General features: G+C 37.5%; 1 long non-coding RNA gene across 1 annotated transcript; it reads right to left on the reverse strand.

Annotated features, from left to right (window-relative positions):
* Positions 1-580: 580 nt before the first annotated feature.
* On the reverse strand, positions 581-93764 carry LOC133235664 (uncharacterized). Its single transcript, XR_009732614.1, has 5 exons — positions 93649-93764; positions 46040-46144; positions 8810-8882; positions 6461-6521; positions 581-855 (listed from the first exon to the last, which is right to left on the reverse strand). It is a non-coding gene; the product is annotated as an uncharacterized LOC133235664 (long non-coding RNA).
* Positions 93765-144179: the final 50415 nt, after the last annotated feature.

Raw genomic sequence — 144179 nt, forward strand, 5'->3', positions numbered from 1 at the left:
TGTGACACTATGGACTGTAGCCAACCAGGCTCCTCTGTCCATGGGATTGCCCAGGCAAGAATACTGGAGTGGTTTGTCATGCCCTTCTCCAGGGAATCTTCTTGATCCAAGGATTGAACCCACCTCTCTTAAGTCTCCTGCATTGGCAGGCAGGTTCTTTAGCAGTAGTGCACCTGGGAAGCAGTCTCTATATGATATAACCCTAAATCCCTTTGATTAAGCCTAGATAGAGGACAACAATTCTGTTAAGGGGCCACTTTGTCCATAAAAATTGCCTAATTATAAATGATTCTCTGTGGTCAACTTGTGGGACTTATATTTGTTGATTTTATAAACCCAGGACCCTAAGGACACATGCATAAGACCAGTTGCACAGCAGGCCATCAAGGACCAGAAAGCTCCTATCATGACATAGGAGCATTAGCAAAGGCTAACCAAGTGAATGATTTAATCAACCAGTTGAAGGATTTAAATCAATAGTCAACAAAAAGTCTATGACTACTCCCTGCTCTTTGTATAGAAATTCAAGTCACAGAGATTTAACAGAATTTTATAATCATTCTTCAAACAAAACAAGCAGTAGTTTGTGTGCTTTTTATTTTTTCAATACACAAGGTCAATAGGAATGAAGTCAAGGGCTCCATTTTGTTGATGTTTCTGAGAAGTCTTCAGACTTCCCTCTCATCCTCCAATATGTCTTAAAGTATTAAGTGTTTCCACATTCATTTTGGCACTTCATAGAGTCCTATATCCTTCACTTTCTTACAAAGTGAAGATAATTGCTGCTTTTCTGAGAAAAACTCTTGTGTCTTGGAGAAAACTTATGCTTTCATCCATGAAAGAAATATTTTCCTCCTGTTCCATGAAGGAAAAAAAATAGATAAAACAAATTAGTTGAATCTCATGCCTGGAAGTTTGGTGGATAATAATCTGAAGAGATTATGGAGGAGAATAAAGATAGAGAGAGGTTGACTAGAGATGAGAAATTCACCATTGCCTAGCTAAAGTGTGGAATGATAAACATCTATATGAGAGGTGTAGTACTGTCTTTGTATATTTGTATGAGAGAGACGTATCCAGATAATAGCTTTGTAAACATAAGTTCCTATATGTTCACATATTTCCAAATATGATGTGTGTAGTTAAGGGATTAAATAATTGAAAAACAAAACAAGTATGTATTGATGTGTTGAATTTTAATAAAATGGATCACTTTTAGTCCCCTAAAAATGCCCCCAAAGATGTTCTTTTGTTTCTTCATTGTAAATTAGTGATGAACAAAAGTAAACATTAATTAGGCAAAGCCAAACTTCGTAAACTTCAAAACTTACATTCTACTGGGATGCATGTGGAATAAATATTAATATTTTTAAGAGCCCTATTTGAGTGTACTCTTTGCTTATCCATCTGCTAAAGCTAGAATGAAATGATGAGCACCATGTCCTCTAAGTAAAGGTAGAGGAGAGGGTGTCCATTATCTTCTGGGATACAGCAAAAAATGTCAGGAAAAAGCTGAATTATTTGACTATGTTGAGTGACATTTAGCTAATTTTGAAAAATCCCTTTACTCAGTTTTCTTTTGCTACTTTATTCCAAGAGATCATAAAGAATATGCCTTTCCTTGCTTTATTGAATTTGAATAAAATACCTTACATTTAACAAAAAAAAAGTGAAAAACCAAATTAGTGATTATTTTGGCCAAAACTAACTAAAGCATCTTGATGAAAGTGAAAGAGGAGAGTGAAAAAATTTGATTAAAGCTCAGTATTCAGAAAACTAAGATCATGGCATCTGGTCCCATCACTTCATGGGAAATAGATGGGGAAACAGTGGAAACACTGTTTACTTTTTTGGGCTCCAAAATCACTGCAGATGGTGACTGCAGCCATGAAATTAAAAGACACTTACTCCTTGGAAGACAAATTATGACCAACCTAGATAGCATATTGAAAAGCAGAGACCTTTGCCAACAAAGGTCCGTCTAGTCAAGGCTATGGTTTCTCCAGTGGTCATGTATGAATGTGAGAGTTGGACTGTGAAGAAAGCTGAGCACTGAAGAATTGATGCTTTTGAACTGTGGTGTTGGAGAAGACTCTTGAGAGTCCCTTGGACTGCAAGGAGATCCACCCAGTCCATTCTGAAGGAGATCAGCCCTGTGTGTTCTTTGGAAGGAATGATGCTGAAGCTGAAACTCCAGTACTTTGGCCACCTCATGTGAAGAGTTGACTCATTGGAAAAGACTCTGATGCTGGAAGGGATTGGCGGCAGGAGGAGAAGGGGACAACAGAGGATGAGATGGCTGGATGGCATCACTGACTCGATGGACATGAGTTTGAGTGAACTCTGGGAGTTGGTGATGGACAGGGAGGCCTGGAGTGCTTCAATTCATGGGGTCGCAAAGAGTTGGACATGACTGAGCGACTGAACTGAACTGAACTTCTTCAATGAAAAGTTATGAAATAACTTAGTCTAGGAACTTCCAATTCAAGACAGACTCAATTGATAGTTATGTGAACAAGAATTCTCCCCTTTTTAGGTTATCAAGCATTATAGGATTGAGTATCTAATTTTGAAAGTGGGAATAAAAGGGCTATGCTGAAATGTTGCCTGATGTAAAAGGAAAGGAATCTGGAGCCACTGTTTCAATCTTTGGAGAGGGAGAAAGAAATATGATTAAAAGGGAAAATCTAACAGAATGGAGGGAGAGTAAGTACAAATGGTATCAGGATATATAACAGTGCTGGAATGGCTGACATACAATTCAAGAATTAAGAAGAGAAGTTAGTTAAATGCTTTCCCCATCTCACAAGGCTTTTTGCAGATTTAAAATGAAAGCCATGTATTTTACTTTGCTCTCAAGACTCTGAATCCCTGTAGACCTGACCATACTATCTTTATCTATTTGCCTTTCTTTTTTCAATTGTCAGTTTAGCTTCACTGAAACCTAATAAGATCTCCAATTTAAATAATTCTTTGTAGTATCTATCAAATCACCCTTTTAAAATGCTTTATGGTTTTATTTGCTTCCTAAAATTTATCCTGTATATATATATATATATATATATATATATATATTTATTTATTTATCCTGTATATATGATTTATATATAAAAATATATATCCTAAATAAATATAATATATATATATATATAATCTTGTGTGTATATATATATATATCCTGCTCCCCTCACTGAAATGCAAGCTCTGTGAGAGCAAAAGAATGTGTCTGCCTCAGTTTCAAAGCCTAGAACTCTAACTACTACTTACAGATAAATATTTGTGAAAGGAATGATTTTTCACTTAGCTCACAATGAACACAAGGCTCCAACTGATATATGTAGTTCATTCTGGGTTGGGAAATGACCCCTGGAGAAGGGAATGGCTACCCACTTCAATACTCTTGCCTGGAGAATTCCAAGGACAGAATTCCTGTTCATGCAGGCTACAGTCCATGGGGTTACAGAGAGTCATATATGACTGAGTGACTAACAATACACTTATCACATAGAAAGTAACATGTGTTGACCAATGTGTCTGAAATGTTACCCAGGTAGACATAAACTTGCTTTGGATTTCAGTGATTAAGACTCTATCAGATTTTATGTGCCAGCTGTCTTGTTTTTGATTGATCTCAAATATTTCCTAAAGATTTTATCTTCCATAGATAAACTAAAATGTCTTCAAAATAAAATAGCTTGATATATGCTTTAGTGTCTTCCACATAAAGGAACTCCATGATGATATTAAACTACTGCCTCTACAATGTATTTAAAACAAACTATTAGCCTCTTGAAGTTCACATTTCTAGGTACCTATGTCTCTCATGCAATTTACATCACAGTCAAACTGTATTTGTTTATATTTTATAATGTTATTTGAGTGATTATTTTCTTGTTTGTGTTATTTCTGTATGAAGTTTATAAAATTATAGCAACTCTGAGTTTCTTGAATGTGTACATCTTAAAACATTCTACCCTTTGTAAAAGATAAAAATTTCAAAAATTTTATTAAAAAAGAACCTGATTAAATCTTGTAAGACAAGGCAGAAGATTAGTTAATATGCAATGAGATGCCAAACTTTTAAGGAGGGAAAATGAATCAAATTTTTCAGGACTGGACTTTATTTAAAGCAATACAATAAAAGCTTCTGACCAGGATGCTAAGCCTTTATGATAAGTCACACTAATTTGACAGCTATAACAATAAGCTACAACTAATAACATTTTATCACATTTCCTCTCAATTTTACTTAATATTAATAAAAAATAAAAAGTTAAGATTTCATAAACATTAGGAAATTCATATATCATAGAACTCAATAGTTCATTTCATGGATTAGGAAAATAAAGTCTAGACCACTAGTGATGAGCCATAGAAGTTAATGGCAAAGTTTTAACTCGATGTTACATCTCCTAGAAGATAGCCTAATAGTTTTCTAAATAAATAAATCAAGCCTCAGAAATATCCCCACACCAAAGTTTTTTAGCTCTTTGGGCTCCTGCTATTCTATATTAAATAAATAAATATTCAATACACTTTCTGTTTTGTGTGCCTATTTGAATTTTTAGAATCTGAGCCCTCAAATTGGAGAGTTAGCTTTATGATTAGGGATAAAAATAAACAGGAAAGGGGGGAGTCTAGGAGAAAAATATGCACATGTATGTTTATACATATATACATATTTGCTCATTATTTATTGATTGATGGCTGGGATGTTGAACCATTTCTGTGGAATCAGGGACAATGCTAACTTCTTGCTGACAAGAGTGAGATAGAAGTTTATATTTCAGCCTTTATTATTGTATATTATGAGTTCCAAATGCCTGCATTTAATTTCCAGATCCCCCACTTAATGCTTTATTTGAAATGAATTTCAGGGCTTCCCAAGAAGTGCTAGTGGTAAAGAACCCACCTGCCAATCAGGAAACATAAGAGACATGGCTCTGATCCCTAAGTTGAAAAGATTCCCTGGAGGAGAGCAGGGTATTCTTGCCTGAAAAAATCCCATGGACAGAGGAGCTTGATGGGCTACAACCTATAGGATCGCAGAGTTGGACAAGACTGAAGCAACTTAGAACATATGCACACATGGAAATGAATTTAGGTCTTTTGGTCTCAGTTTTTATCCCCCCCACCCCTTAATGTAGTATGAGTAATGATAATGTCTTCTCTCACAGTGTTTTGGGAGGAGTAAATTTGTTAACACATGAGAGGATAGAAGACACATGGAGATAGAATTTGTGGATTTAGTCTAAGTGTTAGGGTGTGTGAAGGCTGTGCAATGCCTTCTCTCTAGCTCAAAAGACCTCTGTCCTCCCTGCTGCTGCTGCTGCTAAGTCACTTCAGTCATGTCTGACTCTGTGCGACCCCATAGACGGCGGCCCACCAGGCTCCACTGTCCCCGGGATTCTCCAGGCAAGAACACTGGAGTGGGTTGCCATTTCCTTCTCCAATGCATGAAAGTGAAAATTGAAAGTGAAGTCATTCAGTCGTGTCTGACTCTTCGTGACCCCGTGGACTGCAGCCTACCAGGCTCCTCTGTCCATGGGATTTTCTAGGCAAGAGTACTGGAGTGGGGTGCCATCACCTTCTCCGTCTGTCCTCCCTCAGTTCAGTTCAGTTCAGTCACTCAGTCGTGTCCGACTCTTTGCGACCCCATGAATTGCAGCACGCCAGGCCTCCCTGACCATCACCAACTCCTGGAGTTCACTCAGACTCACGTCCATCAAGTCAGCGATGCCATCCAGCCATCTCATCCTCTGTCATCCCCTTCTCCTCCTGCCCCCAATCCCTCCCAGCATCAGAGTCTTTTCCAATGAGTCAACTCTTTGCATGAGGTGGCCCAAGTACTGGAGTTTCAGCTTTAGCATCATTTCTTCCAAAGAAATCCCAGGGCTGATCTCCTTTAGAATGTATTGGTTGGATCTCCTTGCAGTCCAAGGGACTCTCAGGAGTCTTTCCCAACACTACAGTTCAAAAGCATCAATTTTTCGGTGCTCAGCTTTCTTCACAGTCCAACTCTCACATCCACACATGACCACTGGAAAAACCATAGCCTTGACTAAACAGACCTTTGTTGGCAAAGTAATGTCTGCTTTTCAATATGCTATCTAGGTTGGTCATAACTTGTCTTCCAAGGAGTAAGCATCTTTTAATTTCATGACTGCAGTCACCATCTGGAGTGATTTTGGAACCCAAAAAGAATAAAGTCTGACACTGTTTCCACTGTTTCCCCATCTATTTCTGCCAACTTCTTATGTTCCATCCCATCTTTGAAAAGAATCTACCAAGTAATTTATGTTATAAAATAAAGACTCTAGAAGAAAGTAACTGGATCCTTAGTGGTAAAATCCTAGTGTTATTAACAAGTTGATGAGATATAAAGAGGTGTTTGTGTGTGTGTGTGTGTGTGTGTGCGTGTGTGTATGTGTGTGTCTACCATTAGGATGGTGAGATTCACCTTCAGTTAACTGCTCAGACCAAGTTCTGCCAACTTCATTTGCTTGCAAATTTCTTCTCCACTTAAAAACATCAATGATTTTTATGCTTACAAGCATTTTCTTAGTCTCAGTTCTTCAGAATGTACAGAAAGAAAAAAGAAACTGAACTAAATTATTCTATCAGGATAAAGAAGAGGACAGTGATGCATTTTAACTTTCAGAACATCTACCTGTGTCCACCAGTTCAGAGGTCTATGCATTCATTCATTAATTCATTCCATATATATGTAGATAGATAATAAATAGATAATATTATGTGTCTCATTCTGTTCCATTCCATTTTATTCTAAACCATGAGGATGAAGACCAAAATAAGACAGAGTCTGTCTCTCTCTGATTCTGGCTGTGTTATTACTGTTGCCTCTCCCTTGGTCTGGAAGGATCGAGTACCAAACCAACTCCTTTCCTCTTACATTATCTTTTAAAAAATTCAACTGCCAAAATGCTGATTTCTATACAGGTTTGACTTGGACCAATAATGGCATTTTCCAGCCAAGAAAGAAATTATACTGATTACTTGGAAGTTGTATTATGTGGGTCTTGGGTAGGGAAAGCTTTAACTCCTGAGGAAGTTAAAGCTTACTTTCTATTACACTGCTTTCTCCCGTCTTAAAGGCCTCATCATTGCTCACTTGCACACCTTCTTTAATTAATTGATTCATTCAATAAATGTTGAGGAGTGAGTCACATACACAAATTAGTGCAATGCAGTAAGCAGAATAAAAACATTGTAAACAAAAAGTGATTGAGAGCTAAAAAGTATAGTAGCCTGGGGGACCAGTTAGAGCTGCACACAGAAAGAGTCCTAAAGAAAATGAGAAACACTAAAGTGATATTGATTCTAATCTGGACATCTAGCAACATCAAGCATCTACAAGCGAGACAGGAAAGTCTCTAACAGACCCTGTGTTTTCACAGCAACAAAAGATGTGAGTTTTGTAAAGCAGAGAAGAAAATGGTACTTGCTTCTCATAGGTAAGAGCATCAACAAATGTGTGACAGTCCTGAGGCCTCTGGGAATCAACTGGAAGGAATGTGAGAGGCCCTAGAGTAGGATGAAGTGAAAAAGAGCCTCTCTGAGGACAGTTTCTGTGACTTTTATTCAGCTGCAATATGAATTGCTTTCTGGTAAGATGCCCATCCCTTAGAGATGAGGAAGCAGAGGCCAGGGCACCTTAAATAATTTGTCAGTAGTCTAAGACTAAGCAGCAGAACTGTGGATAAAACCCAAAATATTGAGCCTCCAAGCCCACTTTGGTTTGTGTGTAGAGAACTCTAAAATCTTTTGGCCTCAGCACTGCTGATAGAATTGCAATTTCTTGCCCTGTCCTTTGCTGGATACTTTTAGACCAAATCTGTTACAGTATTTTCCTTATTTTGTAAATGTGCTTCCCTTGGGGCTCAGCTGGTAAAGAATCTGCCTACAATACGGGAGAATTGGGTTCGATCCCTGGGTTGGGAAGATCCCCTGTAGAAGGGAAAGGTTACCCACTCCAGTACTCCAGCCTGGAGAATTCCATGGAATGTATAGTCCATGGGGTCTCAATGTGTCAGACACGACTGAGAGACTTTCCCTTTACTTTGTAAATAATATAGGTTTTCTGACTAAAGTCAAAGCAAATCCTTTTAAAGAACATTTTCCACTGAGAATAAAGGAGATGGTTCCTTCTTGGGTGATGATATTTTGACATTGTTCTTATCCTTTATACTTTTTATTGATGAAGCTATCTCAGTGAAAAAGCAGTAACGAAAATTCCTCTAGGCAATAAATTATTCTCAAGATGAGGGGCTGTGGCTTTATCTCACCTAGCTGAGAACACAGAGTATTTAAACAAGATCCCATTTGCCCCCTCATTTTTCATATTTAATTCTATTTGAATGAACTTTTAATTCTCTTCTCTATCATATATTTACTAAGAGCTAAACAACTCCATAGATTTCTTTATTTCACAGGGCAACATCCTATTACCCAACTATTTTCCTCTGCTCACAAATTCCATCGTCCTGCTTATCACTTTAGTGATGGATTCCTTCAATTTTTCAGGAGCAAGAATATATTGTGGGACTTTCTAAGATCTTTTGCTCAAGAGTAAACCTTATTTCCAAGTAAGAACAGGTTGAAAAGCATATCAAGTGTTGTCATTAGGCATGTAGGAGAGGAAATAATGCAAAATGAGAGTTGTGTTCTTTTGGTCTCCTATTTGCCCCTGGGATACACTGTGTGAACTTGCTTACTTGCTCTGGACAAAAACTCAAACTGGTTTGTATTTATCAATAGAGACAGGTAGAATAAGGGGACAGAAACTCACCTGCTGAACAGTGTCTAGTTATCGTGCCTTTCCTGTAGTGGGAAACCTTCAGTTCAGGAGTTAGAGACAACAGCTACAGAGATGGAAAGTTTTAGATTAATGGACAGGGGAGATTTTATGGTTTTTTATTTGTACAACTTCTCTCAATATGTTTCTTTCTTATTTTCAGACTGGAAGGAGCCTTTAATCTGCATTAGGCCTTATGGGAAATATCTAATTGACAAAGAGGTTAAAGATTCTGGAAAATGAAGACATTGCTAATATTTAAATAGGTAACACTTATTTGGACAATGTATATTCTATGCATAGATTTGTTTTAAAGGCATTGCTTATAGAATTTTACTTAATTTTTACTAGAATTCTACAAAATGAATAATGTCATTGTAAACATTAGTACAATGCTATCTGTTGTTGTTGTTCAGTTGCTAAGTGGTGTCCAGCTTGTTGTGACCCCATTGACAGCAGCTTACCAGGCTCCCCTGTCCTTCACTATCTTCTGGAGTTTGCTCAAATTCATCTCCATTGAGTTAGTGATGATATCTAACCATCTTATCCACTTCTACCCCCTTCTCCTTTTGCCTTCAATCTTTCCCAGTATCAGGGTCTTTTCCAATAAGTGACTCTTTTATCAGGTGGCCAAAGTGTTGGAACTTCCGAATTAAGCATCAGTCCTTCTGATGAACATTCAGGGTTGATTTTCTTTAGGATTGACTGGTTTGAGCTCCTTGTAGTTGAAAGGAACTCTCAAAAGTCTTCTCCAGGACCAGAATTTGAAAATATCAATTCTTTGGTGTTCAACCTATTTTATATGTCACATTATAAATGAATACTGGAAAAACCATAGCCTTGAGTATATGGACCTTTGTTGGAAAAATGATTTCTCCACTTTTTAATACACTGTCTAGATTTGTCATAGCTTTCCTTCCAAGGAGCAAGCATCTTTTAATTTCATGGCTGCAGTTACCATCTACAATGATTTTGGAGCCCAAGAAAATAGTCTGTCACTGCTTCCACTTCCCCCCTTCTATTTTCCATGAAGTGATGGGAACAGATGTTGTGATATTAGATTTTTGAACGTTGAGCTTGAAGCCGGCTTTTTCATTCTCCCTCTTTATCCTTATCAAGAGACTCTTTTTTTCCTCCTTGCTTTCTACCATGGGTATCATCTGCAATATCTGAGGCTGTTGATATTTCTCCTGGCAATCTGGATTTCAGCTTTTGATTCATCCAGTCTGACATTTCATATGTTCTCTTCATATAAGTTAAATAAGCAGAGTGACAGTATACAGTCTTGTTGTATTCCTTTCCAAATTTTGAACATTGTAAATGTTTCAAATGAAAATACACACACACACACACAAACATGGGTTAGATGCTTCTTGCAATGCATACCTAGAAGATGGCAGAGCTGGATTTGAGCTGAGACTTTCTGGCTCTGTGGTTGATACTTGACCATGGTTCCTGAACTAAGTGCTCAAATGTCTGGAGCACCATGGTGACCTGGATCCATGGTGCATGCATATGTGCTAAGTTGCTTCAGTCATGCCATTCTCTGGGTGGGGTCATTTAAAATTTTGAGAGAAACACAGTAATATTTGAAAACAGCAATGTGCCATGTCAACTACTTAGGTAAGGTATTAGGCATTTTAGACGTTAGGCTATGTGTGTATGTGTGTGCTAAGTTATGTCCTACTCTTTGTGAGCCTATGGACTGTAGCCTGCCAGGCTCCTCTGTCCATGGGACTCTCCAGGCAAGAGTACTGGAAGGGGTTGCTATGCCCTCCTTTAGACTGTACCATACCCTTATTGATGTGAAGCTGTCTTAGTATTTGCTGCCATAAAATGCAGGTATAATGAGAAAATCACTATGAAACAAGGTATGAGGGTGTTGGCATCCAGTATGGTTCTATGTTTTGGGATGTTGTGCAGTGCCCAATAGGCACATCTATCCCAGTAGGAAGTGTTAATGAAAAATATGAATCCACCATGTTACAGCTGCCCCAATGGTGAGCCTTGAGGGAACCCAGAATGGAATGGAATGATGCAGCTATTGTGCACCCTAAAGAGACTCAGGATGAGAAAATGGCCCCAGATAGCTGAGGTGCACATCAAAAATAAAATGATTTAGATGAGCCCAGACTCCTGCATCTTTCCATTTACAGAAAAGTGTTAATTTCATTAACTTGAGATGTCTGTTTTTCTATAATTATCAATAATCTTTTGATGTTTTGACTACTTGACCTTTGTTGCAAAAACTCCTATATATCCTGGCTCTCCACTTCAACTCTTCAGAACAGTTTCTCAGCATTGTCTGAGATACTGTGTCCTGGGATTGGAATCTTCAGAATGTCTGCCAAGTAAAACAGAGCTCTCAATTTCTAGGTTCTGCTTTTTTTTTTTTTTTCCCCTTCCTTTCAGTTGACATAAGTAACTGTGGCTTCAGCCATAAAATAAAAATGTCTATATCCTAGTCACTTTGTATCTGTTTTTACCAGATACAAAGTGACCAGGATATAGTTATTTATTACTACTTTTTATACTTAGTTACTTAACTGGAACTTTTAGGTTTTTCTTTTGGCATCAGAATGCACTGAAAATTTACTGAGATTCTACCAGCATTGTGAATATAGAAAGTTTAGAAATATTTTCTCTTTATTAAAAATGGATGGGGGAACAAATGCTTAGATGGAGAAGTTAGCATAGGAAGAGAGGGGGGTATACATTATTGTCAGACAGAAGCATAGGGGATTTAAACATTGACATTTTCAAATGAAGAAAAGAGAAAGTGAAAGAAATTTGTTCATTTAGCCAGGACTACTCAATGAGAAGGGAGTGAGATTGCTGAAAATCAGGATGTAGGACTGAATTAAGGGGTTGATAAGATTTAAAGCATAAAGAATCTACTTTACTATACAGCTAAGCATAGCATAATTGTTCAATACACTCTTGGTTATTTATTTAGTCAAATGCCATAAGTTTTAATTATTTAGATAAAGATCATTTCATTGGAACTTTTGGAAAAACATATAAAAGAAAGGGAAAGCAAATCTATGATTTTATAGCTTATCGTGGTATATCTGATACACAGTGCTTCCAGGTATGTATGAGATATGTATTGTTTGTATAAATACACACATCTGTTTGAATCAATAAGCAGAAGAAAGCTGGTTTCTGTACAACTGATGCATTTTCTGGCTCTTTCTAAAGGTACTTACAGCTGCTGGACTAAGATGTGCTGTATAAATACATATTCTAAAAATTGTTTTAATTTGGCACTTCTGTCAAAATACTTCTAAATACTATCCTTTTTCACTTTATGCCTGAGACTCTGTAACCTAACATAGTGCAGCCTTCTTCTCCCAGTTGGTCTATGGGAGGCATGAGAAATATCAGTGAGAATAACAAGCAAAAATCCCCCAATAGGTATTCAACTCAAAAGATAGACAGAGTTGAGAAGAGATTATGCAGAGAAGAAAAAAAAATTGTTTTAGAAGGAGAAAGCAGTCATTTTAAATAAAAACTTCATCCAGATGACTTGATCACATGCTCTTCCAAGCCTTTCTAAAATCTTGTCTATGTTTCTGGGTTACTTTTAGAATAAGGTTTACATTCTCCAAATTACCACTCAGTTATGTGGTTTCTCATTTATAATTCTAGATACAGGAGTAGGGAAAAATACAGGGGTAATCAAGATATTCAGTCACTGGTACTGGATGAAATGATGTGCAGGCTTCAGAAAGTTGTTTGGCAATTCTTAATCTCAACTTTGATTAGTTAAAAAAAAAAAAAGCAACTACATTCCAATAAATTTCTTTAAAAATTAAAAAAAATATTAAAGAATTTTTAAAAAGAAAAGCATGGTTTCTACTTACAGGAATATGAAGTATATACATTTTAATCTATTTATCCTGCTAAGAACAAAACTATCTTGGACAGTTAATGAGCAAACATACAAAGAAACAAGCATAAAATAACAAAAACAAACCAAAAACACAGAACATGAGAACAATGAAAATCACAGAGAAGACAGATCTGCCAGGGACCTCACAGCACAAGGACCAGTACAGCTTTGAGTTCCCTGGGCCTTCATTTTGCTTCTTATATCCAAGAAATGAAGTAGAAGCAGTAGGGAACAAAGACACTCCAAAGGGCACAGACAAAACTTCCAGATATAATGCTGCCTTTTAGCCAAAGAACCAAGAATATCGGCAGTAACAACTTAACCAGCCAAACACCATCAAAAGACTGTGACCCCTCCACCACTTGCACCACACAAGCTAAATGGGTAGCAGAGAAGACTGCATAAGAAGCAAGATTTGTCATTCCTTCTGGGTTGAAAATATGTAATTTTTCAACTAATATGAAAATAGCATATTAACAATATGCAAACTAACTCCGGACTTTTGGTATCAGTGGAAACTGTATGAGCAACCTGGACTTCATCTACATTGAGAAGTCACAACGCAATTATCTCTCTCCATGTTAGAATCACTTTTTAAAAGACCAGGTAAAAAGGCAGGTGTTTTACCACAACACAATAGTGAAGGTGCCACCAAAGGCAACACGAATAGCAATAATGAGGTGTCCTTGCTCCTTCCAGGCAAGGTGATGTTAATAGCAGTGTTGGAGATCTGGTAATCCCATCTCCATCCAGAACTAAGAGGACATCCTCCATCCCCAAGCAATAGAGGCTGAGAGGTCAACTGACCTTCTACCCTGACTTGGTAATTCAAGGACACATCTATCCTTCCCCTGCCACAGTGATATCACGAATGGTCAGTGAAAGCAAATGAATTAAGACCCAGAATGTAAAAACATAATATTCTTGTTGTCCACATTTCAAGTGAAAATCACTGATATGTCAAGAACTAGAGAAATATCAACTTGAAGGAAAAGAGCAATAGATGCTGTATTGCAAATTGCTACTGTAATAAGTTGCCACACACTTGTGGGTTAAAACAACAACATTATTATTTTACAGTTACGAAGGTCAGACGTGAAAATGGTATTCACTGGACTAACAAAGGAGTTGACAGACATGTATTCTGCTGGAGAATTTAAGAAAGACCTTATTTCTTTTGTTTTCTGTCTCCTAGAGGCTGCCTGTATTCTTTGGTTTTCATCTCCTTCCATCTTCAAAACTAACAATGAATGATTAAGTTGTTCTCATGCTGCGTCACTCTGACACTCAATTTCCTTCTATATCCTAATAAGGATCCTGGTGATTGCACTGGGTCTCCCACACAAGTCAGAATAATTCCCCCATCTCAAGATCAGTCAATTAAGAAACTTACTTTCATTTGCACATTTAATTTCCCCTTGCCACATAGCCTAACATATTCACAGCTTTCAGGGATTAAGACATGGGCACCCTTTGTAGCACATTATCAGTCTACCACCAAAGAGAACATTATGAAACCTAAGGATTGTTTTTTAAGCTTTCAAAGTCTTCTTTTTTTTTTTTTTTAGTTCTCCACTCACTTGCTGAGAAGATAATTAATTGCAAGTTTATATGATGCTTCTACTTACTTTCATTATTCAAATCAAGAAGCTCACAACATGTCTCTGTTTCTGAAGAATTTTTATAGACTTGTCTCTTCCATAATAAATAATAATCCTTAAAGAAGTAATAAATGCAGAATAGTGAAGTCGCTCAGCCATATCTGACTTTTAGCGACCCCATGGACTGCAGCCTACCAGGCTCCTCCATCCATGGGATTTTCCAAGGAAGAGTGTTCATATCTACTCCCTGTAGTCTAGCACAGATGTGCAAATTCTTAACTATTGGGGACATTGGATGAAGGATACTGTGATCTTTCTGTGTTATATCTTACAAATTCATGCCAATCTAAAGTTAAATCAAAGTTTGAAACTTAAAAAAAATATATAGTAATGCTTACTCTCTAGATTTGTTGTCAGAATGAAATACTGATATATTTGAAAGTACCTGTTTAACACTTAGTATTTAAAAACACTCAGTTTATCTGATTTTGCTTTCCTTTTCTCTTGCTCCTTTGTAAGTGCACATGACTTCTTGTAAACTAAAATTGTTTCCCTTCCAATGGAATACACCATCCCTTGACCTTGACAAACTGTCTGACCTGAACAGATACTCTGTTACATTTGGATTTGAATTCAATATAATATCCAGGAGCAGAGGTGATACTGCACATAAACACAACAAGTAATTCTTTAAGGCTGTCAAAACTAGAGATAAAATTTTAATAGTGCTTGATATCAAAGGGAGGGAAGTAAGTAAGATGATACATTACTAATCACCTGACTATCTTAGGATGCTCATGAGGACAAAATAGCAGACTAAGAAGCTAAGTATCAGCTTGCTGATGGTTTTAGGACTCCAAGGAACATGTGAACGGGGACTCAAGTTCAAGGTCATAGGTAGGACTTGTCTCCAAAACTTTCCTCTACCACAACCAAACCTTAGCACCAGCTGCTGATAGTTGGTAATTGAAGGGATAACTATCTAGTTCCTATGGATCCTAGATGCATTTACCTACTGTTCTATGTGACTTTGTAGCTAGGGTTCAAGTAAACCTAAACTTCTTTTTTCCACATTAAGTGAGCATTTCCAGAGAAGCAAAGTGTCTCTGTTCTCCCTACACTCAGAGAAGAAGCAAAGTCAGTGAGGTCAAATAAAGAATTAAAGGGCTCAAGTACCTAGACAACAGACCCCTATGCAGACTGAGGGTTTAGAGAAGAAGGAGAAGGGGGTGAGTTTCTTCCTGCAGCCACTGGGCTGCAGCTAGTCAGAAAGCAAAAGCAAGCCGCCACTGTCCTGACAGGGAAGGAGTGACAACCACCAGAAACTTTCAAGTTTGGAGTCCATATGGGTAGAATCCAGATGTTTCTGCACTTCTGGAAGGAAGACAGTCTGTTTTCTGGTTGCCTCAGTAGTGGTAACCCATCCATCTTCTAAGAAATCCATCATGCTTTTTCACCTAAATTAGAACCATTGCATTAAAATCAGATTATGGCCTATTGGCTAAATCTAGGAAATGATACACGTACCTAACCTGGTACCTCAAATGGTAAAGAATCTGCCCACAATGGAGGAGAATGAAGTTTGATTCCTGGGTCAAGGAGATCCCCTGGGAAAGGAAATAGCCACCCACTCCAGTATTTTTGCCTGGGAAATCCCATGGACAGAGGAGTCTAGCAGAATAGAGTCCATGGGGTCGCAGAGTCAGACACAACTGAGAAACTGACACTTTCACTTTCGTGGGTACCTAGTGGATAGCTTCTAGTTTCAGGGGAAGAGAAAGGCCATTAGAAAAGAAAGTGAGAAGGAATTACAGAGACTGGCTGTCATGTGACCTTATTTAACCCCCGGTAAGCCATGGTCCCTAAAGAGATGGTACTGTGGTATAAAGGCCAGATGCAGCTCAAGGTACTTTTGGATATTACAATGATTCAAAGGCTTTTCCTGATTGCAAGATGTTTGCAGTAGGGTTTTTGAGATCTTGCTGTGCATCACAGTTTTCTGCTAAATGCTGAATGAACCTTGGAATAGAGTGTGGATAGAAGCCCAATCCCTAATCCTAAAACCTCCATTACAGATGCAGATTCCAATGGATGCATAAGGATTTGTATGCACACGTTTGCATTCAGATAAATATCTGAACAAACTTGCTTGGCCAATGTTTCTTTTGGTTATTGAGGCACACAATCCCTAGTGTGTTTCCTTTCTGATCAGTTTTTTTTTTTCTAATTTTATTGGAGTATCATCAATTTACAATGTTCGGTTAGTTTCAGGTGTACAGCAAAATTATTCACTTAAACATGTACATATAATCATTTTTTTTCAGTTTTTTTCTGCATATAGGTCATCATTACAGAACATAGAGTTCCCTGTGCTATATGGTAGATCCATGTTAGTTCTCTTTATATGTGTGAGTATGTTAATCCCAAACTCCTAATTTCTCCCTCCTTGACATGTTTCCCTTTTGGTAACCATAAGTTTGTGTTTTAAATTTGTGAGTATGTTCCTGATTTGGAAATAAGTTCATTTATGTCATTTTAATTAGATTCCACATATCAGTGATCTCATTTTACCAGTTATTTTTGTCTCTGTGAGAATCCTGAAGATCCTTTTTATTATTCTCAATAATAATAATAATAAATTTGAGAAACAGTGAATATTTATTTAGAACTTGTGTATGTCAGATTATTTTGTGTTCACAAACCTCTGTGGATGAAATACTATATATGTGGGATTTTTTAAGTGTTTTATACACAAAGTAATTGAGTCAAAAAGATTATTAGAGGTTAGAAAAGAAAGATGGAAAGTGTTAGTCACTCAGTTGTGTCCAGATCTTTGTCACCCCATGGAATATAGCTCACCAGGCTCTTCTGTCCATGGAATCTTCAGGCAAGAATACTGAAGTGGGTTGCCATTCTCTTGTACAGGGGATCTTCCCGACCCAGGGATTAAACTTGGGTCTCCTGCATTGCAGGCAGATTCTTTACCATCTGAGCCACCAGGTTGCCCAAGGTCAATTAAGCCCGACTCAAGAAAATGAGCTTTAATTTTTTGCTACCTAAGATAAACCTTTGCTCCTTTTTTCAATGGTTGATTCCCTCATCTGGTCTTCTATCTCAAGGGCAGAATGAAGCAGGGTCTACAGGGAGCCTAAAGCCCTTCTCTGAGCATTTCCCTCTCTCAGATTATCTCCCCTGCAAACTCAAGGCCTTCTTCTTTCTGAATCTATTCCAGGGTCCAGAATCAGGACATCCCATGTCTTTCTCACCAACCAATCACATGAGAGAGAAGAAAAGGAAAAAATAAAGTGAAAGGTCTAAGCACTCCCTCTTCCCACCTGAATGAATTTAGCCCCTTTCCCCCACTCCATCCGCCCTAAGCTACCTGTATCTGTACCAACTCATATTTACCATGTTGAACAAACAAATGGATGATAAAGGGGTCTCCTAAAATAGGTGGTGGAGATATGCTGGAAAACATTAAGTTCTGCTTGGAATCCCATGATTTCTGTTTTGATAAAATCTTTTCAACTGTCCAAGGACAGATGCTGAATTCTGACTTGGTCACCATCTGCCCTGGACATAGGTGTAGCCAAACAGTGACCCAAAGCAAAAGGACAGACAACACAAACAACCCTGTGATCCCACTCCAAACACGAGCATCTAAATAGCTTTTCCCAGAAAATGATGCTATTGTTCCTTTATGTATCATATGAGGTAGGGTCATCAAACTCTCACTTATTAGTAGTAGATGGCTTCCTGTCTTGCCCGGGGCTTTAGTGTCAATGTTTGCTTACATTTCAAAATAATAGAGTCATTTATTTCCTTTATAGCTGCCTAGCAATTTTTAGGTAGCACTTTTATGTTTTCTCTTTTGTGAAGACATCAGTGCTTTTATTCAGCATACACCAAGACTTGGAAAGATAGGCAGCCTTTTTAAAGCACCTATCAGGAAAATCACTGTTTTGATAGATTCAGGTTCTTTCCTCCCTCCTCACTTCATACTTTCACTTTACAAAGAAAGCCTCAATGGACTTAAAAACTTTCTCTTGGAATGAGAAACCTTAAAGAAAAGTGCTAAAAGGGCAGGAGGAGTAGTCCTCCTCATGTAATTAACAGAGACACTTGAGAAAATACAAAATCAGAAATGGAAGAAATGTTTACCATCCAATGTACTATTTCTACCTCCTGGTTTTTCCCCTCTAGTCCATTCTGTATAAGAATTTCTCATTGAGATTTCTAAAGACATTTTTCAAAAGTCAATGCTTTAAAAAAATTTATTGGAAAATAGTTACCTTACAATGTTGTTAGTTTCTGCTGTACAGCAAAGTGAATCAGCTATATGTGTAAATACTTACCCTCGTTTTTTGGATTTCCTTCTCATTTAGATCACCACAGAGCACTGAGTAAACTTTCTTGTGATATATAGTATGTTCTCATTAGTTATCTTTTTTATACAAGTCAATTTTTAAATGAAAATCCATGGAGGATTAATGTTGATGTCAAGTAAAAAAAGTTGCATGTCTCTTTGCATACCTTCAAAATTTTTAATTTCCTGTACCTGGTCATCTTATTTAGACTTTTTGTTTGTTTGTGCATTTACCCCAACAGCTCAATTATAAATAAGCACTAACCAAGCAGACTGCTTAGAATTTATACCTGTGTACCTTTATTTCCTTCAATACCTCAAATTTATCACTGGTCTCTTAGACATGGAGGTTAAATCTGACCATTTTTGTGTCTTCCCTTCCATGCTGACACTTAGGATTAGGGTTCTCTATTTGTGGAGTGTTTGTAGGAACTAATAGGGTATAAACTGAATGTCTGGTGCCTAGCCATCTGTTTATGAGTCTCAGGCTAATAACATTTATTTAGATTCCCCTATGACAATGTAGTGTACATCCAGGCTTGGTAAGAATGTGTGACCATTGACCAGAATGCTTGGGGGTTGTGATTCTATTAGAAATTTCAAATTCAGTGTCTGACTCCAAAACATTTATAAAACTAAAAGCAGCATAAACACACACACACACATATACACAATCATACAGAATACATAAAACTTAGTAGTCTCATTCATTTACTTGTTTTTTAACCAATATTTACTAAGCACCTGGGCTCACGGGATTGCTCAGTGGTAAAGAATATGCTTGTCAATGAAGGAGACACAGGTTTAATCTCTGGGTCTTCCCTGGGAAGATCCCCTGGAGGAGGTCATGGCAACCCACTCCAGTATTCTTACTGGGAAAATCCCATGGATTAAAGAACCTGGCAGTTAGAGTCCATGGGGTCACAAAAGAGTGGGACACTACTGAAGGACTAAACAACAATATTAAGTACCTACTTTGTACTCAGTCTTGTTTGGGTATTGTGGCTGTAACAATCACTACACTTCAACAGACTTATGTCTACTCTCGGGAAGAATACCTTGACCAGTGAGAAGGAAATAAGCAAAAAAAGAAAAAAGTACATTTTTATAACATGATTTAATATAGTATCAATACATATAAAGTATAATATCCAGAAATGATATGACATAAATGTGAGAAGCTGTTGTAGGTTGCCCTGATTCCTCAGTATCTTCACCAAATGAGAAGACAGTTTGTTTTCTAGGATCTAGGGTAGCCTTTAAAGGGTCTTGCTAACTTCCTAAGTACCTGCTGCAATATTTCTTGTCTTTAGCCTATATTCTTTCCACACCAATTTAAATAATTCCCTTGGGTTCTTCCTTTTAGAACTTGAGTTCTGACACATTCAAAGGGCCAAAGAACTCCTAGAAAGTTCAGGAAGAAGTTGAAGAATAGAGCTTTTCCAATTAAACTACAGTGGGATGTGGCAGTAAGCAGGTAGCAAGATGGCTAGGTACCAGGGAAGGAGCTAGGTTGCAGTGGGGCAGGCCAAGACCCCCACATCACCCCTCCAGCAATTGCTCCAAGCTTTTAATAATGACTAATCATAATACTGCCATTTGCCGATCTAATTCTTACCCATATGGTGTTCTATTTAATAAAAAATTACATTAAGAACACCTGCTAATCAGCTGCTTCAGCTAATTTAAAAGGGAAAAAAAATCTAATAGTACTTTTACATTTTCTAATTAGGTATTATGAGTTTTAATTAATGTCTTAATTAGATGCCATTATCTACTCCTGACACTGGTGCATTATTTGAAACCAGGCTTTGATTACTATACTGATATGTGTTCTGTTCTTTTTTTTCCCACAAACAAGTAGCTGGCTTTATTTTTTCTATTTAGGAAAAGCTTCCCTGCATTCAAGCAGTACTGTTTCCCAGTCACATTGCCTGTGGTGTGGTTTCTTCATCTGGCTCCTTCCAGGGCTGTCTTTTCTGTAGTCTTTTCACTCCCAGAGGCTCTGATCCCTTAAGTCCATAGATGGGCTGCCTGGAGCCCCTTCTCTCTTAAAGCGACCTCACTGCACTAAGTATGCATTTTTTAATTAGCTATTTCCTCCTTAAAGCTCACCAGATGTTGTATTGGCAGTGAGGATACAGAAAGGGGCTAAATACAGAATTTGAATTGAAAAAGTACGAAAGACTAAATAAATAAATGAACTACAAAATGTCACAATATCAAAATGACAGGTAAGAAAATTCGTCTTCAAGCTTGATACTCTGCAACATCACTTCCAAAGCAACCTTCAGGGTAAAAGAGTGTGCCTGAGAAGTGAGTGCATGTGGACGCTGGGCTAGTTTTGATCCATGTAGACATGAGGATACATGCCTTAAGTGATACCTGGTAAACAATGTCTTGTTGATTTTGGTGTTTATATTGTAACTACTCAACTAAATGGATGGTGCAAATGAATAGGGTAAGATTAAAAAGTATATTTTATACAATTGCAAGTGCCATATGGTCACAAAGGATTAAGTTTTACAATTGACGGAGGTAAGGGGGACAAGGAGAAGGCTGCAAAGTGTCCTAATTTATGAAATATGAACAGAAAATGCGGCAGTTTTCTGATGTTGTTGACTGGTGGTTTTCTTCCATTCTATTTTCTGCCTAGTGTGATTAAAATGACCGAGAAACTAAACCTATATTTTGAAGACTTTTTTTAAATTGACATATAGTTTATTTATAATGTGCTAGTTACTGCTTTACAGCAAAGTGATTCATTTATATATTTATTGTTGTTCACTTGCTAAGTCATGTCTGGACTCTTTGTGACCCCATGGACTGCAGCACACAAGACCTCTCTGTCCTTTGCTATCTCCCGGAGTTTGCTCAAATTCCTGTCCATTGAGTCAGTGATGCTATCTAACCACATTATCTTCTGCCACCTTCTTCTCCTTTTGACTTCAATCTTTCCCAGCATCAGAGTCTTTTCCAGTGAGTCCACTCTTCCCAATCAGGTGACCAAAGTATTGGAGCTTCAGCTTCAGCATCAGTACTTCCAATAAATATTCAGGGTTGATTTCCTTTAGGATTGACTGATTTGATTTCCTGGCAGCCCAAAGAGACTCTTAAAAATCTTCTCCAGTACGACTTGAAAGAATCAATTCTTCAGAGCTGAGCCTTCTCTATGGTCCAACTCTCACATCTGTACATGACTCCTGGGAGAACCATAGCTTTGCCTATATGGATCTTTGTTGGCAAAGTAATGTCTCTGCTTTTTAATACACTGTCTAGGTGTGTTATGGCTTTCTTTTCAAGAAGCAAGTTTTTTTTCTTTTTTTCTTTTTTTAATTTCAAGGCTGCAGTCACTATCTGCAGTGATTTTGAAGCCCAAGAAAATAAAATATGTCACTGTTTCCACATTTTCCTCTTCTATTTGTCATGAAGTAATGGGACTGCATGCCATGATTTCAGTTTTTTGACTGTTAAGTTTAAAGCTAGAGCTAGATTTTTTGCTCTCCTGTTTCACCTTCAAGAGGCTATGTAGTTCGTCTTCACTTTCTACCATTAGAGTGGCATAATCTGCCTATCTGAGGTTGCTGATATTTTTCCCAGCAATCTTGATTCTAGCTTGTGATTCATCCACCCCAGCATCTCACATGATGTACTCTGCCTATAAGTTAAATAGGAAGGTGGCAATACACAGACTTGTCTTATTCTTTTCCCAATTTTGAACCAGTCAGTTGTTCAATGTAAGGTTTTAACTGTTGCTTCTTGACCCATATACTGCTTTCTCAGGAAACAGGTAAAATGGTCTGTTGTTATTCTCATCTCTTTAATAATTTTCCACAGTTTATTGTGATCCATACAGTCAAAGGCTTTAGTGTAGTCAATGAAGCAGAAGTCAATATTTTTATGGAATTCCCTTTCTTTCTGTATGATCCAATGAGTATTGTCAATTTGATTTCTGATTCCTATGCCTTTTCTAAACGTTTAAATCTGTAAGTTCTCTGTTCACTTACTGATGAAGCCTTGCTTGAATGATTTTGAGGATAACCTTACTATTCTGTGAAATGAGAGCAATTGTAAGGTAGTTTGAACAATTTTTACTATTGCCTTCTGTTTGGATTGGATTGAAAACCGACCTTTTCCAGTCCTGTGGCCATGGCTGAGTTTTCCTTATTTGCTGGCATATTGAGTGCAGCACTTTGAACAGCATGATCTTTTTAGAATTTGAAATAGCTCAACTGGAATTCCGTCACCTCCACTAGCTTTGTTCGTAGTAATGCTTCCTAAGGCCCACTTGACTTCACATTCCAGAATATCTGGCTCTAGATGAGTGACCACATCATCGTGGTTATCCCAGTCATTAAGACCTTTTTGCATAGTTTTTCTGTGTACTCTTGCCACCTCTTCTTAATCTCTTCTGCTCTGTTAGGTCCTCATCATCTCTATCCTTTACTGTGTCCATCCTTGCAGAAAACGTTCCCTTAATCTTTCCAGTTTTCCTGAAGAAATCTCTAGTCTTTGCCATTCTACTGTTTTCCTCTATCTCTTTGCATTGTTGACTTAAGAAGGCCTTCTTATCTCTCCTTGCTTTTCTCTGGAACTCTGTGTTCATTTGTATTAATCTTTTCCTTTCTCCTTTGCTTTTGCTTCTTTTCTTTCCTCAGCTATTTGTAAAGCCTCTTCAGACAACTATTTTTCCTTTTAATATTTCTTTTTCTTTGGGATGGTCTTGGTCACTGCTTCTTGTACAATATTATGAAGCTCTGTCCTTAGTTCTTCAGGCACTTCGTCTACCAGATCTAGTCCATTGAATCTAATTATCATCTCCACTGTATAATTATAATGGATTTGATTAAGGTCATAAATATATTTTAAAAAATTTTGTCCACATTACATGTCTTTGAGGTATCTTAATTCCTTGTCCAGGGATTGAACCTGTGTCCTTGGCAGTGAAAGAACAGAATCCTAATCACTGGGCCACAAGGGAATTCCATATATATATTTTTAAAATATTCTTTTCCATCGTGGTTTATCATAGCATACTGAATACAGTTCCCTGTGATATACAATTGGACCTTGTTTTTATCCATTCTTTATGCAATAGTTTGTGTCTGCTAATCCCAAACTCCCAATCCATCCCTCCCTTAAGCCCCGTCCCTTGGAAACCACAACCCTGTTTTCTATGTCTGTGAGTCTGCTTCTGTTTCATAGATAGGTTCATTCATGTCATATTTTGGATTTCATATGTAAATGTATTACATGGTATTTGTCTTTCTCTTTCTGATTTGTTTCACTTGGTATGGTAACCTCTGGTTGCATCCATGTTTCTGCAAGTAGAAGATATTTGTTACATAGAGTTCCAGATTTAATTTAGATTAGGCCAATCAGCCCTACTTGCATCCTTTTTTTTTTTTTTTTTTTCTTTCTGATGCACATTGTAGCAAAAGTGGCTCATGGTCCTGAAGCTGGTTTCCTGATTGGAGCAATATCTCAAATTGATTATATAATGATAGCATGAATTTTCTTATCATAGATTATACAGCAGCAATTTTGGAAGCTCAAGTCTGATGAAAGGTTTTGGTAGTAATGTTTAGAAGCTCAACCTAGAATGTATTGTTAGCTCTCTAACCCTCTGTGACAATGTTACATCCTATAATAAACCCCTTCCAACTTAAGCTAGCTGGAATAAAATCAGTTCTCTGTAACTGAGCTGCTACACAGTGCTTTTAAATCCATTCTTATATCAAAATGTTCTACTCTTATATATTTATTTACTTGTTAGCTATTAGAACTGCCAAACTCTGATGGTAGAATTTCTTACAATGTTGGAGCAATTATTCTTTTGTTTTTATTGTGGGAGAATTTTTACTTTAACAACAGACTCCTAGAGACAAAATCCATGACCATAGAATAAAAATAATGTAGATAGCATATGGCCAGCTGGCAGGGATTTTTCTTTTTATTCTAGGAATCATTATATGAGTTTTCTTTATAACACCTTACAGCTTATTTCATCCATATTGAGGTATCTCAAACTGCTAAACAATTGCACAATGATTATGTTTTTCTGCTTTATGTTATGGGATATTTAAACATAAAAAAATAGTGTGAAAAATGTAATAAACTCCTAGATACTTATCAAAAATTATCAAGTCATGATCAGTTTTTTTTTTTTTTTTTGCACCTATACCATCAAGAAGTTATCCCAACTTTGGTTATTTTGAAGAAATTGGATGTAACACCATGCCATCTGTAAACATATCAGCATGTATTTCTAAAAGATAAGGCCTTTTTCCTTCTAAAATAACCATATTACTATGCTCAAAACTATAAGTAAAATAGAAATGATTTTTAATATAATCAATTATTTAGTAGGTAGCCTTTAAATTTTCCTGTCATTAAAAAATTTTTTAAAAAGTTTGCTTGCTTAAATTTGGATTCAAATATGTGGCAGTTGTCTGATATGTCTCCTAGGTTCTGTTTGAATTATTGATTCTAACTCTTTAATTTCACTTGCAATTGTTTGCTGAAGAAATCAGATATTTCTCATGTAAAGTTTTCATAGTCAGTCTTTCTGCTCTCATGCGCTGTGTTTCAGTTTCCAACATTTCCTGTTAATTCATTTTTGGGTCTTATAAGAATCATATAACTTTCAGTAAGCATTCTCCACAGATTGGTAGTTTATTGCCACTAAGGAATACACAACATTTACTGGATTGTCCAAAAATAATGATGTTGGCAGCTGTTGATGGTCACTATCTATATACAATACTTCATTAAGAGTTGCAAATCAAGTACTCTAATTTTGTTAATTTTTTGGTGTTTATTAGTTCAGACATAGCTCAAGTCCATACTGGTACTTCCAGTTCAGTCAAAACTGCATAATTTTTACTGAGCTTCAGTGACCTTACCTTGTATCTCCTTTGCCCTAATTCTACCCTGAGAAAACTATAATTGAAAAAGACACATGTACCCAGATGTTCATTGCAGCAGTATTTACAATGGAATACTAGGACATGGAATCAACCTAGATGTCCATCAACAGGTGAATAGATAAAGAAGCTCTGGTAATATATACAAAGGAATATTACTCAGCCATAAAAAAGGAACACATTTGAGTCAGTTGTAATGAGATGGAGGAACCTAGAACCTATTATACAGAGTGAAGTAAGTCAGACAATGAAAAACAAATGTCATGTATTAACACATATACATGAAATCCAGAAAGATGGTACTGATGAAACTATTTGCAGGTCAGCAATGGAGATACAGATATAGAAAACAGACTTATGGACATGGTGTGATAGGGAGAGGAGTGGGTAGAATGAGCAGAAAGAGTATCATGGAAACATATGCATTACCATATGTAAAATAGATGGCCAATGGGAATTTGCTGTATGACTCAGGGACCACAAACTTTGGCTCTTTTACAACCTAGAGGGGTGAGATGGGGTGGGAGGTGGGAGAGAGGCTCAAGAAGGAGGAGATGTATGGCTGATTCATGTTGATGTATGGCAGAAACCAACACAATATTATAAAGCAACTATTCTTCAATTAAAAAGAAATTATAAAAAAAGAATATTGCTCAGTGCTTTATTTCATAATACATAGTCAACAGTTTCAGGATAATTATACCACCATTACCTTTGACAATATGACTACTAAACTAGTTAATGTTTTGTTTGGCGAAAGTTTACTTTTTCCTTATGGTATAATCCACCCACTGGAATAACAGTAAAATTATTGTGTTTTATATATTTTGAAATAATTTTTCTTGATTCAATTATGTCACCAACTTGAGACAAGTTTGGGTGTGTTTGTTTCATTTTACCTGGTTTTGGATATTACTTTACATGTATATAAAATATTCATATTCTTAAAAAGTCATACCTGGAAAATACCACATATTCAGAGAATTCTAACTTCTATTCCTGTCACTTCCACCTTTTTTTCCTTCTTCCTTACAAAATTAACCTTCTGTTTAATTTTATGATTTATACTTTCATTATTTTTCTTATAAGTGCAGATGTGTTTTGTACGTGTGTTTGTATCTACATACATGAACTATATATTTTTTAACATGAAATCTTCAGGTTTTAATTTTTATTAATTTTTATCAGAGTATAGTTGCTTTATTGTGTTGTGTTTCTTAATAATCAATTAGTAAATGATTGTATTTATTTACAGTAAAATATTTTCTCCACATTGTTTCCCTCCTTCTCCCTCTTATATTTAGGATATGTCTCATAGGATCATATAGAGATATTTCTCATTCCTTTATATAACTGCCTGTTCTCATTTTCATAAATCTATTAGTTTATTCAATCTTCCCCTTATAATGGACATTTGGGCTATCTCTATCTTTTGCTATAAAAAATAAGTTTTCTGTGTATAAGATATGTATACTTCTTTTTTTTTTAAACCAGATTCACTTGACAGACCCTCTATCTCCCCTATTATATGGGGACTGCCATCGTGCAGGTGGGATCTGTGGTGGGGTGGAGCTGGGAACTCTGATGCGGGTGTCCTGACAGGGACAGCCCATCCAGGTGATGATATGCTATATGGCTGTCTTGCAACATATATATTTTTTCTAAATTTTAAAAATTTATTTATATTTTAGAAATTATTTATTTTTAATTGGAGGATAATTATTTTACAATATTGTGTTGGTTTCTGCCAAACATCAACATGAACCAGCCATAGATACACATATGTCTCTTCCCTCTTGAATCTTCCTTCCAACTCCCACCCAAACCAAGCCCTCTTTGTTATCACAGAGCTTGGGTTTGAGCTCTCTGCATCATACAGCAAATTCCCATTGGCTATCTATTTTGCATATGATGATGCATATGTTTCCATGTTACTCTCTCAATTCATCCCACCCTCTCCTCCCACTGTGTCCACAAGTCTGTTCTCTATGTCTGCATTTCCATTGCTGCCCTGAAATAGATTCATCAGGACCATCTTTGGCAATATGTTCTTAAAGGAGGAATTACTTGGATGTAATGCATAGGTAAGTCTGATAGCAATGCCACATTCCCTACAGTAGGCAAAGGGTCATTTTGTGTTTCTAGGGTCACTATTCCTCTATTGTCTCAACAACAATGCACATGGTCAAATTTTACACTTTGCCAATGTGTTGGATAAGAAATCATATATCACTGAATTAAAAAAAATATTTGAATGCTGAGCCAAGATGGCGGAGGAGTAGGACGGGGAGAACACTTTCTCCCCCACAAATTCATCAAAAGAGCATTTAAACGTCGAGTAAATTTCACAAAACAACTTCTGAATGCCAGCAGAGGACATCAGGCACCCAGAAAAGCTATCCAACTCTTCGAAAGGAGCGCGACTGAACAAAGAGAAGAAATACAGCTCCACCCATCAGAACACCGACACAAGCTTCCCTAACCAGGAAACCTTGACAAGCCACCTGTACAAACCCACACACAGCGAGGAAAAGCCACAATAAAGAGAACTCCACAAACTGCCAGAATACAGAAAGGACACCCCAAACTCAGCAATTTAAACAAGATGAAGAGACAGAGGAATAGCCAGCAGATAAAGGAACAGGATAAATGCCCACCAAATCAAACAAAAGAGGAAGAGATAGGGAATCTACCTGATAAAGAATTCCGAATAATGATAGTGAAATTGATCCAAAATCTTGAAATTAAAATGGAATCACAGATAAATAGCTTGGAGACAAGGATTGAGAAGATGCAAGAAAGGTTTAACAAGGACCTAGAAGAAATAAAAAAGAGTCAATATATAATGAATAATGCAATAAATGAAATTAAAAACACTCTGGAGGCAACAAATAGTAGAATAACAGAGGCAGAAGATAGGATTAGTGAATTAGAAGATAGAATGGTAGAAATAAATGAATCAGAGAAAATAAAAGAAAAACGAATTAAAAGAAATGAGGACAATCTCAGAGACCTCCAGGACAATATTAAACGCTACAACATTCGAATCATAGGGGTTCCAGAAGAAGAAGACAAAAAGAAAGACCATGAGAAAATACTTGAGGAGATAATAGTTGAAAACTTCCCTAAACTGGGGAAGGAAATAATCACCCAAGTCCAAGAAACCCAGAGAATCCCAAACAGGATAAACCCAAGGCGAAACACCCCAAGACACATATTAATCAAATTAACAAAGATCAAACACAAAGAACAAATATTAAAAGCAGCAAGGGAAAAACAACAAATAACACACAAGGGAATTCCCATAAGGATAACAGCTGATCTTTCAATAGAAACTCTTCAAGCCAGGAGGGAATGGCAAGACATACTTAAAATGATGAAAGAAAATAACCTACAGCCCAGATTATTGTACCCAGCAAGGATTTCATTCAAGTATGAAGGAGAAATCAAAAGCTTCTCAGACAAGCAAAAGCTGAGAGAATTCTGCACCACCAAACCAGCTCTCCAACAAATACTAAAGGATATTCTCTAGACAGGAAACACAAAAATGGTGTATAAATTCGAACCCCAAACAATAAAGTAAATGGCAACGGGATCATACTTATCAGTAATTACCTTAAACGTAAATGGGTTGAATGCCCCAACCAAAAGACAAAGACTGGCTGAATGGATAAAAAAACAAGACCCCTACATATGTTGTCTACAAGAGACCCACCTCAAAACAGGGGACACATACAGACTGAAAGTGAAGGGCTGGAAAAAGATTTTCCATGCAAATAGGGACCAAAAGAAAGCAGGAGTAGCAATACTCACATCAGATAAAATAGACTTTAAAACAAAGGCTGTGAAAAGAGACAAAGAAGGTCACTACATAATGATCAAAGGATCAATTCAAGAAGAAGATATAACAATTATAAATATATATGCACCCAACATGGGAGCACGGCAGTATGTAAGACAAATGCTAACAAGTATGAAAGGAGAAATTAACAATAACACAATAATAGTGGGAGACTTGAATACCCCACTCACACCTATGGACAGAGCAACTAAACAGAAAATTAACAAGGAAACACAAACTTTAAACGATACAATAGACCACTTAGACCTAATTGATATCTATAGGACATTTCATCCCAAAACAATGAATTTCACCTTTTTCTCAAGCGCACATGGAACCTTCTCCAGGATAGATCACATCCTGGGCCATAAAGCTAGCCTTGGTAAATTCAAAAAAATAGAAATCATTCCAAGCATCTTTTCTGACCACAATGCAGTAAGATTAGATCTCAATTACAGGAGAAAAACTATTAAAAATTCCAACATATGGAGGCTGAACAACATGCTGCTGAATAACCAACAAATCACAGAAGAAACCAAAAAAGAAATCAAAATTTGCATAGAAACGAATGAAAATGAAAACACAACAACCCAAAACCTGTGGGACACGGTAAAAGCAGTCCTAAGGGGAAAGTTCATAGCAATACAGGCACACCTCAAGAAACAAGAAAAAAGTCAAATAAATAACCTAACTCTACACCTAAAGCAACTAGAAAAGGAAGAAATGAAGAACCCCAGGGTTAGTAGAAGGAAAGAAATCTTAAAAATTAGAGCAGAAATAAATGCAAAAGAAACAAAAGAGACCATAGCAAAAATCAACAAAGCCAAAAGCTGGTTCTTTGAAAGGATAAATAAAATTGACAAACCATTAGCCAGACTCATCAAGAAACAAAGGGAGAAAAATCAAATCAATAAAATTAGAAACGAAAATGGAGAGATCACAACAGACAACACAGAAATACAAAGGATCATAAGAGACTATTATCAACAATTATATGCCAATAAAATGGACAATGAGGAAGAAATGGACAAATTCTTAGAAAAGTACAACTTTCCAAAACTCGACCAGGAAGAAATAGAAAACCTTAAGAGACCCATCACAAGCATGGAAATTGAAACTGTAATCAAAAATCTTCCAGCAAACAAAAGCCCAGGTCCAGATGGCTTCACAGCTGAATTCTACCAAAAATTTAGAGAAGAGCTAACACCTATCCTGCTCAAACTCTTCCAGAAAATTGCAGAGGAAGGTGAACTTCCAAACTCATTCTATGAGGCCACCATCACCCTAATACCAAAACCTGACAAAGATCCCACAAAAAAAGAAAACTACAGGCCAATATCACTGATGAACATAGATGCAAAAATCCTTAACAAAATTCTAGCAATCAGAATCCAACAACACATTAAAAAGATCATACACCATGACCAAGTGGGCTTTATCCCAGGGATGCAAGGATTCTTCAATATCCGCAAATCAATCAATGTAATACACCACATTAACAAATTGAAAAACAAAAACCATATGATTATCTCAATAGATGCAGAGAAAGCCTTTGACAAAATTCAACACCCATTTATGATAAAAACTCTCCAGAAAGCAGGAATAGAAGTAACATACCTCAACATAATAAAAGCTATATATGACAAACCCACAGCAAACATTATCCTCAATGGTGAAAAATTGAAAGCATTTCCTCTAAAGTCAGGAACAAGACAAGGGTGCCCACTTTCACCATTACTATTCAACATAGTTTTGGAAGTTTTGGCCACAGCAATCAGAGCAGAAAAAGAAATAAAAGGAATCCAAATTGGAAAAGAAGAAGTAAAACTCTCACTATTTGCAGATGACATGATCCTCTACATAGAAAACCCTAAAGACTCCACCAGAAAATTACTAGAACTAATCAATGATTATAGTAAAGTTGCAGGATATAAAATCAACACACAGAAATCCCTTGCATTCCTATACACTAATAATGAGAAAACAAAAAGGGAAATTAAGGAAACAATTCCATTCACCATTGCAATGAAAAGAATAAAATACTTAGGAATATATCTACCTAAAGAAACTAAAGACCTATATATAGAAAACTATAAAACACTGGTGAAAGAAATCAAAGAGGACACTAATAGATGGAGAAATATACCATGTTCATGGATTGGAAGAATCAATATAGTGAAAATGAGTATACTACCCAAAGCAATTTATAGATTCAATGCAATCCCTATCAAGCTACCAACAGTATTCTTCACAGAACTAGAACAAATAATTTCACAATTTGTATGGAAATACAAAAAACCTCAAATAGCCAAAGCGATCTTGAGAAAGAAAAATGGAACTGGAGGAATCAACCTACCTGACTTCAGGCTCTACTACAAAGCCACAGTTATCAAGACAGTATGGTACTGGCACAAAGACAGAAATATAGATCAATGGAACAAAATAGAAAGCCCAGAGATAAATCCACGCACATATGGACACCTTATCTTTGACAAAGGAGGCAAGAATATACAATGGATTAAAGACAATCTCTTTAACAAGTGGTGCTGGGAAATCTGGTCAACCACTTGTAAAAGAATGAAACTAGAACACTTTCTAACACCATATACAAAAATAAACTCAAAATGGATTAAAGATCTCAACGTAAGACCAGAAACTATAAAACTCCTAGAGGAGAACATAGGCAAAACACTCTCTGACATACATCACAGCAGGATCCTCTATGATCCACCTCCCAGAATATTGGAAATAAAAGTAAAAATAAGCAAATGGGACCTAATTAAACTTAAAAGCTTCTGCACATCAAAGGAAACTATTAGCAAGGTGAAAAGACAGCCTTCAGAATGGGAGAAAATAATAGCAAATGAAGCAACCGACAAACAACTAATCTCAAAAATATACAAGCAACTCCTACAGCTCAACTCCAGAAAAATAAATGACCCAATCAAAAAATGGGCCAAAGATCTAAATAGACATTTCTCCAAAAAAGACATACAGATGGCTAACAAACACATGAAAAGATGCTCAACATCACTCATTATCAGAGAAATGCAAATCAAAACCACTATGAGGTACCATTTCACACCAGTCAGAATGGCTGCGATCCAAAAGTCTACAAATAATAAATGCTGGAGAGGGTGTGGAGAAAAGGGAACCCTCTTACACTGTTGGTGGGAATGCAAACTAGTACAGCCACTATGGAGAACAGTGTGGAGATTCCTTAAAAAACTGGAACTAGAACTGCCTTATGATCCAGCAACCCCACTGCTGGGCATACACACTGAGGAAACCAGAAGGGAAAGAGACACGTGTACCCCAATGTTCATCGCAGCACTGTTTATAATAGCCAGGACATGGAAGCAACCTAGATGTCCATCAGCAGATGAATGGATAAGAAAGCAGTGGTACATATACACAATGGAGTATTACTCAGCCATTAAAAAGAATACATTTGAATCAGTTCTAATGAGGTGGATGAAACTGGAGCCTATTATACAGAGTGAAGTAAGCCAGAAGGAAAAGCACCAATACAGTATACTAACACATATATATGGAATTTAGAAAGATAGTAACGATAACCCTGTATATGAGACAGCAAAAGAGACACTGATGTATAGAACAGTCTTATGGACTCTGTGGGAGAGGGAGAGGGTGGGAAGATTTGGGAGAATGGCATTGAAACATGTGAAACGTCATGTATGAAACGAGATGCCAGTCCAGGTTCAATGCACGATGCTGGATGCTTGGGGCTGGTGCACTGGGACGACCCAGAGGGATGGTGTGGGGAGGGAGGAGGGAGGAGGGTTCAGGATGGGGAACACATGTATACTAATTAAATAATTTTCTATTAAAGAAAAAATAAAATAAAATATACCCCTATCAAAAATAAAAAAATAAAAAAAAATTTATCTCATTACCCAGTTTGAAAGGATATTTTAAAAACTGTTTTATATGATTAAGCACACTGAATTTTCTTTTTCTATAAAATATATGCTTGTATCTCTAACCAATTTTCTATCTAACATTTTTTACCATATTCTTCTCTCTTTTAAAATATTAGTTTTGTATCTTAGGCAAGGTAAATTTTTGTCAGTGATATAAGTAATAAACATGGAAGTTTCATTGCCATATTTAAGTCTCTATTATTAATGCTACTGAGAAGCAAAGAAAGATAAACAGTAAAGAAAATCTTAAAGAAATCTCATTTTCCGGAATACCAGCTAATTGAGAGTTCCAAACTGAAGAAGTACAAACATAAATGCTTACACTGTATCATTACTTCAGTTTATAAAACAAGGGATGCAGTCTGCCAGATAAAGAACAGAAATTCTAAAGGCAGAGAAGTTTATATTTTTGTGGGATTCTTGAATAAATGAAAAAAATTTGGGGAGACAGTGAATCAGAAGAGGCAGTAAAGTGCTTGTAAGACTATAGAATACTTGAAATACACAAATGTGTTATAGGTCTGTCAAATGACCTGTATAACAGCAACACAGAAAAACAGAACACCCAGGTAAAGCATTATTTATTCTCCAGAAAATAGATATTAGAGCATCGCAGTTTCTAACCTCATTAATACAGACAGGGTTTTTAAAAGTTAGATAGAAATTTTGAGTGAAAACTGGGAAGACAAATCTCCATTATATTTTTAATCTTGCTTCTGAAAGGAGATTGCTCTTATTTCATGGGCCTTAATATTTAATAAAATTTTTATTTTTGCTTTATCAAAATCAGAGAGAAAAGCAATCTGAGTTATCTGAAGAAGTATTATTAACCTTTATTTTTTAAGCCTGGATCTGGATAATATTATGGATTGCATCAAGTGCTATTTGGGATTGTGAATGATGCTCTTTCTCAGATAGAACATGTTTTTTAATGAAATTTGATTCCACTGTGTGTTGGATTGGAATGTCAGAATTTCTCAAGAGCTTCAGACAGCACTTTCTATAAATGTTGTAGACTGCAATACACAAACACAGCAGATATAAATTAGAGAATCATGGTATTTTTTTGTTTGCTTGTTTTTTATCTGAAAGGGAATTTGGAATCTTTCACTTTAACCTCCTAATAACCAGTGACAAAATAAATTAGTCCAGTAGGTTACACTATGTTGCTCTAAGCACAGTGCTATTTCTTGGAATAGTAAAGACAATTTAGCTCTCTCAGCTCAAGTATCTTAAATGCGATTTCAATATGATTTTCTTCCACATCAAGTTGTTCATCCTGAATATTATTCAGTAAATATTATCAGTAAATATATTATTATCAGTAATAATTATTATCAAGAAATATATATATTAGAGTCAACCTTTACCATAAATCTAAGACATGTCCATAGAATTTATGTGTATAATAGGAACTATCAATGTGGTCCTTCAAGTAACTTTCAAATTTAAATGCTACAAATGTCCGCATTTTAACAGGCAAAGCCCAGAGGGATAAAACTTTGATAACTAGTCCATGCTGGAGCTAGAATCAAAATTCCAAGCCTGACCAGTTTCAATTCACCATCCCACTCACAACCTCATCGTTATAATTAAGTTGGATATTTCCTTTTAATCTTGGGACCTAAAGATAGCAGAGGAAAGGACATGCCCCAGTTGGTATTAAGATATTTGGAATGAAAGAACTCTACAGCTAGGCAGTCTGATGTAAGATCTCACAGTTGGTGCCTACAGCAGGCTTTGTATTCATCTGTATTCATTAGTGGCATTTAAGACATCAAAAGAATTTTAAGAAATACCACAGTTAACTTAAAAGACAGAGAACTAAACACAGAGTTTTCACTGGTCAGCGCTTCAAACATATCATTTTGATGGTCTAATAATGCCTCTGTGTATGAAGGTGACATATGAACTGAAGTTCTTCACATAACATTGTAGACATCTGTAGATCCAACACTAGACTCTGTTGCTCCATTCCTGATCAATGGTAAAAGACTGACCATAGCTCTGAAATAATACAGAATTCACTGGCTTTCTAGAGTTCAATATCCATTTTGCTTTGTCATTATTAGTGTCCTAACTGCCCTGCTAACAAAGGCCTACCTTATAGCTTTTGGAGCTGAAATGGTCCAGAATCAAAAGCAGAATTCTATCCTTAATTATGTGTGCACCTGCTCCTTCTATTGTGAAATGTGGAGAGGATGGTGAGCAGGAATACACTGATCATGACCAAACGGCTCAAGTTGATATAACTTGTGGTAAACTTGCTATAATGGTTTTATGTCCCAAAAGTGAGAATGTGAAATTGTAATGAGTTAAATAGAGCACAGGCCTGAGGTCATATAAACCTGGCTACACACCAAGACTTGTGACTGAAACTGAGCAGGACATCACTTTGCCAACAAAGGTCCGTATCATCAAAGCTTTGGTTTTTCCAGTAGTCATGTATAGATGTGAGAGTTGGAATGCTGAGCAACAAAAAATTGATGCTTTCAAATTGTGATGCTGGAGAAGACTCTTGAGAGTCCCTTGGATTGCAAGGAGATCAAACCAGCTCATCTTAAAGGAAATCAACACTGAATATTTATGGGAAGGACTGATGCTGAAGCTGAAGCTCCAATATTTTGGCCACTTGAGGCAAAGAGCCGAGTCATTGCAAAAGACCCTGATGCCAGGAAAAGCTGAAGGCAAAAGGAGAAAGGGGTGGCATAGAATGAGATTGTCAGACAACATTGCTGACTCAATGGACATAAATTTGAGCAAGTTCTGGGAGATAGTGGATGACAGGAGAGCCTGGCATGCTGCAGTCCATGGGGTCACAAATAATCATACACGACTTAGAGACTGAGCAACAGTCCCAACCTCCCACTCCATCCCTCCCTCACACCTTTTGAGGCAATTGTCTTTTGATATGAGACTAGAGAGACAGGTAGGCCAGCAGAAATTCACAATGCCTGGTACATTTTGGCTGCCCAATTAATAAGAGCATTAAAATAAACAATACAAATATTCAAGATACCAAGGGTTCACAAAATCAAAACAAAGTAATGATGACTAGTTTTCTGGGTGGTTGATCAGGAAAACAACAGCTCATCCAAATACTTCAAACAGAAGAAATTTAATGCAGAAAATCAGTTATATGATGATGGAGACCAGAGATCTACCTAACTATTAACAACACAGGAAACAAATACTACTAAAAATGGAGGTACTAGGAGAGGAGACAGCTTCCTGAAACCTGGCATACTGGACTACAACTTTGTCGTCTAGCAAGTCTGGGAACCATAGTGGAGGACTTATAGTCTCTTCTGCAGAACAGACTCACACTCAGCTGGAGGCACCCTTCCAGTCACCCTTCTGCATCTCGCATTGGCTGAACTCCCTGGAGAGTAAGTTGGCAAAGCCTCCAGGCAAATGTGGTTTCTGTGATAGAGAATAGCATAGCCAAAATAAGGAAACAGACCTGAGAGCAGTCTGACAGATAGTCCCTACAAAATCCTTTCCTAATGCAAGAAGGATGCTAATTCTAGCTCCTTCTCATTACATGCTGCCAGTACATTTGACCACTAGCGCCCAATCTTTGTAACAGTTATGAAAAGACATGCTCTATTACACAGGTAAAATATCTGTTTCTAATGCTATGACATATGTGTTTTACACTATGCTATATATATTTATTGGAGAAGGCAATGGCACCCCACTCCAGTACTCTTGCCTGGAGAATCCCATGGACAGAGGAGCCTGCTGTATATATATGTATGTGTGTGTGTGTGTGTGTGTGTGTGTGTGTGTGTGTGCATGTCTGTGTTAACAAATTATACTGAAAAACCTCTTCTTGTTATTATTCAGTCCTAAGTCTTATTTAACTCTGCGAACCCAAGTACTGCAGCTTGCCAGGCTTCCCTGTCCTTCACCATCTCTCAGAGTTTGCTCCAATTCATGTGCTATCTAACCATCTCATCCTCTGCTGCCCCTTTCTAAAGGCCTTGAGAGGAAGGGATAAATTATAAGTTTGTTAGATATGCACAGCAAAATATATACAGTAGATAACCAAAAATGACCTACTGTATAGCATGAGGAACTATATTCAACATTTTATAATAACCTACGTGGAAAAATACAGTTAGAACTGTACATGGAAAAATAGACTGGTTCCAAATAGGGAAAAGAGTACATCAAGGCTGTATATTGTCACCCTGCTTATTTAACTTATATACAGAATACATCATAAGAAATGTGAATCTGGATAAAGTACAAGCTGGAATCAAGATTGCTGGGAGAAATATCAATAACCTCAGATATGCAGATGACATCACCCATATGAAAGGAAGTGAAGAGAAACTAAAGAGCCTTTTGATGAAAGTGAGAGAGGAGAGTGAAAAAGTCGGCTTAAAGCTCAACATTCAGAAAACTAAGATCATGGCATCTGGTCCCATCCCTTCATGGGAAATAGATGGAGAAACAGTGGAAAGAGTGACAACCTTTATTTTGGGGGGCTCCAAAATCACTGCAGATGGTGACTGCAGCCATGAAATTAAAAGATTCTTGTTCCTTGGAAGAAAAGTTATGACCAACCTAGACAACATATTAAAAAGCAGAGACATTACTTTGCCAACAAAGGTCCATCTAGTAAAGGCTATGGTTTTTCCAGTAGTCATGTATAGATGTGAAAGTTGAACTATAAAAAATGCTGAGTGCCAAAGAATTGATGCTTTTGAACTGTGGTGTTGGAGAAGACTCTTAAGGATCCCTTGGACTGCAAGGAGATCTAACCAGTCCATCCTAAAGGAGATCAGTCCTGAATGTTCATTGGAAGGACTGGTGTTGAAGCTGAAACTCCAATACTCTGACCACTCAATGAGAAGAACTGACTCATTGGAAAAGACCCTGACGCTGGGAAAGATTGAAGGCGGGAGGAAAAGGGAACAACAGAGGATGAGATGGCTGGATAGCATCACTGATTCAATGGACATGAGTTTGAGTAAACTCTGGGAGTTCGTAATGGCCAGGGAGGTCTGGTGTGCTGCAGTCCACAGGGTCGCAAAGAGTCGAACACGACTGAGGGACTGAACTGAACTGAACTGATGTGGGAAAATAATCTGAAAAAGAATCAGTTCAGTTCAGTCGCTCAGTTGTGTCCGAATCTTTGTGACCTCATGGACTGCAGCACGCCAGACCTCCCTGTCCATCACCAACTCCTGGAGCTTGCTCAAATTCATGTCCATGGAGTTTGTGATGCCATCCAACCATCTCATCCTCTGTCATCCCCTTCTCATCTGGCCTTCAATTTTTCCTACTATCAAGGTCTTTTCCAATGAGTCAGTTAATTGCATTAGGTGGCCAAAGCATTGGAGCTTCAGCATCAGTCCTTCCAATGAATATTCAGGACTGATTTCCTTTAGAATTGACTTTTTTAATCTCATTGATGTCCAAGGGACTCTCAAAAATCTTCTCCAACACCACAGCTCAAAGTATTATGAAAAAGAATGATATATACATATGTATAACTGGATCACTTTACTGTACACCTGAATTAACACAACATTGTAAATTAAGTATACTTCAATATTTAAAAAAAATAAAGCCTTAGTTTCATTTTCAAATATTTTAAAAATGGCTCTAATTATCATCTCATTTATAATAATTAGGGAAAATTTGGAAACCCCAGAAAAGTAGCAGAAAGAAAACTCTGTATGCATCATTTATTATTGATAGTTACAAACTGATATAGACAAGACCCTTGAAATTTGCCAAGTTACATAGTTTTAGCTATTTGGATGTAATAATAAAAGTATCCTGATTTAATAATTGTGATTTTCTTGGGACATGAGTTTGAGTTACACCCTCATATACGAAAATACTTTGTTTGTCAAAAACATTGGACAAGTCTCCAACATACTTATCTAAATACGGTAACTTATTTTTTTTTTTTTTGCCTGTTTAATGTCAGAAACAGAGTAATTATTGCTACATAAATCTGAAAAAAATTAAGCTTTATCTCACTGTAGAAAATGTAACATTTTAGTAAGTGATACAACATGAATAAAAGTTAAAGAATGTTTTCAAATTGCATGAGGAGAAACAGTGAAATGAAAGTTCTCAATGCAAACACATCTTTGGGACTAAAACATGATCTTGGTTAAATGTTTATTTATAAATTGGAAACTAATTAGAGAATATTCCTGATTAATATTAATTTTATGTATATATTCTAATCTTTTTACATCATTTTTATTTTCAAGTTTTATATAGTTGGAATAATACTAACTACATTTTATGTGTATAAATGTGGTAGGAAAATGTTATTTTCTAAATTAGCATTATTATCTTTAAAAAAAATGTTTTTTTCACTCAGGTCTCTGGATTTTGCACCCATTAAGCAAATAGTTTCAGATCTACTTTAAGAACAGGCACTATGATCAACAAATTTTTCCACTTGAACAGGGGAAAAAAAAAAATCTTGCTGAAAGCTGAGCTTTATTTTTAGCTAAATGAGAAAACATTTCACAGAGTATTTACTGAAAACAATCAATAAGTCCCTACTAGGTATGAGTCGATATATATCAAGTCAAAAGTACACTATTACTTTGAAGCCAATATGTTTTACCAAACACATGGAGAATTTACATTAAAACAAGCCACTGACATTTCCAATCTATTTTTTGGCAGTATAACGTACAATTCAAGCAAAATCCTGTGTCTTACTAAATCGCCCAGTAAAAACTGCATTTAGCCAACTTTTAAGAAAATAATATCTTATTTCATTTGTTTCCAAAAGTCTCCTCAGATTAAATTAGGCCACCAGCTTACCCCAAAGCATCCCTTTTTTCTCCCTTTAACTTTCAATAAACATGGAGGCATAGGAAGAGAAAAGGGATATTCTAGACACAGACATTAAGGATATGTGCCCTGTGGTGACTTTGAGAGAAAGGATCCCCTGGAGAAGAAAATGGCAACCTACTCCAGTATTCTTGCCTGGGACATCCATGGGATTCCCTGGGAAATGAATCCATAGTATTCATGCCTGGGAAATCCTATGGATAGAGGAGCCTGGCAAACTACAGTCTATGGTTCACAAAAAGTCATTCACGGCTGAGCACACCACCCCCCCCACACACACACACACGGTACCATTTTACTCAGCTTGAGAGACTAAAAGCAAACAAACAAACAAAAAACAGAAGGACATAAAGCTGTGGAAGCAACTTTGACAGAAAATAGAACTAAATGAAAAGGCTCTGATAATGTGTTAGAATTCATTGTAAAATTATAGGCTGGGTTGTTTGTTTGAAAATGCTTTATTTGATATTCCAACAAAAAAATAGAGCCTGCATCATCTGATAATTCTCTGAGGAAGATAATCTTGACAATTGTGTAAAAGAATGATCAGATAAGGTAGAAGAGAGAGAGAAATACCGGTTATGAGCCTAGTAAAATATTTTAGGTAACTATTTCCTTAAAAATGTGTTTGAAGGAAATCTAATTTCATAGAATTTTACTACATTTTGCAAGAGGAAAAATTAACATTTCTGTAGCTACAATTCTCTTGTGCAAAACCAGACCTAAATAAAGTAAAACATATTTCCTCACTACAGGATATCTAATAAGCTAATAGACACAACAAATATCAAGGAAGAGCTAATGGCATGAAGCATGCCCCAAAATGGTATGACTGCGGCAATCCCCTGCAAAGAAATATCTGCAGAATTATTGTTAATAAATTCCTATTTTGCAATAGGTTGGTCTCTGCGATAAGGACCTCACTGGTTGCTATAGAGAGTACATTCTGGGGACTTTTCTGGTGCTCCAGTGGTTGAGATTCTGAGCTTCCACTGCAGGGGGCCTGGTCAGGGATCTGGTCAAGGATTTAAAGTCTCACATGCTACAGGGCATGGCCAAAATATACTTAAAAATTGATTTAAAAAATATGGACTCTGTGGGAGAGGGAGAGGGTGGGAAGATTTGGGAGAATGGCATTGAAACATGTAAAATAGCATGTATGAAACGAGATGCCAATCCAGGTTCGATGCACGATACTGGATGCTTGGGGCTAGTGCACTGGGACGACCCAGAGGGATGATATGGGGAGGGAGGAGGGAGAAGGGTTCAGGATGGGGAACACATGTATACCTGTGGTGGATTCATTTTGATATTTGGCAAAACTAATACAATTATGTAAAGTTTAAAAATAAAATAAAATTTAAAAAAATAATACAACATTGTAAATCAACTATACTAAACAATAAAATAAACTTTTTAAAAAAGAAAAAAATCCATGATAAACAAACAAGACCAAATTTTTTTAAAAAATAAAGAAAAAAAAAGTACATTGTGTGTTGCTGACTTTTGTGACTTCAGTTTCTAAAAATCTGGCATAAATTGTATCCTCCAGAGATATTTATTGAATGAAATTGACAGAAGGATCTAAACCAGAAAGATATATAAATGAGAACAGGATTGGAAAAAATCCAGCTTGCATTTGCCTTGTTCTCTGCATGACATTCGGAGAAGGCAATGGCACCCCACTCCAGTACTCCAGCCTGGAAAATCCCATGGACAGAGGAGCCTGGAAGGCTGCAGTCATGGGGTCGCTGAGGGTCGGACATGACTGAGAGACTTCACTTTCACTTTTCACTTTCATGCCTTGGAGAAGGAAATGGCAACCCACTCCAGTGTTCTTGCCTGGAGAATCCCAGGGATGGGGGAGCCTGGTGGGCTGCAGTCTCTGGGTTGCACAGAGTCAGACATGACTGAAGTGACTTAGCAGCAGCAGCAGCAGAGAGTATGATACTTGAGCATGTTAAACAAGGTAATACTCTTGAAGTTCTTTGCTGTGTCTTCAATGAATGGATTATAGGCAATTATGTTTCAATAAATAGAACTAGAGACATTCCAGAATCAGTTTTGGCCTGGAAAAAATAAAAAAGTATAAATGTCTTCTCAACAGGGTGATTAGATGCTAAAAATCATCAATGTGGTGAAAAACAAAACCAAACATTTTAGGTTCAGGAAGAAGAGGTTTAGTCTGAAATCTCTGGTTAGTTTCAATATACAGTCAGTGTTGACAAAATCATTTAACTGCTATGAAAAACCTATCAGTCTTTGTTGGCTAGGTAATTTATTAAATACACCTTCTCATAAAATCCTTAGAAGAATCCTATGAATTATTGTGTTCACAATTGTTTCAGCCAGCTATGATGTTTTAGAGAAACAAAAATGCATGTTTATTTTCTGTGACCAGAACAATTCCAATTTTGATAGTGAATGAGAAGCCCACATACAAAGTACATTTGGGAGAGTAGTAATTCACTGTGGTTGCAGTAGAGATTTTGAGGGAGAGTGTGGGAAGAGATATGGATGTAAGAAGAACACAGAGTATTGAATCTGGATAGATTGTAACCATATTGTGAAGGCAGTAGAAGCCAGGTTCAGGAATGTGCACTTACTCTTTCAAAGAAGTCATAGCTATTGAGTGATTCTGAACTAGATGAAAACAATATGGGAGTGATTTTCTTTTGAAGACTGAATCCGATCATGGTTGTTTGTAGGTGACCTTTGATCAGATCAACTAGATATGCTTCCCAGCTCCATGTCGAAATTGTAACACTAAGTTCAAGAGTTTTTCTTCCCCTTAGCATTTGGCACATTCTGCAATTTTCTTTTAGAAACAAACTAACCCAAGTTAGTGTTCAAAGCACTGTGCCCTGGAGCTAGGTTACCAGCCTGCCACTCACTAGCTATGTGGCCTTATTTAAGTTAGTTAACCCTCAACACAAATTTTTTTCATCAGTAAAATAGGATGTTGCTTCTTCCCTTTTAAGGGAAGGTAAAATTAGCTAACAGAGGCAGAGTGCCTGGCAAAAAGGTAAACGCTCAAAATAGCTAGCTGGAATGTGTATAACTATTATTGCAATCCTGAAATATTTCTAGTCAACCTGTCATATTTTCACAAGACTTCCTCTTGCAAAGATTTATCTTCCAAATATAATTGTCCCTTAATATTCACTGGAGATTGGTTCCAGGACCCCACCCCCTGCACATTCCAAAGACTGCAGATGCTCAAATTTGTTTTATGAAACAAAGAAGTACAGGATTATCTATATCCACAGATTCCACATCTGCAGACTTAATCAATTGGAGAGCTATTCCCATGGATACAGAGAGTTGATTATAGTCTCTTGGATTTGAACTTTATCTCTATGACCTTGTTCTCATAGATACTATTTTAAAAGGACATACATTTCCATATGCAGAATCTAGAAAAATGGTGCAGATGAACCTATTTACAGGGCAGGAATAGAGATGCTGATGTAGAGAATTAATGTGTTGACACAGGGAGGGAAGGGAAGGGAAGGTTGGATAAATTGGGAGAATGGGATTGTCATACATACACTGTGCATGTGTGCATGCTAAGTCACTTTAGTTCTGTCTGACTCTTTGTGACCCTATGGACTGTAGCCAGCCAGGCTCCACTGTCCTCCTCTGTCTCTGCCAGGATTCTCCAGGCAGAATACTGGAGAAGGTTTCCAGGAGCTCCTCCAGGGATCTTCCCAACCCAGGAATTGAACCTGCATCTCTTATGTCTCCTGCACTGGCAGGTGGGTTCTTTACCACGGGCCCCACATGGGAAGCCCCATATATACACTACCATGTGTAAAATAGGTAACTAGTGAGAAGCTGCTGTATAACATAGGGAGCTTAGCTTAGTGTTCTGTGATGACTTAGAAAGGTAGTATGAGAGGATGGAAGGAAGGTCCAAGAGGGAAGGGATATATGTATGCATATGTTTGATTTATTTCATCATGCAGCAGAAACTAACAACACTGTAAGATAACTACACCCCAATTAAAAAAAAGAGATATAAATTCCCAGAAAGATCACAATTACTAAGCTTTACAAATTTTTAAATTGTAACTTAAATATTTTTGTGGTGTTTTGCTTTCCTTTTTCTCAGTATCTGTCCCTTCTGTTATGGGCACACATTTTATCAAATTACTATCATTTCTGTCTAACACGCTAGTAAAGTAATGCTCAAAATTCTGCAAGCCAGGCTTCAGCAATACATGAACTGTGAACTTCCAGATGTTCAAGCTGGTTTTAGAAAAGGCAGAGGAACCAGAGATCAAATTGCCAACATCCTCTGGAACATCAAAAAAGCAAGAAATTTCCAGAAAAACATCTATTTCCACTTTATTGACTATGCCAAAGCCTTTGACTGTGTGGATCACAATAAACTGTGGAAAATTCTGAAAGGGATGGGAAGACCAGACCACCTGACCTGCCTCTTGAGAAACATATGCAGGTCAGGAAGCAACAGTTAAAGTGGACATGGAACAACAGACTGGTTCCAAATAGGAAAAGGAGTACATCAAAGCTGTATATTGTCACCCTGCTTATTTTACTTCTATGCAGAGTACATCATGAGAAATGCTGGGCTGGAAGAAACACAAGCTGGAATCAAGATTGCCGGGAGAAATATCAATAATCTCAGATAGGCAGATGACACCACCCTTACGGCAGAAAGTGAAGAGGAACTCAAAAGCCTCTTGATGAAAGTGAAAGTGGACAGTGAAAAAGTTGGCTTAAAGCTCAACATTCAGAAAACTAAGATCATGGCATCTCGTCCCATCACTTCATGGGAAATAGATGGGGAAACAGTGGAAACAGTGTCAGACTTTATTTTTGGGGGCTCCAAAATCACTGCAGATGGTGACTGCAGCCATGAAATTAAAAGACTCTCCTTGGAAGCAAAGTTATGACCAACCTAGATAGCATATTGAAAAGCAGAGACATTACTTTGCCAACAAACGTGTCTAGTCAAGGCTATGGTTTTTCCAGTGGTCATGTATGGATGTAAGAGTTGGACTGTGAAGAAGGCTGAGCGCCAAAGAATTGATGCTTTTGAACTGTGGTGTTGGAGAAGACTCTTGAGAGTCCCTTGGACTGCAAGGAGATCCAACCAGTCCATTCTGAAGGAGATCAGCCCTGGGATTTCTTTGGAAGGAATGATGCTAAAGCTGAAATTCCAGTACTTTGGCCACCTCATGCGAAGAGTTGACTCATTGGAAAAGCCTCTTATGCTGGGAGGGATTGGGGCCAGGAGCAGAAGGGGCCGACAGAGGATGAGATGGCTGGATGGCATCACCATCTCGATGGACATGAGTTTGAATGAACGCTGGGTGTTGGTGATGGATAGGGAGGCCTGGTGTGCTGCAGTTCATGGGGTTGCAAAGACTTGGACACAACTGAGCGACTGAACTGAACTGACTGTCTCAGAGCTTCAGAAATGTGCTAGTTTAGGAAACTAACTTAGCGGTAATACCCCTAGGGCTTGTGACAAAGCACAATAACTATAACACAATCTTTAATTTCTAACCCTAAAGCCGAAAACTGCAATTTGACTATTTCTCTGTATCAGAGGCACAGTATTTGCAACAGCCCTCTTTGCTATTTTCACCCTGCCATTCCATATTACCATAACCAGAAATCACATCAGGTCTGCAGGAATATTGTTTCTGTTGTAACATCTCAACTTCCTTGCTCTGCTTTAACCTGAAAGTAGGACAGGGAGCAGAATTCTCTGGGTAATTGCCTTTCAAATTGTGTGTTCTCTTCCAGAATTAGGGTTGCCAACTAAAGAATACTGCTTACCCCCCAGCTCTACAAGGATGAAGTCACTGGCCTCTGCAGTTGCTGGCCTTCAATACCTCTTGAAAGAAGTTCAGGGCAGAGATCAGGAATGAGGCATTCTGTGCTCTGGGAAAAAGTAGCAGAGAAGACCTTCAGAAAGTTAAATATTTTTTGAAAAAGAAAATTGTATGAACCCAGTTTCTTGCTCTTATTTTCAGAAAAACACTGCAATCATTAATGATGTCTGCTCCTCGTGACTTTCTACCAAGATGTCTACTTGAGTGCATGTATCCCCCCCTTATCAAAATAATATATTCATTGACCTCTCCCACTGCTTCTTTGGAGAAGATCCTCAGAGGTTTCTGAGAGGCTGGCTCCCAGACTATTGTTCTCAGTAAGTCTCAAATAAAATCAAATTCACAACTCCCATATTGTGCTTTTTTTTTTTTTTTCAGATGACAAGGTCAATGAAAAAGTGAGCTGGGCCAGGGATTAATAGTCAACAGAACTGCATGGCTTTCCATATGTACCTGGAAGTGCCAAAATAAGCTTTCATTTGAATGATTTTGAATAGAAATATAAATTAAAAAGTGCTTAAAGTAAATAAGTACCCTCACCTTAATGAACATATTTCACTCTTTTCCTAAAGAGACTTGTTGTCCCTAGAAATATCTCTTACTCTTGTCTGTCTGAGTCTGTTGATGGACTCAGCTATCCAGGCTTGTTTGCCTCAGACTAAATGCTATACTATTGATTTAAAGTCCCTGGGTCTGCTTTTTATTTGTTTATTTGATCTCTCTGCTTATTAGATTTTTCTTTTAGCTTCGCCCTTTTTCTCTTATATCTGGGCTGCTAAGCAGTCCTGTTTACCCCACATACATCCCCACTGCATATTTTAACTTGTGCTTCTAATAAATTATTCTATAAGGTGGGAAATTCAGCAACCACCTCCTGTGAGCTATAACAGACAGGGGAAAAAAGTCTCTGTGTAAAGGCTTGAGAATTATTTTATTTTATTTTTATTTATTTATTTTGAGTAATAGCTGTTTCCTTCTTATACTCATCTTTGTGATTCAATTCCCACTGTCTCCCACCTGGACAGTTGAGACCGCCTCCCAGCTGATCTCTCCATCTCACTTTCTTCTCTGCAATTCTTTCCTAACAAGACTGATAATTGCAATATGATCATGGTGCTTTTCTACATAAAATCTTTTGGAGGCTTTCCACTGATAAACAATAAAATCCAAGCTCTCTGCATGACATTTAAGCTCCTACAAGCTCCGTCTCCTTTCTACCTTGCAGATTTATATCTGCCTCACTAGAAACTCATATGCACTAGAAACACTGAAAAGTGTTAGCTTTTCCTTAAAATATATGAAGGCTTGCCTCATCTCTAAGCCCTCAAGTGCAATATAATCTCTGTCTAGAATATTTCTCCTTTTCCTCCACTGGCTTGACATCTAGGTGTTATTGAGAACACAGCTTGGGGTTTCCTGTCTGTGCATTTGTGATTTTGTGATTTAATTGCCATTTTACTCATTCTCCTCTCCTGGGCCTTAGGCTTCCTGAAGGCAGACGCTGTACCTGGCAGAGGGAAGCTCTGACCTGCATAGTAGGACCCCAGGGGTCCTTCAGGCTCACATGTGCCTCCCACTAGATTTGGGTTGAAAATTCTCAGTCCTGTGAGGCTTCTCTGGACCTCCACACCTCTGCATGATATACAAACACTTCCTTATGGGTAAAGGTGTGTCACCAGGTTCATGCACCTAAGGGGCTCCAGGTATTTTTTTTTTTTCCTTTGTTTCTGTCAAGCTTTCATATCTATGGAAGATGTTGTCAACTGTTGGTGAGCCTCTCTCTCATAAACTTAGATCTTTTTTTTTTTTTATTTTTATTTTTAAACTTTACAAATTGTATTAGTTTTGCCAAATATCAAAATGAATCCACCACAGGTATACATGTGTTCCCCATCCTGAACCCTCCTCCCTCCTCCCTCCCCATACCATCCCTCTGGGTCGTCCCAGTGCACTAACCCCAAGCATCCAGTATCGTGCATCGAACCTGGACTGGCAACTCTTTTCATACATGATATTATACATGTTTCAATGCCATTCTCCAAAATCTTCCCACCCTCTCCCTCTGCAACAGAGTCCATAAGACTGTTCTATACATCAGTGTCTCTTTTGCTGTCTCATACACAGGGTTATTGTTAGCATCTTTCTAAATTCCATATATATGCGTTAGTATACTGTATTGGTGTTTTTCTTTCTGGCTTACTTCACTCTGTATAATAGGCTCCAGTTTCATCCACCTCATTAGAACTGATTCAAATGTATTCTTTTTAATGGCTGAGTAATACTCCATTGTGTATATGTACCAACTTAGATCTTCTTAAGAGGAGGAAATTTGTTTGATTTTACTTTTTTATTATCTGGGTTACAGTGTTACCTATCAGTTCAGTTCATTTCAGTCACTCAGTCATGTCCAACTCTTTGCTACCCCATGAACTGCAGCACACCAGGCCTCCTTGTCCATCACCAACACCTGGAGTTCACTCAGACTCAGTCTATCGAGTCGGTGATGCCATCCAGCCATCTCACACTCTGTCGTACCCTTCTCCCCCTGCCCCCAGTCCCTCCCAGCATCAGAGTTTTTCCAATGAGTCAACTCTTCGCATGGGGTGGCCAAAGTATTGGAGTTTCAGCTTTAGCATCATTCCTTCCAAAGAACACCCAGGACCTATCCCTTTTAGAATGGACTGGGTGGATCTCCTTGCAGTCCAAGGGACTCTCAAGAGTCTTGTCCAACACCACAGTTCAAAAGCATCAATTCTTCAGCACTCACCTTTCTTCACAGTCCAACTCTCACATGCATACATGACTACTGGAAAAACCATAGCCTTGACTAGACGGACCTTTGTTGGCAAAGTAATGTCTCTGCTTTTGAATATGCTATCTAGGTTGGTCATAACTCCTGCATAGTGAGCCTTGAACTCCTGAATCATAATCTCTCAGAATCTACCCCAGGAATTGGACACTTCTAGAAATTTTCCGAGTGACTCTGATAATCAACAATTGGCATATATATTAAAAAGTGACCGTGTGTTTTCCTCTTGTATCCATCATTTATTTGTGCTGCAACATTATTGAACAACTGGCCATTTATTATGTCAGAGGCTGTGGCTGTATGAGTGAATGAAGCAGGAATGTTCTTGAACTCTTAAAGCTCACAGTCCAAAAATTTAAAAACATGTTACACTTATTCTTACACAGTGAGATAAATGCCAAGAAAAGCATAATCAAGGCATCAATTTGACAATCAAAGGGGAAGATCTGATGGGGGGAAAGACTGAGGGTAGGAGGAGAAGGGGATGACAGAGGACAAGACAGTAGAAGGGCATCACTGACTCAATGGACATCAGTTTGAGCAACTCCAACAGATGGGGAAGGACAGGAGAACTGGTATTGCTGCAGTCCGTGGGGTGAAAAGAGTTGGACATGACTGAGCGATGGAACAAAAACAACCAGGGAAGATCTACCTGTAAGGTCAGACTTGACTGACACAATTGCATCAACTATGGGATTAACAGGAGTTTTTTCATTTTTTTTTTTCTTTTAGCAAAGTTAAGAGCATACATAAAGAAGACTGAGCAGCAGTGAGAAATGATGCTTTCAAACTGTGGTGCTGAAGACTCTTGAGAGTTCCTTGGACAGCAAGGATTTCAATCAAATAAATCCTAAAGGATATCAAACCCTGAAAATTCATTGGAAGGACTGATGCTGAAGTTGAAACTACAATATTTTGGCCACTTGATGTGAAGGGCCGACTCATTAGAAAAGACTCTGATGTGAAAGTTTGAGGGCATGAGAAGAAGGGGATGACAGAAGATGAAATAGTTGGATGGCATTATGACTCAACGGAGATGACTTCGAGCAAGCTCCAGGATGTAGTGAAGGACAGAGAAGTCTGGCATGAAGGAGAGTGAACCCTGAAGTCCATATAGTCTCAAAGAGTCAGACAAGATTTAGGAATTGAACAACAGCAATAAATAGCATCAGTTCAGTTCAGTCTCTTGGTTGTGTCTGACTCTTGGTGACCCCATGGACTACAGAAGGCCAGGCTTCCCTGTCCATTGCCATCTCTCACATCTATACATGACTACTGGAAAAACCATAGCCTTGAATAGACAGACATTTTTTGGCAAAGCAATGTCTCTGCTTTTTGATATGCAGTCTAGGTTGGTCATAAGCTTTTCTTCCAAGGAGCAAGCATCTTTTAAATTCATGGCTTCAGTCACCATCTGCAGTGATTTTGGAGCCCAAAAATAAAGTCTGTTACTGTTTTCATTGTTTCCCCATCTATTTGACATGAAGTTATGCGACTGAATGCCATGATCTTAGTTTTCTGAATGTTGAGTTTTAAGCTGACTTTTTCACTCTCCTTTTTCACTTTCATCAAGAGGCTCTTTAGTTTTCCCTTGCTTTCTGCCATAAGGTTGGTGTCATGTGCATATATGAGATTACTGATATTTTTCCTGGAAATCTTGATTCCAGCTTGTGCTTCATATAGCCCAGCATTGTGCAAGATGTATTCTGCATATAAGTTAAATAAGCTGGGTAACAATATACAACCTTGATGTAGTCCTTTCCCGATTTGGAACCAGTCTGTTGTTCCATGTCCATTCTAACTGTTGCTTTTTGACCTGCATACAGATTTCTCAGGAGGAATTTAAAGTGGTCTGGTATTCCCATCTCTTTAAGAAATGTCCACAGTTTGTTGTGATCCACACAGTCAAAGGACTTGGTGTAGTTAAAAAGTAGAAGTAGATGTTTTTTTCTGAAACTCTCTTGCTTTTTCAATGATTCAAGGGATGTTGACAATTTGATCTTTGGTTCCTCTGCCTTTTCTAAGTCCAGCTTGAACATCTCTGGAAGTTCACAGTTCACATACTGTTGAAGCCTGGCTTGGAGAATTTTGAGCATTACTTTGCTAACATGTGAGATGAGTGCAATTGTGTGGCAGTTTGAACATTCTTTGGTGTTATCTTTCTTTGGGATTGGAATGAAAACTGACCTTTTCCAGTCCTGTGGCCAGTGCTGAGTTTTCCAAATTTGCTGGCATATTGAGTAGCACTTTCAAGGCATCATCTTTTACAACTTGAAATAGCTAAACTGGAATCCCATCACCTCCAGTCTAGCTTGCTCATAGTGATGCTTCCTAAGGCTCACTTGTCTTTGCATTACATAATGTCTGGCTCTAGGTGAGTGATCACACCATCGTGGTTATCTGCATCATGAATGTCTTTCCTGTATAGTTGCTCTGTGTATTCTTGCCACCTCTTTTTAATATCTTCTGGTTCTGTTAGGTCCATAGCATTTCTGTCCTTTATTGTGCCCATCTTTCCATGAAATATTTCCTTGGTTACTGTAATTTTCTTGAAGCAATGTCTAGTCTTTCCCATTCTATTGTTTTCCTCTATTTCTTTGCATTGATGTGAGGAAGGCTTTCTTATCTCTCCTTGCTATTCTTTGGAACTCTACATTCAAATGGGTGTATCTATCCTTTTCTCCTTTGCCTTTAGCTTCTCTTCTTTTCTCCACTATTTGTAAGGCCTCCTCAGACAACCATTTTGCCTTTTTGCATTTCTTTTTCTTGGGGATGGTGTTGATCACTGCCTCATGTACAATGTCATGATCCTCCCTCGCTAGTTCTTCAGGCACTCTATCAGATCTAGTCCCTTGAATCTGTTTGTCACTTCCACTGTATATTTGAATGGGATTGAATAGTCTAGTGGTTTTCCTTGTTTTCTTCAATTTAAGTCTGAATTTTGCAATAAGGGATTCACGATCTGAGTCACAGTCAGTTCCCGGCCTTGTTTTTGCTGACTGTATAGAGCTTCTCCATCTTTGGCTGCAAAGAATATAATCAGTCTGATTTCAATATTGACCATCTGGTGATATCCATGTATACTGTCTTCTCTTGTGTTGTTGGAAGATGCTGTTATGACTGATGCATTCTCTTGGGAAAACTCTGTTAGCCTTTGTCCTGCTTCATTCTGTAGTCCAAGGCCAAATTTGTGTGTTACTTCCTACTTTTGCATTCCATTCCCCTATAATGAAAAGGACATCTTTTTTTGGTGTTAATTCTAGAAAGTCTTGTAGACATTCTGTCATTTTTGAGACTGCACCCAAGAACTGTATTTCAGACTCTTTTGTTGACTGTAAGGGCTAGTCCATTTCTTCTAATGGCTTCTTGCCCATAGTAGTATATATAATGGTCATCTGAAATCAGTTCACCCATTCCAGTCCATTTTAGTTCACTGATTCCTAAGCTGTCGATGTTCACTCTTGCCATCTCCTATTTGACCCGTTCCAATTTGCCTTGATTCATGGACCTAACATTCCAGGTTCCTATGCAATATTGTTCTTTATAGCATCAGACTTTACTTCCATCACCATTCACATCCACAACTAGGTATTCTTTTTTTATTTGGCTCTGTCTCTTCATTCTTTCTGGAGTTATTTCCCCACTCTTCTCCTGTACTATATTGGGCACCTACTGACCTGGGAAGTTCATCTTTCAGTGTCCTATCTTTTTGCCTTTTCATACTGTTCATGGGGTTCTCAAGGCAAGAATACTGAAATGGTTTTCCATTCCCTTCTCCAGTTGACCATATTTTGTCAGAACTCTCCACCACGATGTATCTGTCTTGGGTGGCCCTACATGGCATGGCTTGTAGTTTCATTGACTTAGACAAGGCTATGGTCCATGGGATCAGTATGGTTAGTTTTCTGTGATTGTGCTTATCATTCTGTCTGTCCTCTGATGGATAAGGATAAAAGGCTTATGGAAGCTTCCTGATGGGAGAGACTGACTGAGGAGGAAACTGGGTCTTGTTCTGATAAGTGGGGCCATTCTCAGTAAAACTTTAGCCTAATTTTTTGTTGATGGGCAGGGCTGTGTTCCCTCCCTGTTGTTTGACCTGAGTCCAAACTATAGTGGAGTTACTGAAGATAATGGTGACCTCCTTCAAAAGATCACATGCAGGCACTGCTGCACTCAGTGCCCCCGACCCTGCAGCAGGCCTTTGCTGACCCACACCTCTGCCAGAGACTCCTGGACGCTCATGGCCAATTTTGGGACAGTCTCTTGTGGGGTCACTGCTCCTTTCTCCTGGGTCCTGGTGTGCATAAGGTTTCGTTTGTGCCCTCCAAGAGTCTATTTCCCCAGTCTTGTGTAAGTTCTGAAAACTCTATTTTGGGGTTAATGGTGCAACCTCCTCCAATAGGGCTAATGACACAACCTGTTCTACTGCACCCAGATCCCCCGCCCCTGGGACAGGCCACTGCCAACCCTTACCTCTGCAGGAAACACTCAAGCATTCAAGGTTAGGTCTGGCACAGTCTCTGTGGGGTCTCCTGGTGCACACAAGATTTTGTTTGAGCATCTCTGGAGGGCATGAGGTTTGATTCTTTCACCCCTCCTCCAGTCTTGCTGTGACTTCTCCTTTGTCCTTGAACATTGGATATCTCTTTTTGGTGGGACACAACATTCTTCTCTGGATGGTTATTCAGCAGAGAGTTGTAATTTTGGAGTTCTTTCAGGAGAAGATGAGTGCACATCTTTCTATTCCACCATCTCCAAATGGAGCAGATGGTTTGGAAACATAATGCTAAGTTGCCATTGCCTGATTTCTTTGCCCCTGCTGTGTTCTTTTCCTAAAATCGACCATAATTGCTTCTTTTCAATCCAGCGATGATTACAAATCCAGATTCTCTGGACAGGAACGAGCAGAAAAAGCCACTCAAAGCAAGATGACCAGGAGCTGACTGTCTCTTTCTCAATTTCTTTTTTCTTCCTGGCACTTGGCAAAGTGATCTGCTACTGATAATCAGTGAAATTATGCGGGACTGGCAGTGTGAAATTTCACCAAGAGCTGCAGTTTCTAGGGCCAGGCTTTGCACCTCCACAGCTCAGTGTGCATCAGTCTGGAGCTTTAGACTTAGCAGAAAAGAATAAATAGGATACGCAAATGCTATCCCCAAATTTCTAAATTATGCCTCCTCCCTGAATCTATCCCCTTTGGTAACCATACTTTTGTTTTCTATGTCTGTGCATTTGTTTCTGTTTTGTATAGGTCAATTTTTAAGATTCCACATATAAGGGATATCATACGATGTTTTTCTTTCTCTGTCTTACTCCACTTAGCCTGATTCTCTCTAGGTCCATCCGTGTTGCTAAAAATATCACTATACACACTACCATATAATACAATAGATACACACAAGGACCTACTGCTATAGGACAGAAGTGAAGTCGCTCAGTCATGTCCAACTCTTTGTGACCCCATGGACTGTAGCCTAGCAGGCTCCTCCATCCATGGGATTTTTCAGGCAAGAGTACTGGACTGGATTGCCATTTCCTTCTCCAGGGATTTTCTTGACCCAGGGATCGAACCCAAGTCTCCCACATTGTAGGCAGACACTTTACTGTCTGAGCCAGCAGGGAAGTCCTGTGTATAGGACAGAAACCTATGATCAATATTTTGTAATAATTTATATGGGATCAGATCAGATCAGATCAGTCGCTCAGTCATGTCCGACTCCTCGTGACCCCATGAATCGCAGCACGCCAGGCCTCCCTGTCCATCACCAACTCCCAGAGTTCACTCAGACTCACGTCCATCGAGTCACTGATGCCATCCAGCCATCTCATCCTCTGTCGTCCCCTTCTCCTCTTGCCCCCAATCCCTCCCAGCATCAGAGCCTTTTCCAATGAGTCAACTCTTCACATGAGGTGGCCAAAGTACTGGAGTTTCAGCTTTAGCATCATTCATTCCAAAGAAATCCTAGAGCTGATCTCCTTCAGAATGGACTGGTTGGATCTCCTTGCAGTCCAAGGGACTCTCAAGAGTCTTTTCCAATACCACAGTTCAAAAGCATCAATTCTTCGGCGCTCAGCCTTCTTCACAGTCCAACTCTCACATCCATACATGACCACGGGAAAAACCATAGCCTTGACTAGATGAATCTTTGTTGGCAAAATAATGTCTCTGCTTTTGAATATGCTATCTAGGTTGGTCATAACTTTCCTTCCAAGGAGTAAGCGTCTTTTAATTTCATGGCTGCAGTCACCATCTGCAGTGATTTTGGAGTCCCCAAAAATAAAGTCTGACACTGTTTCCACTGTTTCCCCATCTATTTCCCATGAAGTGATGGGACCAGATGCCATGATCTTCGTTTTCTGAATGTTGAGCTTTAAGCCAAATTTTTCACTCTCTACTTTCACTTTCATCAAGAGGCTTTTGAGTTCCTCTTCACTTTCTGCCATAAGGGTGGTGTCATCTGCATATCTGAGGTTATTGATATTTCTCCCAGCAATCTTGATTCCAGCTTGTGTTTCTTCCAGTCCAGCGTTTCTCATGATGTACTCTGCATATAAGTTAAATAAACAGGGTGAAAATATACAGCCTTGATGTACTCCTTTTCCTATTTGGAACCAGTCTGTTGTTCCATGTCCAGTTCTAACTGTTGCTTCCTGACTTGCATACAAATTTCTCAAGAGGCAGATCAGGTGGTCTGGTATTCCCATCTCTTGAAGAATTTTCCACAGTTTATTGTGATCCACACAGTCAAAGGCTTTGGCATAGTCAATAAAGCAGAAATAGATGTTTTTCTGGAACTCTCTTACTTTTTCCATGATCCAGCAGATGTTGGCAATTTGATCTCTGGTTCCTCTGCCTTTTCTAAAACCAACTTGAACATCAGGAAGTTCACAGTTCACATGTTGCTGAAGCCTGGCTTGGAGAATTTTGAGCATTACTTTACTAGCATGTGAGATGAGTGCAATTGTGCGGTAGTTAAGAGCCTTACAAATTTTGGGATCTTTCCAATGACCCTAGTGGCTAGAAGAGGAAGTAAAAATGGGAGAGTGTCATGTGATGAGGTGATCAGGGGAAAGCTAAGCAAATACAAGTTTATAGTCTAACCCAACAGCACTGAGAGGAAGTTTCTTTAATTGACCTCTGCAACAGGGGTGCTTTGGAGGTTGACCCACTCAGTATTCAACCCTTTGTGATATTGCCAAAATTAGAAAATCAGTGATAATTCTTAGAATCCAGGGTTTCTAGAAATGCTATTTATTTATTAAATGGATGATACCAACTATAGATGTTTTAACATTTCAATGGCTTTATCTTTTGTTTTCAGCAGTTGAGAAATTCTCCTCCAATTTGTAACTGGGACTAGTGTGTTAGGAGTTAATGCCTTCTATCAATTTCTACTCTTTTATCCCAGTATAGGAGTGAAACATGGAATGGAATTTTCCTTGAGTAGACATTTTCAAGGTACTTCAAATGTACCTGAATCTCCATCATATGTCATATGTCAAATTCTAAATCCTCTGACATATGATCAAAACAATTAAACAAGCTAGGATAGATGCATCTCCTTCTGTCTCCTGTATACCAAATTCTATAGCTTGGACAATTACTAGGTGTTTATTCATTCCATCATACCTCTTCTTTCCATCATTTTCAGTACCTTCTCCCTCTCTCTTTTATTTTATTTTTCTTTAAGCTCAGGACACCCTAGTCTTGAGTCAATGTTAAAAATCATAATTTGCATATCATTGGTTATTTTATCAACCAATACAATTTGCAACTTGCTCTTATAAAGGCATCCAGAATTTGCAAATGTTTATTCTGAAAATAATTTTCTGAGCAGTCCAATATTTTCAATACAAATGTGTTTAACTAATATTACAACAAAAGCATCTCAGTGTTCATATAAGTAGTTAGTCAAGCTGGTTTCACGTCAGTATCAATAAAACTATAGCTTTATTTATTTATTTTCTCTATTTCATCAATATTTTATTACTTAGTAAGCACTGTACATTTTACATTGTTACTCAACATATCATAGATTTTAACATACTGCAAATATTACACTAAATGCTTTAGATTTCAATCATCAAGATGATCAAAATTAAATAGGATATTAGATAAAGCAGTCCAATGTTTGTACATAGTAATGTCTTAATAAACAGTTGCTATTTTAATTAATATCATTATTTCCTCAAATACAACTATACAAGAATGTTCTCAAAAGACTTGTTAACTGTTTCATGAAATGCAGGGAAGTTTGGCCCCAAATTGAATGGATTCAAATATTTGAAAAAACAGTCTTAAGTAAAATAGACACCATACTCAAAACAATTGTTCACCATTAACACTTGAAGATCTAATATGCAGGAAGTAAAAATGAAAGTAAAAGAGAAACTCATGGTTAGGCATTTTTCCTGGGGGTTTCCTCATTGTTTCCTGCTATCATTGAATTGGTAAAATTTTGTTCTATTTTTATAGATGTTAAAACTGAGACTCAGATATAAAAGTGATTCGTATAGTAAGAAACTGAACTAAGACTCAAACAGAAAGCTCTTATTAGCCTAACATCACATGTAAAGTCTCTAGTCTCTTGATTACCTAATTGTGTACACCACTCTATACCATGTAGAGCCCTATGGGCTTTCCAGTGGCACATAGTCATGTTTTCTCACAATGAAACTCTAGCATTTTCGTAGGTGACTGTGCATGATGTGTATAAATTTTCAAACTTTTTTATAAGCAGAAACCCTTATTAATCATAATTAAGGAATTTATATTCTATTTTTGGAGATGGGGACACCCTCTTACATTTTTTTAGTTTTCATTCTACAGATAAATTTTATTATTTTTTTTCTTTTTTTAAAGTTGGTTATCTATTGTACAGTGTGTACATGGCATTCGTAAACTCCCAGTCTATCTCTCCCCTTGCCTTTCCCCCAGTAACCATAAGTTCATTCTCTAAGTCTGTTTCTGCTTTGTAAATAAGTTCATTTGTATCATTATTTTTTAGATCCCACATACAGGTGATATCATATAATATGTATCTTTCTCTGTCTTACTCCACTTAGTATGAAATCCATAATCTCCAAGTCCATCCACATTGCTCCAAATGACATTACCTCATTCTTTTAAATGGCTGAGTAATATTCTACTGAATCTATGTACTATATCATCTTTATCCATTTCTCCCTTGATGGACATTTAAGTTATTTCCATGTCCTTGCTATTGTAAACAGTACTGCAATGAACAGTGGGGTCCATGTATCCTTTTAATCCATGCTTTTCTCTGGGTATATGCTCAGGAGTGAGATTGCTGAATCATATGATAACTCTCTATTTGACTTAAATGTTTTGATATTTAAATCCTTTATTCTTGTTACAAGTATATTGTGTTTGAATACTATCTATCAGTATATTCCAGGAACAGGTTTGAATCTGCCCTGGAGGGGTTTAGTCTGGGTAATTTTAGACTATTTCAAATCAAAATGGAAAGACACAAAGAAAGTCAAATTAACTGAAGTTATCAAAGTTGCAAATCTAAGAGGGATTGAACTGAAGTTAGATTGAGAATATAAAGGTAGAGTAAATAATCAGAACTATAGTCACAGGAAGCAGACAAATGATCACTGAATCTTTTTGACTGTACGTCTTCGAAAGACAAATGCAAGCATCTCCACCAAATATGTACTACTGTCAAGTAAGTTATATTATCTGTATTATAAAACATATAAAATCAGAATGGTTTAAATCTGAGCTAAATATGAAATTAGCAACACATATATAAAATTATGCCAGTCATTTTTACTTTCTATTATCATTTGCTAATTGTTTCAGGCATAAAATATACCCAAAGCACACTTTGTTCATAACAGTGAATGCAAGCTTGTATTTCAAACACTCTTCTAGATAATTTTGTCACTTGATCATCAAGTAGCAGTTAATGAGATTACATCAGGAACTGGAGGACATATTCTTTTGGACACTAGAGAGAGGGCAGTCCTGCTGATACCTCAATTCCAGATGTCTGGCCTCTGGAGAGAGGCCATGTGTTAAGCCAATAATAATAGTGAGAGAATAATAGTCCATGTGTTAAGTGAGAGAATAATAGTCCATGTGTTAAGCCAAATTTGAGGCATTTTGTTATGGCAGCCACAGGAAACTAATACTGGGGTCAAGTGTAAAATGAAAGACCACTGTTTAGAAATCAGAACAAGTAAATGTGGGAAGTAATGGACCTGATTTAATGACTTTTCAGTGAGCAATGGGACTAGACTTTATGAAAGTCTTACAAAAATGAGCTGGTTCCTGAAAAGTTCAAGGATAAGCTTTCACATCCTGGGATGAAGTAGATACAAAGGCATCTTGTGTATGCTTAAAATCTTGTCAGAGATGATTCACATTCTTATCATTTTATTTCCTTCTCACAAAAGATGTCTGAGGTTTAATATACACTTCCCTTCTTACAAGAGGAAAATTGAGGCTCATATATAACAAATAACGACTATGATCAAAGACATTGTGAATTGCAGGGTCAGAATTATGTCCTAGGTCTTCTGATTCCAGGTCATATTTATATGACATGACCTCAATAGCCCTTGGTTTCTTCTTCTCTAGAGGAGTAACATGAATTACATGCCTTTGCACGCCCATTGCAGATTCATTCTGTTACTGACCTGGATTCTTGACTTTCCTTAATCAATAGAAATTGATAAGAGGTCAAGCAGGAAATTCAGGCAGGGCATTATTGGGGTTCCTGCTACAGCGGGAGGGAGCAAAAACAAGAAAGAATTTCCCTTGATCACTTGCTGGCAGGAGTGGACAGCCAGCTCCGTATAGGGGTGAGCCCAGAGGCAGACTCAGGGCTGAGGCTGGAGAGGTCGTTTAAGTGCTTTGCACCCTTAGGTGGTGCTGAATGCAGGATGCATTCACAGTGCACTCTTTTTGCTCCTGGCTTTTCAAAATTGGCAGTTGAACTTTTGGTGTTTTTATGTTTTGTTGTCCATAATTTACCCCAACTGCACATGCATGCAGTCACTTTTAGTCCCTTATAGTTTTTTTTTTTCTTTTTCCTGTCATTGTGTTGCTCAAGGAGACATCTATCCAGGTGCAAGCACTTCAGCAATGGCCCCAGGTCTCAGGTGCCAGTCTGTCTTAATTTTATAGAGTGTACAGATTTGGTGGTAAATGGGAAGATGTTCATCCACTCTGAATGGCAGTTTCCCCTGTATATACAGAAAGTGAGTGTGATTGGCATTAATTCTTATAACTTCCTACACTGAAGTGAATCAACGATGTTCCACTACTACTGTTTCCATATAAGAAAAATTCACACAATCTCTTTAAAAGAACTAAACAAAGATTTTTCAAGATTGCATTGTAACATATAATGTTTAAAACTGACCCTTAACATTCCCAGAAGTTAAACATCTTTCTCCAAATCCTAAAGATTTCACATACTATTTTCACCTTTGATATACTTTTCAGGGATGGCTTTATGTCATCCCATTAACTAGTGGCAGGATGGATGTGAAATGCTGGATTGGGCTGGAAAAATCACAAGCTGGAATCAAGATTGCTGGGAGAAATATCCACAACCTCAGATATGCAGATGGTAACATTCTAAGGGCAGAAAATGAAGAGGAACTAAAAAGTGTTTTGATCAGGGTGAAAATAAGAGTGAAAATGTTGACTTAAAACTCAACATTCAAAAGATGAAGATCATGGCGTCTGGTCCCATCACTTCATGGCATATAGATGGGGAAACAATGGAAACAGTGACAGACTTTATTTTCAGGGGCTCCAAAATCACTGTGGATGGTGACTGGAGCCAGGAAATTAAAAGATGCTTCCTCCTTGGAAGAACAGCTATGACAAACCTAGACAACTTATTAAAAAGCAGAGACATTGCTTTGCCTACAAAGGTCTATATATTCAAAGCTAAGGCTTTTCCAGTAGTCAGGTATGGATATGAGAGTTGGACTATAAAAAAGGCTGACAACTGTAGAATTGATGCTGGGATAGAGTCAAAAAATATCCATCAAAAACCCAGGAAGTGCCACAACTTTTATCAAATTTCAGAAATCAGCAAGATGTGCAAGTTACATCAGGCACGTTGGAAGTCACCCAGTGGGAGCACTAGATTTGTGGGCAGAGGGTAGAAGAGGCCTATGGAGCCTCTTGAGAGTGAACATACAGAAAAACTGTAACTCAGTGTAATGGGACCTCAACATCAGGTAGTATGGGCTGGCCATGTGGAGCTTTGTGCCTGGTCATTCTGGCCCATAAAAAAGTAGAAGTCCCAGCAAACATTCAAGAAGTTTCTGATAAAGTGATAACTACTCAGCTTTTTTTTGTGTGGCATTCAGGATTAAGACTTTGAACCTAAAAAACCAACAAACAGAACTTCTAGAACAACCCAGAGCCTCTGTCATAGCTGATCCAAAGAACTTGTGGAAAGGTGAGCTCTAAAATACCCTTCTTGGGGTTTGCTTACATTGAAAAGGACCAAAAGCAAAACACAAAGATGAGGTTAAAAGAACAAGCAAACCCAGTGGGTAGCAAGGAAGACAGTGGTAAAATTCCAGCTTGGTGGACTTATTTCCCTTCCTTTGTGCCTTGCAGAAGCTGGGCAGAACTTTGCAACAACGAGGACAATGAATACACCGGGTAGTTAGAGTGAGTGGGACTCCAGGGCAGGGAAAAAAAGGATGGATGTTATAAAGGCAATCATAAGTTAGAGAGCAGAGCTGAGTCCAACAGAACAGCATCAGGAGAAAGGCATGCTGCCATCCAGGGCAGGACTGAACAGGCTGAGGGCTGAGGCCTCAGCAGGGCACATTCAGTAGTAAGTGTGAGTTATCTAACACCTGAAAGTAAGAATAATGAACTGATTCACAGAGTATTAATTTTTAACAGGACTAGAGGGTGCAAACACAGAGGCAGATTTCAAGGCATGGAGAATAATTTCCCCAAATTTTATTTTCATAAGCCTTCAGACTGATTTTGCCACTCCATCAAAATCAGTGGAACAGAGAATAATCTGTCTCTCCCTGCATTTCTTCTTCATGCTTAGCCCATTAACAGAAGGAAGAATGTCTGAATGTTTCCTTTAACCAATTACTTAGGAATGTGTCTTTGTACCATCACCCCCTCCTGTTTTTAATAAGGCCATTGATTCGGACCAAAAGATTCAATGGGGTCAATCTCCATGGATTCCTTTCAACTTAAACTTTATATTTTTAAAAAGCTTAATTGTGATCTTTTGAAGTGCTCAATTAAAGGTTTAAAGAAATAATGAATATCTTGAGATGTCTGTCTGCCCTAGATTTCTTTGCAAATGAGAGAACTATGCTTTTCTTCTTAACCAGGAAGAATAACTGCAATGCTGCTTTTGCTTTTATTCCCTGCTCTTCTTCCTCTCCAGTAGCTTCCATATTCCTTCTTCCTCATCCTCTGCGCTTTCATTCCCCAGCTCTGAAGCCTGCTCTGACCACCCTCTGACCCCTTGCTTTCTTCTTCTCTTGTTCAGTAAGAGCACCGATCCTTTGTAGTAAAAGCAAATAAAAAATAAAATTCTGTAGTCCATATATATTCCAAGTCCTGCAGAGAGAAGGTGCATGTGGTTGACACTTAGCTGACTTGGGAGCCTTTCCAGAGAGTTGAAGTAGTCATCCTCTTTGAAGTGGTTCACCTTAAGTGTTACGTTTCCAATAAAAATTTCCATCCAGAGAGACTGCAGGGACTAAAATAAATGTCTGTGTGAAATCTTAATGATAGCTATGTCTCAGCACAGAGTGGATTCACTGTGCCAAAACTGTTTTGGTGCCCTTTCTTTGCCCACAGACAACTCCATGGTGTTTCATCACAGGCTCTATTCACTATTTCCTGCCATAAAGCAAGTCCCTTAAGATCAGGGGCTGTGCCATTCATGCATTAATTCAATTTTACATTCAACAAACACTCACAAAGTGTTCTCAATGCTTGATATTCTATCAGTCACTGGGGATGCAGTTATCACTAAACCATAGGCAATTCTTGGCCATTAGAACCTGTGCAGTCTTCTTGGGTAGAAAGACATTTATTCATGGTCACATGAATAGGGCTATATGTATAATCTGATGTATTTAGAGAGATTAAGATTTTCCTGTACAGTAGCAACTTATCTGAGGTCTAAAGTTTAAATAGAAACTACCTTGTTAAAAAGAGACAGAGAAGGTAACAGCATTGGAGGTCCAAGTAGGAGGCCTGTGGTGATATGGCTCATGCACTTCAAATGTTTATCAACACAGCTTGTATTGTGCACAATTTTTGCCTACAATGAATAATATTTGGCATTTCTGGTCTTCATACACTAAAGGCCCGAATCCAAGGCTCATACCCACCATGATAGCCAAATGCTCCTCCACATTTAGAATCATCTTCAAGGCAGCTCAACATCTCCCGCTAAAGCGCAATAGAAATTTAAAAAGCTTCCTGTGTTTAAGTGCAATTGACAGGTCAGTGGAGTAGACATTGATATCAAGTGAGCTTGTAAACCATGGTAATGCCATATCTTTCAACCTCTGGGCAAAAGAGGGAAAAAACAATCCCTAGAAATTGATTCCCAGAGTGAATTCTCACAAATCGATGTGCTGAGTGGTCATTCATCTATTGAATATTTAGTCTCACCCCATCTTTATGTTTGTCCTTCATTGTGTCTTTACTCTACAGCTGTGGGTTTTCCCACGGAACAGTTCTGCAGAACTGTGGAACAGTTATTTTGTGGCTATAAACAACAGCTTACAAAAAAGTAGAGACAAAGATGGTGGAGGAGTAGGTATATGTAGAGTACATCTCTCGCCAAAGATACATCAGGAATATACCTTCAGACACAAGTGCATGCAGAACACAAGTTCAGAGTGGACAGGAGTACCTGACCAAAGGACAAGAGTATATAGAACCATGCAAAACTCAGTAGGATGAAGGAACTAGGAAGGGAAACAGGCATGTTCATAGAACTGGACCTGCCCTCAGCAGGTGGGGGAACTGAAGCAGGGATCCAGTCCCCACATCGGGGCAACTGTCTGAGTCAGAGGAGAAACATTTAAGGCTGAGAGTGAAGCAGCTGATCTGTGGCAGCCTAAGTGGAATGAGAATCAGACAGTCCTTACCACAGCCATACATACTCCAGACAGGGACGCAGGATCCCTGGAAGGCATAGTAGCTAGAAGCTGGAGTTAATGAATTGTGGAGCAATCCCAGGATGAGGGCTGCTGTTGACTGCAGAGAGACAGATCAGGGGGATGTGAGAGAGGAGATCATGGTGGGAAACGCCTGAGGAGGAAAGCCTGGCAGTTGTGGAAGCAAGGAGATATGCTGAGTCACATGTAGGGGGTGGAGCCATCTCCATAGCCTTTCTCTCCCCACAGGCCAGCATTGACAGCTGAACAATAGATAGGCTGGCCCATCAAATGCCTGATGCACTAAATACAGAGAAGGACCCCACCCAAGGTGCTCCTTTAAATGACTGACGCACTGATCTACAGAGTAGGACATATATATATGCGCTACATATATGTATGTTATGTCTATGTGCTCAGGGTCACTTTGGTCGTGTCCAACTCTTTGTGGCCCTGTAGACTGTGGGCTGCCAGGCTTCTCTGTCAGGGGGGGTTCTCTAGGCAATAATACTGGAGCGTATTGGCCAATACTGGTTGCCGTACCCTTCTAGAGCACTATATTTCCTGCTGCCCTAGCCGCCAACTCCCCTGAGTACCTGGTGCTGCCAGAACCCCTGCAACCCAAGCAGCTGCACCACCTCCACATCCAGCCCTCACAGGGGAAAACCCAAGTCCTCCAGGGCATACTCAGGAGCAATCCCCAGTGGACGACCCACATGCAGAGGTGGAAATAATACCACAGTTGAAACCCAGGGGCACTGTGGCTAAGGAAGAAGACTCAAAACCTTCCCACCAGCTGTACAAGCTGCAGATTAAATCCACATGATCAACTAGGCAGACTCTGTTTCTATGGAATATATAAAAGGACATTGAGAACTCCCACAAAAGAAAACACATTAGTTCTGATAGCTGTGGGTGTTGGAGGCAAGAACACACAGGAATAGGACCAGATTAGAATCTGAGCTGTACCCACAGCAGGTCCAGAGATCGGCACAGTGTTAGAGGGCATCCTAGGGAGGTGAGGTGGACTGTGACTCCCAGCGAGGGAAAGGACTCTGACAGCAGTGACTCAAGAAAAACATTTATTATTCTTATGTTTTGATTTGTTTTTTAAAGTTTCTTGGACTTTTTCATTTTCCTTTTCTCCCCCTCCTCTTGTAGTTGTCAATTTTATTGGTACTATGAATTCTAATTAAGCTTTTGAGGTTTGTTTTTTTTTTTCTCACTCACATTTTTTTTTGTTGTTGTTATAAACCTCTGTCTCTATGTTGGCTTTTACAATTCCATGGAGTTTTCCTTTTTTCTTTCTCTTTCTTTTCTCTTTTTTAATTTTAATTTTTCACTTTTAAATCTATTATTATTTTTTCTACATTTATTTCCTTGTTTGCTTTTCCTACTGTTCTTTTCCCCTTGCAGTTAATCTTTAATGTATGTGTCTTTTTATCTACCTCTAACTTTGCATATCTATTCTTTCTTTCTTTCTTTCTTTTCCTCTCAAAATATTTGTTAGTTTTATTTTCATTGCTTTATTCCCCATTTGGCAAATTGGCATCTTGTTTTAGTTTTGTTTCCAGTTTGTGCTTTAGTTAGTTTTGTTCTTAACTGGTAAATATAATTTTTATTTCCTTTGTTCACCAGATCAAACTATTGTAACTTTATTTTTGTTAGACTTTTGATTTTGCTTATGGGTGTATATGTATATGTGTATATTCAGTCAGACTTTTCATTTTTGTTATAAATCTCTGCCTCTACATTGGGCTTTTGCAGTTCTGTGGAGTTTTCCTTTTTTACTTTCTTATCTCTTTTTTATATTTTTAATTTTTTAAACCTATTATCTTTTTTCTATAGTTCTTTGTTTGCCTTTCCTACGTTTCTTTTCCCCTTGCAGTTAATCTTTGTGTGTGTGTGTGCGTGTGTGTGTATGTATGTGTATATATATATATATATATACACATATATATGTATATATATATATAAAATACATTAAATATGTATATGCATTAAAAATATATATATCTTATTCACCTACCTCTATTTAACTTTGCACATCTATTCTTTCTTTCTTTTCTTTCTTTCTTTTCCTCTCACCATATTTTTAGTTTTGTTTTCATAGCTTTATTCCTGCTTGACATCTTGCTTTAGTTGTTTTTCTTTCTTTTTTTTTTTTTTTCGGTTTGTGCTTTAGTTTTGTTTTTAAATGCTAAATCTAATTTTTTTATTTTCTTTGTTTGCCGGGTCAATCTACTGTACTTTATTTTAGTGGGACTGTTTTGACTTTGCTTATGGGTGTAATGTATATGTGTATATTCCATTATTTTAATTATTATTTGCCTGATTTTATAACTGCCATTTGTTTGGGGTTCATCTTTGGTTTCTTATTTTTTGGTATTTCTTTTAATCTCACTTAATGCTATAACAAACCACTTGTGGAATCTTCATTCCTGACCAGAATGAACCAGGTCAGAAATAGGCTGAACCAGGAAGAAATAGAAATTATGAACAACTCAAGTACAAGCACTGAAATTGAAGCAGTGATAAAAAATCTCCCAAAAAAGAAAAGCCCAGGAACAGGTGGCTTCACATACATATTCTATCAAACATTTAAAGAAGATCTAATGCCTAAGCTTCTAAAACTCTTTAAAAAATTTACAGAAGAAGGAGAACTTCCAAACCCATTCTGTGAGGCCACCCATCACCCTGATACCAAAAGCAAACAAAGACAACACACAAAAAAAGAAAACTACAGGCCAATATCACTGATGAACACAGATGCAAAAATCCTCAACAAAATATTAGGAAACAGAATTCAGCAACACATCAAAAAGCTCATACACCATGATTAAGCTGGGTTTATTCTAGAGATGAAAGGATTCTTCAGTATAAACAAATCAATCAATGTGATACAATTTATTAACAAACTGAAAAATAAAAGCTATATGATAATCTCAATAGATGCAGAAAAAGTCTTTGACAAAATTCACCACCCATTTATGATTAAAACTCTTCAAAAAATGGGCATAGAAGGAATCTACCTCAACATAGTAAAGGCCATATACGATAAGCCTACAGCAAACATTATTCTCAATGGTGAAAATGTGAAAACATTCCCCCTAAGATCAGGAACAAGACAAGCGTGCCCACTTTCCCCTTGATCATTCAACATAGTTCTGGAAATCCTAGCTATGACAATCAAAGAAGAAAAAGAAATAAAAGGAATCCAGGTTGGAAAAGAAGAAGTGAGGCTCTCACTGTTTGCAGATGACATGATACTGTACATAGAAAACTCTAAAGATAGTATCAGAAAATTACTGGAGCTAATCAGTGAATTTAGCAAAGTTGCAGGATGCAAAATGAATACACAGAAATAACTTTCATTTCTATATACCAACAATGAAAAATCATATAGAGAAATGAAGAAATCAATCCCATTCACCACTGCATCGAAAAGAATTAAATATCTAGGAATAAACTTACCTAAGGAGACAAAAGAACTGTACAAAGAAAATTATAAGAAACTAATGAAGAAATCAAAGACCACATAAACAGATGGAGAGATAGTCCATGTTCCTGGGTAGGAAGAATCAATATTGTGAAGATGACTATATAACCAAATGCAGTCTACAGATTCAACTCAATCTTTATCAAATTACCAATGATATTTTTCACAGAACTATAACAAAAATTTTCATAATTCATATGAGAACACAAAAGACCCTAAATAGCCAAAACAGTCTTGAGAGAGAAGAAAGGATCTGGAGGAATTGACTTTCCTGACTTCAGATTATACTACAAAGCTACAGTCATCAAGTCAGTGTGGTGTTGGCACAAAAACAGAGACATAGAACAATGGAACAAGATAGAAAGTCCAGAAATAAACCCATGCACCTATAGGCACCTTATTTTTGACAAAAGAAGCAAGAATATACAATGGAGCAAAGACAGCATCTTCAATAAATGGTGCTGGGAAAACTTGACAGTGACATGTAAAAGAATGAAATTAGAACACTTCCTAACACCATACACACAGATAAACTCAAAATGGTTTAAAGACCTAAATGTAAGACCCCAAACTGTAAAACTCTTACAGGAAACATTGGCAGAACACTTGATGACATAAATCAAAGCAAGATTCTCTATGATCTGCCTCCTAGAGTAACAGAAATTAAAAATAAATAAATAAACAAGTGGGACCTGATCAAACTTACAAGATTTTGCATAGCAGATGAAACTATAGGCAAAGTGAAAAGACAACCCTCATAATGGAGAAGATAATAAAAAATGAAACAATTGACAAAGAATTAATTTCCAAAATATACAAGCAGTTCATACAACTCAATACCAGGAAAACAAACAACCCAATCAAAAAGTAGGAAAAATATCTAAACAGACATTCCTCCAAAGAAGACATACAGGTGGCTAACAAACACATGAAAAGATGCTCAACATCGCTCATTATGCAAATCAAAACTACAATGAGATATCAACTCACACCGGTCAGAATGGCCATCACCAAAACATCTAGAAACAATAAATGCTGGAGAGGGTGTGGAGAAAAGGGAGTGCTCTTGCACTATTGGTGGGAATGCAAACTGATACAGCCACTACGGAAGATGATATGGAGATTCCTTTAAAAACTAGGAATAGAACCACCATATGACTCAGCAATCCCACTCTTAGGCATATACCTGAGGAAACCAAAATTGAAAAATACATATTTATCCCATTGTTCATTGCAGCACTATTTACAATAGCTGGAACATAGAAACAACTAGATGCCCATCAACATATGAATGGATAAAGCAGTATGGTACATATACACAATGGAATATTACTCAGCCATAAAAACGAACAGCTTTGAGTGAGTTCTAATGAGGTGGATGAACCTAGAACCTATTATACAGAGTGAAGTAAGTCAGAAAGAGAAAAAGAAATATAATATGCTAATGCATATATATGGAATCTAGAAAAATAGTACTGAAAAATTTATTTACAGGGCAGAAATGGAGAAACAGCCTTGGAGAATAAACTTGTAGACGTGGAGAGAGGGGAGGAGAGGGTGAGATGTATGGAAAGAGTAACATGGAAACTTACATTACCATATGTAAAATAGATAGCCAATGGGAATTTTCTGTATGGCTCAGGAAACTCAAGCAGGGGCTCTGTATCAACCTAGAGGGATGGGGTGGGGAGGGAGATGGGAGGGAAGTTCAAAAGGGAGGGGATATATGTATACCTATGCCTGATTCATGTTGAAGTTTGACAGAAAACAACAAAATTATGTAAAGCAATTATTCTTTAATAAAAAAAAAAAAATAGGGACTGATCCAAGGTCAGATACAAGAACAGGAGCTGGGGTCAAAGAAAAATACAAAAGAAATCCTCACAATTCAGCAAAAGGTTTTTGGTAAACTGATTTTCCAACCAATTGGCTAGAACTGCCTTGAAATCATTTTCAGTGTTATCATTCTTATAAATCAACGAAAGGGTGGAATGAAGGATGTTAATGGGGTAGGTGAGCTGTAGAAAGAGCAGACTGTAAACATTAAAAACAAGGAACACCAGTTAAAAGGTTATTGTAATATTATTAATAGTATGGATGAGAAACAATGCTAGTTTACACCAACTTGGAAGAAATGGAGAGAAGTGGACTGATTCAATAAACATTTAGGTGGCAAAATTGACAGAGTTTAATCATGTATGAGATGTGAGAGTAACACAGTTGTGTAAAGTTAGATGTAGATTTACACTGGATGTAGCTAGGTGGATGAAGAGAGAAAATAGTGGAAATATAAACTTATGTGAATGGAAAGTGAAAGCCACTCAGTGGTGTCCAACTCTTTGTGACCCCATGGACTCTATAGTCCATGGAATTCTCTAGGCCAGAATACTGAAGTGAGTAGCTGTTTCCTTCTCTAGGGGATCTTCCCAACCCAGCAATCAAACCCAGGTCTCCCGCATTGCAGGCAGATTCTTTTCTAGCTGAGTTACAAAGAAAGCCCAAGAATACTGGAGTGGGTAGCCTTTCCCTTCTCCAGGGGATCTTCCCAATCCAGGAATCCAACTGGGGTCTCCTGCATTGCAGGTGGATTCTTCACCAACTGAGCTATCAGGGAAATCCATTGTGAATGGAAGAGAGCATTAATTTAGTTCTGCAGATGTGGTTTTGAAACATGCAAGAACCTGGTTTAGAAACACGCATTTGGGTATTGTCCGCATATAAATAGCGTATTGGTCTTCTAGGGCCTCCATAACAGAATACTGCAGCCTGGGTGGCTTAAAGTACAGAATTTTATTTTTTCATAGTTGTAGAGACTAGAAGTCATGTAGTTTTTGGAATAAATTTTCTAAAAAATGTTTTTCATAAGTCAATCCCAAATCTTTCTGTCACTTTATCCTGAACCATATTAAGATGGTATTTGAGAGAGTGGTAGAGGGAAGACAGGATAATGTGTGCATTGCTGTCCACAATGAAAGAGGAAATAAGTCAAAAATGTTTAAATAGGTGTTGGGAGTGAGATTGAGAATCACTTCTCAGATATTTGTTTATTTATCTGATCTTGCCTCATACTGTCTGTCATTCTTCTTCAAGACAGACCTCTAAAAAGATCAAAATTCAGTGCATTGGCTATACAAAATATTACCATATAGAACCAGTCCTCAAGGAATAGGGGATAACTGTGCATCAGGAGATAAGGGGGTGCACCACAGATCAGAACTTCTGATTGGCTGCAGATCTGTGAAATATAAAAAGAAAGCAATCATCTTTTATGTGATCAGCTCCTAAAAGGTGATCTGCCTCCAAGGAGCACAGCTTCAATGACAGGAAGCTCCTTTTTCTATGTCTCCTTTGTATTCCTCTTTTAAGTCAGCCTGAAAGCAGGGGCTGTGAAGTTTAGGAAATATGAATAGTCCTAGTCCTGCCACATAGTGGGCTCCTGTTAATATTTATTGAAGTGACTACAATAATGGAGTCACTGGGGACAAGTCTTCCTGGGACTTGAGATAAGTCTCTCCCTTGCTCTCCATTTGCCTATCTTTAACAGGTTATATGGAGAGATAATGAGCTAATCTCTAAAATTCCCTCCAAATCTAAGATTTTTTGAGCCACAGGTGCTACAAGTCTGCCCATGCTGAAAGGGTTAGCTGTTGTCTGTGAGCAATTTTGCTGTGGTGACCAAGCAAGGTCCTGAAGATAATTCCAGAAATATCTTCACCATGACAACCATTGATTGCAATGTGGCTGATGAGCTGATTTCTTAGGCAAGTAAACTTACGGTGTTTGAGAAATTAGGTGATAAGCCAAAGTAAACACAGAAATCGACCACTTCACTTTGTTCTCAGGAGCTCCTGTGGTTTTAGTGCTTTTTAAGTCTCCTTGATGTCGTTACAAAAAATGTGAACCCCTCTTTCTTCTAGCCCTACTCTTACTTTTCCCAAACTAAGAAAACACCTCTAGTATCTAAAATTACCTTGGTTCTAGTGCCATCTTTGCTGATAATAAAATTTCTCTTATTTAATTAGGACAGCCTGAAGTCTTTGTTTAAAAAAAATTCAAAATAACCAAGATTTTCAAGACATAGAGTGTCACCTAAATAGCTCAACACTGATTTCTCTTGAATGTAAACTGATTACACACAGGCTTAAATGCTCAGAGGTCCATGGAAATACAGCTCCCTTTTTGCCTCTAACCATTTTCTCTCAGTTATGGATGTGCTATTTTAGTAAATTAGCTGAAAATGTTGTGCTTGCAGTTTCTTCAAAACTGTTTCACAGACTTTCTTTTACAAGTTTGGTTGGAAGATAACCAAGTCAAACAAACAAACTAAATAAATAAAATCCCTAAACAATGAACAAACAAAAACAAAACACAAATTAGCAAGCTGGAAATGGAGGATGATTCCTCAATATCCACATAGCTTTTTATACACCTTACAATTTTATTACTCTGATTTAACATTTCTTCAATGATTTTTTAGGTTCTGTTTTAATATCTGTAAAAAAATACCATTATGCATGTACTTCCCCGTGTATTTGTAAAGAGTGCTACAACAAACATTGGGGTATATGTATCCTTTTGAACCAACATTTTCTCCAGATATATGCCCACAAGTGAAATTGTTGAATCATAAGTTAGCTCCATTTTTAGTTTCGTAAGGAACCTACCTACTGTTTTCTGTAGTGGCTGTGCTAATTTACATTCCCACAGAAAGTGTAGGAGGGTTTCCTTTATTCCACGCTCCCTCCAACATTTATTGTTTGTAGACTTTTTATGATAACTGTTCTGACTGGTGTGAGGTGGTAAGTCATTGTAGTTTTGATTTGCAGTTCTCTAATGATCAGCAATGTTGAGCATGTTTTCATGTGCCTCTTGGCCATCTGCATGTCTTCTTCCAGAAAATGTCTGTTTAGGTCTATCATTTTCTGCCATATAACTGATACCAGTTGAAAAAGAAATATCATCATATATGTCTATGGATAAATAAATTAATAGATTTATAGGTAAAATAAGCTGAAATTTCTATTTTCCTTCTCTGTCTTTAGATTACTTTTCCTGCCTCTGCTATTCACTTTTATGGCAAAAAGTGGAAGTGAAGTCACTCACTCATATCCTACTCTTTGCGACCCCATGGACTGTAGCCTATCAAGTTCCTCCCATGGGATTTTCCAGGAAAGAATACTGGAGTGGGTTGCCATTTCCTTCTCCAGGAGATCTTCCTGACCCAGGGATTGAACCCCAGTCTCCCACATTGTAAACTGATGCTTTACCATCTGAGCCACCAAGGAAGTCATTGTTATGGCAAAATCCACACATTAAACCATTAAGCAATGAACCCACATGGCGTGTTAGATTTCCACTTAAGTCAGCTATATGTTTTACAAGCACAAGCTTTACAAGCACTGTTTTAAACAATTATTTGGCAGATTCAGGTTATGTGCAATTAAATATCCTACTGGTATTTATGATAGGGTGGTTGGGACCATATTTGTACCTAGACTTCCCTGGTGGCTCAGTGGGTAAATGCGTCTGTCTACAATGTGGGAGACCCAGGTTTGATCCCTAGGTCAGGAAGATGCCCTGGCGAAGGAAATGGCAACTCATTCCAGTACTCTTGCCTGGAGAATCCCATGGCTGGAAAAGCCTGGTAGGCTGCAATCCATGGTGTCACAAAGAGTCAGACAGGGCTGAACCACTTCACCTTCACCTGCCATTATGGACTATTTCACCTATACCTGTAATGTGCTTCCTGAAATTGTTCCAATTTGATCATTCAGCATGTTTTGTGTGATGCCTTAGAAATTACAGACACTTACATGTAAAAATCTGACTACCAAGGATGCTGTGGGCATCTATCATCTATTTTGATTGATTGACTGATGGTCTTTAAATAAGTGATTCCATGTACATTGACTTTTAGATTCCAGGTTTATGGGTAGATTCAGTTTAGTTCAGTCACTCAGTCATGTCCAACTCTTTGCGACCCCATGAACTGCAGCACGCCAGGCCTCCCTGTCCATAACCAACTCCCGGAGTTCACTCAAACTCACTTCCATCGAGTTGGTGATGCCATCCAGCCATCTCATCCTCTGTCGTCCCCTTCTCCTCCTGTTCCCAATCCCTCCCAGCATCAGAGTCTTTTCCAATGAGTCAACTCTCTGCATGAGGTGGCCAAAGTACTGGAGTTTCAGCTGTAGTATCATTCCTTCCAAAAAACACCCAGGACTGATCTCCTTTAGAATGGACTGGTTGGATCTCCCTGCAGTCCATGGGACTCTCAAGAGTCTTCTCCAACACCACAGTTCAAAAGCATCAATTCTTCAGCACTCAGCTTTCTTCACAGTCCAACTCTCACATCCATACATGACCACTGGAAAAACCATAGCCTTGACTAGATGGAACTTTGTTGGCAAAGTAATGTCTCTCCTTTTTAATATGCTATCTAGGTTGGTCATAACTTTCCTTCCAAGGAGTAAGGATCTTTTAATTTCATGGCTACAATCACCATCTGCAGTGATTTTGGAGCCCCCAAAAATAAAGTCTGACACTGTTTCCACTGTTTCCTCATCTTAAGATATATCAACGAATAGGACAGTACATGGTCTGCATAAACAGCCTGACAACTCTTTTGATTGACTCACAATCTGGATACTGCAGGAGGCATAAAAGGATCCCTAAATGAATAGGTGGTCAGCAGAAAGGTATACCTGGTTATGAGAAGGAGGAAAAAGTTACCCAAACCAAAAATACAAAGAAATGCATTTCAAAAAGCTGCAATGAATATGAAAAGGGAAGAAGACAGGGGCAGATGCTCATGATTGAGTCTGATGCAAATAATTCCTGATATGGAAAATCAGACTATTTCCCTCTCTGATGTTTAGAAATAGAGATATATATTTCTTTAGTTAGGCAGGAGAATGCTAGTCAATCATTTGTCATTCTCTAGTCATCAACAAAGATCAGAGAAAAATAAAACAACTCTTGTGTAGGTTATTCTATGAAAAAACCTCCCAGCTCATATCCCACTAGACAAAAAGTATTTCTCTAAGTATCCTCATGCTCCATTGAAAGCTGTTACCAAGGACATTGGAAGAGAGAAAACTTGTACCATTTGATGAGATCCACTGGGCATAGGAGCACAATCAAATTTGAACTTTGTTGTGTAGCATTTTTGAAGAATGTGATTCCTAAAGACAGCCATACACAATTTAATGAACCAAATATGTGTCCTTCAAGTACCTCATCTGAAAGCTAGTATTTTATCTTCTTGACTTTGATAAGATCCCCTTCCTTGGGTCATGATCAATTAGTTTCAGGAAGGAAATCTTTCCTTGTATTGAATAGCAGCATGAAATGCCTGCCATCATTCAAACATTATTTTTTTATGTATCAGATCAATACTTGTAACAGGAAAGGGCATGTTAGGGTAACTGCTTTGAGGGAAAGAGTGAGTGAAGATCTGGGAAAAAGAGATCATAAACTCTTCTTTTCTCCTTCTCTGCTGCTTACCTGACAGGTGTCTGCAGGGAAAATGCTAAATCCCACTTGCCTTTTGGTGACTCCTGGTGAGTCACAGATAATGGACCATGCTCTTTACCATTCTTTTATTACTAGACTTGTTAAACATGTCAGAGTACTTCTGGACACACAGTATTTTCTACACACTTCTCTTATTATTGGAGAACATGAGGCATAGAGGATTCCAGCATACCAAATTCTGAGCTTATATTTTAAGGCAAAAATATGCCAAAGTTTCTTAAAGACAAGATATCTTTTATTTCCTGGAAAATATGAAACAAAGGCTGAATCCATTTGAGGAGAGAAGTATTGCTGTCTATGTGTATGCATATTTTCAGTAGAGGAGGAGTTGAATGTCTTCACCTTTTAGTCTGACCTCAGAGATAAAGAAATTCTACAACATGGAACTTATTTAGCCTTAGGACAATGAATGCAATAGTAGGTGTAGGACACAAAAAGCTAGTAAATTGAGTAAATCTTTTCTGGAAAACCATTATGCACTGTGCATTACAAAGAAAAAAAATACCTTTCAAATAGTTTGGAGATTTCATTCAGTAATCATCAAGAAATAATCATATATGAAAATTAAAATGTAGCCACAGAATTGTGATGAAAATAGTGCATTCGAAGGCTACTCCTTTCCTTCAGGGTAGTTACAATGACTATTTGAAACACAGTTATATCATTTGGTTTGAGTTAATTTTTAGGTTTTTTGTTTTCCCATCTTTGTCAATTTCATCTTATATTTGAAAATATGAGACATATTAACCAGTTTCCAATTCTCCAAGCCAAGATTCAGCAATACATGAACCCTGAACTTCGAGATGTTCAAGCTGGTTTTAGAAAAGGCAGAGGAACAAGAGATAAATTGCCAACATCTGCTGGATCATCGAAAAAGGAAGAGAGTTCCAGAAAAACACCTATTTCTGCTTTATTGATTATGCCAAAGCCTTTGACTGTGTGGATCACAAGAAACTGTGGAAAATTCTGAAAGAGATGGGAATACCAGACCACCTGACCTGCCTCTTGAGAAACCTATATGCAGGTCAGGAAGCAACAGTTAGAACTGGACATGGAAAAACAGACTGGTTCCAAATAGGAAAAGGAGTGAGTCAAGGCTGTATATTGTCACCCTGCTTATGTAACTTATATACAGAGTATATCATGAGAAACACTGGGCTGGAGGAAGCACAAGCTGGAATCAAGGTTGTCGGGAGAAATATCAATAACCTCAGATATGCAGATGACACCACCCTTATGGCAGAAAGTGAAGAGGAACTGAAGAACTTCTTGATGAAAGTGAAAGTGGAGACTGAAAAAGTTGGCTTAAAGCTCAACATTCAGAAAACTAAGATCATGGCATCTGGTCCCATCACTTCATGACAAATAGATGGGGAAAAAAGTAGAAACAGCGTCTGAGTTTATTTTTCTGGGTTCCAAAATCACTGCAGATGGTGACTGCAGCCATGAAATTAGGAGACACTCCTCGGATGGAAAGCTATGACCAACCTAGACAGCATATTAAAAAGCAGAGACGTTACTTGGCCACAAAGGTCTGTCTAGTCAAGGCTATGGTTTTTCCAGTAGTCATGTATGGATGTGAGAGTTGGACCATAAAGAAAGCTGAACACATAAGAATTGATGCTTTTGAACTGTGGTGTTGGAGAAGACTCTTGAGAGTCCTTTGGACTGCAGGGAGATCCAACCAGTCCATCCTAAAGGAGATCAGTCCTGGGTGTTCATTGGTAGGACTGATGTTGAAGCTGAAACTCCAATACTTTGGCCACCTGATGCAAAGAGCTGACTCTTTTGAAAAGACCTTGATGCTGGGAAAGACTGAGGGCAGGAGGAGAATGGGATGACAGAGGATGAGATGGTTAGATCGCATCACCGACTCAATGGACATGGGTTTGGGTGGACTCTGGGATTTGGTGATGGACAGGGAGGCCTGGCATGCTGCGGTCATGAGGTCACAAAGAGTCGGACATGCTGAGTAACTGAACTGAACTGAACCAGTTTCCTTAGTTAAAACTATACAAAAATGTATAAATCAAAGAGATACCTTCCCTCCAACCTCAATATTTCTATCCCATTCATATCCACCCTTTATAATTCATCAATCTCATTAACTTGTGTTTTATTTTTAGTGTTCTTTTCAGCAAAAAATGAGTCCACCACGCATTTCACTTCCAATATTTTCTTACACAAATAACATACATTTTTAATTTGCAGTTTTTAGTTTTTCTTAGTAATTTTATTTTATAACAGATGGGTGAGCCAGGTTATTCAGCCAATCTCTTTAAATGAGTATGAAAATAATTTCCAATATTTTATTATGAGGAAAAGTGAAGCAGTAAATAATCTTGTGTGCATATAGATTTATAATTTTGGTGGTATATCTTCAGAGACATGGAAATGAAGCTAATTTTTCTTTCATTCTCATGTCTTTCCAGATTTCCCTTTATAATGGTCACGCTAATTTGTACACCTAGCGTGTTACTTATACTAGTGTGTATTTCCCCAAAGCCACATTACTGAAAGCATGTGTGGTGTTAACATTAGTGTTTCCTAGACTTTTTATTACTGAAGTGGAAGATGGGATTTTAAAAGAGCTCATTTCACTTAATTAATCAGAAGTTTTTATCCTGAATAAAGTGCTGAAGACTTTTCACAACTTTTACTTTCCTATAGCAATATATCCTCAGTAGATCTTAAACACATCAAAAGAATAAAAGCAGAAACTGTTTGAATTTTACCCAGTGTTTATAGTTAGCTCTCAAAAAGTACTTATTTAACTACTTAATTGTAAATAGGTAGGCAATAAATGAAATATTAAGGCAAAGTGAAAGAAAAATACATACAAAGTCATATTTTACCCCTTCAGGACTGTATTTACACTTAATCTGATTGCACCACAACTTTCTTTGTCATTTTATCTGGAAAAGCAAATTGAAATTGAAACCTAAATAAGAGGTCACTTAGTGAAGGACACTGCAAAACCCATGAGAAATTATCAGGCCACCTGATGAGAGATTTTGGTTGGAAAATGAATCCTTGATGAGTCTGGAATACAGTATGTCTCTTTTTTCTGTGCTCTCCATTTCCTGGTGCCATTTCTTACATCAAGTCCTAACACAGGAGAGTTTCTTGGGGAATTTAAACTGACAGCTTTGTGCTGATTAGAAGCCTTAGGACAAGGCATCTTTGAAATGAGATCAATGTCAGTGCTTTTGCCCACAGCAGTCATGAGAGGAGAAAAAAATAAAATCAACAAATACTTCACAACACTCTTTATTAGAAGAAAATATGCCTCAGGAGCATGGAGGAGGAAAAGGAAAGGGTTTCACGTTGTGTGCCTAAAAGACTTTCAGCAATGCCAATGAGAACAAACTTTCTTCCCTCTAAAGAGTATGAATAAAGACCTAGATACACACATAAAATATGCCACAACTAAACATTTCAGATATTCTGAAGGATCTAGGAAATAGTCAGCTGCCTTCTTTTTGAAAACTCAAGGTTTAGGTTTAAAATAAAATTGAGAGGAAGATACAGAGATTTCTCACATATCCCCTACTCCAACACATCCATAGCTTCCCCTGATATGTTATTAACATTCCACACCAGAGGGGTGCATTTATTACAATTGTTCTATCAACACTGATGTATCATGATCATCCAAAGTCCAAACTTTATATTAAATTCACTGTTAGTGTTGAACATTCTATGGGTTTGGACAAATGTATAATAACATATATACATCAATATAATCTCATATAGAGTATACTTCCTGCACTAAAAATATCCTGTGTAAGGTCTGTCTAGTCAAAGCTGTGGTTTTTCCAGTAGTCATGTATGGATGTGAGAGTAGGACCATAAAGAAAGCTGAACACATAAGAATTGATGCTTTTGAACTGTGGTGTTGGAGAAGACTCTTGAGAGTCCCTTGGACTGCAAAGAGATCCAACCAGTCCATCCTGAAGGAAATCAGTCCTGAATATTCATTGGGAGGACTGATGCTGAAGCTGACACTCCAATACTTTGTCCACCTGATGCAAAGAACTGACTCATTGGAAAAGACCCTGATGCTGGGAAAGACTGAAGGCATGAGGATAAGGGGGATGACAAAGGATGAGATGGTTGGATGGTATCCCTGACTCAGTAGACATGAGTAAAATCCGGGGGTTGGTGATGGACAGGGAGATCTGGCATGCTGCAGTTCATGGGGTCACAAAGAGTCAGACACGACTGAGCAACTGAACTGAACTGAACTGAAAAATATCCTGAGCTGTGCTTACTTATCATCCCCCTTCTCCCTGTCAGTCATTGACCTTTTTACTGTATCCATTGTGTTGCTTTTTACAGAATTTCATATACTTGAAATCAACAGTATGTTAGCCTTTTCAGATTGGCTTATTTCACTTTAAAATACATATGTAAGATTTCCCAGTCTCTTTTCACAACTTAATAGCTCATTTTGTTTTAACCCTGAAGATTGCTTCATTTCCTATTTTACCACAACATATATTTATCCACTCAACTACTGAAAGGCATCTTGGTTGCTTCCAAGTTTTGGCAATTAAAAATATAGCTGTTATCAACATTTTTGCTTGGAGTTTTGTGTAAACACAAATTTTCAACTCCTTGATTAAACACCAAAGAATGCAATTGCTGTATTACATGGTAGGAAGATAATTTGTCTTATAAGAAATGTCAAACTATTTTCAAAACTATGTGTATGAGTCTACATTCCCATCAGCAATGTATGAAAGTTCCTATTGTACCACATCTTCATGGATATTTGGTGTTATCAGTGTGCCAGATTTAGATTATTCTACTAAGTGTTATTTATTAGATAATAAATAATAAATTAAATATTACTAATAAGTAATAGTTCCATGTTGTTTAATTTGAATTCCCCTAATAACATATAAGATACCAAGGGAACATTTCATGCAAAGATGGACTCGATAAAGGACAGAAATGGTATGGACCTAACAGAAGCAGAAGATATTGAGAAGAGGTGGCAAGAATACACAGAAGAACTGTACAAAAAAGATCTTCATGACCCAGATAATCATGATGGTGTAATCACTCACCTAGAGCCAGACATCCTGGAATGTGAGGTCAAGCATCACTACAAACAAAGCTAGCAGAGGTGATGGAATTCCAGTTGAGCTCTTTCAAATCCTGAAAGATGATGCTGTGAAAGTGCTGCCCTCAATATGCCAGCAAATTTGGAGAACTCAGCAGTGGCCATAGGACTGGAAAAGGTCAGTTTTCATCCCAATCCCAAAGAAAAGCAATGCCAAAGAATGCTCAAACTACCGCACAGTTGCACTCATCTCACACGCTAGTAAAGTAATGCTCAGAATTCTCCAAGCCAGGCTTCAGCAATACATGAACCGTGAACTTCCTGATGTTCAAGCTGGTTTTAGAAAAGGAAGAGGAACAAGAGATCAAATTGCCAACATCCGTTGGATCATCAAAAAAGCAAGAAACTTACAGAAAAACATCTATTTCTGCTTTATTGACTATGCCAAAGCCTTTGACTGTGTGGATCACAATAAACTGTGGAAAATTCTGAAAGAGATGGGAATACCAGATCACCTGGCCTGCCTCTTGAGAAACCTGTATGCAGGTCAGGAAGCAACAGTTAGAACTGGACATGGAAAAACAGACTGGTTCCAAATAGGAAAAGGAGTGAGTCAAGTCTGTATATTGTCACTGTGCTTATTTAACTTATATACAGAGTATACCATGAGAAACGCTGGGCTGGGGAAAGCACAAGCTGGAATCAAGGTTGTCGGGAGAAATATCAATAACCTCAGATATGCAGATGACACCACCCTCATGGCAGAAAGTGAAGAGGAACTGAAGAGCTTCTTGATGAAAGTGAAAGAGGAGAGTGAAAAAGTTGGCTTAAAGCTCAACATTCAGAAAACGAAAATCATGGCATCTGGCCCCATCACTTCATGGGAAATAGATGGGAAAACAGTGGAAACAGTGTCAGACTTTATTTTGGGGGGCTCCAAAACCACTGCAGATGGTGACTACAGCCATGAAATTAAAAGACGCTTACTCCTTGGAAGAAAAGTTATGACCAACCTAGATAACATATTCAAAAGCAGAGATATTACTTTGCCAAGAAAGGTCTGTGTAGTCAAGGCTATGATTTTTCCAGTGGTCATGTATGGATGTGAGAGTTGGACTATGAAGAAAGCTGAGCACTGAAAAATTGATGCTTTTGAACTGTGATGTTGGAGAAGACTCTTGAGAGTCCCTTGGACTGCAAGGAGATCCACCCAGTCCATTCTAAAGGAGATCAGTCAGTCCTGGGTGTTCTTTGGAAGGAAAGATGCTAAAGCTGAAACTCCAGTACTTTGGCTACCTCATGCAAAGAGTTGACTTATTGGAAAAGACTCTGATTCTGGGAGGGATTGGGGGCAGGAGGAGAAGGGGACGACAGAGGATGAGATGGCTGGATGGCATCACCACCTCGATGGAAGTGAGTCTGAGTGAACTCCGGGAGTTGGTGATGTGCAGGGAGGCCTGGCATGCTGTGATTCATGGGGTCGCAAAGAGTTGGACATGACTGAGCGACTAAGCTGAACTGAACTGAATAACATATGATGTTGAGCACCTTTTCATATGTTTATTTGCCATCTGCACATCTATGGAGAGTGTTGGTTAAGGTCTTATGTCTATTATTTAATTAGATTTTTTCTTTTGTTGTTTTTGATGTTGAGCATTGTGTATTTTGGATAACATTTTTCATATTGAATGTGTCTTATGAAATTATATTTTCATAGTGTTTTTTCTTCTAATTCTCTTGATATTGTTGTTCAAATAGAAGTTTTAAAAATGTTACCTGACTCAGCTTATCAATTATTTCTTTCACAGATGTTTTTTGATGTTCTATCTAAATATATATTACCATTCCAAAGATCATGTAGGTTTTCTCCTATTATCCTCTAGAATAATGCAATTAGGTCTGTGATTCATTTTGAATTTTACAATTAGGTCTGTGATCCATTGTGAGTTAATTTTTGTGAAGACTATAAAGTCTGTGTCTAGATTCACTTTTTGCAAATGGATGTCCAGTTTTTTCATCATTTGTTGAAAATACTATCTTTATAATTTTGTATTGCCTTTGCTTCTTTGTCAAAGATCCATTGCCTATATTTACATGTGTCTATTTCTGTGCTGTCTGCTCTGTTCCATTGATCTGTTAGTCTAAACTTGTTTCAATATCAAATTTTTAATTATTGTAGCTTTAAAGTAAGTTTTGAGTTGGACATGACTTAGCAACTAAACAACAACAGCAAATTAATTCTTAAAGTTGTGTTGTCAGTCCTCCAACTTCTTCTCTTTAATATTTTGAAGATTATTCTGTATCTTTTGAACCTCCCCATAAACTTTAGAATCATCTTATTGATATCCGTAAAATGTCTTGCTAGGATTATGATTCGAAGAAGGCAATGGCACCCCATTCCAGTACTCTTGCTTGGAAAAGCCCATGGACAGAGGAGCCTGGTATGCTGCAGTCCATGGGGTCGCTAAGAGTCAGACACGGCAGAGCAACTTCACTTTGACATTTCAGTTTCATGCGTTGGAGAAGGAAATGGCAACCCACTCCAGTGTTCTTGCCTGGAGAATCCCAGGGGGAGCCTGATGGGCTGCCATCATGGGGTCTCACAGAGTCGGACACAACTGAAGCAACTTAGCAGCAGCAGCAGCAGGATTATGATTAAAATTGCATTGAATCTATAAATTAAGTTGGGAAGAATTGGCATCTTGATAATATAGAGTCATCTTTTCCATGAACATGATATATCTCTCCATTTATCTAGTTCTTTGATTTAATTTATTACAATTTTGTGTTTGCTTTATATACATTTTATATTTATTTTGTTAGATTTACCTAAGCATTTCATTTTTCAGGGTAGGGTGTGTCAATAAATATGATACAGTGATTTTAATTTCAAATTCTTCTGGGTTATTGCTGCTATATGGGAAAGAAATTGACGTTTGTATATTAACCATGTATGCTGTGATCTTGCTATAATAATTTGTCTCAGGATTTTTTTGCTTTATTCTTTCAGATTTTCTACATAGATGATTGCATCATCTGCCAAAAAAAGAAAAGAAAAAGAAAAGCAATTTTATGTTGTTCTCCACAGTCTGTATATCTTTTGTTTTCTTGCCTTTTTGTATTTGCAAGGACTTTCAGTATGATGTTAAAAGGGAGTGGTAAGAGGAGATATCCTTACCTTCTACGTTATCAGAATTTGAAAGTTTCAAGTTTATCACCAAAAAGTGTGGTATTATTGCTGTTGTTGCTTAGTCACTAAGACATATTCGACTCTTTTGTGACCCCATGGACTGCAGCCTTCTAGATTCCTATATTGCCTGGGATTTTCCAGGCTAGAATACTGGAGTGAGTTGCCATTTCCTTCACCAGGGATATTCTCAACCCAGGGATTGAATTTATACCTCCTGCTGGGCAGGTGGATTCTTTATTACCAAGACAACTGGGAAGCCCAAGTATGGTTTTAGCTGGACCTTTTTGGAGATAGTCTTTATCCAGTTGAGAAAATTCTCTATTCAGAGTTTTCTGAGAGTTGTTCTCATGAGTAGCTGTTGGATTTTTTCAAACGCTTTGTGTGTGTGTGTGTGTGTGTTAATTGGTATAATCCTGAGGTTTTTCATTTTCAGACTGTCGATGTGATGAATTACCTTAATTAATTTTCAAATGTTGAATGAGACTTGCATACCTGGCATAAATTCCACTTAACCATGGTATACAATTCATTATTATCATTTTTGGATGGTTTACTAACATTTTGTTGATATTTTTGCATCTATGTTCATAAGAGATATTGACTTGTATTAGTAGTTCCCTCCCCCTGCCCTTGGGATGTCTTTGTCTGGTTTTGTTGTTAAAATATTGCTGGTCTTAGAATGAGCTGGGCTTCCCAGGTGGCACTAGTGGTAAAGAACACGTTTGCCAATATAGGAGATATAAAAGATGCCCATTCGATCCCTGCATGAAGAAAATCTCCTGGAAGAGGTCATGGCAACCCATTCCAGTATTCTTGCCTGGAAAATCCCATGGGCAGAGGAGCCTGGTGGGCTACAGTCCTTGGGGTTGCAAAGAGTGGGACATGACTAAAGCAGCTTAGCAGTAGAATGAGTTAGAAAGTATTTCCTTTGCTTCTGTTTTTTGGAAAAGATTGTAGATAATTGGTATATTTTATTCATAAATGTTTGGAGAAATCTACCATTGTACTCATCTGAGCTTAATGTTCTGTTTTGAAAGGTTATTAATTATTGATTCAATTTATTTAATAGACATAGGCCTTTTCAGATTGTTTGTTTCATTTTTGTGTGTGTTTTGGCAGTTCTGTCTTTCAAGGAATTGGTCTATTTTATCTAGGTTATTAAATCTTGTCCACTTATTCCTTTTTTATCCTTTTAATTACCATGTGATATGTAGTGATAGCCCTCTTTCGTTTCTTTTTCTAGCAATTTGTGTTATCATTTTTTCTTATTAAATCTAACTAGAGGCTTATTGATTTTATAGATATTTTCAAAGAACTTTTGCTTTTGTTTGTTATGTCTTTGGTTTTATTTTTTCAATTGTATTCATTTGTGTTTTAATCCTTTTTATTATGTTTCTTCTTACTTTAGAAGTTTTTCTAGTTTCCTAATGTGGAAACTTAGATTATTTGCTTTAGATATTTTTTCTCTTTTTAAATATTTGCATTCAATGTTATACTTTTGGTTAGATTTTTGAGATTTGTTTTTGATTCATTTTCTTCACATTAGAGCCCACTTGCTTAAATTCTTGAGGAAGAAGCTTGGAGTATCATCATATTTCTGCATACGTGTTCAAAAAAAAAAAAGGGGGAGCTTTTTACACCTGGTTAGCCAAGCTATAGGAAAATTGTTTTAATATTTTCTGGTCAAATGGAAAAATGACTGGTAGAACCTAAATTAAAGATGATGCATGCCTATTTCCAATTCTAATTTCTTCATATTATCGTAATTCCATACACACTTAAAGTTCTCACCCAGGGTGGGAAGCAAAATGCTGGTTTTGTTTTTTGTATCTATTTTGCTAAAGCTCAGTAGAGTATTCTGGTAGTCTTAAGGTTCCCAGAAATTTATGAGTAAGAAAATGTAAATCAATACTAAATAATTTAGTGATATGGGCATCTTTATGAGTGACATGGGGACGTTTACTTAGGAAATTTTCTCTTACAAGGAAGAAATGTTAATACCATCACATATACAGGTTAACAATACTAACACTGAATATTCAACATTCCAGACTCAGATTCAACATCACCTTCTCCAGAAAGCCTCTATGACTTCTCTAAAGAATTGAGTACTTGATTCTCTTATTCCAGAAATTATGTATTCTTTGAATATAAATTTTAAAAATATAAGGCATTCTACATAATATTTATAGACACACAGAAAATGGTGTACTTGTGAAAGAAAAACAGGAAAGGGCATATTTGTATGATAATATGACTTTTACTAGACATTTGTTAATAATTCACATTATACTGTTAATATGTATTCATTTGTTACTCCCTTTCTTTTATGAGATTAGAAGGAAAAGGAGATTATATTTGTCTCTGAACTGTCAAAACTGAACTCCAAGCCTCACCTATTGTATGTCTTCAAGAACATTTATCACATGAATGAGTAAGAGATTGACTGAATGCGTCAATACATACATGATTTGAGCAAGGCTGAACCTGAGTGTAATATATCACACTCTAACCTGCTTTTCATTCATCCTGATGCCTGCCAATTCAGTAAGTAATTTTATCCTTTTGATTGTGCATTTTGGTAATTGCTAAAAGAAAGAAATGTGTACGTGTGTGTGAATGTATTTGGGATTCTAAATACTTTTTGTGCTGAATATAATGTTGGTGCTTTTTTAGAACAGATTTGAGTAGAAAAAAATCTGAAAGTGTTTCCAAAACTCAGCTTCTGTCCACCAGTACCTAATAGAAACACACAGTTTTGGGTGAAGCAGAAAAGAATAGCTTTATTTCTTTGCCAGTTACAGTGCGCTAATGCCCTCAAAGCTGTGTGTCTCACCCTGGAGTGGGTATTGAGGAGTCTTATAGTATTCAAGGAGCAGGGCATGCTCAGTTTATGGATATTTTTCTGATTGGTTGGTGATGAGGTAGTTGGGAGTCAGCACTATCAACCTTCTGATTCCAGCCTGGGGTCCACATGCTTATGGGCAGCATACATTTAATTTCTCCCACCTCATAGATGTTTCAGTATCTGCAAAACAGCTCAAAGGATTTGACTCAGAATATTATCCACAGTTCCTGAGGAACAGCTAAATGTCCTTGACTTATTTAATGGATAAAGTTTTATTATTTTGTCTTGCTCACTTGTTTTCCTTTCTTTCTCCACTTCATCTCTTCTCTAATTATACTTATTCTTTGACTAAATTTTTCTACAGACAAAAGGCAGACAGAGAACATGGGTAGTAGCCTATTCTGGGAAGTTCTCATAAAGTCCTGCTTGCTTATGATGACACTGAAGTTTAAAATGAGAAGGAGAAGTTATTGTCTCCAACAGGTCATAGATTAATTTGGGCAATGAGTATAAGCTGATGTCTTTTTGAGCTGGACAGAAAGCACTGCTAGGGCAACAGGGTTAGGGGCTGTAAAGTAGATGGTCTCAAACTGATAATTATATCTAGTATAATGAAAGTACTTTAGGAATGTTATTTTAACAACTTCATTGAAATATAATGGAATACAATATATTTGTACACACATAAAACATATAACTTTATGCTTTTAACGTATGTATAATACCTGTGAAATCATCACCATTGTTAATAAACATATCTATGTATATTCCTAGAGTTTTCCTATGTTCCTTAGTAATTCCTCACCTCAGCCTCTATCCATAGAGCCAATCATCTGCTTTCCAAGATATAGATTAATTTACATAAGTGGAATCATACAGTATATATTTTTCTTAGTATGACTCTTTTCATTTTGTATATTTTTGAATGTAAATTTTGTAACTAGTGACACAAGTGACAATAATCAATGAGCTAGATAGTTTTTATATATAGTTATCTAATTAATTTCATCTACAAAATTAAATTATTAAAAGGGTCTTTAAAGTGGTCCTTATGGAAATTGATTTGTTTCTGACAAAGGAAATCATTCCATTTGCAGAGGCTAATTATTTTACTCAGCTAGTAATAGAAGAAACAATGTATTATTATTATTGCACAACTGAAAGATGATTACAACAAAATGACAAATAGTAATTCATTAGTTTTTAAAGGAAGAAGACTTTCTCCTTAGTTTGTGTAATTCTCAGTTCAGAAGTGGAAAAGAAGCACTCTAGCTTTAAAATTCTGTATGGAGCATCAATTCTAAAAATTTATGTTTGATGAGGCAGCTTCCTCAGTGGCTTTATACTTTGAAAGGTCTCACAAGCCTCTGCAAACCCACACACTGGCTTCACATCCAATTTAAACAATACTATTACGAGAAAGACATGAGATTTTCTTTTTTAATCTCTTAATTGAAAGGAAGACAATATATATCTTCAAGGGCTGATAGAGTTTTTAGAAAGCAATATTTTTGAGATACAGTCAATCTATAATATTATAAAAGTTTCAGGTATGCAAAATAGTGATTACCAAATTTTAAAGGTTATACTCATTTATAGTATTATAAAATATTGGTTATATTCCTTGTGATGAACAATATAGGCTTGCAGTTTATTTATTTTATATATAACAGTTTGCATCTCTTAATCTTCTACTTCTATCTTACCACTCTATGTTTTCCTCTCCCTACTGGTAGCGACTTGTTTGTTCTCTACATCTGTGAATTTGTTTCTTTTTGTTATATTCAGTAGTTTGCTTTATTTTTTAGATTCCACAAATAAGTGATAACATTAAGTATTTGTCTTTCTCTGTTTGACTTATTTCACTAAGCATAATACCCTCCAGCTCCATCCATGTTATTGCAAATGACAAAATGGCATTCTTTTCCATGGGTGAGTGATACTCTGTGTGTGTGTGTGCATGTACGACATCTTTATCCATTCATCTGTTTGTGAACACTTAGATTGCTTCCATATCATGGTTATTGTAAACAATACTGCTATGAACATTGGGACACATGTATCTTTTCAAATTAGTGTTTTTGTTCTTTTTGTTCTGTTCTTTTCAGATACATACTCAGGAGTGAAATTGCTGGATCCCATGGTAGTACTATTTTTTAGTACTTTAAGGAAACTCCATACTGTTTTTTACATTAGCTGCTCCAATTTACATCCCCACAGTGTATAAAGAAGCATTTTCTGTTATCCACATCCTCACCAACATCTGTTGATTGTGGTCATTTGAATGAAAGCCATTCTGACTGTTCTGAGGTGATATCTTGTAGTTTTGATTTACATTTCTCTGACAATTAGCAATGTTGAGCATCTTTTCATGTGCCTACGTGTCTTCTGTGGGGAAAAAAAAAGTGTCTATTCAGGTCTTCCACCCATTTCTTAATTGGGTTGTTTGTTTTTTCTTACATTGATATATCTAAGTTGTTTATATATTTTAGATATTAACTACTTAGTAGCCATAACACTTGCAAATATTTCTCCCATTCAGTACATTGTCTTTTCATTGTATCCATGGTTTTCTTTGCTGAGTAAAACCTAAATAGTGATATTTTAACAAAAGGAATACATATGCCTTTCACATACTGCTAAGAGGAATCAGCCAGGGTGGGATTAATATAATTCTATTTCAGTGAAAGGACAGTCATTTTTACAAATTACATTTTATAATTATTTTACTTTCTTCATTGTGATCAAAAAGTAGTCTCATCTGTAACTGTAAGTTTGAAAGATAAACCACATATTTACGTTTCTGAGATTTCTACCTAGTACACTGTCAGTGAGTGATATCTGTTTCCTATAAGTCTATCACCAAGACACTGCATGAGGTGCTATGAGTGATTAAACAACATTTAAGGCACATTCCTCCCTTCAAGAAGATAATTAATGCTGAGCTAGGAGTAAAACATACATATAATGGATAACTTGGATTTCATAGTGACGGACAAGCATCTTGCAAAACCACAGAGAATTTAAGTGACCTGAGTGATCAGAGGAGAGAGCCTTTGGAAGCTGAGTGGTCCTGAGATCCCCAGAGTGGAGAACTGTAGATCAATTTTGAGGTGAGTAGGATTCAGGCAGGAAGAGTATTTGGGTTGGTGGCAGGAGAAGATTTCTGGATGGAGGAATAGGGATCACTAAAATGAACAAGACAAAATATAGTCTCAGAGGACAGCAACATCACCTGGGAATGAGGATGATGAATAAAAGAGTAGAACATGTCAAAGTGGATGAGGTTTGGAGAACCCAGAAGGGCCTATTGCCTGGGGCTAAGGATAGATACGTTCATTGCATTCTTCATATTATTCTATAATTTTCCTACACTCTCATCCTTTCCAAAAGCATTGTAAAAGTCCCATGCTACTATTCATAACAAGAAAAAAAAAATTGATAGGAGTTGTAGGGATCAATTGCACCTGACCAGAACCCAGCCCACTGAGGTGTGGGGGGATTGGGATACTAACCTCTAGCAGTCATATAGAAAGCCCAAGAATACCCAATCTTTTGGTCGTCTGGCCAGTGCTCTAGGGATAGGTGGAATAGTTATTGTTGTCTATGTACTTAAGTCTCAGAATGTAAGGACTACATCTAAGACCACATAGCTAATAGGCCTAGCAACCAGACCACATGCTCTTGACTGTCATTCAGTGTTCTTTTCAGTAAATGAAGCAGCTATTGGATGCTAAACTTGTTTTGAAGATTGACAGAAGTTGAGTAGTAAATCTGGAATTCAATAACTATGAACTAATGTTGGTGACCTTTAGACAATAGTGTTCTGCAGTGTCTTTTAGAATTATGTTATCTGTACATAACCCTTGTTCATATTTCTTTTTTTATGAATACTAAAATGTTAACACTGAATTTGTTATATATTTTAAAAATAAATAAACTGAGACTTTAACTTTTCCATCGTATTGTTTTCTTTGCTACTACCTTACAGAATCCTTTACTCTTCTGGTCAGTCACTGTAAAAGCACCAAGCATATCTAGTTCCACCACAGATATACCGTGATATGCACTTTTGTTGTGTCTCCATAATACAGGGCAGTGCCTGCTCTAGTAGGAATACAGTCAGTAACGTTTGAGGATAAATAAGAATACATGAGTATTTGAACTCCATGATGAAAAAAAAAATTCTTCCAAATTCTGCAATCCTAGAGTCCTTTAGAATTGTAAATACTCATGATAGTGTTCTAATCTTGATTTTTCCTCTTTCAGCAAAAGTTAAGAAACTAACCAACTGCAATGAACAAAAGGCATCAAATGTGATTGTTACGCTGATTATTTCTTGGCAAATGGTGTGTTAGGGGCTCATTAGCAGCATGTTTTCTCAAAGAAACAAATGAGTTTCACATTCCCTTTCCTCTCCATTACCTTATGATATTTCTATTTCCTTTTGCTGATATCTCAGTGAATAAATTTAATACTGGACATCATTTTATCTCACTTCTGTGGAAATGAACTTATGGGTAAGCAATTATGATTTATTTGGATTAAACAGTAGGTTATACATGTTAGTTTTATCTGTGATTGACAAATACGCCACTTTGATATGAGAAGTTCATTATTCCACCATGTTATTTTGGCTAATATATTACAATTATTTTTAAGTAGATAAATTAAGATTTTTAGTTGGAATTTCAATATTAAACTCTCAAAAATTAATGCAATGAATATACAGAAAAGAGGAAGCATATAGTAGACCTGAAAAGCACCATAGGCTTATTCAATATTATTAAGAATTTTACAATATTCACACAACAGTAGGATATAAATTCTATTCACACTCCAATAGATTATAAACTAGGAGACACTGGAACATATCCAGGGGCATAAAACAAGGTGCAGAAACTTCATGGCCTAAAGATATTAAAATCATACAGAGTCTGTTCTCTTGTCACTGTGGAATTAGGTTAGAAATGAATATCAAAAGATATTTGAAAGTAACATACATATTTTCAAGTGCAGTATGACATTTACCAAGCGAGATATTTGACTTAGCCATTGAAAGCCTCAATAAAGTAAGAAGACTGAAAAGACACAGAGGGTGATTACAGAAATTATTAATGAGAAATTAATATCAAAGATACTTAAAAAATACTTTATAAATTAAATGTCCATTTTTATTAATAAGTGATGGATGTATCTAAGAAGCCATAACAAGGAAGATTAGGAAATATTTTTAACAGAATAAAAATGAAAAGAGAATTTACCAGAATTTGTTGTATGTACTTGAAAGTGGTCAATGCAGCTAAATGTAATGTGGAATCTTGAATAAGGTATGAATATAAATAATGGACACTAGCATAAAATTCTTTGAAATTTGAATAAAATCTAAACTTTATTTAATAATATTGTATCACATGTTAATTTCCTGTTTTGTTTTTCATACAATATAGTATTTCTTTACATTCTTAGAATTGGATTAGATATTTCAAACCTCATTCAAATTTTTTTAAAATCACTAAGAAAATAAACATTCTAGTCTTTTAGCCATAATATTAGATGCTAAAATACATGGAACTATATCCAAGTTTTGAGTGAATATAAATCTGAAATCTATCTAGCATTCTATTCAAACTAAATCAAACAAGCAGAATCCAAAAGTTATCAAGTGGAATCAGAATGTCATATATTTTTTTAGGTATGCAAAAATTGGTAAGTTTTCTCAAATATGTATATTATATTATACATACTATCTATCTATCTATTTATTTATATTACACATACTATATATATTTATATATACAAAATATGTGTGTGTGTACAAAAGCTTTTCTACTACACTTGATAAAGGCTTGAGAAAGAACAACAACAACAAAAAAGAGACAGAGAAATTGGAGAACATAAGCAAAATGAAATGGGATCACTGAATATGAAATAGAAAAAGTGAAACAAACCAGATAAAAGTGAAATATCTTCATATGATTCAGTTGTTTTTAAACATGGATGCTCATAAGAAACACATCTGGAGCTTTGGATAAAAATAACAATGTCTGGACATTTGCATTTTTCAAAAAAATTCCAAGGTAATTCTGATATACTCTACCATGTTTTTTAATGTGGAATTGACTATTTTTTTAATGTAAAAGTGTTTGTGATGAATACCAAATATCCTCCCCACTGAGTAAGTAAAATATCCATTCCTTCCTCTATAAAGTTTTCAGAAAATATTACTTATCGATGAAGTAGAGAAGTTATGTTTTAGATTCTTCAGTTTGAATGCAAAGCAAATGTAGTTTGATTTTAGGGAGAAATTTAATAGATGTGGTACACACATCTGTGAAAACTTGTGGACAATGATCAATTATCACTATTTCAAGCAAAAATCCAGTTTTTGTTGTTGTTGTTTTGTGGTGCTTTGTTTTGCCTCCACAAATTCCTTGATTGTATTGAGACAACGAAGCCTAAATGCAGCTTTTGTTGCATCTCATACTTGCTGTCCATGCGGGGGCTCCCTTTTGTCTTAGATTCACCCCATTAAGTACCAGTATTCTTGTGCTTTTGCTTCATTGGAGACACTATTCACTCTATGGATATTTTTTCTCATTTAATGGCCAAGACATGGAAACAACTTAAGTGTCCATCAATGGATGAATGGATAAAGAAGATGTGGTTTGTATATACAGTAGAATATTATTCATATACAAAAAAGAATGAAATAGTATCATCTGCAGCAACATGGATGGACCTGGAGATTATCACACTAAGTGAAGTAAGTCAGACAAAGAACGGCAAGTATCATATAATATCACTTATTTGTGAAATCTAAAAAAAAAAAAAAAAGTTACAAGGAAACATATTTACAAAAGAGAAACAGACTCACAGACACAGAAAATAAGCTAATGATTACCAAAGAGGAAAGGGTGGGGAAGAAAGATAAATTAGGAGTTTGGGATTAATATACACACTGCTGCTGCTTCTGCAGCTAAGTCGCTTCAGTCGTGACCGAAGCTCCCCCGTCCCTGGGATTCTCCAGGCAAGAACACTGGAGTGGCTTGCCATTTCCTTCTCCAGTGCATGAAAGTGAAAAGTGAAAGTGAAGTCGCTCAGTCGTGTCCGACCCTCAGCGACCCCATGGACTGCAGCCTACCAGGCTCCTCCATCCATGGGATTTTCCAGGCAAGAGTACTGGAGTGGGGTAATATATACACACTACTATATATAAAAATAGATAACTAACCAGGACCTCCAGTGTAACACAGGGAACTATACTCAATATCTTGTAATAATCTATAATGGAAAAAATCTAAATATATATATGCATAATATATATATATGAATCAATATACTGTACCCACAAAACTAACACAATGTTGTAAATCAAGTGCACTTCAATAAAAGTAACCCCAATAAAAATAATAATAATAATGAATCTTTGAAGCATACATACATACTATAAGTCACCAGATTTTTTTCTGCTCCTCTGTATGAGATGCCAGCCTGAGCTATGGAGCTGCAGAGGTGGAAGGCCTGGATGGAGTCTTCCCTGAGGCAGGGGGTGTACAGGTAAGCAATTACAGAACAATGGGAGTCACCTGGGAGAGTTGGGTGGAGCTCAACAGAGAAGTCTGGAGAAGGCAATGACAACCCACTCCAGTACTCTTGCCTGGAAAATCCCATGGAGGGAGGGAGGAGCCTGGTAGGCTGAAGTCCATGAGGTCGTGAAGAGTCGGACACGACTGAGTGACTTCACTTTCACTTTTCATGCATTGGAGAAGGAAATGGCAGCCCACTCCAGTGTTCTTGCCTGGAGAATCCCAGGGACAGTGGAGCCTGAAGGGCTGCCGTCTATAGAGTCGCACAGAGTCAGACACTTCTGAATCGACTTAGCAGCAGCAGCAGCAACAGAGAGATACAAGTCAACACAGCCAACCTTTGAATTCTCTGTCTTCATAGTGATATGTTAGTTGTTTAGTCATGCCCGACTCTTTGCAACCCCATGGACTTCAGCCCACCAGGCTCCTCCATCAATGGGATTTTTCAGGCAAGGATGCTGGAGTGTGTTGCCATTTCCTTCTCCAGGAGATCTTCCCGACCCAGGGATAGAACTCACATCTCCTGCACCTCAGGCAGATTCTTTACTGACTGAGCTATGAGGGAAACTGTCTTCATGGTGGGAGGCTATTCTTAGGCAAATGTACATGGCATCTGCCCTTGGAAAAGCCTCTGAGGTTCTCCTGTGAGAAAAGTAGGAATGAAGAAAAAGGGGTGAAATGGTAGGGAAACAGAACCGAAATCTGATCTCCTGGAGCAGAGGAATCAGAAAAAGACTGTAGGAGAAAGAGAATACTTTTTAATCTGTTCCCAGAAGTTTTCATATGTTCATACTGGGTCCAATTTTTTATTTCTTTTGAATTTTTTAAATTGAAATAAATAGTTTACAATGTTGTATTAAATTCAAGTGTACAGTAAAGTGATTGAGTTTATATATATATTTCAGATTTCCTTGATAGGTTATTTCAAAATATTGAGTATAGTTCCTTGTATACAGTAGTTCCTTTTGGTTATCAGTTTTATACATAGCAATGTGCGTATATTAATCCCAAGCTCCTTATTTATCCGCTCCACTCCCTTTCCCCTTTGGTAACCATAAGCTTGTTTTCTCTACCTCTGAAGTGTTTATGTTTTATAAATAAAATCATTTGTATAATTTTTTTTAGATGCCACATATAAGTGATATCATATGATATTCATCTTTTTCTGTCTGACCTACTTCATTTAGTATGATAAGGCCCATTCATGTTGTTGCAAATAACATTTTATGGCTGAGTAACATTTCATTAAATAAGAAGGTTGACAATATACAGCCTTGACGTACTCCTTTTCCTATTTGGAACCAGTCTGTTATTCCATGTCCAGTTCTAACTTGCTTTGTGACCTGCATATAGGTTTCTCAAGAGGCAGGTCAGGTGGTCTGGCATTCCCATCTCTTTCAGAGTTTTCCACAGTTTATTGTGATCCACACAGTCCAAGGCTTTGGCATAATCAATAAAGCAGAAATAGATGTTTTTCTGGAACTCTCTTGCTTTTTACATGATCCAGCAGATGTTGGCAATTAGATCTCTGGTTCCTCTGCCTTTTCTAAAACCAGCTTGAACATCTGGAAGTTCATGGTTCACGTATTACTAAAGCCTTGCTTGGGGAATTTTGAGCATTACTTTACTAGCGTGTGAGATGAGTGCAATTGTGTGGTAATTTGAGCATTCTTTGGCATTGCCTTTCTTTGGGATTGGAATGAAAACTGACCTTTTCCAGTCCTGTAGCCACTGCTGAGTTTTCCAAATTTGCTGGCAAATTCAGTGCAGCACTTTCACAGCATCATCTTTCAGGATTTGAAACAGCTCATGCAGAGTACATCATGAGAAATGCTGGGCTGGAAGAAGCACAAGCTGGAATCAAGATTGCCAGGAGAAATATCAATAACCTCAAATATGCAGATGACACCATCCTTATGGCAGAAAGTGAAGAGGAACTAAAAAGCCTCTTGATGAAAGTGAAAGTGGAGAGTGAAAAATTGGCTTAAAGCTCAACATTCAGAAAACGAAGATCATGGCATCTGGTCCCATCACTTCATGGGAAATAGATGGGGAAAGAGTGGAAACAGTGTCAGACTTTATTTTTGGGGGCTCTAAAATCACTACAGATGGTGACTGCAGCCATGTAATTAAAAGATGCTTACTCCTTGGAAGTAAAGTATGACCAACCTAGACAGCATATTGAAAAGCAGAGACATTACTTTGCCAACAAACGTCTGTCTAGCCAAGGCTATGGTTTTTCCTGTGGTCATGTATGGATGTGAGAGTTGGACTGTGAAGAAAGCTGAGTGCCAAAGAATTGATGCTTTTGAACTGTGGTGTTGGAGAAGACTTTTGAGAGTCCCTTGGACTTCAAGGAGATCCAAACAGTCTATTCTAAAGGAGATCAGCCCTGGGATTTCTTTGGAAAGAACGATGCTAAAGTTGAAACTCCAGTACTTTGGCTACCTCATGAGAAGAGTTGACTCATTGGAAAAGACTCTGATGCTGGGAGGGATTGGGGGCAGGAGGAAAAGGGGACGACAGAGGATGGGATGGCTGGATGACATCAGTGACTTGATGGACGTGAGTCTGAGTGAACTCCGGAAGTTGGTGATGGACAGGGAGGCCTGGCGTGCTGCAATTCATGGGGCCGCAAAGGGTCAGACATGACTGAGTGACTGAACTGGACTGAACTGAACTGAACTGAACATTCTATTGTACTGGAATATAAATATACCATTTTTTAAATCTATCATCTGTTGATGGACATTTAGGGTTATTCCATATTTTGGCTATCAATGTTTACTTCTAGTTTTACTGAGAAGGATAAACCTCACTGGAGAGCCTGGGACCGCATGGCTAAGTACTCCAGAGTGATTGTCTCTGACAGCCTTGTCTTCCTTGGCCTTCTGATCTTCTGTGGATCCATTATGCTAACCTTGTGTCTGGAAACAATTTTCTCCTGCTCAGTTCTGAGCTCCTGAAGATCAGGGTTCATCAGTTCAGCTGCTAGTACCCAGCCCTCATGCACAGAAATTTTTCAGAAAATGCACAAAAGAAAGGACAGCAGGGATTTGGAAACTGATTGAGAAAGCAATCTTACCTACACAGGTTTTTTCTGACAGTGTAATAGCCAGAACTGGAATGGCTACAAGGCAGCAGTGAGGCAAAAAGCATGAATGAGACATAACAAAGAGACAAACAATTTTAAAAACTGAAGCAAAGCAAAGTGGATAACCATTTGACAACTGGAATAATATATGTGGAAAATGGGGTGGAGGGAATATTTCTATGGGATATGGAACGAGCAGAATATATTGTAGAATTAAGAGAGACAAAGAGAGGCAGGTGAGGTTTCTTGCAGGGGTGAAGGGAAAGTAATACATGGAGATCCAGGGGCAGAGCCAAGAATCTATCCCCTTAACCCCTGCAAAGACTGCAACAGAAAGGTCAGTTTCTAAAATCCACATTTCCCTGGGATTTGAATAATCTGGAGTTCTGTGGTCAACCTCTGGTGGGGGTTGTGGGGGAACATTAGAATGATCCTGTCAGCTGAATGAAGTATTTTGCTAACTGGAGCCACGGCCCTGCATTTCTTTGCCCTGCCTGGAGCAGTTATGGTCGCAGTTGCTAAGCTCTATTCTAATGTGGCAATAGTTAACAGAGGCAAAATATTTGAGTTCTTTCTCTGGTTTCTCTATCTACTGTAGGTATGAATAGAGCTTTATAAGATGACATCATAAATCCTGTGATGAAATTTAAAAATATTTGTTCTTCACAGGCATTAAATATGCTGACAAAATATGAGCAGAAGCTCTAAAGAAAAACCATATCATAAACTCCATGCTTTTAAAAGTAGTTAATTTTCAAGAAGAGTTCTATATCAAGCTGTTTAAAATATTTCTTTTATGTCCCAAATTGTTTATGGTTTCCTGATTTTTGTGCAAAATATGACAGAATGGATCATCAAACTCTCAAAAAGCACCATCAAGTAAAACATAAAAAAGGAGTTTATCAGATTTAGTACTGAAAAATTATATATTTATATAAATATACTCACCGTCTGAAAAGAATCTTTCTTGAGTATATCAGGATTACCATTCTGTGTTTTCTGACAGTCCCTTCCTTACAGTGGTTAAATCATTTATTTTCTTTGACATCATTGATAGGACTACTAGAACTGTGAACTTTAACTGAAGAAAAATCTAGTATTTATTTTGATCAACCACTTTTGGGATAATAAAAATGTACACATTTTAACAACAAGTCTGATTATCTCACCTCACAGTTGAGGGGTAGAGAATATCCAAACACTCTCCAAATACCACTGCAAAGAAGTGGCTAGATCTGGGCAACATCACCTCTATGCAAAGAGATGAAGTAAACATGATTGCAAAAACATTAACCTTTATCAGATCATTGGGTTTCTGCTCGTGTGCTGTTGAGAGTTTCTACTTCAAAGTGGAAAAGATAAATGAAGCCACATAATGTGGAAAAGATAAATGGAAAGCTTATTGTTGGAGACTGATTTTGATTCCTGGGTTGGGAAGATCCCTTGGAGGAGGGAATGGCAACCCACTCCAATATCTTTGCCTGGAGAATCCCACAGACAGAGGAGCCTGGCAAGCTACACTCCATAGGGTTACAAAGAGTCAGACATGCCTGAAGTGACTAAGCATGCAAGCATTGTTAAAAGGCAGTAAATCAATTATCAGGAAACATTAAAATGTTTATACTTAGATATCCCATGGGAAATACTACATTTCAGATTTATTATGACTTGATGGCAATGAAGCAGACCATCAGTGATGACCAGAGCACCAGTGCCTAGAAAGTATTGGACACCCTGTAAATTGAATACCCTTCTCCCCTCCACTTTCACTGAAGGAAGGGAAAAACTGAATAAAAAGTAATATACCAAAATTAGCTAGACATCTTCTGTTTTTAGATAAAACACTGAGTAGTTATATTTAGTTTTAGAACCTATGTGAATATTTTGTGTTCTACTAAATATAAAAGACATTAAACACATTGCAAGACTGCTTACCAATTGACAAATATTTGATGGCCCTGTGTGTCAAGCATTATAATAAAAGCTGTAGATAATTCACTCAAGAACAAGTAAGGCAGAGATCCTTTCCTTGAAGTAAGAAAAGATGATAGAATATTACTCATATGCTACCCACACCTCTAAAGCAGTGGTTTATGCTTTAATGTTCATAAAAATCCTACTGAGGTGTTTGGAAACAGATATTTTTCACTATCAGCATCCTCCAGGCAATCTGATTCAGCACATCCGAGGTTAGTCCCAGCAATCTACATTTACAACGGATGCCCTAAATGAAGGTGAAATAAAATTTATAACTTGGGAAGCAGTTATCAAACCTATATGCATATTAAAATTCCTTTATGATCCTTCTAAAAATTCCAAGGCCTATTCCTCACACCCAACATTCTAACTGAATTGCTTTTGGTGTTGTATTTTTGAAAGATCTGCAAGTTACGCTAAGGCACACTCAGGACTGAGGAACACTGCCTTAGAGAACCAGAACAATGAGGTCAAAAACCCTGGTAGATAATTTACGTTGTGTGGGTCATAACTTTTCTGATGTGACCCACTTCTTAGATGCTTACTAGCTAATTATCATATAGTCATTGTTGAAATAATCTGCGGTAGAATAGTTACATTTATTTTACTTTTAATATTTCATACACTCTTGTGCTTTACATATGAATAATTGTGTTTAATCTTCTTTGAGACCCATTACCCCTTTATGATTTCTTTAAAGTTTAGATCTGAGAATAAATTACCTTTCTTGAAACAATCAGAAACTCCTCCTTACCCTTAGGTAGATTGATTTATCCTGTCCTCAGATATTATGGTTGTGAGGATTAAAAGAGAAGAGTTGTGTGTAAAGCAACTTGAGGATCTAGAATCCAGTAAATATTAAATCTGATCTCCAGATACACACACACACACACACACACATATATATATGTGCTCACAGGAGTGGGTTGCCATTTCCTGCTCCAGGGGATCTTTCCAACCTAGAAATTAAACCCACTTCTCCTGCGTCTCCTGCACTGGCAGGGGGATTCTTTACCACTGCAACACCTGGGAAGCCTTTTGTGTGTGTGTGTGTGTGTGTGTGTATGTGTGTGTGTGTGTCTATACTTTTTCAGATTTTTCACTTACAGGTTATAATAAAATATTGAGTATTATTTCCTGTGCTATACAGTAGGTCCTTCCTTGTTGGCTATCTACTTTATTTAATAGTTTGTATCTATTAAGCCAAAACTCCTAATTTATCCTTCTCTCTCTTCCCCTTTGGTAGCCATAAGTTTGTTTTCTATGCTTGTGAGTCTCTTTCCACTTTGTAAATAAGTTCATCTGTATCATGTTTTAGATTCCATGTATAAGTGATATATGATATTTATCTTTCTCTGTCTGACTTACTTCACTTAGTATGATAATCTCTAGGTCCATCCATGTTGCTATAAAAATCACTTTGCTGTACACCTGAAACTAACATAACATTGTAAATTAACTATGCAAAAGTGAAAGTGTTAGTCCCTCGGTAGTGTCAAACTCTTTGCAACCCCATGGACAGTAGGGATGGAGCCAAAGCAAAAACAACATCCAGTTGTGGATAAGACTGGTGATAGAAGTAATGTTCGATGCTGTGAAGAGCAGTATTCCATAGAAACCTGGAATGTTAGGTCCATGAATCAAGGCAAATTGAAAGTGGTCAAACAGGAGATGACAAGAGTGAACATCGACATTCTAGGAATCAGTGAACTAAGATGGACTGGAATGGTTGACTTTAACTCAGATGACCATTACTGTGCATAGGAATCTCTTAGAAGAAATGGAATAGCCATCATAGTCAAAAAAATAGTCCAAAATGCAGTACTTGGATGCAATATCAAAAACGACAGAATGATCTCTGATCGTTTCCAAGGCAAACCATTCAAGTCTATGCCCCGACCAGTAATACTGAAGAAGCTGAATTTGAGCGGTTCTATGAAGACCTACAAGACCTTCTAGAACTAACACCCAAAAAAGATGTCCTTTTCTTTATAGGGGACTGGAATGCAAAAGTAGGAAGTCAAGAAACACCTGGAGTAACAGGCAAATTTGGCCTTGGAGTACAGAATGAAGCAGGGCAAAAGTTAATAGAGTTCTTCCCAGACACGGCACTGGTTATAGGAAACACCCTCTTCCAACAGCACAAGAGAAGACTCTACACATGAACATCACTAGATGGTCAACACTGAAATCAGATTGATTATATTCTTTGCAGCCAAAGAAGAAGAAGCTCTATACAGTCAGCAAAATCAAGACTGGGAGCTGACTGTGGCTCGGATCCTGAACTCCTTATTGCGAAATTCAGACTGAAATTGAAGAAAGTGTAGAAAACCACTAGGCCATTCAGGTATGATCTAAATCAAATCCCTTATGATTATACAGTGGAACTGAGAAATAGATTTAAGGGACTAGATCTGACAGACTGAGTGCCTGATGAACTATGGACGGAGGTTCGAGACTTTGTACAGGAGACAGGAATCAAGACCATCCCCAAGAAAAAGAAATGCAAAAAAGCAAAATGGCTGTCTGAGGAGCCCTTACAAATAGCTGTTAAAAGAAGGAAAGCAAAAAGCAAAGGAGAAAAGGAAAGATACCCCATTTGAATGCAGAGTTCCAAAGAATAGCAAGGAGAAATAAGAAAACCTTCCTCAGCGATCAATGCAAAGAAATAGAGGAAAACAACAGAATGGGAAAGACTAGAGATCTCTTTAAGAAAATTAGATACCAAGGGAATATTTTATGCAAAGATGGGCTCAATAAAGGACAGAAATGATAGGGACCTAACAGGACCAGCAGATATTAAGAAGAGGTGGCAAGATTACACAGATGAAATGTACAAAAATGATCTTCACAACCCAGATAATCATGATGGTGTGATCACTCACCTAGAGCCAGACATCCTGGAATGTGAAGTCAAGTGGGCCTTAGGAAGCATCACTATGAGCAAAGCTAGCAGAAGTGATGGAATTCCAGTTGAGCTATTTCAAATCCTGGAAGATGATGCTGTGAAAGTGCTGTACTCAATATGCCAGCAAATTTGGAAAACTCAGCATTGATTACAGGACTGGAAAAGGTCAGTTTTCATTCCAATCCCAAAGAAAGGCAATGTCAAAGAATGCTCAAAATACCACACAACTGCACTCATCTCACACGCTAGTAAAGTGATGCTTAAAATTCTCCAAACCAGTCTTCAGCAATATGTGAACCATGAACTTCCAGATGTTCAAGTTGGTTTTAGAAAAGGCAGAGGAACCAGAGATCAAATTGCTAACATCCGCTGGATCATAGAAAAAGCAAGAGAGGTCCAGAAAAAACATCTATTTCTGCTTTATTGACTATGCCAAAGCTTTTGACTGTGTGTATCACAATAAACTGTAGGCAATTCTGAAAGTGATAAGAATACCAGACCACCTGACCTGCCACTTAAGAAACCTGTATGCAGGTCAGGAAGCAATCGTTAGAACTGTACATGGAAAAACAGACTGATTCCAAACAGGAAAATGAGTATGTCAAGTCTGTATATTGTCACCCTGCTTATTTAACTTATATGCAGAGTACATCATGATAAATGCTGGGCTGGATGAAGCACAAGCTGGAATCAAGATTGCTTGGAGAAATATCAATAACCTCAGATATGCAGATGACAACATCCTTATGGCAGGAAGTAAAGAGGAACTGAAGAGCCTCTTGATTAAAGTGAAAGAGGAGAGTGAAAAAGTTGGCTTATAGCTCAACATTCAGAAAACTAAGATCATAGCATCTGGTCCCATCACTTCATGGCTAATAGATGGGGAAACAGTGGAAACAGTGTCAGACTTTATTTTGGGGGACTCCAAAATCACTACAGATGGTGATTGCAGCCATAAAATTAAAAGATGCACCTTAAACGTAAATGGGTTGAATGCCCCAACCAAAAGACAAAGACTGGCTGAATGGATAAAAAAACAAGACCCCTACATATGTTGTCTATAACAGACCCACCTCAAAACAGGGGACACATACAGACTGAAAGTGAAGGGCTAGAAAAAGATTTTTCATGCAAAGAGGAACCAAAAGAAAGCAGAAGTAGCAATACTCATATCAGATAAAATAGACTTTAAAACAAAGGCTGTGAAAAGAGACAAAGACAGTCACTACATAATGATCAAAGGATCAATCCAAGAAGAAGATATAACAATTATAAGTATATATGCACCCAACACAGGAGCACCACAATATGTAAGACAAATGCTAACAAGTATGAAAGGAGAAATTAACAATAATACAATAATAGTGGGAGACTTTAATACCCCACTCACATCTATGGATAGATCAACTAAACAGAAAATTAACAAGGAAACACAAACTTTAAACAATACAATAGACCAGTTAGACCTAATTGATATCTATGGGACATTTCATCCCAAAACAATGAATTTCACCTTTTTCTCAAGCGCACATGGAACCTTCTCCAGGATAGATCACATCCTGGGCCATAAATCTAGCCTTGGTAAATTCAAAAAAATAAAAATCATTCCAAGCATCTTCTCTGACCACAATGCAGTAAGATTAGATCTCAATTACAGAAGAAAAACTATTAAAAATTCCAACATTTGGAAACTGAACAACACGCTGCTGAATAACCAACAAATCACAGAAGAAATCAAAAAAGAAATAAAAATTTGCATAGAAATGAATGAAAATGAAAACACAACAACCCAAACCTGTGGGACACTGTAAAAGCAGTCCTAAGGGGAAAGTTCATAGCAATACAGGCATACCTCAAGAAACAAGAAAAAAGTCAAATAAATAACCTAACTCTACACCTAAAGCAACTAGAAAAGGAAGAAATGAAAAACCCCAGGGTTAGTAGAAGGAAAGAAATCTTAAAAATTAGGGCAGAAATAAATGCAAAAGAAACAAAAGAGACCATAGGAAAAATCAACAAAACCAAAAGCTGGTTCTTTGAAAGGATAAATAAAATTGACAAACCATTAGCCAGACTCATCAAGAAACAAAGGGAGAAAAATCAAATCAATAAAATTAGAAATGAAAGTGGAGAGATCACAACAGACAACACAGAAATACAAAGGATCATAAGAGACTACTATCAACAATTATATGCCAATAAAATGGACAACGTGGAAGAAATGTGCAAATTCTTAGAAAAGTATAACTTTCCAAAACTGGACCAGGAAGAAATAGAAAATCTTAACAGACCCATCAAAAGCGCAGAAATTGAAACTGTAATCAAAAATCTTCCAGCAAACAAAAGCCCAGGTCCAGATGGCTTCACAGCTGAATTCTACCAAAAATTTAGAGAAGAGCTAAAACCTATCCTACTCAAACTCTTCCAGAAAATTGCAGAGGAAGGTAAACTTCCAAACTCATTCTATGAGGCCACCATCATCCTAATACCAAAACCTGACAAAGATCCCACAAAAAAAAAGAAAACTACAGGCCAATATCACTGATGAACATAGATGCAAAAATCCTAAACAAAATTCTAGCAATCAGAATCCAACAACACAGTAAAAAGATCATACACCATGACCAAGTGGGCTTTATCCCAGGGATGCAAGGATTCTTCAATATCCACAAATCAATCAATGTAATACACCACATTAACAAATTGAAAAATAAAAACCATATGATTATCTCAATAGATGCAGAGAAAGCCTTTGACAAAATTCAACATCCATTTATGATAAGAACTCTCCAGAAAGCAGGAATAGAAGGAACGTACCTCAACATAATAAAAGCTATATATGACAAACCCACAGCAAACATTATCCTCAATGGTGAAAAATTGAAAGCGTTTTCTCTAAAGTCAGGAATAAGACAAGGGTGCCCACTTTCACCATTACTATTCAACATAGCTTTGGCCACAGCAATCAGAGCAGAAAAAGAAATAAAAGGAATCCAAATTGGAAAAGAAGAAGTAAAACTCTCACTATTTGCAGATGACATGATCCTCTACATAGAAAACCCTGAAGACTCCACTAGAAAATTACTAGAACTAATCAATGACTATAGTAAAGTTGCAGGATATAAAATCAACACACAGAAATCCCTTGCATTCCTATACACTAATAATGAGAAAACAGAGAAATTAAGGAAACAATTCCATTCACCATTGCAACGGAAAGAATAAAATACTTAGGAATATATCTACCTAAAGAAACTAAAGACCTATATAGAAAATTATAAAACACTGGTGAAAGAAATCAAAGAGGACACTAATAGATGGAGAAATATACCATGCTCATGGATTGGAAGAATCAATATAGTGAAAATGAGTATACTACCCAAAGCAATTTATAGATTCAATGCAATCCCTATCAAGCTACCAACGGTATTCTTCACAGAGCTAGAACAAATAATTTCACAGTTTGTATGGAAATACAAAAAACCTTGAATAGCCAAAGCTATCTTGAGAAAGAAGAATGGAACTGGAGGAATCAACCTGCCTGACTTCAGGCTCTACTACAAAGCCACAGTCATCAAGACAGTATGGTACTGGCACAAAGACAGAAATATAGGTCCATGGAACAAAATAGAAAGCCCAGAGATAAATCCACGCACATATGGACACCTTATCTTTGACAAAGGAGGCAAGAATATACAATGGTTTAAAGACAATCTCTTTAACAAGTGGTGCTGGGAAAATTGGTCAACCACTTGTAAAAGAATGAAACTAGAACACTTTCTAACACCATACACAAAAATAAACTCAAAATGGATTAAAGATCTAAACATAAGACCAGAAACTATAAAACTCCTAGAGGAGAACATAGGCAAAACACTCTCTGACATACATCACAGCAGGACCCTCTATGACCCACCTCCCAGAATATTAGAAATAAAAGCAAAAATAAGCAAATGGGACCTAATTAAACTTAAAAAGCTTCTGCACAACAAAGGAAACTATAAGCAAGGTGAAAAGACAGCCTTCACAATGGGAGAAAATAATAGCAAATGAAGCAACTGACAAACAACTAATTTCAAAAATATACAAGCAACTCCTACAGCTCAACTCCAGAAAAATAAATGACCCAATCAAAAAATGGGCCAAAGAACTAAATAAACATTTCTCCAAAGAAGACATACAGATGGCTAACAAACACATGAAAAGATGCTCAACATCACTCATTATCAGAGAAATGCAAATCAAAACCACTATGAGGTACCATTTCACGCCAGTCAGAATGGCTGCGATCCAAAAGTCTACAAGCAATAAATGCTGGAGAGGGTATGGAGAAAAGGGAACCCTCTTACACTATTGGTGGGAATGCAAACTATTATAGCCACTATGGAGAACAGTGTGGAGATTCCTTAAAAAACTGGAACTAGAACTGCCTTATGATCCAGCAATCCCACTGCTGGGCATACACACTGAGGAAACCCGAAGGGAAAGAGACACGTGTACCCCAATGTTCATCGCAGCACTGTTTATAATAGCTAGGACATGGAAGCAACCTAGATGTCCATCAGCAGATGAATGGATAAGAAAGCAGTGGTACATATACACAATGGAGTATTATTCAGCCATTAAAAAGAATACATTTGAATCAGTTCTAATGGGATGGATGAAACTGGACCCGATTATACAGAGTGAAGTAAGCCAGAAAGAAAAACACCAATACAGTATACTAACACATATATATGGAATTTAGAAAGATGGTAACAATAATCCTGTATACGAGACAGCAAAAGAGACACTAATGTATAGAACAGTCTTATGGACTCTGTGGGAGAGTGAAAGGGTGGGAAGATTTGGGAGAATGGCATTGAAACATGTAGAATATCATGTATGAAATGAGTTGCCAGTCCAGGTTCGATGCACAATACTAGATGTTGGGGCTGGTGCACTGGGACGACCCAGAGAGATGGTATGGGGAGGGAGGAGGTAGGAAGGTTCAGGACGGGGAACACATGTATACCTCTGGTGGATTCATTTTGATATTTGGCAAAACCAATACAATATTTTAAAGTTTAAAAATAAAATAAAATTAAAAAAATATGCCCAATAGAAGGAAAAAAATAAAAATAAAAAATAAAAGATGCTTACTCCTTGGAAGCAAAGTTATGACCAACCTAGACAGCATATTAAAAAGCAGAGACATTACTTTGCCATCAAAGGTCTGTCTATTCAAGGCTATGGTTTTTCCAGGGGTCATGTATGGATGTAAAAGTTGGACTGTGAGGAACGCTGAACACTAAATAATTGATGCTTTTGAACTGTGATGTTGGAGAAGACTTTTGAGAGTCTGTTGAACTGCAAGGAGATCCAACCAGTCCATCTTAAAGGAGATCAGTCCTGGGTCTTCACTGGAAGGACTGATGTTGAAGCTGAAACTCCAATACTTTGGCCACCTCATGTGAAGAGTTGACTCATTGGAAAAGACCCTGATGCTGGGAAGGATTGGGGGCAGGAGGAGAAGGGGACGACAGAGGATGAGATGATTGGATGGCATCACCGACTCAATGGACATGGGTTTGGGTGGACTCTGGGAGTTTTTGATGGACAGGGAGGCCTGGCTTGCTGCAGTTCATGGGGTCGCAAAGAGTCAGACACGACTGAGTGACTGAACTTAACTGGACTCTAGCCTTTCATGCTCTTCAGTCCATGGAATTCTCCAGGCAAGAATACTGGAGTAGGGTGCCATTCCCTTCTCTGTAGGATCTTCCTGACCCAAGGATCAAACCCAGGTCTCCCGCATTGCAGGTAGATTCTTTACTGTTTGAGCCACCTTATACTTTCATCTAAAAGAAAAAAAAAAAAAAAACCTTAGAAAAAGAAACAAAACAAAATCTGACCCTCCAGAAACCAATTTATCTCTCTAGTAAAAGGTAATGGCTTGACTATAATCCTCCTCTTTATAAACACACAGAACCTCTAAACTTTTGCAGAACCACATCTACCCTCTGAGGCATCAAATCTTAAAAGTTGTTTCTCCCTCTGCTTTAAAGCCCTTGTCATTCTGCCCCTCAACTTGCTGTCTGGTCTTAGTTTAGTTGTCTGGAAGCCATGATATTTTTAATATATAGTGAACATCCTGGCCAGTTCTTGATCCTGGACAATAGTGTCCTGGATGGTCTAAGTGCAGAATAGGATATGACCATTTAAACAGAAATTCAAAGGTGGAGACATGTGCATGTGTGTCTGTGCATGCATGTTACAGAGAGAGAGAGAGAGAGAATGGTAAGTGAAAGGCACTAATTGTTGAAGGTGAAAAGCCTGTCTCAGGAGATGATTGATTTTCCACCAGTTGATCTAATGGTAATTACATATATCATTTGGTAAACAAATTCTTTAATCTGACAATTGCTGCTTTCAAAATCTGTATGTTAGTTTAGAACATAAATAATGCAGCTTCTCAGTAGCTTAGTGGTGTTTTTGTTTTTCCACTGAAAAATTCTACTCCTGATTCTGCAATGATAGTGCATTCCAAGTTCCCAAGTGCATTCTCTTCAGGGCTAGTACTAATGAAAACTGAGCAATACAGTCAATGCAGAGTTGCATATTTAGAGATAAGTTGAAAGCAATCTTTGGGACCATCAAAGCAACCCCGTTCTTGTAGAGATGAAGAACCGGTTCCATGGTGCTAATATTCTCTTATAAGTAGGTCACCAGCATTCTGTATTCCCATATGAATAAGAAACAGTTTTGTCCAGAAAGAAGTCTTTATTGAAGAAGAGAGCTGCAAAAGTTACATTTGATCATGGGCCAATAATGTCAAAAGAAAGACAGAGTGTTAGTAAATTCAAAAAGATGCCAGGGATCTGGAATGGTCAAGGGAGGCTAAAGGATTAAAATGAATTTTAACTTGTTCAGAGTGTGCCCTAGTTTTTTCAACCATGTTTGGATCAAATATTTAAAGAAAATTTTCTCCCTTTTCTCTGTATTCTGAATTGTTTTCTCTAATAGTCATAGAAAATGCATTTTCTTTCACCCTTTTCTTACTGGCTAACTAAGCTAGACTATCACTATTTTATAAATGTGTCTTTATTCCTTGAAATAGTCTAGAAAATAAAATAAAAATAAGCATACAGTTAAGAAAGTGAAGGTCGCTCAGTCGTGTCCGACTCTTTGTGACCACATGGACTGTATAGGCCATGAAATTCTCCAGGCCAGAATATCGAAGTGGGTAGCCTTTCCCTTCTCCAGTGGATCTTTCTGACTCAGGAATCAAACCAGGGTCTCTTGCATTGCAGGCGGATTCTTTACCAACTGAGCTATGAAGGAAGCCATATACAGTCACGCAAGTAAATAAGAATTATAAAAGATATAGGAGTAAAATGTTTAATTTGTGACACAGGTTGTCAAACTGTTCAATAATCAGAAGTCTGAGTTTTCATTGTTTAGAGGGAATTTTGAAAGTTATAAAGTGCTGCGGTGACCCTGAAAACAATACAGGGGACATTTAGGGCTGCAGAATGTAAGTAGGGAGAAATGTGAGTTATTGATAATGTATGTGGGGGTTCTTCTGAGGGTGAAAGTGTTTTAAAATTATAATATTATAGTAAGGTCTACACAACTCTGTATTACTAAAGGCTATTGAGTTATATATTTATAACTATATAATGGGTGAATTGTATGGTAGGTGGATTATATCTTAATAAAGTTATCATCATTTTTTTAAAGAAGGTTTTCAAGTTTATGTATACAGAAGCCAAAGGGATTAGATAGAAACAGATACTGATAATCTCTAGGAATTTTTTTCAACATAGTCGTTTCAGTAACTATTAATTACTATAGACCATATCTCATCTGAGAGGCTGCCTTCATGAAGTAATTGACTTTATTTAGCTGTGGTTCTTTGCTGTGGAAAGTAATTATATGTAATAGGCATTCCCTCATCTTCAAGTCACCCAAGATATGAAGCCAATAGCAAGAAGTGATTGCATATAATGGGAGTAGTTGTTTCTAACAGTTGATGTACAGTTTCTCATTTGTTAGGGGGAGAGAGTTTCATCTACTTCCACATGTGAATGTTATCTTTTAACCAAATTTATACTGTAGTTGCAATAATACCATTTACTATCATTTCAAAAATATGGATTGATTATTAAAACCAGCAGCTTTTAATGAGCCCACATAAATAACAGCTAGCCTTGCCATTAATTAAATGTTGCTAAATTATTTTCTTTCTTTGTGTATGCTTGCCTTATCATGCTAAGAGATGGTAATCTACTGTTTATTAAATGACAGTAAATGCATAAAAAGGATGGTGATAAATAGCTTTATATAAATTTTCAATATTGTACTGTCATTCCTGTGTGACTCACGTGATTTTATATGAATAATGAATATGGTGAAATGGGATTTGTTTCTCCACATTTTAATTAAACATAAAATAAAGGACCACAGAGAAGAGTGTCAGATAATTTCAATTACTGGCCCTTTGTACCATATGATTTGAGAGGAGATGTGGTCTGCTTTTGTTTTAGTGTTTGACATGTATTAGTATGAAGTCCTGTATTACCCAAGCTGTTTGATCATGGGCAAGTTAATTAACCTCTCTGAGACAGTTTTCAAATATGTAATAACAGGGATAAGGCACTAATCTGCTGGAGTTTTGTGAAGATTACATTTAAAAGGTTTTATAAAGCACCTGCTACGATATATACAAAGTATCAAAATATTAGTTTCATTTAATTTCATTTGAAAAATACTCCTGTGAGTGTTATATGAGGTCTCTTTCGTAACCTATAATGCTTTTAAAAGTCCACCATTAAATCTGATTTTTTTTAGAGTTTTTAAGTCATTTTAGCCATGAAGACTAAGCAAAATTTGGGGAATTACACACATTAATACACTGCTGCTTTACACAGTGCTGTTGACTATGTAAATTGAAATGTGTTTCTGGCAGTGATTTAGACATAAATGTGTTAAGATCTTCTGAATTAGATGCTCACTTTTAAATGAACATCTAGTTTTAAATACTCTCCTAGCTTATAACAAGACATGTGGGCAAGTTTTAGGTACAAATATATTAACCACAACATTATTCATATATAAAACAATAGGATTATCTGAATTTCCAACTTTAGGGGAATTAAATAATTTTTGATAGATCTTTTAACAGCTATACTGCTTTCTAGTTCTATCCTCACCTTCATACTGTGAACTAAAGCTAAAAAAGGGATGTGTGTAGGAAGCCACACCTGCCACTGAATGAACAAACATATCATCATAAATCAACAAGTTCTTAGCTCCAGGAAGAAAATCCTTCTAATAGTTATTATCAAGAATACTGTCTCTACTGTAGAACTGCATAAATTCTCTCTCTGTCTTTCCTCTCTCTCTCTCTCTGTATATATATATATATATATATATATATATATATATATATATATACACACACACACACACATACATATAGGCACATATATAGTCTTTTGATGAGGAAATGTAAACCATGTAAATTTGAAACAATGATAAATAAGGAAGAAAGCAAGAGAGGAAAAATTGAACACGAAAGCTACAAAACAGCTAGTAAAACTATATAGAAGATAAATAGATATAGATAGATAAATAGGGCTTTCCAAGTGGTGCAGTGGTAAAGACTCTGCCTGCCAATGCAGAATAGGGAAGAGGTGGGTTCAATCCCTGGGTGGGAAAGATCCCCTGGGGGAGGAAATGGCAACCCACTCAAGTATTCCTCCCTGAAAAATTCCATGAACAGAGGACCCTGGAATGTTATAGTCCATGGGGTCACAAAAACTTAGACATGACCAAGTGACTGAGCATGTGCACAAGTCCACACTTACATACACACACACACATGCAAGCACCCATGCACACACACACATACACACACACACAACACACACACACACACACACACACACACACACATATATATATATATATATATATATATATATATACATATATATATATACAGAGAGAGAGAGAGAAAGAGAGGGCTCCAAGAGACTTATGGGAGACTCCAGAGACTCTAGGAGAAAACTGCTCTGAATTTTGAAACAGGCTTTCATATTGAGATCTTACTTGTTGATGTTTTGCCGACAGCAAAGAAAACCTATAATGTAGGCTTCTCAGAAGAGGACAATCTATATGCTGTCCATTCCAAAGGTATGACTATTTTAGCTCCAAAGCTGCTGCTAAACAGCCACCACATATACAGGAAACTCACTTGAGTTCCACTATGATGAGAATCCCACTGTCCATGCTCAGTCTGACAAAAACCCAATTTTTTCCCCTGTGGATTTTCTGTAATATATATTTACTGCTTTAGGTTTAATTGTACTTAAATATCAGGTTACCAATGGAAAGAGAAAGGTATGGAATCAAGAATTATTATCTGCTGTGGCATTTTCATTCAAATTTAACTTTAAATATATATGTGGGCACATAAAGCTGTCTAGCCATCAGAACCTTTCTGAGAATATATTTTAGAAATGTAGCTTTATGACAGCTATAGATAAACATCAAATATTCTGGGCAAATAAACTTTATTGTCAGCAATTGAATATTGCTTTGATGTTAATCTATATTATAGAATTGGTTCTACCAATTCACTACACTTTTATAACTGAGTTGTCCTGAAGGAAGAGTACTATTTAAAGTCCATTGTGAAAATAAATAAATTTATATTTTAAAAATAAAATAAAGTCTGTTGTGTATTATTCTTGTACTTTTCTTATCAAAATACATCAATCTATTCATATGACATACTATGAACATATGAAACTGGGCACCATAAGTCAAAAGGGGATTCATATTTGGTGTAATAGAATGTAAATAATAAGATATATCATGATTAAGCTGCTGCTGCTGCTAAGTCACTTCAGTCATGTCAGACTCTGTGACCCCATAGACGGCAGCCCACCAGGCTCCCCCATCCCTGGGATTCTCCAGGCAAGAACACTGGAGTGGGTTGCCATTTCCTTCTCCAATGCATGAAAGTGAAAAGTGAAAGTGAAGTTGCTCAGTCGTGTCCGACTCTTCACGACCCCATGGACTATAGCCCACCAGGCTCCCCCATCCATGGAATTTGCCAGGCAAGAGTACTGGAGTGGGGTGCCATCTCCTTCCCTGATGATTAAGCTGAAAAATATTATATGTAAATGTACCAAAATAATTAGTAGCCATTAGGTCTTTGTGATGAAGTCACATTTTTATCTTTATATCATTACCTTTTCTTTATTTTCCATGATTCTGATAATGAACATGTGGCAATAAAAGCTATGTAAAATATCAATACCAGTTTCTTTCTTTAATTATGTGTAAGAATTAAGTATAATTTCACACAAGAAAATATCCCTATGGTGCTGCTGCTGCTAAGTCACTTCAGTCGTGTCTGATTCTCTGCGACCCCATAGATGACAGCCCACCAGGCTCTGCTGTCCCTGGGATTCTCCAGGCAAGCACACTGGAGTGGGTTGCCATTTCCTTCTCCAATGCATGAAAGTGAAAAGTGAAAGTGAAGTCGCTCAGTCGTTTCTGACTCTTCATGAACCCATGGACTGAAGCCTACCAGGTTCCTCCTTCCATGGGATTTTCCAGGCAAGAGTGCTGGAGTGGCAATGCTCATCAAATGATGAAGCTCAGTAGATGTTCTTTTCTTCAGCTTATATTGGAAGACCATCAGAATAGTTTCTTTTCTCAAAATATCTCTTGCACAGTCATTCATTGTTCTTGAAATTCTACCATTAACAATTTTTCCATTTGAGACTTGAAGTTTTTTAATTACAAAGAATTCAGTGATAATTTTGATAGTCCTCAGAAGAATCAAGAATGGGGAAAGTATATCTAGCAATTTCTAGTTAATTCTTTGTCATCAAGAATGAGTTCATAGTTGCTTGGGTAAAGGGTCTGACTAGATGCTCTTCCTTTCCATTGGCTATCAGAATTCAGTATAGACTCTATTTGATTGACTCTGAACCATTTAAAGATTGCCTTTGTCCTAAATGTATCTCTCAAACTAGACTGAAAGAAATTTCAAATGATTACAAGAAAACAGTTTCCTCTGACTTATTATATATTATATATAAGTTAGTTTGAATTCATCCCTTCTCCCTTGTGCTGATCTGTATGCAGAAGAAGGAAGAGAGTTTTTATTTTTCAAAGTAAAATTCAGGTATTTAAGTTAGTGAATCTTAGCACAAATACTACATTCTTATCATAGATATACATTTATGTATGTGTATGCCTTTATATTTCTTTGTCTTTTGCTTTATCTCTACTTACTTTACTTTCTATAGTAATTCCATATTTAAATCTGCTGTTAGATAAGGTCAGCTGTTGTGATTAAGACTCTGAAAGCAAATGACATGTGTTTGAAACCCAGATCTACCACTCATAAACTGTAGATTTAAAGCATTGTCTGCTGCTGCTGCTGCTGCTGCCTCGCTTCAGTCGTGTTGGACTCTGTGCCACCCCATAGACGGCAACCCACCAGGCTCCCCCATCCCTGGGATTCTCCAGGCAAGAACACTGGAGTGGGTTGCCATTTCCTTCTCCAATGCATGAAAGTGAAAAGTGAAAGTGAAGTCATTCAGTCATGTCCGACTCTTAGCGACCCCATGGACTGTAGCCCACCAGGCTCCTCCATCTATGGGATTTTCCAGGCGAGAGTACTGAAGTGGGGTGCCATTGCCTTCTCCAAAGCATTATCTATAACATAGCAAATGGGTTGTAGATATTATTATTGTTTTTGTTAGTTTTGCTATTATTAATATTTATATTTTTCTACATTAGTAGACATCACTTCACACCATCCTTAAATATTTAAAAATAAACATCTCTGTTTACACCTATCTTAAGCAGGAGGGAGAGTGCTCATACGAAAATTAATTGGTCTTGAGAGACAAAGAGTACATTTCTGAACAAAAAAATTAGGAAGTATGCTTGAATCTACTAATTGTTTCCTCCTTTCACTGTGTGTTTTTTATATCTCAGTTTCAACTATTCAAAGTTGGCTACCTGTCTATGAAGAACTTTTTGGAGGTACCAGATATGAATATCATATATGTGATGGTTTCCCTCATAGCTCAGTTGGTAAAGAATCAGCCTGCAAGGCAGAGACCCCAGTTTGATTCCTGGGTTGGAGAGATTTGCTGGAGCAGGAATAAGCTACCCATTCCAGTTTTCTTGGGCTTCCCTTGTGGCTCAGCTGGTAAAGAATCTGCCTGCAATGTGGAAGACGTGGGTTCAATCCCTGGGTTGGGAAGATCCCCTGGAGAAGGGGAAGGCTACCCACTCCAGTATTCTGGCCTAGAGAATTCCATAGACTGTATAGTCCATGAGGTCACAAACAGTTGGACACAACCGAGAGACTTTCACTTTCACTTTCATATGTGATGGCCAACTAAAAATTGACACTTGCCATCTACCTCTACAAAGATTAAATTAAACGCTACTGCAGTCTCTGACCTTCAACACTCCCCTGAAAGGAGTTTGGGAGATCAGGAATAAGAGATTCTAGGCACTGGAAAAGCTGGTAGAGCAGGCTTTCAGATAGTTAGATATACTCAGGAAAAGACTTTCTGCATCCAATTCTTGCATTTCCTCATATTGAGAAGAGCACTAGAATCACTAATGGTAACATCTGCTCCTTGTGACTAGCATCCACCTTGTGCAAAAATGCGTGCTTGATTGCATGTACTCCCCCTGCACTAAAATCACATATATACTGACCTTTCCCCCTACTCTTCAGAGCAGTTTCTCAGAGCTATTTGAAATGGTGTCTCCCAGGCTTTAGTCCTCATTTTGCTCAAATAAAACTAAACACAACTATCACAGTGTGCATACTTTTTCAGTTGACAAGAAGTGTCCTATTCTGCAAGTCAGGTCAACCAAACACATTCTCCACATCTGTTGAAATCTATTCTTTAATCAGATGGCTATTAACAACTCAGAAGGATTGCTACAAAATGCCATGAAGCATCCACAAATATTGCCCACAAGAGCTTGTACAGATCTTTTACAATGCAATGGCTCTAACGTAGTATTTCCACCTACAAATTAAATGCTAACAAATAAAAGATGATAAGTAAAAAAAAAAAATACATTAACTAAAATAAAACAAAACAAAAAATGATCCAAAATAAAATAAAGGTAGTCAAAGAAAGGGGAATCTTTTATCTTTTCCTTGCTGTTCTAGTTAAATTCTCCACAGTCAAACCCTATTTACCCTCTCTTTATTTAGTTTATTACTTTTATCTTCTTTATATTTTATGCACTATTCACTCATATGAAACTTGGGACTTCTTTCCTTTTAAATTTGCATTTTTATAAGATCTATCTTACACACTAAAGCATTATATAGATATCTTTATATATATTATCTATATGTATGTAAAATATATGATAAAATTATTAATAATAAAAACATTTGACTGCACAATTGTTATGATTGCATAGCAAATTGCCTCAAGACCTAGTAGAGGGAAATGGTCATTTAATTCTTCCCATGATTCTGTGAGTGAGAATTTGGACCCAAATTGGGATGGCTTGGTGCCCAATATCCTATTGGAGAAGAGTAGAAAAATAACTCCAGAAAGATATAAGAGAGAGAGCCAAAGTGAAAATAATACCTAGTTGTGGACGTGAGTGATGATGGAAGTAAAACCCAATGCTGTAAAGAACAATATTGCATAGGAACCTGGAATGTTAGGTCCATGAATCAAGGTAAATTGGAAATGCTCAAACAGGAGATGACAAGAGTGAACTTCATCATTTTAGGAATCAGTGAACTAAAATGGACCGGGATGGGTGACTTTAACTCAGAAGATCATTATATCTACTACTGTGGGAAAGAAGCCCTTAGAAGAAATGAAGCAGTCCTCATAGCCAACAAAACAGTTTGAAATGCAGTACTTGAGTGCAATCTCAAAAACGACAGGATGATCTCTGTACATTTCCAACCCAAACCATTCAGTATCATAGTAATCCAAGTCCATGCCCCAACCACCAGTGCCAAAGAAGCTGAAGTTGAATGATTCTATGATGACCTACAAGACCTTCTAGAATTAACACCAAAAAAAATGTCCTTTTTATCATAAGGGAAAGGAATGCAAAAATAGGAAGTCAAGAAATACCTGGAATAACAGGGAAATTTGGCCTATGAGTACAAAATTAAGCAAAGCAAAGGCTAACAGAGTTTTGCCAAGAGAACACATGGGTCATACCAAACACCCTCTTCCAACAACACAAGAGATGACTCTATACATGGACATCAGTGGATGGGCAGTAATGAAATCAGATTGATTATATTCTTTGCAGCCAAAGAAGAAGTTTTATGCAGTTAACAAAAATCAGACCAAAAACTGACTGTGGCTCAGATCATGAACTTTCTTATTGCCAAATTAAGACTTAAATTGAAGAAAGTAGGGAAAACTAGTAGACCATTCAGGTATCACTAAATTAAATCCCTTGTGATTATACAGACATAGTGACAAATAGATTCAAGGGATTAGATGTGATAGAGTGACATAAGAACTATAGAATAAGGTTTGTAAAGGAGGTGATGATCAAAACCATCCACAAGGGGAAAAAAAAATGTAAAATGTTTGTCTGAGGAGGTCTTACAGATATCTGAGAAAAGAAGAGATGCTAAAGGCAAAGGATAAAAGGAAAGATATACCCATTTGAATTCAGGGTTTCAAAGAATAGCAAGAAAGGTATGAAAGCCTTCCTAAGTGATGAATGGAAAGAAATAGAGAAAAACAATAGCATGGGAAAGACTAGAGATTTCTTCAAGAAAATTAGAGATACCAAGGGAATAGTTAATGCAAAGATGGACACAATAAAGGTCAGAAACAGTATGAATCTAACTGAAGAATGAGATATTAAGAAGAGGGGGTAAGAATACACAGAACTATCCAAAAAAGATATAATAACCCAGATAGCCATGATGGTGTGATCACTCACCTAGAGTCTGACATCCTGGAATGCAAAGTCAAGTGGCCTTAGGAAGCATAACTATGAACAAAGCTAGTGGAGATGATGGAGTTTCAGCTGAGCAACTTCAAATCCTAAAAGATGATGCTGTGAAAGTGCTGTGCTCAATATGCCAACAAATTTGGAAAACTCAGCAGTGGCCACAGGACTGAAAAAGGTCATTTTTCACTCCATTCCAAAGAAAGGCAATGCCAAAGAATGTTCAAACCATCTGTATGTCTTCCTTGGAGAAATGTCTATTTAGTTCTTTGGCCCATTTTTTGATTGGGTCATTTATTTTTCTGGAGTTGAGCTGTAGGGGTTGCTTGTATATTTTTGAGATTAGTTGTTTGTCAGTTGCTTCATTTGCTATTATTTTCTCCCATTCTGAAGGCTGTCTTTTCACCTTGCTAATAGTTTCCTTTGATGTGCAGAAGCTTTTAAGGTTAATTAGGTCCCATTTGTTTATTTTTGTTTTTATTTCCAATATTCTGGGAGGTGGGTCATAGAGGATCCTGCTGTGATGTATGTCGGAGAGTGTTTTGCCTATGTTCTCCTCTAGGAGTTTTATAGTTTCTGGTCTTACGTTTAGATCTTTAATCCATTTTGAGTTTATTTTTGTGTACGGTGTTAGAAATAGACATTTCTCCAAAGAAGACATACTGATGACTAACAAACACATGAAAAGATGCTCAACACCACTCATTATCAGAGAAATGCAAATCAAAACCACTATGAGGTACCATTTCACACCAGTCAGAATGGCTGCAATCCAAAAGTCTACAAGTAATAAATGCTGGAGAGGGTGTGGAGAAAAGGGAACCCTCTTACACTGTTGGTGGGAATACAAACTAGTACAGCCACTATGGAGAACAGTGTGGAGATTCCTTAAAAAACTGGAAATAGAACTGCCTTATGATCCAGCAATCCCACTGCTGGGCATACACACTGAGGAAACCCGAAGGGAAAGAGATACATGTACCCCAATGTTCATCGCAGCACTGTTTATAATAGCCAGGACATGGAAGCAACCTAGATGCCCATCAGCAGATGAATGGATAAGAAAGCAGTGGTACATATACACAATGGAGTATTACTCAGCCATTAAAAAGGATACATTTGAATCAGTTCTAATGAGGTGGATGAAACTGGAACCTATTATACAGAGTGAAGTAAGCCAGAAAGAAAAACACCAATACAGTATACTAACACATATATATGGAATTTAGAAAGATGCTAACAATAACCCTGTGTAGGAGACAGCAAAAGAGACACTGATGTATAGAACAGTCTTATGGACTCTGTTGCAGAGGGAGAGGGTGGGAACATTTGGGAGAATGGCATTGAAACATGTAAAATATCATGTATGAAACGAGTTGCCAGTCCAGGTTCGATGCATGATACTGGATGCTTGGGGCTGGTGCACTTGGACGACCCAGAGGGATGGTATAGGGAGGGAGGAGGGAGGAGGGTTCAGGATGGGGAACACATGTATACCTGTGGCGGATTCATTTTGATATTTGGCAAAACTAATACAATTTTGTAAAGTTTAAAAATAAAATAAAATTGTAGTTGGAAAAAAAATTTTTTTAATTAAAAAAAAAAAAGAATGTTCAAACCACCACACAATTGCAATCATCACATATACTAGCAAAGTAATGCTTAAAATTCTTCAAGTTAGGCTTCAACAGTATGTGAACTGAGAAATTCTGGATACTCAAGCTGGGTTTAGAAAAGGCAGAGGAACCAGAGATCAAATTGCCAGGCATTAAGTTAAAAGATGCTTCCTCATGTTGATATATGGCAAAACCAATACAATATTGTAAAGTAATTAACCTCCAATTAAAATAAATAAATTTATATTAAAAAATTTTATTTCCCTAATGAACAATGATGTTTAGAATCTTAGTTTTGTTGGCTGACATTTGTATTATATATATAAAAAAAGATACTTCCTCCTTGGGAGAATAGCTATGACTGACCTAGACAGCATATTAAAAAGAAGAAACATTATTTTGCCAGCAAAGATCCATCTAGTCAAAGCTATGGTCTTTCCAGTAGTCATGTATAGATGTGCAAGTTGGAATATAAAGAAAGCTGAGCACCAACAAATTGATGCTTCTTTTGAACTGTGGTGTTGGAAAATACTCTTGAGAGTCCCTTGGACTGCAAGGAGTTCAAACCAATCAATTTCTAAAGGAAATCAGCCCTGAATATTCATTGGATGGAATGATACTGAAGCTGAAGCTCCAATACTTGGCCACCTGATGTGAAGACCTCACTCATTAGAAAGATCCCGATGCTTCAAAAGATTGAAGGCAGGAGGAGAAGAGAGGATGAGAACAGGGACAGCAGAGGATGAGATGGTTGGATGGCATCACCAACTCGATGGACATGAGTTTGAGCAAGCTCCAGGAGTTGATAGACAGGGAAGCCTTGTGTACTGCAGTCCATAGGGTCTCAAAGATTCAAACACAACTGAGTGACTGAATTGAACTGGGATGGCTTATCCTTGTGTTACAATACTTGGAGCCTCATCTGGGAAGATTCAAAGCCTGGTACTGATTACACAACTCGGGTCCCATCCCAAGAGATCTCATCCCTCTCATCTGATGAGTCTAGACTCATCAGAATGATCAGTAATTTTAAAGACAGTGTCTAGGCTTTGACACCTCCTAGAATGAACTCTTAAATTGAGGACTTCATATATTTCGGCTTCCTGAGATCATGACAACCTCAAGGTAATCAGAACTCAGGGATCCAAGAACAAATCTTCTAGTGAATAGGAAACAGGCTGCTGCACATTTTCCAACCACTTTCAAAACCTTTAAGAAATATATTGATCGAAGTAGTGACAGGTTCACCAAACTTCAAGGGTGGGAGATCTGGAACCCATGTCTTTACATGAGGACTGGCCAAGTGAAAAGTATTTGTCAGATGGGAGACATTGTTGCAAACATCTTTAGAAAATACCCACCATCAGTATCAAAAGCAGACCAACATTACTGTCTCTGTATCTTGCCATGGTTACTTTCTCTCCCACCTAGAAATGTAACAATTTTTGTGAATCTGCCTCAGCTGTTTGTTGTCCCTAAATTTATATTATTTTACCTTATCAGTTATTATTTTTTGTGTCAACTCTGTAAACATGATGAATGGGGTAGTTCTAAAACATATCTGCAAACTCTTTGCTATTGCTATGCTGTCACTTCAGTCGTGTCCGACTCTGTGCGACCCCATAGATGGCAGCCCACCAGGCTCCCCCGTCCCTGGGATTCTCCAGGCAAGAACACTGGAGTGGGTTGCCATTTCCTTCTCCAATGCATGAAAGTGAAAAGAGAAAGTGAAGTCGCTCAGTCGTGTCCAACTCTTCGAGACCCCATGGACTGCAGCCTATCAGGCTCCTCTGTCCATGGGATTTTCCAGGCAAGAGTACTGGAGTGGGGTGTCATTGCCTTCTCCATCTTTGATATTAGCATAGAAATAAAGAGCTAGAATCTAATTCTTGGCCTTTAAAAATGGACTAATTTAGTGATTGATTCTAATAAATAGAATGCAGCAGAATGGACAGTATGATTTCTGAAGCAGCTTCATCAAAGTCTATGCAACTTCTACCCAGCTCTCTCTTGAGACTTGCATTCTGAAGTCCAAAACTACCATATAAGAAGTTCAGTTCTGCTTCATGCATCAAACTTGCACTGGTCATCCATTTTACATATGATAATGTATATGTTTCAATGCTATTCTCTCAAATCATTCCACCCTCGCCTTTTCCCACTGAGTCCAAAACTCTGTTCTTTAGATCTGTGTCTCCTCTGCTGCCCTGCATTGTAGGATCTTTGATACCATCTTTCTAAATTCCTTATGCATGCTTTAATCTATGGTATTTGTCTTTCTCTTTCTGACTTACTTCACTCTGTATAATAGGCTCCAGGTTCATCCACCTCTTTAGAACGGACTCAAATGCACTCTGGGAGAAGCCAAAGTGATAGGGTGGGCAGGGAGGTGGGAGGGGGATTCAGAATTGGGGGGACACATTTATATCTGTGGACAATTTATGTCAATATATGGTAAAAGCCATCACAATATTGTAAAGTAATTATCCTCCAATTCAGTTCAGTTCAGTCGCTCAGTAATGTCTGACTCTTTGCGACCCCATGAATTGCAGCACACCAGGCCTCCCGGTCCATTACCAACTCCTGGAGTCTACTCAAACTCATGTCCATCGAGTCGGTGATGCCATCCAGCCATCTCATCCTCTGTCGTCCCCTTCTCCTCCTGCCCCCAATCCCTCCCAGCATCAGAGTCTTTTCCAATAAGACAACTCTTCACATGAGGTGGCCAAAGTATTGGAGTTTCATCCTCAGCATCAGTCCTTCCAATGAACACCCAGGACTGATATTTAGGATGGACTGGTTGGATCTCCTTGCAGTCCAAGGGACTCTCAAGAGTCTTCTTCAACACCACAGTTTAAAAGCATCAATTCTTCAGCGCTCAGCTTTATTCACAGTCCAACTCTCACATCCATACATGACCACTGGAAAAACCAAAGCCTTGACTAGACGGACCTTTGTTGGCAAAGCAATGTCTTTGCTTTTCAATATGCTATCTAGGTTGGTCATAACTTTCCTTCCAAGGAGTAAGCATCTTGCAATCTTGATTCCAATCATCCAATTAAAATGAATTAATTAATTGAAAATTTAAAAATAAATTTAAAAAAAATGGAAGTTCTGTTTTGAACCACCATGTTGAAGGTAACATGTAGAGAAGACACATGGAATTAAGAGAGAGATGTCTGATAAAACCATTTGTTTTGACTCTCAGCTGTTTGAGTCTTCCAAGTCCAGGTACCAGATAGGTGAATAAGGAAGCCTTTGAATTGACTTAATATCTTCTTGTCATTTTACGACTGCAACATTATACTTTGAGCAAGAGGCCTTAAACCCAGGCAATCAATCATCAGTACTGTGAGAAATAATATTAATCAATAATTATTATTATATGAATAGCTAATATAATGTTTGGTAAAAATTCTCCTGTAAAAAATCATTTGGACTTGATGAAATAGATATCAATATATAGATATCTGAATATCAATACATTTCAATATATCAATATATACCTACCTCTCAATTGGGGAGTATATTTTTAACCATGTTCTGCATTCTATTCTAATTCATCTTTTCATTTTATGTCATTCTTATAGCTAATTATGTAAGATATTTTCCATGTATTTTTCTATTTCATCAAGGCTTTTAAATTTATTAGCAAAGAGCTGTCCAAATTAAATTTATTCTGTATTTAGAATTACCTGTGCTTTGTCCTCTCATAATCCTGTTTATTGTCGCTTTTTTTCCATTTTTTATGCAATTGGTGATTTGGCTTTTAAAAATTATTTTGAAGTGCTTTACTAAGATTTATTTATACACTCTGTATTTTTGTATTCTTCCTCATTAATATTTTCCTATATATTTGTAATTTTCTATCCTCTAATTTTGTAGGGTAAGGTTTCATTATTTTCTCATTTTTAGTGTTTCTTATACTTATTTTTGCCTATACTGAGATAGGTATACAATAGTTAGTTATTTCTCCTAGTAACAGCTTTAGGTGTATGCCATGATTCCAGGCTGTGCAATCAATTGCACAATTTTTAAAATGTGTATTTTAATTCTGTAGTTTAATTTTCATCAATACAAGTTTAGTATTATTTCAAGTTATATGAAATAATATATGCCACTATGTTCTAATTTAAATCAGTAGTACTATTTTCTAGTAGCACTATTATCTTGAAGTACCATTGTCTAATGGGCAATCTATTTCAGTTATTTTTATTCTTTGATATATATAGAAGTTTTCTTTATCATCTTATATATAATGTTTATATTAACTGACCTTGAAAAAATATATCATTTAAAATTGGGATTCTGGTTTTGATATATATCTACAAGAGATGTTTTTTGTCCATTGACATGTATACACTTCCGTTAATAAAAGATATTTTGATGTGTTTATTTTTATGTCATGTAATTTCTGCAGTATGAAGGTTATTTTCATATCTTCCAGAAAATAAATATTAATGAAAATTTTGCATTCACTGGGACACTATATCATTTCAAAATGTCTTTCTTTGCCTCTGCTAATGCTTTCATTTGGATTCTTTTGCTGCACATCCAGACTGAAGTGCTGTTTTCCTTTTGTTTTGGTTGCCTGATACAGCTTTGTTTTTAACTATTTTCAATCTCTTTGCTTTACTTGCATTTCTTGTATAGTGTTTGATTATACTTTCTAAGCAATCTGAAAATTAAAGAATTTTCAGTTAGAGTTTCTGAACCATTTACATTTACTAGTGTGATTGATACCCCGTTCCCATTATTTTCATTATATATATATATATATATATACACACACACACATATATATATATCTCAGACATACAGAGATATGCATAATATACACACATGCATTCTGTGCTACCTATGGATTCCTTAAGCCTGGAAGTGATTCCTGTCATTTTCTCACATTGCTTTTGGTTTTATTTAGTCACGTAGTCATTTCAAACTCTTTGCAACCCTGTGAACTGTAGACCCTCCAGGCTCCTCTGTCCATGGGATTTTCCAGGCAGGAATACTGGAGTGGGTTGCCATTTTCTTCTCCAGTGATCTTCTCAATCCAGGGATTGAACTCATGCGTTCTACCTTGGCAGGCATTGGCAGGCAGATTATTTCCTGCTGAACCACAAGGGAAGCCCACACACGCATTCTTTCACTATGTAATCTACACTGTTTACTCATTGGCATTTATTTTTACATTTAAAAAGTTGGAACTATACCTGTATACATATGTAATTTTCCTTCTGATTATACTAATATCATCAGATCTTGCTTCCTTTAAAGGGGGTCTAATGATTTCCTTATATGCAGAGTACATCATGAGAAATGCAGGGCTGGAAGAAGCACAAGCTGGAATCAAGATTGCCACGAGAAATATCAATAACCTCAGATATGCAGATGACACTACCCTTATGGCAGAAAGTGAAGAGGAACTGAAAAGCCTCTTGATGAAAGTGAAAGAGGAGAGTGAAGAAGTTGGCTTAAAGCTCAACATTCAGAAAACAAAGATCATGGCATTTGGTCCCATTACTTCATGGGAAATACATGGGGAAACAGTGGAAACAGTGTCAGACTTTATTTTTTGGGGCTCCAAAATCACTGCAGATGGTGATTGCAGCCATGAAATTAAAAGATGCTTACTCCTTGGAAGGAAAGTTATGACCAACCTAGACAGCATATTCAGAGGCAGAGACATTACTTTGCTAACAAAGGTCCATCTAGTCAAGACGATGGTTTTTCCAGTGGTCAGGTATGGATGTGAGAGTTGGGCTGTGAAGAGGGCTAAGTGCCGAAGAATTGATGCTTTTGAACTGTGATGTTGGAGAAGACTCTTGAGAGTCCCTTGGACTGCAAGGAGATCCAATCAGTCCATTCTAAAGGATATCAGTCCTGGGTGTTCCTTGGAAGGAATGTTGCTGAAGCTGAGGCTCCAGTACTTTGGCCACCTCATGTGAAGAGTTGACTCATTGGAAAAGACTCTGATGCTGGGAGGGATTGGGGGCAGGAGGAAAAGGGGACGACAGAGGATGAGATGGCTGGATGGCATCACTGACTCAATGGACATGAGTTTGAGTAAACTCCCAGAGTTGGTGATGGACGGGGAGGCCTGGCATGCTGTGATTCATGGGGTCGCAAAGAGTCGGACATGAATGAGCGACTGAACTGAACTGAACTGAATGATTTCCTATCATGTCTAACACTGAAATGAATATTGAAATTCCCCTTAACGTTACTTCTCTCCTAGCATTTATTTGAAACACTACATTTCTACTCCAGTAAATTCCTATAAGGAATACATAGTTTATTTTACTACCAAAATGGTACTAGATTTCTATGAGTATTTTATCCTTTATATATTTTTTTTTTTTTGGTAATGTAATGTCTCTGCTTTTTATTTATTTATTTTTATTCTTCCAATTTTATTTTATTTTTAAACTTTACATAATTGTATTAGTTTTGCCAAATATCAAAATGAATCCGCCACAGGTATACATGTGTTCCCCATCCCGAACCCTCCTCCCTCCTCCCTCCCCATACCATCCCTCTGGGCCGTCCCAGTGCACCAGCCCCAAGCATCCAGCATCATGCATCGAACCTGGACTGGCAACTCGTTTCCTACATGATATTTTACATGTTTCATTGCCATTCTCCCACATCTTCCCACCCTCTCCCTCTCCCACAGAGTCCATAAGACTGTTCTATACATCAGTGTCTCTTTTGCTGTCTCGTACACCGGGTTGTTGTTACTCAATAAGTATTTTTGGTGGTTTTGAAATGAACTCTCCCTTCCACATTGCAAATTTTTAAGTCAGTTATAGTGAAAGGCATATAACAGGATGTATAGGAAATTGTGCCACATGGGTTGAAAAGTAGCACTAACTAAAGCATTTCAGATTTTTTCACTGGCTCTGCATCTGTTCTGTCCACCATGCAAATCAAAAACACCAGTAATCTGCATTAATGTTATTCAAATTGGTTTTTATAGTCTGTTTTTCACACTATTTTAATTCGTGTGTTGTGAAAAATAAACTTGATGTTAACCCCCAGGGAAGATGAAAGGGTGTCTTTATTTTAAGGCCCTTCAGGATCTTAAATAGACAAAAAGTGCATAGTGAATCTCCAAGAGGAGGGTTTAGCATCCAATATGCCCCAATGGTATGGAATGGCGAATCCCCTTTTCTCAGAGTACTCACTAAACTCTCCTGAACTAAACTCTTGTAAATGTAGTTTTAAAGATGTTTTTCTCTATCAAGAGATTTAAGAGGTAATATGAGTAAGGCACTATTCTCTATCCCAGCTGAGAAGGTGCAGAACTAAGCTACTTTATTGAAAGGAGTTAAAAACAATATTCTATTTTTTTAACAATAATTATTTTATTTCATTTTTTTACTCTACAATATTGTATTGGTTTTGCCATACATCAACATGAATCCACCACGGGTGTACACTTGTTCTAAATCTGAAACATTCACTTTCCTCTGTTGATTAATATTGGGTTTAGTAGCTTCCTGGAAAGTAAGAATGTTTAAATTTTATTTATCTTTAAAGTAATATTGTATCAGTCAAGATTTCGATTCAGGCAAGATAAACAGACCCTGATTACATTAAAACCAACAGAGTTGTTTTAAAATATCATCAGTTCACATGTATACCTGTGGAGGATTCATTTTGATGTTTGGCAAAACTAATACAATTATGTAAAGTTTAAAAATAAAATAAAATTGGAAGAATAAAAAAAAAAAAATAAAATAAGGAACTGATGTGAAAAAAAAAAAAAATAAAAAAATAAAATATCATCAGTTCAGTTCAGTCGGTCAGTCATGTCCGACTCTCTCTGACCCCATGGACTGCGGCATGCCAGACTCCCAGACTTCTGTGCATGGACTGTGGCATCACTAACTCCTGGAGATTTTTCAAATTCATGTCCGTCGAGTTGGTGATGCCATCCAACCTTCTCATCCTTTGTATTGTCCTTGTTCTCCCACCTTCAATCTTTTCCAGTATCAGGGTCTTTTTTAATGATTCAGTTCTTTGCACCAGGTGGCCAAAGTGTTGGACTTTCAGCTCCAGCATTAGTCCTTCCAATGAATATTCAGGACTGATTTCCTTTCGGATTGACTGGTTGGATCTCCTTGCAGTCCAATACTCTCAAGAGTCTTCCCCAACACCATAGTTCAAAAGCATCAATTCTTAAATACCCAGCTTTCTTTATGGTCCAACTCTCACATCCATACATGACTACTGGAAAAATCATAGCTTTGACTAGACAGACCTTTGTAGGCAAAGTGATGTCTCTGCTTTTTAATATGCTGCCTGGGTTGGTCATAGCTTTTCTTCCAAAGAGCAAGCATTTTTAATTTCATGGCTGCAGTCACCATCTGCAGTGTATTTGGAGCACAAGAAGATAAAGTCTCTCACTGTTTCCATTGTTTTCGCATCTATTTGTCATGCAGTGATGGGACTGAATGCCATGATCTGAGTTTTTGAATGTTGAGTTTTAAGCCAACTTTTTCACTCCTCTTTCATTATCATCAAGTCTCTTAAGTTCCTCTTTGCATTCTACCATAAAGATGGTGTCATTTGCATATCTGAGGTTATTGATATTTCTCCCAGCAATCTCTCTCCTGGAAACATCATAGCTGAGAACATTGAAGAGAATCTGGACAATAAGCTTAGTGTGCAGGCAGACACCATGGAAGACTCAGTTCAGTTCAGTTGCTCAGTCGTGTCTGACTCTTTGCGACCCCATGAATCGCAGCACGCCAGGCCTCCCTGTCCATCACCAACTCCCGGAGTTCTCTCAGACTCACGTCCATCAAGTCAGCGTTGCCATCCAGCCATCTCATCCTCTGTCGTTCCCTTCTCCTCCTGCCCCCAATCCCTCCCAGCATCAGGGTCTTTTCCAATGAGTCAACTCTTTGCATGAGGTGGCCAAAGTACTGGAGTTTCAGCTTTAGCAGCATTCCTTCCAAAGAAATCCCAGGGCTGATCTCCTTCAGAATGGACTGGTTGGATCTCCTTGCAGTCCAAGGGACTCTCAAGAGTCTTCAACAACACAGTTCAAAGCATCAATTCTTCAGCACTCAGCTTTCTTCACAGTCCAACTCTCACATTCATACATGACCACTGGAAAAACCATAGCCTTGACTAGACAGACCTTTCTTGGCAAAGTAATGTCTCTGCTTTCTAATATGCTATCTAGGTTGGTCATAACTTTCCTTCCAAGGAATAAGCGTCTTTTAATTTCATGGCTGCAATCACCATCTACAGTGATTTTGGAGCCCCAAAAATAAAGTCTGACACTGTTTCCATTGTTTCCCCATCTATTTCCCATGAAGTGATGGGACCAGATGCCATGATCATTGTTTTCTGAATGTTGAGCTTTAAGCCAACTTTTTCACTCTCCTCTTTCACCTTCATCAAGAGGCTTTTTAGTTCCTCTTCACTTTCTGCCATAAGGGTGGTGTCATCTGCATATCTTAGGTTATTGATATTTTCCTGGCAATCTCGGTTCCAGCTTATCCTTCTTCCATCCCAGCATTTCTCATGATGTACTCTGCATAGAAGTTAAATAAGCAGGGAGACAATATACAGCCTTGACTCACTCCTTTTCCTATTTGGAACCAGTCTATTGTTCCATGTCCAGTTCTAACTGTTGCTTCCTGACCTGCATACAAATTTCTCAAGAGGCAGGTCAGGTGGTCTGGTATTCCCATCTCTTTCAGAATTTTCCACAGTTTATTGTGATCCACACAGTCAAAGGCTTTGGCATAGTCAATAAAGCAGAAATAGATGTTTCTCTGGACCTCTCTTGCTTTTTCGATGATCCAGCAGATGTTGGAAATTTGGTCTCTGGTTTCTTTGCCTTTTCTAAAACCAGCTTGAACATCTGGAAGTTCATGGTTCACGTGGAAGTCTAGGATAATTTTTTTAAAAAAGTAACCAAATATCTAGCTTTTATTAAATATCATCTAGACAATACTCTAGCTTCTCTGGTGATTTAGATGGTAAAGAATCTGCCTGCAATGCAGGAAACCCAGATTCAGTCCCTGAGTCAGGAAGATTCCCTGTAGAAGAGAATGGCTCACCACTCCAGTATTATTGCCTGGAGAATTCCATGGACAGAAGAGTCTAGCCGGCTACAGTCCGTAGAGTCACAGCAAGCTGGACACGGACAAGTGACTAAGCACACACACACACACACACACACACACACACACACACACAGTACTCTACCACCTGCACAGCAATGCCACAATGAGTTACTGAATGGATTCTAATCAACCACAACCTCATTTACTCCAGGTCTAACATTTCTGTGTGACTATACAACTGGTAAAACCCAATAAAGACAGCCTTGTCTTTTTCCTTTGTGGGCAGAACTAGCAAGAGAGAGAAGATCTGGTTTCCAGAGTTTCCTGGTGGTCAAGGCAAAAACCTGTCTCCCATGAAGACTACACTCTTGTGAGTAGATTTCCTCAAAGCTTTCCATTTGAAGATATGAATGCTAAGCAACTGAAGAAATAAATAAGTGAATCAAATTTTCCTGTGAATTATTGTAATTGTATCTAAAGGAGGTGGGCAGACCTGAGGACTTAGAATAAAAGGGGCAAGGAAAACCCACTGAGAAGCTTCACCATGAAATAATAAATATCATCAAATTGCCAAATGCTGAAAGAATACATTGGAGATTTCTCTTGCAAATATTTGGGTTGGAAGTGCCATAAAAAATTAGACCATGTAATTGAGCAAGAGGCAGTTTGGAGTTATTGAGATTTGGACATGCATATTAATATAACCATTTATGGAGCCAAAGCTGTGAAATATAAAAGAGTTTTCAGTATGTTTATCCAATCATTAATTCCCTCATTTATTTATTGACCTGATAACTCAATTATTCAATGTGGGAATATTGTCATGAAGATAAAAGACTATCTTTGAGGAGTTTGAAAGAGTTGACATGAAAGCATATCATTACAGAATAGGATGACATATGAAATGTATTCAACAAGCATTTACTGAACACTGATTATGTGCTATGCATCTGGGGGATACAGATATTCAATACTTTGTGATGACTCTCAAAGAATTCCAGTTAATGATGAAAATAAAAGCATAATAAATGTAGTAATTACAGTTCTGTGTGATAAGTGCAATAATAGGGATACAGACAATAGTGTCATAGTCATGATTTAATAGACTCAAGTGCACATTAGAGCAAGTGCATGGCAATTATTAAGTGCACTGGATGAAAATAGTAATAATATTTTCTAACTTTTCAGGTTAAAAATTTGCTGATTCTAATTTTCCTCTCACAACAAATTGTCCATTTACTGAGAAGTCTCCCTGGCTTCATTCCCTGTGTTGTGAAACACTTTACCATTAAACAGACTTTAGTCAGAAACCTGAGATAACTCCAAGTTACTTTGGGAGAAGGAATTTCATTTGAGATTTACCATTTTATATTTGCACGGAGTGGAAGAGGGGTCAATGAGTGTATTTAGGTGAGAAATATGCTGTGTTATATTGTCCTCATTATTTATATTATCAACTTTAGAGATTAAAGTCTAATTATGTTCCAGTATCAATTAGCTTATCTTCTTGCATACATGGATTCATTTGTTTATTCAAATAAATATTTCAAAAACAACAACTCTGTGCCAGACCTATACTGGGTACCTATATCATGAAGAATAATTTGACACAGACATTGCTTTGAGGTTCTAAGAAAATTTTTGGTTAGTAGCTAAGTTGTGTCCAACTCTATGCAACACTGTGGACTGCAGCAGTCCAAGCTCCTCTGCTCCACTATATTCTAGAGTTTGCTCAAACTCATCCATTGAGTCCAGGATGCTATGTACCTATCTCATCCTTTGCCACCTACCTCTCCTTTTGCTTCAGTCTTTTCTAGCACCTAGGTCTTTTTCAATGAGTTAGCTCTTTGCATTAGGTGGCTAAAGTATTGGAGCTTCAGTTTTAGCAAACTCCTTCCAATGAATATTTAGAGTTGATTTCCTTTAGGATTGACTGGTTTGATCTCCTTGCAGTCCAAGGGACTCTCAAGAGTCTTCTCCAACACCAAAATTCAAAAGCATCAATTGTTCAGCACTCAGCCTTCTTAATGGTACAACTCTCCCATTAGTGCGTGATTACTAGAAGCACCATAGCTTTGACTATATGGACCTTTCTAGGCAAAGTGATGTCTTTACTTTTTAGGATGCTGTCTAGGTTTGTCATAACTTTCCTTCCAAGGTGGGAGTGTCTTTTAATTTCATGGCTGCAGTTACCGTCAGTAGTAATTTTGGAGTCCAAGAAAATAAAATCTGTCACTGCGTCCACTTTTTCGCCTTTTATTTTCCTTGAAGTGATGGGGCTAGATGCCATGATCTTAGTTTCTTTAAGAAACTTTTTCACTCTCCTCTTTGACCCTCATCAAGAGGCTTTTTAGTTCCTCTTCACTTTCTGCCTTTAAAGAGGTATCATCTGCATAACTAAGAAAATTACTGAAATATTATTAAGTGATTAAGTACAAGAACAATCATTTGTTCTAAAAATGTGCAGAGGAGAATATAAGTTTGCCTGGAAGACCAGAGGAGACCACATTTCATTTGTGGTTTCACAACAGGAGAGCAATGCCAATAATGACTTCTTATGCGAGAAATCAGGAAAGAAAGAAGATGTTAAGAAACCATATGAAGGGACAGTGTGTGAGGAGCTTGCTGTATGCTTCTGCTAGTGAAACAATCATTGAACTGCTCAAAAGTACTTTAAAAAACTAGCAAACAAAACAAAACAACTATTAAGTGTCTGGAAATTTTCCTAACAGCATGCAGAAAATGAAAAAAAAATTTTTTTAAGAAAATGTGTTAAATCTCAGTAAGAGAACAGTGAGTCTGTAGTGTGATGACTTCTATTTCCTCCCAGCTCAGTGTAAAGGGAGCTCTGCATTGAACGAGTTTGGCCAAGAACATGAGGTTCCCATTCACATCTGCTGCCTTTCTAAGATGATAGCTTCACCTAGTGAGGACAGGGCACTTGTAGCTCTCACTTTCTCCTCAGATTTGTCTTGTGAGTACTTCATTATTTCAGAGAAATGTGGCCATGAAGACTGTGGTTCCCTAAATATTCTGAACATGGCAATGCTCCTTAAGTTGATTAAAAGGTTCAGTGTAGTCCTTATCAAAATTCCAGCTTCCTCCTTTGCATAAATTGTCAAACTGACCCTAAAACTCATGTGGAAATTCAAAAGATGCATAAGATCCAATATAATCATGAAAGAGAAAACCAAGGTTGGAAGATTCACAAAAACTAATTTCCTTTTTCCCCTGCTTTATCAAGGCATAATTGACAAAATTGCAATACATTTTAAGAGTACAATGTGATGACTTGATATACCTGCTTATTGTGAAAGGATTCTTACAAACATTTAATCAACATACCTATCATCTCACAGAGTTACCCTTGTCCTCTTTTCTTTCCCTTATTCATTTCTATTTCTTTTCTGTGAGAATACTTAATATCTACTCTTTTAGCAAGTTTCAATTGCACAATACAGAATTATTAACTATATTCATTATGATATGTATTAGATCCTCTGAACTTATTCACCATATCCCTGAAGGTTGCACCTTTTTTCCAAGCTCTCCTCATTTCTCCCAGCACATAAGCCTTGGCAACCATCAATCTACTCTCTGTTTCTATGATTTTGACTTTTTAAAAATATACATATTTCACATAAAATGAAACATGTAATATTTGTTTTTCTCTCTCTGCCTTATTTCATTATATGTTATCCAAGTTGATCCATGTCAGAAATGCAGAATTTCCTTCTTTTTATAAGGCTAAATAATATTCTACCATATTACATTTCTTATTTCAAAACCACCTACAAAGTTGCAGTATTCAAAATACTATGGTGTGTGTGTATATGTTTGTTGCTCAGTCATGTCCAACTTTTTGCAACCTTATGGACTGTAGCCCACCAGGCTCCTGGGTCCATAGAATTCTCCAGGCAAGAATACTGGAGTGGATAACCATATCCTTCTCCAAGAGATCTTCCAGACCCAAGGATTGAACCCAGGTCTCCTGCATTGCAGGTGGATTCTTTACTGTCTGAGACACCAGGGAAGCCAAAATATTATGGTACTGGCATGTAAATAAGAATATAGATCAAGGGAATAGAATATAAAGACCAGAAACAAAGCAATTCATTAATGGTCAACTGATTTTTGACAATTGTGCCGAAGCCATTCACTTGGATATGAGTATTCTTCACAACAAATGGTTCTGGGCCACCTGGATATCCAAATGCAAAAGAATTAAGTTGGTCTCATTCCTCACTTCATGAATAAAAATTCACTCAAGATAAATCAAAGACCAAAATAAAGTACTAAAAAAAAATAAATAAAATAAAATAAAATAATACAAATCTTAAAAAATTAGAAGTACATTTTCACAACATTGGTTTGGGCTTTATTTATTTATTCTGATTGGACACCAAAATCAAAAACAAAAAAAATAAAAAATGAATTAATTGGACTGCATCAAAATAAAGAAATTTTGTACTGCAAGCGATACTATTAAGAATGCAAAAAGACAAATCACAGACTTGCAGAAAACATTTTAATATCATCCATATAAGAGAACTCTGAGTACATACTAAAAACCTGAAAGTTTAAGTGGGCGAATTGTGTGGTAAATGAATTATAGCTTAATAAAACAGTATTTCAAAAAAGGAAACAATTCCTATGCATTATAACTTACGTTAGACACTTTACTCTGTGTGTCTATGTACTGCCTAAATTTACTATACCTTCTGAGATGGGTAGAGATCTTGGGGCTCATTAACAACTGCAACCTAGGTCTTCATGACTTTTGTCCTCTCTTGTTCAAGTAGGGCCATGTGACTCCAGAGTCACCTTCCTGGGTAGTATTTTTGGGTTTCTTCCACAGGTGCAATAATAGCGTTCTCCTTACAGGCATCCTTGCTGCAGTGCCCTGAGCATGGTATTTCTCATTTACTGCCTCCCCTCCTCCACAGAGCTCCACTGTTACTGCAGTCTGCTGCCAGCTGCACTTGTCAGCTTGAGGGCAGCTACTGCTGATACCCTGGCTGTACCATACCCTCTGAAGTTCCTCTGATGCTCTCATTGTCTTTCTTGCCCTGCTGGGTGCAACAAACCATGTTTGTGTTCACTTCTTGGACACTGGCACCTCCTTAGGCTCCCTTGGCACAGAAAAATTCTAAGCCCCATTGTGGTATGTTGTTCCACAAAGTGAGCATTGAAGTTTAAAACAAAAACTAGAGAAAGACTCTCTCCTTTTCAAATTCTGGTAATATTCCATTTGAAGAATTATCAGTGTAAGAGCTCTAAATTTTTACAGCCATCCCTCTTCCCATACACATATCCAGAGAGCTGGGCAGAGCAAGTAACCGCTACCACATTGCAGAACTCACAGGCCTCCTGACAAAGCTATTATTATTATTATGCATTATTCCACAGATTAACTTTGTTATTGGTCCTTATTTTAGTAGCTGCCTCTGTCTTGTAATTTGGGCTCTCTTGTTAAAGCCAGAATCCAGATTTTGTTTACCTCATTAGCTTATATTCAGCCCATAACCGAATTGCAACAGTAAATATGATTTGAGTTTTCCAAAAGGTTACTCAGTCCTCCTGCAAATAGATCCTTACCTCTCCCATATCCTTTGTTAGGCACTCCTGTCTTCGCATGGGCCATGACACACTGTGATTATTAATCTACTTCCATGTCTTAGTCTTTTGTACCTTTCTGTAGATCCTAAGGGCAGGAGCAATGCATTATTCAACTTCTGTTCTTAACACTAAAATCTATCCTTGTGTTAAAAACCGAAAACACTCTGCATACATGTCCTGAATTAATGAATTAAGTTATACTCCATCTATTTGTTTTCCTTCCAGTCTTGCTTATTATGATCCTTGAACTAAAGATATCTTATTCATCACATTGTGCCAACAAACTAAAAGAGTTGTATCCATGCTATTGACAGAAATTTATTAAAAATTTGCTGAATTTTGTGGCATTCATAAATGTGTGGGAATGATTCATACAACTATTGATAATGAGTATCAATGCAGTATTAATGGATTATAATACCAGCCCTCTAAACCACTGTTACAGGTCTTATCACATGTCAGGCAACCTTTTGCTTTTTAAATGAATATGAAAAAGATAGTATTTGATTACTCTGAGAGTAGACTTCCCACCAAAGGCATTTAGATATAAGCTGGAATGAAATAGACAGATGCATTTCATTTATAGTGTAAGTTAAAACTTCTGTTTGATATTCACTCCTTTGTGTGGAGAAAGCCTTTCTACTTCTCTGAATTCCAGTAATTGTCTTATTTGTAGTCCCTTGATGCAGACCTTTGCCTCCTGCCAACTGCTTGCCAAACGTGGTCTCAATGCTAAGGAAGGGAGAGGTTCTCAGACAGCAAAAGATATATATTGAAATCAAACACTCGTCTAAAACTATTGTTTTCAGATTTCTACTAAATCATCCTTCTGGTGACCCTTTCTTCTTGGTGGATTTCAAAACATTTAGTGAAAGAATAACTAAAATAAAAAGTCATTATTCACAGATGCTCTGTACACCTGAAGGGTAAAGTTAGTTTTCCTTTTGTGTGTTATTTATATCAGTGATGCAGTACTTTTTCCCCCCTTTCTGGATCCACTTTGATTTCTCCTGCTTAGCTATGGTACAGCAATTTAATTTAAATATCAGAGAATCACTGCCTCTAAGGTGCCTAAACTTAGGGTCAAAATAAAAGACAGGAAAACAGAATGGGAACATCAAGCCTGCTTTTGGATCTTAGAATAGGTATCTTTATCTTATAATATAGTATCTCTATTGTAGAATGGGGACATAAAGGTTCCTTCTCTATCTTAGAATAAAACCAAGTCCAATAAATTCTTGAGTTTATGGGACATATTTTAAAACCTCTGTCTCCTGGTTACTTCCTCTGTGACCTTGGCAAAGTTACTCAGTCTCTCTATTTTATGGTTTTCTAGTTTGTGAAAAAGAAAAAGAAAATGAGCCTTAGGTATAATACCTATGTTAGTCTTATTATAAGAATTGATTTGGGGGACTACCTTGGTGGTCCAGTGGTTAAGGATCCACTTTCCAATGCAGGGTATAATGGTTTGATCCCTGGCCAGTGAACCACCGTCCCACATGACACAGGACCACTAAACCCATGCACTGAAATAAAATATCCGACATGCTGCAAAGAAGCTACAATGTGCTGCAACTAATACCCTAGGTAGCCAAATAATAAATAAATATTTTTTAAAATAGAATTAATTTGGAAGTGAAACCAGAAAGATGGCAGACTAGAAAACTCCACTCTCTTATTCCCCAGTGGAAACATTAAATACACAACCATATAGTGGCTAAAATAACTTTACTGAAATTCTGGAAATCGGTCAACTACCTCCGGCAATCAAGTGAAAAACCAACCAAGAAAAAAATTCAAAAAGTAAGTGTCTTTATTTTTTCAACTGCTTTTGTCCACACCTTATCCAGCATGATGACACCATCCTTATAGCAGAAAGTGAAGAGGAACTAAAAAGCCTCTTGATGAAAGTGAAAGTGGAGAGTGAAAAAGTTGGCTTAAAGCTCAACATTCAGAAAACTAAGAACATGGCATCTGGTCCCATCACTTCATGGGAAATAGATGGGGAAACAGTGGAAACAGTGCCAGACTTTATTGTTTGGGGCTCCAAAATCACTGCAGATGGTGACTGCAGCCTTGAAGTTAAAAGACACTTACTCCTTGGAAGGAAAGTTATGACCAAACTAGATAGCATATTCAAAAGCAGAGACATTACTTTGCTAACAAAGTTCCGTCTAGTCAAGGCTATGGTTTTTCCTGTGGTCATGTATGGATATGAGAGTTGGACTATGAAGAAGGCTGATCACCGAAGAATTGATGCTTTTGAACTGTGGTGTTGGAGAAGACTCTTGAGAGTCCTTCGGACTGCAAGGAGATCCAACCAGTCCATTCTGAAGGAGATCAGCCCTGGGATTTCTTTGGAAGGGATGAGCTGAAACTCCAGTACTTTGGCCACCTCATGCGAAGAATTGACTAATTGGAAAAGACTTTGATGCTGGGAGGGATTGGGGGCAGGAGGAGAAGGGCACAACAGAGGATGAGATGGCTGGATGGCATCACTGACTCGATGGACGTGAGTCTGAGTGAACTCTGGGAGTTTGTGATGGACAGGGAGGCCTGGCATGCTGCGATTCATGAGGTCGCAAAGAGTCGGACACGACTGAGCAACTGAACTGAACTGAACTGAACTATCCAGCATGATGTGTCTTAGTTTAACAGAGGAGCAAAAATCAGAGCCACTTATATCTCAGACTTGTAAAAATCATGAGAAGCAGCAGGTAAGGTTAATGGACCCCACGAGTAAGCTAGAGACCTGCTTGTGCGTAGGTCAAGTGACTACTGATCAGAACACAATAGCACATTGAGGGCCCAGAGAAGATGCAGAAGTGAGAGTCTCAATGAAAATAAGACATTAAAACAAAAAGCTGTGTGTAGGGTGAATCAGGGAGATGGTGAGGGACAGAGTAGCCTGGCGTGCTGCAGTCCATGGGGTTGTGAAGAATCAGATGTGACGAGGTGACTGAACACTAACAACAAGGTGAAACAGGAAACAAAATGCTCAGTGTGTGCCTGCATGTGCACACAAACACATGCAGTGGCCGCTCTCTAAAATGCTGATAAGGCCTTAAGCCTTCACATTGGGTTGGTTTGAATGCTCAGAACATGCCCTACTAAAGGTCTTCCATTTCACAGCACTAATGAGATGAACAAATTACTAGAATCATGCAGCCTAACAACATTGAATCATGAATAAAGAGAAAACTTGAATAGAAATGCAACTGTTAAGGAGCTTGAATCAAGACTCAAGATATCTCCCCCAAAAGAAAAGCCCGGGACAAGATTGCTTTATGGGTGAATTCAACCAAACATTTAATAGACTTAGTGTCAGTCCTTTTCAGTATCTCCCAAAATGTTGAAGAGTAAAGAATGCTTCCAAACTCATTCTGAAGCCAGCATTATCTCAGTACCAAAGGTGAACAAAGACACTGCTCAGTAAGAAAATTTAGACCAACATCCTTTAATAATATTGATGCAAAAATCCTCAATGAAACCAAAGCAGTAAACCAAATTAAGTAATTCAACAACATTAAATGATTATATACCATGACTATATGGGGATTATGCCTGAAATTCAAGGATAATTCCACATTTGAAAATCAATTATTCTAACATATTAACAGAATGAAGGAAAAGCACACATATTCCATTGATGCAGGAAAAGAGTTTGAAAAAATTCAACATCCTTTCATGATGTAACTGCCTAATAAACTAGGAATACAAACAGCACCTTAACGTACAAGAGCCCATATATGAAAAACCCACAGACAGCATTGTACTCAGTGGTGAAAAACAAAACTTTTCCCCTAAGATCAGGAGCCAGACAAGGATATTGCTTTTATCACTTCTATTCAAAATAGTCCAAGTCAGAACAGTTAGGTAAGGGCAGGAACACATCCAAATTGAAATGAAAAAAGTAAAATCATTGCTATTCACAGACAATATGATCTTATATTTTGAGATTCATGGATGGTACTTTCCTGGCCCATCTTTGTAAAAGCAGCCAGTTTTCCAGGAAAATTTATAATAAGCAATTCACAATGGTAAAGAATTTGCCTGCCAATGCAGGAGACATGAGATGTGGGTTCAATCTCTGAGTGGGGAAGATCTCCTGGAGCAGAAAATGGCAACCTACTCCAGCATTCTTGCTTAGAAAATACCCATGCACAGAGGACCCTGGTGAACCAAAGTCCACGGAGTCACAAAGATTAGGTCATGACTGAGCGACTGAACACACACACACACACACACACACACACACACACACGATCCTAAATGTAGAAAGTCTAGTGATTCTCAAAAAGTATTAGAACTGATAAACCAATTTAGTCAAGTTTTGGAATAGAATTTTAACACAGAAAATCAGTTTGTTTCTATATATCAATAATTAACCTGTAAGGAAATTAAGAATATAATTTGTTTTTTGTTGTGCAGAAGCATTTAATTTTAATTAGGTTCCATTTGTTTATTTTACTTTTATTTCAAATATTCTGGGAGGTGGGTCATAGAGGAACCTTCTGGGAAAAAAAAAAGAATACAATTTGATTTTTAATATAATCAAATAAAAAATTCTTAGGAATAAACTTAACTAATGAATTGGAAGACTTGTACACTGAAAACTAAAAAAATGTTCCTGAATGAAATTAAAGAAGACAAAAATAAATAAGACATCTGTATTCATGAACTGGAAGACTACTATTGCTAAAGATATCAATGAAAGGCAATGTGGTCTACAGATTTGATATCAGATCAGGTCAGATCAGATCAGTAGCTCAGTTGTGTCCAACTCTTTGCAACCCCATGAATCGCAGCATGCCAGGCCTCCCTGTCCATCACCAACTCCCGGAGTTCACTCAGACTCAAGTCCATTGAGTCAGTGATGCCATCCAGCCATCTCATCCGCTGTCATCCCCTTCTCCTCCTGTTCCCAATCCCTCCCAGCATCAGAATCTTTTCTAATGAGTCAACTCTTCGCATGAGGTGGCCAAAGTACTGGAGTTTCAGCTTTAGCATCATTCCTTCCAAAGAAATCCCAGGGCTGATCTCCTTCAGAATGGACTGGTTGGATCTCCTTGCAGTCCAAGGAACTCTCAAGAGTCTTCTCCAACATCACAGTTCAAAAGCATCAATTCTTCAGCACTCAGCCTTCTTCACAGTCCAACTCTCACATTCATACATGACCACAGGAAAAACCATAGCCTGGACTAGACGAACCTTTGTTGGCAAAGTGATGTCTCTGCTTTTGAATATGCTATCTAGGTTGGTCATAACTTTCCTTCCAAGGAGTAAGCGTCTTTTAATTTCATGGCTGCAGTCACCATCTGCACTGATTTTGGAGCCCAGAAAAATAAAGTCTGACACTGTTTCCACTGTCTCCCCATCTATTTCCCATGAAGTGATGGGACCAGATGCCATGATCTTGGTTTTCTGAATGTTGAGCTTTAAGCCAACTTTTTCACTCTCCACTTTCACTTTCATCAAGAGGCTTTTTAGTTCCTCTTCACTTTCTGCCATAAGGGTGGTGTCATCTGCATATCTGAGGTTATTGATATTTCTCCCAGCAATCTTGATTCCAGCTTGTGTTTCTTCCAGTAGAGTGTTTCTCATGATGTACTCTGCATATAAGTTAATAAGCAGGGTGAGAATATACAGCCTTGATGTACTCCTTTTCCTATTTGGAACCAGTCTGTTGTTCCATGTCCAGTTCTAACTGTTGCTTCCTGACCTGCATACAAATTTCTCAAAGGCAGATCAGATGGTCTGGTATTCCCATCTCTTTCAGAATTTTGCTATTAAAATAAACACTTATCTTTTTTGTCAGAGTGAAAAATTTCAATCCTTAAATTTATATGGAATTTCAGTGAACTCTGAGTTGTCAAAATAATAGTAGAAAATAAGAACAAAGTAAGATGTCCCACACTTTCTTATTTAAATTCTCCCTGCAAAGTGGTAATAATCAAAACTGCCTGGTGCTGACATGAAGACAAACATACAGACCAGTGGAATAAGGTTCAGTGCAGTTCAGGCCCTCAGTCCTGTCTGACTCTTTGCAGCCACATGGACTGCAGCATCCAAGGATTCCCTGTCTATCACCAACTCCTGGAGCTTCAGTAAGTTTAGTTCAGTTGCTCTTTGCGACCCCATGAATTGCAGCACGCCAGGCCTCCCTATCCATCACCAACTCTCGGAGTTCACTCAAACTCATGTCCTGGAGCTTACTCAAACTAATATCCATCAAGTCGGCGATGCCATCCAACCATATCATCCTCTGTAGTCCCCTTCTCCTCCTGACTTCAATCTTTCCCAGCATCAGGGTGTTTCCAATGAGTCAGTTCTTTGCATCAGGTGGCCAAAGTATTGGAGTGCCAGCTTCAGCATCAGTTCTTCCAATGAATATTTAGGACTGATTTCCTTTAGGATGGACTGGTTGGATCTCCTTGCAGCCCAAGGGACTCTCAAGAGTCTTCTCCAACACTACAGTCAAAAGCATCAATTCTTCAGTGCTCAGCTTTCTTTATAATCCATTTCTCACATCCATAATGACTACTGGAAGAACAATAGCTTTAACTAGATGAATCTTTGTTGGCAAAATAATGTCTCTGCTTTTTAATATGCTGTCTATGTTGGTCAAAACTTTTCTTCCCAGGAGTATGCACTTTTTAATTTCATGGCTGCAGTCACCATCTGCAGTGATTTTGGAGCCCCAAAATATAAAATCTGTCACTGTTTCCATTGTTTCCCCATCTACTTGCCCATAAAGTGATGGGACCTGATGCCATGTTCTTAGTTTTCTGAATGTTGAGTTTTAAGCCAACTTTTTCACTCTCTTCTTTCACTTTCATCAAGAGGCTCTTTGGTTCCTCTTCGCTCTGCCAAAAGGGTGGTGTCATCTGGATATCTGAGGTTATTGCTATTCCTCCCAGCAATATTGAATCCAGCTTGTACTTCATCCAGCCCAGCATTTCTCATGATCTACTCTGCATATAATTTAAATAAGTAGGATAACAATATACAGCCCTATGTTCTCCTTTCCCAATTTGGAACCAGTCTATTTTTCCAAGTCTAGTTCTAACTCTTCCTTCTTGACCGGCATGCAGATTTCTCAGGAGGCAGGTCAGGTGGTCTGGTATTCCCATCTCTTGAAGATTTTCCCACAATTTGTTGTGATACACGGGATCAAAATCTTTGGCATAGTCAATAAAGCAGAAGCAGATGCTTTCCCTGAACTCTCTGCTTTCTTGATGATTCAACTGGTAATTTGATCTCTGGTTCCTCTGCCTTTTCTAAATACAGTTTGAACAACTGAAAGTTCAGAGTTCATGTACTGTTGAAGCCTGTCTTGGAGAATTTTGAGCATTACTTTGCTAGTGTGTGAGAAGATTGCAATTGTGGGGTAGTTTGAGCATTCTTTGACATTGCCTTTCTTTGGGATTGGAATGAAAACTGAACTTTTCCAGTCCTGTGGCCACTGCTGAGTTTTCCAAATTTGCTGGCATACTGAGTGCATCACTTCCACAGCATCATCTTTTAGGATTTGAAATAGCTCAACTGGAATTCCGTCAACTCTACTAGCTTTGCCCATACTGATGCTTCCTAAGGCCCATTTGACTTTGTATTTAAGAATGTCTGGCTCCAGGTGAGTGATCACACCATTGTGGTTATCTGGGTCATGAAGATCTTTTTTATATACTTCTGTGTATGCTTGCCACCTCTTTTTAATATCTTCTGCTTCTGTTAGGTCCATACCATTATTGCCCTTTATTGTACCTATATTTGAATGAAATTTTCCCTTGGTATCTCTAATTGTCTTGAAGATATCTCTAGTCTTTCCCATTCTATTGTTTCCATCTATGTCTTTGCATTGATCACTGAGGAAGGCTTTCTTATCTCTCCTTGCTATTTTTTGGAACTCTGCATTCGAATGGATATATCTTTCCTTTTCTCCTTTGCCTTTCATGTCTTTTTTTTTCTCAGCTATTTATAAGGCCTCCTTAGACAACCATTTTACCTTTTTGCATTTCTTTTTATTGAGGATGGTCTTGATCACTGCCTCCTGTACAATATCACAAATCTCTGTCCATAGTTCTTCAGGCACTCTGTCTATCAGATCTAATCCCCTGAATCTATTTGTCACTTCCACTGTATAATCCTAAGAGATCTGATTTAGTTCATACCTGAATGGTCTAGTGGTTTTCCCTATTTTCTTCAATTTAAGTCTGAATTTCATAACACAGAAATAAAACCTTGAATATATGGTCAAATGAACCAATACAAGACTATTCAATAGGATAAAAAGGTAGTCATTTCAACATTGTAAATTCTTACAAAAATATAAGGAAAAAAACTTAATTATTTTTCAAGCTTTTAACATGACTTCAAAGTACAGGCAACAAAATAAATAGATAAATTGGAGCACAATAGGATTGAAATCTTTTGTACATCAAAGGGTACTATCAACACATTGAACGATCAACCCATGAAACAAGAGAAACACAAATTATATATGTGATTATAGATTAAATCTAGAATATATAAGGAATTACAACTGAAAAATAAACAAAATATCCAATTAAAAATTAGGCCAAAAACTTGGGTAGACATTTGTCTAAGAAGATATGGAAATGACCAATAAGAATATGCTTAAATGCTCAATATCATTAATGATTGAGTTCAGTTTAGTTCAGTTCAGTTGCTCAGTCATGTCCGACTCTTTGCAACCCCATGAATCGCAGCATGCCAGGCATCCCTGTCCATCACCAGCTCCCTGACTTCAACCAAACTCATGTGCATTGAGTCGGTGATACCATCCAGCTATCTCATCCTCTGTCTTCCCCTTCTTCTCCTGCCCCCAATCCCTCCCAGAATCAGGGTCTTTTCCAATGAGTCAACTCTTCGCATGAGGTGGCCAAAGTATTGGAGTTTCAGCCTCAGCATTAGTCCTTCCAATGAACACCCAGGACTGGTCTCCTTTAGGATGGACTGGTTGGATTTCCTTGCAGTCCAAGGGACTCGCAAGAGTCTTCTCCATTTCTCTGATAATGAGTGATGTTGAGCATCTTTTCATGTGTTTGTTAGCCCTCTGTATGTCTTCTTTGGAGAA

The sequence above is a fragment of the Bos javanicus genome, chromosome 2 (assembly GCF_032452875.1).
Source record: "Bos javanicus breed banteng chromosome 2, ARS-OSU_banteng_1.0, whole genome shotgun sequence".
Classification (NCBI taxonomy): Eukaryota; Metazoa; Chordata; class Mammalia; order Artiodactyla; family Bovidae; genus Bos; species Bos javanicus.